Genomic DNA, 143,056 nt, shown 5'->3' with positions numbered 1-143,056 from the left:
TTAACCTTTTATCGAATAAGTACTGCATTTTTTCAAATGATTACCAATTATCCATGCTAAAGTTAAACTTGCTTATTTCATTATATATTTTTTTTTTAATTTTATTGTTCACAAAATTTCATATAATTAAAAAAAAGCAAACTTAAGCCGTTAATGTGAAAGTGAGTTTGCCAGATTGAAATAGTGCCGCCAGCTTTTAACTAAAGAAAAGCAGGATATGAATTATTCTTTTTTTTTATACTACATGCTTTAATTTTTATTCCATGATTAGTCTGATACAAGTTAATGTTTATTCTCAATAAAAATAATCTCCCCTTAGTCGAGTCAAGATAAGCCACATAAGATTTTATCAAAATATATTTTTTTTATTCATTACTTGCGGTCATCTATTTATAATAATACGGTATTTGATAAATTATCCCGGGCCATCCGTGCCAAGACATTTTTTATACATTTTTAATTCTGATTAATTTCTATGAAGTAATTGGCCTTTTACTTATTATATATCATTTTTTTTCTTCAACAGTTACGGACCATTTCCACCAAACCCTCTTTCGTTAATTATTAACAATCGGTAAATTAAAATGATCTTCTCAACGTTTGACCTTGCTTCGGAAATTAAAATTTATTAGCAAGGGTTTTGTTTCAAAAATGGGACAATAATAATAAATTTTGCATATAGTGAAGCAACAAAAGTGGAAGCAGAAGAGAAGGAGTGGCATACGCGTCTCTGACTGTTGGTCTCAGAACTGTATATAACAGACCGTAAATGACGCTATCCCCACTTAGCTTATTATATTTCTCAATACTCCAAGTTACAAAATGAATAATACTTGTCTGGGTATGTAAAAGTTTTATTTAAACATGAACATGGGGTCATCATTTGTACTAAGAAGAATACAGTTAAATGTTTAGAACCTTTTTTTTTTTTTTTTTTTTTTTAATATAATTGACTTGCTACTAATTGAATGATTTTCATCAATTATACCGGGTCGTCCGTGCCAAGGTGTTTTTGGTAAATTATTTAAAAACCCTTATTTTTGTGCTATATCTAGAAGAGTACAGATAAAAATTATTATTTATAAACAAAATCGGACCATTATAGCTAGAATGCGGCCCAATGGCAATTATTTACAGCTCTTTTAAATTTTTATTATAATTGGCTGAGCCTAAATTATATTTATTTATTTTGTTTATAATTTTAGACCATCCATGCTGAGGTGAACCGCGCTAATTAATGACAACGCTTTGATTTTTATCAAATAATCGATCGGATAATGAAATTTTTAAATAAATAATTTATTATTGTAAATATCATAGATATTAAAAAAAAATCAACTCCAAAATGAATATGTTTTAGATGAATGGGAAACACATGTTAAAGACAGATTATAAATTTCGGAGTACTTTTATTAGTAAATATAAATTATGTACATGAGAGCCCTAAAAAAAAAATTTATATATATATTTAAATGTTTATTTATCAGGAAACAGTAAAAATATTTATAGGAATATGAAATTTTTTGAATTAATAAATTATAATTATTACTCACAAATGTAATTGTAATTTATTAACATCCTGTATTTTTTTATTTTAATCCAATGGTTCTTATAAAAATTGAAACACTTATATTTTCTAACAATTTATAGTTTATTGTTATTGTTATTTATTTTTATTATTATTATTATTATTATTTATATTTATTGTTATAATTTATAAATTATTAACATTTATTTTAAAACTGATAAATATTTCACGAGCAATAAAAAGAAATTATTATTAAAATAAATAATTTTATTTAAATAATTATAATAAAGATATTGATTGCACTGAATAATTATTACAATTTAAAAAACAATAAATTAATATTTTTATCGTAGTTTTATATGACTTGTATAATGGAGTACACATCATCTACTTATATACAAGAGAAAAATGTATGCTTTCACAGGGAGCTCTTTAATGCTACGAGGATCCGGTTAAAGTTGTAAATGCACATGTATCCGCCATCTATTAGATTTTCATTACATTAATTTAGGAAATCTGTTTTACTCTCAATTTCCACGATTAGTTTTGTCACAACCAGGTGGCACGACGCGATAATGTTTAGTACAACCACTTGGCCAACCTTAACATACGAAATCTCATATCCAGTTCTGCAAAATGTCGCACACCCTTTCAGACTGAAAGAAACTAGTTTTTATGATAAATCGATGCCACCCCAGTTAAACTGACGTCAGATCAATCTTACAGTTTACAGTAGTCACAGTGTATAGCAGAACATAAGAACATACCCTTGAGAGTGTGTTCTCACGTGGTTGAAACTCCCAGGTGGGATAGATAATTTCAAAGGTTATGGAAATACGTGCTAGTGCAACTTTTTCTAATAAACACCCAATAGTTTTACAATATTGTTAATCTAAATGTCATTTTTTAAATCGAAAAAATTCTCTCAGTATGTAAGGTAACTCAATTTTAAAATGTAAAAGTAATGAGTGAAATTCTGATCGAACTTAGTTTTGTTATTTAACCAAACAATATTTTGATATTTTAGATTAATTTCTCCCGGAGGTCTTAATTTGACTTCATTTAAGAATTATACTATCAATAGAAAACTCAAAAAACCATGGAGTGTCACGCAAAAACTATCAATAATTTTACCAATTGGAATTGGAATATCGGTCGTCTCTTTTATACGATGGAGTTATAAGAATAATTTACCACACGATATCAACGATTTTACGATGACTGAATCAGCTAGTAATTTAGTAGTATGATATTCCATCATTTATATTTATATTTTATAGAAAAAAAACACTTGATTTTATTCAAATAAGAAATACCCAAGCCGGACTTATCGTATTCGGTTTAACAATTTACCCTGGAGTAAAACGAAAAGAGTAGCTAATTGACTGAAAATAAATTTAGAAACATCAGGTCCAATCGACTGCTTTTATTTGTTACCTCCCGGGATAAGTTTTACAAACCGGATACGATAATAGATATTATTATAAATTTATTAATTATTTGAAAACAACCATTAATAAAATAAAATATGCTACATTCAATTATTATTGTCAAGAGAAAAAGTAATCAATATCACGAAGCTATATTTCGAAAGCGATTATTGCACGTCTCAAACACGAAGCGTTCGAGGTAGTTCTCTACTTTTAACCTTAGCAAAATCAAGTAACTTTCTGAACTAAACGTGTCTTTATTATGTGCATATTACACTTATAGAATGATATGAATACATGTAGGTCAAGAAAAAATACTTGTTTTAACGCATTTCATATTCTTAAAAGACGGTTATTTTATTTAGCAAAAAAAATTTCCAGGCCTGTCTGGATATCTGTATATTTTTATTAGCTTGAAAATTACAACGTACAGTTTCTTATTGCAAATGACTTTTTAATTCGGTGTCTTTTAATTATAATCAATAAAAAAAATTAGTAAAACGGTTCACCCTAAAGGCCATCCCTGCAACTTCCCGCTATTTCCATACCTGGGCGCTTTTTTGAGCTCGAAATATAATTTATGTGATATTTTGAGCTCGCTGAGCTCAAAGAGATAGTATTTCTATGCATTTCTATGCAAGTCTGATAGAAGATTCATAGAACACTACTTTTGAAATTTTCAAACCGCAATAACTTTTGAATGGATTAACCGATTTTCATGCGGTTGGCGGTATTCGACGCAATTTTATCAGCCTCATAAAGAATTTTCAGATTTTAATTGATCGAACCAAAAATTTCGGAGTAATTTCGAAAAAATACTTTTTCCAGTTTTCTTTCTTTCACGACATCTCTCGAACGAATTAACCGATTTCGACCAGCTTGGTGGCGATCGACGTGGTTTTTTATTGTCTAGAGCTGATTAGTTTTTGGAATCGATCGGTAAAGCCGTTTAAAAGTTAAAAAAAAAAAAACCACATTTGAAAAAATTTTTTTTTAGTTTTTTTAAGATTTCTTAAAATGTACTGATCCGAATCGGTCTAAATTATACTCAAAATCTAAGTTTGGCCAAGCCCTTTCAAATGGCATTAACCGCGATAAAATCGGATGAGCCGTTCAAAAGTTATAAGCGGTTTACATACTCACACACACACACACACACACACACACACACACACACACATACATACATACATATATACAGACACCGTGACAACCTCGCGGGAGCAGTCAGGGAAGCTTCCTATGACCTTCAAACGTCGAGATCTGATGAAAACTCGATTTTTGCAAAACGGGGTGAAAACAATAACTTCCCGATTTTTGAAAATCCTCGATTTCCTTAGCGGGAAGTTAAAAATTAGGAAAACGGTTGACCCTGAAGGCCATCCTTGCAACTTCCCGCTACTTTCGTAATTAAGCGCTCAACATTGCACCTATTACGTTTTTGAGCTCGAAGAGCTCTAAAATATAATTTTCGTGTAGTTTTGAGCTCTCCGAGCTCAAAAATCTAACAGAAGTTTAATAAAACACTATTTTTTGAATCTTCAAACCGCAATAACTTTTGAATGAATAAACCGATTTTCACGCGGTTGGCGGCATTCGCCGCAGTTTTTCAAATTCTATGATACATTTTTAAACACAAATTGATAAGACCTAAAGTTTCGGTGTAATTCGAAAAAAACACTTTTTTTTCGATTTCTTTCGTCAACGATATCTCACGAACAAATTAACCGATTTTGACCGGGCTGGTGGCAATCGACGTGGTTTTTTGAGGTTAAGAGCTGATTAGTTTTTGGAATTGATGGGTTCAAGCGTTTAAAAGATATTTCAAAAAAACGAATTTTTATAAATTTTATTTTTGAGATTTCTCAAAACTGATCGACTCAAATTCTGTAAATTAGTATCAGAATTTTAGTAGCAAACGAACTCTTCAGAACGCCGCTTATTTCGATCAAATCGGATGATCCGTTTAAAAGTTATGAGAGATTTACACACACACACACATACATACATACATACATACATACATACAGACACGGTGACATCACCGCGGAAATAGTCAGGAAAGCTTCCTAGGACCTCAAAACGTCGAGATCTGATGAAAACTCGATTTTCGAAAAACGGGGTGAAAACAATAATTTCTCGATTTTTGAAAATTTTCAATTTTCTTAGCGGGAAGTTAAAAATATCAGACTCAAACCAGCCCCTAATATTTAGATTAACCCGTGTCTACATCATGATACATTTCCCATTTAAATAACATCGGATTTTTGCACTTTTTGCAGTTAATTTTTTTCCACTGAAACAAATGTAGCTAAAAATACTTAAACAGCTATTTCTTGTAGGAAATTTAACGCTCTAGAAAAAAAGCCTGAATGCTTTTTTCGATAAAATTTACCGTTTAAAAGTTATTCAACGATAAGGTTGTATTCATAGTTAAATTCATCATTTTTTTATATATATCAAACTAAACGCATACAGATAGGTAATAAAATAAAAAAATACAAAAGTTGAATCCAAAATGAAGTATATTTTTGCTTATAAATAATAGTAGGATATTTGGCTCTGTATTCACTTACACCTTAAATCAAATATTGTTTTTGATCTTCTTAAGTAATTAATCTATTGATATAATCTTGTGTTAATTGAACATTTCTTTCAGCTACATGGTTTACTACTTGCAGATTGTTAACAATTCCCAGACCATTTAAGTAATTATCATTTTTAATCCACGTATCAGCATTAGTCTCTAAAAAATCTTTACTAATATCAAATCTATCGAAAAATTTTAACAAATTCGAATTAATAAAAAAATCAATATACTTCTTTTCTAAATTTTTAACCTCACCATCTGTATTAATAATATACCGTTTGAACGAATCAAATTCTGAATCTTCACAATTTTTTAACGCTTTGACCATTTTATTTTTAATGTTAGCTGATACGTTTGGATCAAAAAATGCAAGAGCAGCTATTTCAGAATGTAAATACCATAAGTGATTTTTAAATTTATAAAAAACAGCTTCTGAAATTATTTTATCAATTATTCTGCATTGATAAACAACTTTTAAAAATTGTAAATCTAAATTTGGAGATAGTTTGGCATGAGACACCGCAAACCAAAAAGGCACATAGATAAACAAATATCTAATAGATTTTTTTTCAGTTGTGTTATCTAGTTCATAAATATCTCGAAATATGCAAATTTTTAGAGTGTAAATCGCCTTAGACATCCAGCGAGGTTCCTGGTTGAAAGGCTCCTGGTTTGTAAAATTTGACTTTTTCAACATCCATTGTACCAAGGAAAATTTGACATAATTCTAAGAGCTATTTTTAATCATCACGAGGTAAGATTGAGCACAAAAACTTTTGAACTTTGGCATTTGTTTCTCCAACTTTCTTTAATAATTTGTGCGGAATTTTATTTCCTGCTAAACCATTCTTGTATTTGGTTTTATCGAGAGTACACCAATTTTTCTGGAACTTCTTAATCAATGGAACATTTGGCCCATCAGTACCTGGTATTTTCGTAATAAAATCACACTTTAAAACTAGCTCGTATTGTGATGTCTGCAAGGTAATACAAAAGTTCGTTTGATGGCGTTAGATTACAAAACGAATGAATTTCAAACGTTATTGCGTTGAGCTTTTTGTTTAATTGCCTTAAATTCACATATCTAAAAAAAGAAAATTGTTTAAACACTCAAATTTATGTAAAAGTACGTTAATATACGGCCTATCGGAGTTACTCCATATTTTTATTGCAAACAAAAAGCGATAATAAATAAAAAATAGGAAAATGATGAATTTAGCTATGAATACAACTTTGTCGTTGAATAACTTTTAAACGGTAAATTTTATCGAAAAAATTAGGAAAACGGTTGACCCTGAAGGCCATCCCTGTAACTTTCGCTAATTCCATAGCTAGGCGCTTAAAATTGTACTTATGACGTTTTTGAGCTCAAAAAAACAATTTATGTGTTATTTTAAGCTCTCCGAGCTCAAAGAGCTGGCTGTTCTATGCTTTTGAGCTCTTCGAGCTTAAGTCTGGTAGGGGTTTCATAAAACACTATTCTTAAAATTTTCAAAATGCAATTACTTTTGAATGAATAAACCGATTTTCACACGGTTAGTAGCATTCGACGCAGTTTTTCGAATCCTATGATTTACTTTTAAATACAAATTAATCAGACCGAAAATTTTGGAGAAATTTGAAAAATTCACTTTTTCCGAATTTTTTCAACAACGATCTCACGAACCAATCAACCGATTTTAACGTTCTTGGAGACGATCGGGGTGGTTTCTTAAGCTCTTATAGTTATATCATTACATAAAAAACGATCCAAAAAGAAATGTCGAAGTTATGTTAAAAAAACACTTGTTCCTAAATTTTTCGTCAACGATATCTCTCGAACCAATCAACTGATCTTTACGTTCTTGGTGGCGATCGACGTAGTTTTTTAAGCTCTAAAAATTATTTCCTGAAATCGAAAACAATCCAAGAAGAAATGTCGGAGTTATGTAAGAAAAACACTTTCCCAAATTTTTCGTTCACGATATCTCACGAACGAATTAACCAATTTTGATCGCGTTGACGGCGGACGATGCAGTTTTTTAAGTTTAAGAACTAATTAGTTTTTGGAATAGATCAGTAGAGCTGTTAAAAAGTTATTCCAAAAAAACAGTTTTTCAAATTGTTTATTTTTGAGATTTTACACGCACAAAGACACAGACACAGACACACATACACACACACACACACACACACACACACACACACACCATCGTGGGAATAGTCAGGGAAGCTTCCTAGGACCTCAAAACGTAGAGATCTGATGAAAACTCGATTTTCGAAAAACGATGTAAAACCAATAACTTCCCGATTTTCGAAAATTTTCAATTTTCTTAGCGGGAAGTTAAAAATCATTAAGGTCTTTTTTGTAGAGCGTTAAGTTCTTACAAGAAATGGCTGTTTAAGTATTCTTAGCTACATTTGTTTCAGTGGAAAAAAATTAACTGCGAAAAGTGTAAAAATCCGATGTTATTTAAATGGGAAATGTATCATGGAAATGTATATGATGTAGGCACGGGTTAATGTAGATATTAAGGGCTGGTTTGGGTCTGATATTTTTTTTTAGGTCATAACCTAAAAATTTGAGGGGCGTTTGCAGAACAAAACCCAATTTGGGAAATAACGGACACCCTAATCTATATACAATATATGTATACGAAGACTAGCCTTCAGTAACGCATGAAGGCCCTCACTCATCTGTTCGGTAGTGCGCTTGCGCCCTGTTTTGCTCATCAAATATAAATGGCGCGAAATATTTTAATCTTTCGAACTATTTTAATTTGTTGAATTGTACATTTAATACGAATAAATCAGTAACACGACTTATTTTTTTTCCTTAAAAATTAAATGACCGTTATGAGGCATGCAATTTAGGATTTTCCAAATTTTATTTTTTAACAGTATGCATTCATGAATAAATGCTTGAAAGATACGAACATTTATCAATTTCTGTAACTTTTAAATGACTTTTGATTGATAAAATGAAATCATGGAATCATAATTTACTTTCGGAATCTGACAGTATATTAATGGGATACTTGCAAACGAAAATAGTTTAATTTTCGGAGAATAAATTGAATTTGAATTCTGTGATATAAATTACTATGAAACTTATCTAAATTTTACGTCCGGCCATTTACAACTAGTAAACCATTTAATGAGAATAAGAAAAAATTTTTCAAAATGGATAACCCTGCAAGTCATCTATGAAACTTTCCGCTAATTACAAGCTTAAAGCATTTAAAAATTACGAAATTATCAAATTCTTCAGTTCCAAAAATTGGGTAATTATTTGATAAAATAATTTTTCGAAAATTTTTCACTTTTTATTATAACTCTCATTTAATATCTACCCCCGAGTCGAAATATAAATTCCAATTTGAGCCTCAAAATCCTTAGTGAGGTTTTTGAGGGCTACTTTGGAATTTCAAGGTAGATTTCAATATGGAAAGTAGTCATGATTTGAACCTCAAAATCCTACTTACGGACGGTTTTACAACTTGTTCTTTATTAATTATGTTCTTTAATAATTTTATTATTAAAAATTTTAAATGAATATGACACTATTGTTTTTTAAATCCTCCCTGCATTTTTTAAATAAACAAATGGTTTTATCTGATAAAATAAATTCAAAGTGATCAAGGTGTAAAATTTTTTAGCAGCAGTACAAGTTGTCATATAACATTTTACTAATTAATTTCATCAAAATAAATTAGCCAAATTGAAAAAAAAAAAAAAAAATTTTTTTTCTTGGGATTGTTGTTTCAATTTGAGTATTCAGATTATCATTTCATATACTAAACACTTTTACCTTCTTTGTTTCCCTATGTATCGAAATTAAATTAATCTAAAATCGTCCGACGCTCGGACTCGAACACGGAACCCTACGCTCTCTAAGCCGAAACCTAACCGACTACTCTATACCACGCATGTAGTTTTGATGATATCTGTACATGCTTTAAACATATTAGAATTCTCATTTGATCCTCATACTCCTCAATGAGAATTTTGAGGCTTTCGTTCGGATTTGAAACCTACTAAACGTTGGAAAAAAATAATGCTGCTTTCCAACCATGAATTTTTTATCTCGAGGAGTCCTTTCAAATTATTTGTTTTATTATCGTTAATAATAAATGTTTTGAGAGATGAGTATCAATTATTACTGTTTTTACTATCAGTAAACAAAAAATAGCTTCACTTAAATTAACTAAAAATTATAACTAAGTTAATAAATTTTTGTGACAAGAAGATAGATTAAGAAAATATTAATTACATTGATATTCCTTATACACTTTTACTCATGACTATTTTCGAATATTGTACTCATTTTTTAATATTTTAAAATTTATGTGGTCACCATAAATGAAACCTTTTTTCAAACGAATTAATAGTTTTTGTTTAGTGTTAGTTTAGTTTTTTATAGAGATCTTACGAAAAGTTTTTGAATTATAATCAAGTATACAAGAAAAAAATTTTTTTTCTCCTATAGTGCAAACTATAACCTCTTGAAAAATTCTAACTTTAAAATTAAATATTTCCAAAACTGTACGATACAGCAATCTCATTTTTTACAAATCGATGTAGAATTATTATTATATATACTCTCAAGAAATGCAAAAAAAATCGATTTTTGTTCTGACTGCCCCTATAACCCTTTTATATAAGGTCATTTAATTATTTCCATTTCTATCTTCTTTTGAGAGTATGAAACTTTTAAAACTCTATTCGACTTCAAGACATGATGAACTCTCAAAATACTGATATGTAACTGAATCCCAAAATTTTTAAATTAACGCTAATTATTAAAACTTAATTGTGATTGAGAAAAAAAACAGATTGAAGAATTTAAAATGTGAATAAGCATTTGCATTGATGAATCATTAAATGGATTTGGTTTCAATAAACGTTTTAAATGTTTTACAGCATTTGAAAAAATTAATTAAATTACCTGATGAACTATGTAGGTTGCTTCAAAAAATCATTTAATTATTGAGTATCTACGGTTATATCAGCACGTTAATGAACCTAATTCAATTTTTGAACTTGAAGGAATATTTTGTCCATTGGTCACTGAGAATTGATTATTCGTTACTTAATAAAATGACAAATATGTATTTAGATTTTTATTGATATTATTTATTTATTATTTTAGTGGTAATGACTCAGTTACAATTGCATGCCTTAAGCGTGAGCGTAGGTATTGCTCAATTCCCGCCTAAAAATCAAGATCCCGTGTTTCGTCACATTAATTTGTACCTGACAGACATAATATGCAATCAAATGCTCCAAAAACTATACTGTCAAATAAAAAAATAATCACTGATCTTTAAAAAAATTTTTTTTTTGATTTTTTAATAACTATTTTTACATCAAGTGGTGACATATTTCTCATGTTATATGTTAATTTGTAAATTTAACTTAAATTTTTTTCGGTGAAGCAAAAATTTTCTAAGTCCAAAATAGAACTTTTCACTGAATGAGACTTTTGAGGTTGTAGTGAGGATTCTAAATCAACGGGTGGTTCACATTAAGACCTCAAAATCTTCAATGAGGTTTTTGAGTATCAAAGTAGAGTTACTTTCTGTGCGGCAAATAAAACATCAAAGGAATTGAGGCTTTTGAGGTTAAAACTAGGATTTGTTTTTTGACTTGGGCCTATTCTGTTTAAACTTTTAACACTCCTGTGTTTTTAAATGTTTCACTTATACTGCAATGACATCCTATAAGTTGAATATTGTTGCGTAAAAGAAAATCTCATATCGTAAGAGCTGACAGGTAATAATCTTTGAGAAAAAAAATTAGGAAAACGGTTGACCCTAAAGGCCATCCCTACAACTTCCCGCTAACTCCATACTTAAGCGCTCAAAATTTCACTTATTGCGTTTTTGAGCTCTTCAAAAATTTTTAATGGCCGCCATTTCTAAACTAATTGACCGATTATGCTCATCTTCGAACTCGTTTAAGGCAATTACCCAAAGAATATGTGTACCAAGATTCATCAAGATCGGTTGAAAACTTTTGCAGATATCCTGATGACAGATCAATTTTATTACACATATATGCGGGGTATTCCATGCCAAATCGACCACTTCTGAACCCCCCGACCCTTTCGATCTGGCCAAAAGTTTTCCATTCTTTTATACCCTTTGAAAAACATTTTTGAGAATTTTCTCAAATTTTTTATCTAACCCACAGAAAGCTATGAATTTTTCAAAAAAATAGCTTTTTTATTTTCAAATAGCCATAACTTTTTCAAAAATTGTCATCTTCATATTTTTTTTTTCTAATTTTTGTTTTTAAATGAAATTTTCGAAAAAATAGACAAAAACAAATTTAACATGATCAACTCTTCGAAATTATCGCTTTTTTTTAAATAAAATCGTTGTTTTTTCGAAGTTCGCCATTTTTTATTTTTTTTCCTCAAAAAAAACTTCAATTAATGTTACAATTATTCCCGCGAATCCTAGAATGGGCTGATTTTTGTTTCTATTTTTTTCATTTAATTGAAAAAAAATTGTCTAATTTTCAAAAATGATAATTTTTTTTCTCCCCTCTGGGCGGAAAGCGTCAATTTTCCTCCCGCTGCGCTAAACGAAAATGCCGCTTTCCGCCTCCTTCAAGGAGAAAAATAGTATTCAGATCACATGTTTGTTGATCGAGGTGAAGCCGAGATTACATGTGATCTGAGACATTTCTTATTTTCCTGCCCTAGGTGAGAAATGTACTTATTTCTCCTCTCCGGGCGGAAAGTGTCAACTTTCGTAACTTCATTAGTAACAAATAGAGAATAACAATGCGAGTGTGTGAAAAAATGCCTGGGAAGATCAGATTGTATTAGGGGAGAGTGTACGATTTTTTTCAGGAATGTGGCGGATATGAAATAAATGTGTGAGTTAAATGGAGCAGTAGAAAAAACTGACAACAGTAGTAAAAATAGTAAAAGTACAAGTGGAAAACCAAATGTGAGTAAAATAGGAGGTAATTGCAAAAATAAGTATAGAAACGGCGAAAGTAAAGTGAGTAATTGTAAAGCTTTCAGCTGGAATATCGCAGGCCTAAATAAAATAGAACAAATAAATAACGTAGTAGAAAAATACGATATAGTTATCTTAATGGAATCGTAGGTGGAAGAAAAGTGAAAAACCGATACACTAGAGAAGCTGAATAACAATATAAAAGGGTACTTTATGGCGGCGAATAGAAAAGTAGGGGCAAACAGAGAAAGAGCATGTGGTGGACATCTAATTAGAGTAAAGAAAAAAAAAGTGAGGAGTGGGAGATAGTGTCTTGGGGTTATGGCTACAGGTTACAAAACAAGAAAGAAACTGAAGTAGTGATATCTGTATATAACAATGTTGGAAGTGCAATCGAAAAAAAACTAAAGGAAATGATAGCTGAGAGAGAGAGTGCGAAAAAGAGAAAATCTTCGTAATAGGACATTTTAATGCCAGAATAGAGGAAAAGAATATAGAAAGTTCAACTATTAGTCATTTCACACAATATAATGAGAAATCCAAAGACAAAAAAGTGAACAGTGAGGGGGAAAAATTACTAAAACTATGCAACGAAGTAGGACTGAAAATATTAAATGGTGCTAAAGAAGGCGACAAAAACGGTGAAGTGACATTTGTAGGAGGAAAAGGCAAAATTGTGCATCAGTGCATCAGATCTTGCCCTAGCTCTAGACAGAGGTGACGAGGATGGAGTGAATAGCTTTAAAGTAATTAAAAGAATGGAATCAGACCACCTGCCAATATTAATGGAGCTAAACAGAGAAAAAAATTAGGAAAACGGTTGACCCTAAAGGCCATCCCTATAACTTCCCGCTAATTACATATCTAAGCGCTTAAAATTGCACTTATGACGTTTTTGAGCTCTTCGAACTCAAAAGTCTGATAGAAGTTCAATAATACACTATTATTTAAATTTTCAAACTGCGATTACTTTTGAATGAATAAACCGATTTTCGCGCGGTTGACAGCATTTGACACAGTTTTTTAAATCCTATGATATACTTTAAACACAAATTGATCAGACTATATATTCCGGTGTAATTCGAAAAAATCACTTTTTTCGATTTTTTTCAAAACGTCGAGATCTGATGAAAACTTGATCTTAGAAAAACAGGGTAAAACCAATAACTTCCCGATTTTCTAAAATTTTCAATTTTCTTAGCGGGAAGTTAAAAAGGATACGGTGGAAGTGGAGAAGGATAACAATAACACAAAAAACAGGTCTACATGAATTATTAGTATAAAAATTGATATAGAAGAAGGAAAAGTCAGTGGAATACGCCAATCCAGCATTTGAGAAATGGCCGGAAAGGGAAAAAATAGATGAGAACCCGAGTCAAAATTAAAAAAATGATTTGAGCCTATTAAGCCTCCTTTCTTTTGTTGTTGGGTTTGCATGGAAATTTAAAACTGTATTTTCACCCTCATCGGCCTAAAAATAAGCTGTTGAGGTCGAAATCACAGTTTAAAACTGTATTTTGAGCCTAAAGAGCCTACCTCGAGGGTCTGTAGGTTGTTTCCATCTTTTTATTTTTTAGAACATACAATATTTTTATGATAGCAAAAATTTTATAATTAAAAAACTGGACTTAAAAAATTTTTAACTTTTATCGTTGCAAAAAATTTTTTAAGTGTAGAGTTGAAATAAAAATTATGACTATTATAATTAATGTTGCAACAATTGATCAATAATCCATAAAATATACGGACAGTAATAAGCAATAACATCTCAACTTAAATTTTTTCTAATGTTTATCGTTAGCATATTCGGGTTTATATATGGGGCATTTCATGCCAAATCGACCACTCTTGACCTCGACGATTTTCGATTTCCTGAAATTTTTGTATCTTTCTCTACCCTACTGAAAACAATTTTAAAAATTTTTTCAAATTTTTTTACCCAACCAAAAAAAAGTTACGAGTTATTTAAAGAAAAATATGTTTTTTTTTTTTTTTTTTGTTAAATAACCATAACTTTTTTGAAAATTGACTAATTGGGATTTTTTCTTTTTTTAATTTTTGTTTTAAAATGTACTTTTTAGAAAAAAAAAATCAAAATAATAATTTTGATTCATATTCTACGTTTTTTTTTTTTAACTTTTGGAAAAAACGAAAATTTGGGGATGATGCTCATTTTTGATTTCCGATTTTTTTTTTTTTTTATAAAAAACCAGTATTTTTTGCCAATTTCCTAAAATTTTCAGAGTGGCATTTTTTTTCTTTCTATTGTCTTTTTTAGAATTGAAAAAAAAAAATTTTTTTTCAATGTTTGTTTTTCGTTATACCACTGAAAATTTTTCAGCAGATTTAGAAAACTTCAAAATCCGAGAAAAAAAAATTTTAAATGACAATCATCGATAAGATTGGATTATTTTTTTTTTCCAAAACTATAGTCTTAGTGAGAAAATACTCAAATTCTCCTGAATTTAGGATATGTAAATTATTTAAACGTGTAAAAAAATGAAATCACATTCCATTCAAGTCTACTGTTTATAAATCATTCAACAAAAATATTTTTTGCTGTGTAAATGAAAATAATTTCAAACAAATTTTGTTTGAAATTAATTGCCTCAAAATTTTTGAAAGTTCATGCGTTGCTCCAAAATGGATCAAACAACAATTTCATTTTTTTGTTGTTGCATGTAGTTTTGGAAAAAAAATACAAAAAAAAAATTGAATGCTTTTTTTAATTTTTGATCTAACTTCATTGAAAAATAATAATCAAATCTTTTCGATGATTGTTATTTTTAATTTTTGTTTTTATTTTTTTTTCTCGGATTTTGAAGTTTTCTAAATCTGCTGAAAAATTTTTAGTGCTATAACGAAAAACAAACATTTAAAAAAAAATTTTTTTTTTCATTTCTAAAAAAAAATAGTAAGAAAAAAAATGCCACTTTTAAAATTTCAGGAAATTCGCAGAAAATGCTGAAATATTTTATAAAAAAAAATCGAAAATCAAAAATGGCATTCATCCCGAAATTTTCGTTTTTTTTCCGAAAGTTTCAAAAAAAACGTTGAATATTGATCCAAATTATTATTTTTATTTTTTTTCTAAAAAGTACATTTAAAAACAAAAATTTTCAAAAAAAAAATATCCCAATAAGTCAATTTTCAAAAAAATTATGGTTATTTAACAAAAAAAAAAAACATATGTTTCTTTAAATAACTTGTAACTTTTTTTTGGTTGGGTAAGAAAATTTGAAAAAATTTTGAAAATTATTTTCAACAGGGTAGAGAAAAATACAAAAATTTCAGAAAAATCGTCACCATATAAATTTAGTTTATCAGAATGATGAGATGTAAATCAACTCATCGGTCGTACGGTGTAGGGGTTAGTTATCGGTCTGGCAAGCGCGCGGCTCAGATTCGAATCTCGGTTAGAACGGATTTTCATGTTATTTCTATAATTAGCGAATGTTAGGTTTAAATTAAGAGTCACACAGTCTGAATTTGCGATAGCTCTACAATATAAATAAAATATAGATATGACATTGGCAAAATCCTTTTTTTATCATTTTTTTATCAAATGGCATGCGCCGGACATAGCATGCCGCTAACAGCAGCCATTTTTATCTGAATCCATTCCCCATTCCTTTCTTTCCCCTCGCCTACATCGTATTAACCAATAAGGATCTTTTTTACGGTAGAGATGTAGGCTCAGTAGGCTCAATTTATGGTTCTAAAACGGTGATTTCAGCCTAACTTTGGTAAAAGCGGACAAATATACCACTTGTAGGCTGAAATTACGGTTCTGATATACGCGTCATCATGGTCGAAAAAATCTAAAACCATAATTTCAGCCTATAACTCCTCGAGTAGGTTGTGGAGGCTCAAAATATGTTTTTAATTTTGACTCGGGAAGTTCGAATGGATTTTGTGATTTTATAATGGATAGAAGCGTGATTTTGTGTTTTTATTTAAAAATACGTGAAAAAATATGCTTGTTACCGTGTTGTGCCCTTTTATCATAGATTTTGTGTGTGTTTATTCGACAGTAGACCAACACATAAGCTTGTTATCGTGCTGTGCTCTTTTTTTACGGATTTTGTCTGCAGTAGGTATTTTAAAGAGTATTATGATGATTATTCGCCTATCACTTAATCTCTTTTGTATTTTTCCTTATACTGGGGAATATTTTATCAGAGGATATTGACTCGAGTGATATTTTGTCCTTGAGATAGTTTGTCGGAGGATGTTTTGTCGAGGATATTTTTTCGGGGGCTGAAAACGCGCAGTACCTTAGGAAAAGGAAAGGCACCAGAGACCGCATTTTTCTACTATACCCACTAAACTGCGTCAAAATAACTTTTTATTTTTTGTTTCGATTAAGCGTATCTTAAAAGTTTCTTCAATATAAAAAAAAAATTCTCCTAAAGTTGGAGCTCAAATTCTCAAAAATTGAGCTGGCGCAAGGGGGGGGGGTCCCCTTTCCCATTTAAATAACATTGTAAAATTTCTTTTTTTTTTTATTTTTAAAATAAATATACGAATAAAATTTTTAACTTACCGCTAAGAAAATTGAAAATTTTCAAAAATCGGGAAGTTATTGGTTTTACCCCGTTTTTCGAAAATCGAGTTTTCATCAGATCTCGACGTTTTGAGGTCCTAGGAAGCTTCCCTGACTATTCCCGTGAGGCTGTCACTATGTCTGTCTGTCTGTGTGTGTGTGTGTGTGTGTGTGTGTGTGTGTGTGTGTGTGTTTTTTTTTTTTTTTTTTTTCCTTGTAAGGGGGGGGAATGCTCTTTACGCATTCCAGGCATAGATGTTTTTTATAAATGTACTGCATAGATGTTCTGCATAGATGTTTGGCCTGGATATGTGGCGACTCGACGCAGCGTCATACTAAAACTCGACGCTGGCGCCCCTACCTACTAAACCCTAAACCCCTTTCTCTTCTATCCTCTGATCCCCCATGGTACCGCCGTAAGGCATTTCTTCGCGGGGGGAGGAATTAGCTGCCGCTCTTCCTTCTGGTGGCTAAGATGTTTTTTATTTCTATCTCCCTTCTAGTTTCTGTTTTCTGCTCTTTTTCTCTCGATGGACCGCAACTCTGTAAGCACTTCAGTGGCAAAGGTGCTCGTGGCGTTCCAGACAGCTTCTGATGACAGCATTTCTTCTACTATTGTCTCCGGTTGAATTCTCTTTTTTAGAATCTTCTCTAATTCATCGCGCTGTTGGTTAAAACGAGGACATGCAAAGATCACGTGCTCCACGTCTTCAGCGACACCTGAGCAGGATGGGCACTCCGGAGAATCGTCGTGCTTAAAGCGGTGAAGATAGGCTCGGAAGCAGCCGTGTCCTGACAACATCTGCGTAAGGTAGTAGTTAACCTCTCCATGACTCCGGTTCAACCAGTCGTCGATCCTCGGTATAAGACGATACGTCCATCTTCCTTTTTCTGCAGCGTCCCACTGGAGCTGCCATCGGTCGAAGCTGTTTTGCCGTTCTTCAGTTCTGAGCTCTTCAGCGCTTAGTGTAGTTGACCTTTTACGATGATAAAGGTTCCGTCTTTCCTCAGCGAGGACTCTGAGAGGCAGAGTTCCGGAAATAACGCACACTGCTTCCTCGGATATTGTGCGGAAGGCGCTGGCGACTCTTAAGGCACACCGTCGGTATACTGGTCCAGCCTTCCTCCATGATTCTTGCATCTCGAGAGCGTTGGTCCAAATAGATATACCATATGTAAGCACCGATGTGACTACAGATGATAACAGTACCCTTCTGCTCTGCTTTGGCCCTCCGATGTTCGGCATCAGTCGTGCTAGACTTGTTCCCACTGCTGACGCCTTGGCACTGACGTGTTCTACCTGCTGCTTAAAGTTGAGTCGGGCATCAAGCATCACTCCTAAATATCGAATATAAGGTTGTGATGTGATTTCTTGTTCGGCGACTTTCAGCTTAATTGTCTCTACCACTTTCCTGCTGGTAATAAGCACTGCCTCAGTTTTGTGTTGCGCCAGTTGCAGGTTCACTGCGTCCATCCACCGGTTAACGCGCTCGAAAGTGAGATCGAACACATGGTTTATCTCGTCAAGATGTTTGGCAACGATCACTACGGCTACGTCGTCTGCATATGCTACGAGTTTGACGTTTCTTGGCAGAGTTGGTCTTAATAGGCCGTCATACATAATATTCCACAGGAGCGGGCCTAGAACTGAACCTTGTGGTACACCTCCAGAAATAGCATACTCCCTTGGACCGTTCTTCGTGTCATACTTCAGGACCCTGTTTTCAAAGTAGCTTGCTACGATCTTAAGAAGGTATTCTGGTACATTCTTCTCTTGGAGGGCCTGCATGATGCATTCCCAATTGGCGGAGTTGAAGGCATTTCTGATGTCTAGGGTCGCCACCGGGCAATACTTCTTCGTTCCACCCTTCCATCTGGTTCCTGCGATTGCTTCCTTGGCCGTATCAACAACCAGTTTGATTGCGTCCAGGGTTGATCGTCCTTTCCGGAATCCATACTGATTGTCTGCCAGGAGTGGGTCGACTACTGCTTCAATTCTCTGGTGAATTATGCGTTCGAATATCTTACCCGCTGTATCTAGCATGCAAAGTGGGCGGTAAGATGACGGTTCATCCGGTGGCTTTTTCCCTTTAGGAAGCAGCACTAACCGTTGCTGTTTCCACTTTCGAGGAAAAATCCCTTCTTTGAGGCAGGTGTTGTAAACATCCAGGAATAATGCCGGTGCTGCCTTTATAGCTGTTTTTAAGGCAATGTTAGGGATTCCGTCTAATCCCGGTGCTTTATTATTCCCTACGCGGTTGCAAGCCTCCGTCAGTTCTTCTTCCGTGACAGTTGGAATGTCCTCCAGTTCTCCTTGAGCTAACTGGTAGTGAAGCTCGCGTTGCTGCGGAAACAGCGCGGTAACGATTCTCTGCAGAAGTTGTGGGCATGTGGGTGCCGGCATTTGTTTGACTTTTAGGTGATTCATGACCACCTTGTACGGTCTACCCCACAGGTCTTTGTCCACCTCGTTGATGAGCTCTTTCCAGCATTGCCTCTTACTATCCTTGATGGCTTTGTTCAATGATTGACGGGCTTTTTTGTACTCTGCGACCAGCTCCGCAGAGTTAGGTCGTCGATAGCCACGCTGGGATATTCTCCTTTTCTTTAGACACTCTTTCCGAAGAACGCTGATGTGGTCGTTCCACCAGTGTACTGCCGGGCGTTGGCTTATGCTGCATTTCCGGACCATACTTGCGTCACAGGCCTGGACAACTCTTTTCATCAGGTCCTTGGTCATTTCTTCTGCGGGTCCAGTAGTAATCGGTTCACTATTCAGGGCTATTATCAATGTGCTTGTGTCAAAAGACTTCACTTTCCATCCAATGGTATTGAGTGACTTGATTGGTCTTCTTGTATTCCGGTCATGTAATATTTCCCAGAGAATTGCCTTGTGGTCGCTGGCTGTGTAGATATCCATCACCTTCCAGTCGTATTTCCCACTGATGAGGCTGCTGCTGACGAAAGTGAGATCTACAATAGAGCTTGCTTCCCCTTTAGTATAGGTTGGCGTATCACCACTGTTGAGCTGGACTACATCTAGTGTAGTAAAAGCTTCCAGTAGTGCTTTTCCTCGCGCATTGGTCTGCTTTGCTGCCCCAGTCTACTGCCCAGGAGTTGAAGTCACCGGCAATCGCGACTGGATAATGCTGCTTGGCGTCCTCGGTCAGTTTGTCCAAGAATTCAGTGAATTCAACAATGGATAGGCTAGGTGGTGCATAACAGCTGTAGAAACGGATGCCGTTAACTGTTGCTGCTACAAAGCCGGCATTATCATTGTTAACTACACTCTGGAAGGGATGCTTACCACAGGACCAGATGACAGCCTTGGTAGTGCTGTCAGATTCCCAAGACTGGGTATTCAGGTGTTCGTAAGGCTCTGCTATTAGTACTAAGTCAGGCTCTAGTTCGCGGATAGTTTGCATGAGCAGGTCATGCGCAGCCTCACAATGATTGAGGTTGAGCTGCAGTATCTTCATGTTCTTTTGTTTATTAACCTCTGAAGCGCCTCTTGGAATACCGGGCATTTGTGGTTGCCGGCGTAGTGGGCAGAGTTCTCTGCGCTTTGGTTTTCAGCGCATAATGCACATTTGGCTGGATTCTTACAACCAGCGATCTTGTGCCCCTCTTGTCCGCACCTGATGCAAAGCTTAGATCGGTCTACGCTACTTTTGCACTGAAATCCATGATGCCCGAAGTGCCAGCACTTGAAGCATTGGGTTGGTCTTCTCGTGGCTCTAATTCGGCAGTTTACCCAGCCGATACGGATTTTACCGCTTCCTTCCAATATCTTCCGCGCTGCAGCTGCTGGTAGAGTCACTACGGCAGTCTGGGTACCTCTGTAGGCCTTTCGGATCTTAATTGCCTCTAGCGATACCTCGCAGGATTCTCCGGTTGCCATCTGCAAGGCGGCTTGAATGTCTTCCCTGGTTGTAGTGTCATCAAGGTCTCGGATTTCGACGTCTTCCTGTGGACCTTTGCAGATCACTTTGGCCTCTTCTTGTAGGATGCCCTCGATGGTTTTCTGTAAAGCTTGGCCTTTATCGGAGCTCTTCCTAGAGAGCGTAATCAGCATGTTTCCGGCCCTAGTTTTATGGATCTTATCCACCGTAGTACGGACCTGCTCGTCAGGGACATCATTTTTTATTTTACGCAAAATCTCAGCGTACTTCGCCGGCTCAGCTGGGCGGATGATCAGTGCGTCTGGCCTGATCCACTTTCGCGATTTCTTCCGTTTAGGTTCAGGACGGGGCTCCTCGGGAAATTGCTTTGGAAGCTGTTCTTTCCTTTGCCTTCTTTGTTCTTTCTTGGACTGGACTTTCTGCCAAGCAATCGCTTTTGTCCGTTCGTCCCTTTGCATTGTCGCTCTTTGTGGAGGGCTTTGTCTCAGGTCCTTCTTCTTGGTGACTTGGCTGCACGTTGGGTCTGGAGAGGATCGATCTTTCCTTTTTCCAGTCTTCGTGACAGTTTCTCGTTTGTCTTCGATGACCGATTCACCGTCACCTTCGGCTCCGGTATCCATTGCTTCGTCAGTCACAACTACAACTTCGTTGGTTTGCCCCGGTGTAGCACGAGGAGTGCGTCGCGATGCTAATCGCCATTCTTCATCCAGTTTTTTGAACCTTCGAAGGGCGTTAGTTACACTAGTCGCCTTGGTCTTGATCTCCTTGTGGATATTGACTTTTGACTGAACGAGATTATTTAACTCATTAGTCAGCTCCTCCAGGCGTTCCAGCGCTTGCGCTCTCCTCATTTCAGCGCCCGCTTCAATCGCTGCTTGTTGGGCATGAAGCCCGTTTTCATTCTTGTTTGTTTCCTGTGAATTACTCATACTTTTTGATTTACCAGCGCATCGTACGGAGTGGAGCGGGTTGTCATAACTAGGAACGGGTGTACCCTCGGAGATAGTACTCCTACCCCAGTTCCCTGAGGCCTAGCCGACACTTAGCCAGTCCCGGAATACACGGACGGACCAGACTCGCTCGGAGCGGTGAAGATTCCGACCTCTAACACTCACTGCGTACTTCCTGATCAAGGCCCGAAGTGGCTGGCTCCTGATCCACTGCTGCAACTTACACCTCGGTAGAGCAAGCTCACATCAGCCGTGGCCTGCATCGTCGGAAACTACGATACAGGTTCCGGTCACTCCCAGTGGGTCACAGCAGAGAACGATCGTCTTGTTAGGTCAGTTAGTGCGACCAACCCATTAAAGGGAAGTTTTGTCCACGGGAGCGTATTTTGTTTGGTTATTTTGCTTGGCTCCTACCCGCTGTACCTCATCAACTAAGAGATTAAGTGTCATCCAAGGACAGCGAGCGTTCTCCCATCCGCTCGGGGAGACGCGCCCGGTAGCAGTATCTCTTCTGCCCCGAGTAGTGTGTGTGTGTGTGTGTGTGTGTGTGTGCGTGTGCGTGTGTGTGCGTGTGCGTGTGCGTGTGTGTGTGTGTGTGTGTGTGTGTGTGTGTGTGTGTGTAAGTATGTGAACCGCTTATAACTTTTGAACGGCTTGACCGATTTCATCGCGGTTGGTGCCATTCGAAAGGGCTTGACTAAACTTAGATTTTGAAAACTATTTGGACCGATTCAGATCAATAGATTTTGAGAAATCTTAAAAAAACTGAAAAAAAATTTTTTTTCAAATGTGGTTTTTTTGGAATAACTTTTAAACGGCTTAAAGGTTCAATTCCAAAAACTAATCAGCTCTTAACCTCAAAAAACCACGTCGATCGCCACCAGTCCGGTCAAAATCGGTTGATTCGTTCGAGAGATATCGTGAACGAAAGAAAACCGAAAAAAGTGTTTTTTTGGAATAACTCCAAAATTCCTAGCGCGATCAATTCATAATTTAAGATTCTATGTGAGGCTTGAAAAACTGCGTCGAATGCTTCTAACCGCGTAAAAATCGGTTTATTCATTCAAAAGTTATTGCGGTTTAAAAATTCAAGAAATATTGTTCTATGAAACTTCTACCAGACTTTTGAGCTCGAAGAGCTCAAAACCATAGAAAAGCTATCTTTTCGAGTTTGGAGAGTCCAAAATAATATATAAATTGTATTTTTGAGCTTGGAGAGCTCAAAAACATCATTGGTGCAATTTTAAGCACCTAAGTATGGAATTAGCGGGAAGTTGCAGGGATGGCCTTCAGGGTCTACCGTTTTTCTAATTTTTTTATCTTCAAATGACCTACGCAATGGGTTCCTTTTACGTTTTCTGTTTTCTTCTGGTGTTTCTCTTGTTAGCATCCACCATAAATCTGATATTATGTTGACATTCTAATTTACTTGATACCTACCTTTCATATCACTTAAGTCTTGATAAAATCGTTTTCCTTGTTCTTCGCTGCAGTCTTCAAGATTTTCAGGAAAGTGGTCGTCGTGAGAATTCATAAAGTGTAGTTTGAGGTTTATTAAGCAACCTAAGAAAAGGAACCCACTGCGTAGGTCATTTGAAGATAAAAAAATTCGATACAAACGAACCACAGTCTGAAATTCGAACATACGGTTTCGTAACTTCTCCTTACATGCTATTTTTCTAAAATTTCAAAATTTTGTTAATTTTTCAATTCTAAGATCATATTCTATCTATGAAAATGCACCCAAGTCATTAACAATTGTGTTAAATCGATTTTTTTTTCATATTTATGACTGCAATCTTCCCGATTTTTTTGGTTTTTTGAGATTTTTTTTAATTCTAAAATGTTAATGGGACAAGATTTCAGATTCGAATTCAGTGAAACAATGTACATAAATATCTTACTCAATCTCAATCTAAAAAATTTTTTTTCATCTCGATAATTTCAATTTTTCATGATTTATTGCAATTTTTTCGGGTTTTTGGCTATTTTTTCAAATTTTGACGCCTTAATGGGCTAATTAAAGTTCAGGTTCAGATTCAGTGAATTGAATTACATAAAAATAATACTTTATCTGGGTCCACAAAATTTTATTCATCGCTGTGACTGCAGTTTTTCGCAATTTTTTGCCTTTTTTTGGGTTTTTTAGATTTTACTCAAAATTTTGAGGCTGTACGGGCAAAACTGACTTCGGATTCAGCGCGTCAAAATACATAAAAATAGGTAGGTCCGGTCAAAAGTACAGACCACTTTTTTTTTTTGTGGCTGGTGTAATCGATTAAAAAACAATCAAGAAGTTCTATGTAGCTTTTATTAACCTGAAAGCAGCCTTTGACACAGTGAACAGGGAGCTACTAATGGAAAAATTATAGAAACTAGAAACCAGAGAGAAAATGTACAATAGGGTGATTCAAAAAAAAAAAAAAAATAAAAAATTTCTTTTTCTTCTAAACAGGCTCAAAAGTTTCTTTTAGGTGTAAAAAAATTACTGTGAAAAGATGAGGCCTTAATATTAATATTAAGATTGTCTGCATCGCATTCTTTTAATTCCCACAAGAATAATATAGGGAAAATTATTTCTGCGTCTGATTTTTATACCGATTAAACGACTGATTGACTTATAAATTGCTGTTCTAATCTTCATAGACAATTGAACACTCTACAAAAAATGTCTGATAAAATTCTTTTATTTGTCCACGCGTTCAAAAGTTATTCAAGATCAAACTTCAATTTTTCAAAAATATGATCGAATTTTATAAATTACATTGAAACTGTTGGTTTCAGCGTCAAAATAAGGATCAATTTTTTTGTCAAATATAAATGGAACTTCTGATAAATGTTGACCAATGATTTTTTTTCAATTAATCAAATAAATATGATGCTTTTAAGGAATTTTTTTGCTATAAACCAAAAAAATAAACAATTTTATCCTATTACTAGCATACCCGACAGACGTCCTGTACACACGTCTTAAATTGAAAAATTTTAAACTTATTCGAATGTTCTGTTACAGTTTGGACCGTTTCGATGTAAATTATTAGTAAAACATTATGACAATGTAATATTTCAATTAGCACGTGATTGATTGCATCACAATAACTCAAAATTTTCTTGAATTTGATCGCTGCGCCCACTATCGGATCACACTGAAATTGAAATAAAATATTGTTGAATATCCGATATTGCGATCACAGCGCCGACTGCCGGACCCAATGTAAAACACTCCAAGGTCAACAACAATTTATAAATAAAAAATTAATTAAATAAACATTTTCCCGTAGACTGAATTATGAATCTAAGCCATTCTCGAATCCTCCCGAAGAGACAAAAAAAATTTCATCAAAATCGGTCCAGCCGTTTAGGAGGAGTTCAGTGACAATAGATATGTTTACTTTCACTTTATTAATAAGTTTTGCTCAAAAAATTACTTATTTATTTATATTAAATATTTATTAATGAAGTGATTCCTTATTACAATTCGGAAAACGTTGTCGATGGCCACGAACAACCGGTAATAAATACTGCAACTGTTCTTCATCTTTAGTTAGGCAGCAGTTATGAAAGTGAACATAGTAATAGAATAAAATTGTTTATTTTTTTGGTTTATTGCAAAAAAATTCCTTAAAAGCATGATATTTATTTGATTAATTGAAAAAAAATCATTGGTCAACATTTATCGGAAGTCCAATTTATGTTTAACAAAAAATTTGATCCTCATTTTGACACTAAAACCAACAGTTTCGGTGTAATTTATAAAATTCGATCAAAGTTTGGAAAAATTGAACTTTGATCTTGAACAACTTTTGAACGCGTGGACAAATAAAGAAATTTTATTAGACCTTTCTTGTAGAGCGTTCAATGTTCTATAAATATTAGAACAGCAATTTATAAGCCAAACAGTCGTTTAAACGGTATAAAAACCAGAAGAAGCAAGAATAATTTTTCCCATGTTATTCTTGTGGGAATTAAAAAAATGCGATGCGGACAATCTTAATATTAATATTAAGGGCTCATCTTTTCACAGTAATTTTTTTACACCTAAAAAAAACTTTTGAGCCTGTTTGGAAGAAAAAAAAATTAGGAAAACGGTTGACCCTGAAGGCCATCCCTGCAAATTCCCGCTAATTCCATACTTAGGCGCTTAAAATTGCACCAATGACGTTTTTGAGCTCTTCGAGCTCAAAAATACAATTTATGGGTTATTTTGAGCTCTCCGAGCTCAAAGAGATTGCTTTTCTATGCTTTAAAGCACTTCGAGCTCAAAAGTCTGATAGAGATTTGATAAGACACTATTTCTTGAATTTTTAAACCGCAATAACTTTTGAATGAATAAACCGATTTTTACGCGGTTAGAAGCATTCGACGCAGTTTTTCAAGCCTCACAAAGAATCTTAAATTATGAATTGATCGCGCTAGGAATTTTGGAGTTATTCCAAAAAAACACTTTTTTCGGTTTTCTTTCGTTCACGATATCTCTCGAACGAATCAACCGATTTTGACCGGACTGGTGGCGATCGACGTGGTTTTTTGAGGTTAAGAGCTGATTAGTTTTTGGAATTGAACCTTTAAGCCGTTTAAAAGTTATTCCAAAAAAACCACATTTGAAAAAAATTTTTTTTTCAGTTTTTTTAAGATTTCTCAAAATCTATTGATCTGAATCGGTCCAAATAGTTTTCAAAATCTAAGTTTAGTCAAGCCCTTTCGAATGGCACCAACCGCGATGAAATCGGTCAAGCCGTTCAAAAGTTATAAGCGGTTCACATACTTTCACACACACACACACACACACACACACACACACACATACAGACACCGTGACAACCTCGCGGGGATAGTCAGGGAAGCTTCCTGTGACCTTCAAACGTCGAGATCTGATGAAAACTCGATTTTTGCAAAACGGGGTGAAAACAATAACTTCCCGATTTTTGAAAATCTTCGATTTTCTTAGCGGGAAGTTAAAAATTAGGAAAACGGTTGACCCTAAAGACCATCCCTGCAACTTCCCGCTACCTCCATACCTAAGTGCTTAACAATTCACTTATTTTTTGAGCTCGAAGAGCTCATTAAACATAATTTATATGTAATTTTGAGCTCTCCGAGCTCAAATAAATCGCTGTTCTGTGCTTTTGAGCTCTTCGAGCTTAAAAGGCTAATGGAGGTTTTATAGAACACTATTTTTTGAATTTTCAAACGGCAATAATTTTGAATGGATTAACCGATTTTCTCGCAGTTTACGGCATTCAACGCAGTTTTTCAAGTTCTTTGGAAAATCTTTAAGCGTGAACTGGTCAGACTAAAAATTTCATGAAAATTCTGAAAAAAAAATTTTTTTTGACAACGATATCTCACGAACAAATTAACCGATTTTGACCGGGCTGGTGGCAATCGATGTGGTTTTTTGAGGTTAAGAGCTGATTAGTTTTTAGAATTGATCGGTTCAGCGGTTTAAAAGATATTTCAAAAAAACGAATTTTTGGAAATTTTATTTTTGCGATTTCACAAAATTCTAGGGGCAAAGGAACTCTTCAAAACGCCGCTTATTTCGATCGAATCGGATGATAAGTTCAAAAGTTATGAGAGATTTACACACACACACACACACACACACACACACAAACACACACACACACACACACACACACACACACACACACACACACATACATACATACAGACACGGTGACATCACCGCAGAAATAGTCAGGAAAGCTTCCTAGGACCTCAAAACGTCGAGATCTGATGAAAACTCGATTTTCGAAAAACGGGGTGAAAACAATAACTTCCCGATTTTTGAAAATTTTCAATTTTCTTAGCGGGAAGTTAAAAATTTTTTATCTTCCTTACAAATATAAATAATGCTGTGAAGCGGGAAAGAATAGGAGTTACGGTAATTATTACGTGAAGCGTTCCACATTCACGTAACAGGATATTGGTAGGAAAGGATTGAGAAAGGAATGTGGAGAGGATCATCTTAATGTGAGTTTATAGAATATGTGAGACAAAATTATTAGATAGCTCGGACTGGGATTCGAACCCAGAACCTTCCGAAGACATGTCGGCTACTCTACCATTTGAGCTATCCGGTCTATACTAAATTTTTTATTTTCAACTTCCCGCTAAGAGAGCCAGTCCCATGGCTAAGCGGTATAATGCTTGTCATGCTTGCTTGGGACTGGTGAGGCGTGGGTTCGAATCCCGGTGTGAGCTGAAATTTAATTTTCAGTGAACATCGGTGCTCGTAACTCACGCCGGGCTGTACAGGTTTGGGTTTTTCGATGGTTACCCCAAGCCCTGTGCTAACGGTGGGGCACAGGCAAATGCGTGCAGTTTCCCCAAAGTCGGCCCATCGCCGCATTACTCTCCAGGCTGAAAAAGTATGTAATACCGCCAAACTTATTCTGCCAAACTTAATGTACTGATCAGCCTGGAGTCCCCTTCCGGTCTCGGCCGGACCCCCATCGAGACAGAAGTCTGAAAAGCGGGTTTAAAATAAAAAAAAAAAAAAAAAAAACTTCCCGCTAAGAAAATTGAAAATTTTAAGAAATCGGGAAGTTAATGGTTTTACCCCGTTTTTCGAAAATCGAGTTTTCATCAGATCTCGACGTTTTGAGGCCCTAGAAAGCTTTCCTGACTATTCTCGCGAGGGTGTCACTATGTCTGTATGTGTATATATGCATATATATATATATATATATATATATATATATATATATATATATATATATATATATATATATATATATATTTATATATATATTAGGGTGATTTTTTTTTACTTTATTTTTTTTTTTTTCGGTCCCATCGTGAATTCTTGTTGGAAATACCCAAAAAAAAATTCCCTGAAAGTTTGAGCTCTTAATATTAATTAACGTCCTCGACCAAGGCATGTGAATATTTCCCATTGAAAATACACAAAAACTTTGCTTTTTAATTTTTGAATTTCTAAAGCTCAGCGGCATTTCATGGGATCACTTCGATCGAAGATGGTTTTTTCTTAGAATTGAACGCTCTACAAAAGTGTCCATTGCCGCAAAGTCGTAACTCACACTGGCGAGGCAGTACGGGCCACTGAACCTGATTTTTTCATAAAATTGGCGTTTCTTCGCATTTATCTCGTAAATATCAAGAGCTACGGAAAAAATGTAAATGACAAACTTATAGAAAATTCAATTTCCAACAAAAAAAAGACCTATGGACCAAATCGCTAAGATCAATATTAAGCGAGATATTAAGCCTTGAATATATTTTTTCGTGAAATTTTGGCCGATCATTGATTCAAACTTATTAATATCTTGTTTACTTTCTCTGTTTTTTATATTTTTTCTTCAATATATTTTTTTAAGGCTAGAAAAACAGGATATGATAAGTATCTTACATTATAAAAGCTTATATCTTAAGAATCTTTGATAAATAATGGATTTACGAGTTTCTGCATAAAACTTATGAATTCAATTACACTTAAATAATTTATATATTATTAACAGTTTATTAAATTATAATAGTTCGAATTATATTAACAACAATAAGTATTTAATAAAAATAAAAACAACAATACCAATTAATTATTATTGAAAGTAGAAAAATGAATTGTTAGATTAATTCATTGTCAATATATTGTGATTTTTTACACGATGTGTATTGAGATCGATGGTGCTGAACAGTTTGAAAAATTCTTTGTCTTTCATCTTCGCTATAAGTCAATACTTCATTAAAACTTTCGGCTAGCGCTACTCCTCTTTCCGCAGTATCGTTTACTACTTTTAACTTTTTGAATGTATCATAACATCGTTTATACTCAAGATTTGATTCCCACAAACTTGGATCTGTATGCAAAAATTCATAGGGGAGCTCAAATTGCTCAAAAATAAACAACGAGTTTGGATTAACAAAATCGCTTATGTTTTTCTCAGATAACGACGTTATTTCTTCATAAGCGACTGATAAACGTTTATTAGGCTTTTTGACCGCTACCTGGGAATTTATTTTTGTACGATCTTTACTTTTTCTTCTACTGACACAGTTTCATCAAAAAGAGCTAAACAAGCAAGATTTTCGTGTAAGTACCACAAATGCCGAGACAATTTATCGAGTGCTGCATTTGCAATTTCTGGATGTATTTTTCTGTAGTCAATAAGATCTTTTACTAATTGCAAATCCGAGTTTGGAGCATTTATTGCATTAGGAGCAGTAAACCATATTTTTACATAAAATATTACGATGAAAACACATATTTTCTGCAAAATTTTTTTTTCGTTTGCTTCCATTTTAAACTGGTTTCTAAACATATATATTTTCAAGCAATAGAGAGCTTTCGATAACCACCGTGCGTGATGAAAAGCACCAGGTGCTTTAAATTCGGCTCTATGACTTTTGATACCACCCAAAAAGATACAGCTCAGCTCCAAAAACTCCTTGTAATCATTTCTCGGATGATGATTCTAACAAAAAATAAAAAAAATTTAATAATTGCGGCCAGAAAAGAAGATATTTTCAGAATTTTAAAGTAAAAAATATTATTTAAAAAGGCAAAATTTATATAACTAAATCACTTAAAAATTCGAGTTATATCGAAGTATGCAAAATAACTACACTGATAAAAGGATTTATTTACTATTAATAATTTGATTTATTTGAAGATAATAATTTAATTTAATAAATATTTTTTAACATTAAATAAATATTTATTAGGGAGAAAAGTACATTTAATAATATTTAATAAATATTTATTAATAGATAACAAATATTTATTAATAGTTAATAAATACTTGGTTGAGTGAATTTGTTTGGCTTGCAATGTCATATGATATGAAGGTTGCTTATAAACAAAAATCATCCTTATAAATTATTTGCATTAATTATATTACATTATAATAACATTTATTGTAAACTACCAAATTCTATCACAGCTCATAATTATTTTTTATATATTTACATATTAAAAACGTTAATTTATTAACCACGCTGTAATTTATAAATCCGCTTTTATCTTAACAATCCGCTATTAAACATATTACATATTGAGTGTATTTAATGTAAATTAATTCCTAGTGTTATTTTTGATAATAATTTACGCGTTTTAATTGAGATATCCAGACCTAAACCTGATCCCCGCTTTTCCGCTCTTTCAGTAATTATTCATTGGTCCCTCGAGCGGATCAGGCTGGCTCTATCTCAATTAATTTAATTAATCATACCGCAAAAAATTGTTTTGTGTTAAGTGAAGTGTAATACCGCTAGGAAAGGTCGAGTGTCAGGAGCATCGCAGAGCACATCGGGTGCTGCTCCTGATAGTCATTCGTACACCGGTACGCTGAACTTTCCGTTTATTAAGACTGAAAACTCGACTTCGGGCCTTAAATAACCTCGCTATGGAGAATTACACAAGATAGTTGAAAAATGCAATTTGTGCTTCAACTTTCGTGTTCCGCACCGCGCCGCAGATTGCAAGATCACTCAAGATTGCCGAAAATGTGGTCAACGTCACTACATGTCCATTCATTTTGGATGCACCAACGAAACCAGCTTCACCGCAGTCTACATCTTTCGCACAGGCAACTAATCGCTCCCTTTAGACCGTTTACAACTTGAAATTAACTGTTGATTATTTCAGATTCGCTTTCCGCTCAAGTTTTACTAGCTACCGCTTTAGTCCAGGTCAGTCCGCATCATGGTAATCCCATCACCGCAAGAGTTTTGATCGATCAAGGCTCAGAGCTCTCATTTATGAGACAGACGCTCTTCAAGAAGCTTGGACAACCGCTACAACGCGACATGGTCATGCTCAAGGGCATTGGCAATGTCTCCGCAGGAAGTTCACTAGGTGTGAGCACAATTGAACTTCATTCGCTGTGTACACCCGCTTCAATGCATGTCAGCATGCATATTCTACCAACACTGACGGTAGATCTTCCATCGTTCGTGATCGCTGATCCGAAATGGCCCCATCTTGAAAATCTCAAGCTCGCTGACCCGCAGTATCTACAGCCACGCCCTGTAGATATTATTCTGAGTGCATCACCAGCCGCACAGATCATGAACGCAGAGATTCAACGAGGACCTCGCAATGCTCCTATTGCACAATCCACCACGCTTGGTTGGATTGTCTATGGAGCTGTCACCGCTAAACACGCTTCAACATCACACGCAGCACTACATGCGTCAGTAGATACTGAATTACAAGACGCTATCGCTAAGTTTTGGGAACAGGAAGAGGTTCCATCAGGTAATTCACCGCTCAACACCGCTGAAGAAGACGAATGTGAAATTCACTTTCGTCAAACGCATTATCGACAGCCTGATGGACGCTACGTAGTGAGATTACCGCTTAAGGCCCTTGAGAGTCAACTTGGCGACTCTATCAACGCAGCCATGGGGTCACTCCGCAGATTAATAACTCGCTTGTCGCGAGAAAGAGAATATTCTGACATGTATCGTGCATTCATGGCAGAATACATTCAACTAGTACACATGGTACGAGTACCAGTCAACGAATTGCCCGCAAACGCTTACTTCTTGCCTCACCATGGGGTATTGAAGCTTGATAGTGCCACTACGAAGCTCCGCACAGTGTTCAATGGTTCCTGTGCAATATCTACAGGAATTTCATTGAACGACATTCTCCACGCAAGACCCAAAACGCAAATTGACATTTTTGATGTGATGTTGAGAATCCGTTGCAGCAGGATTCTATTCGCTACTGACATCACCAAGATGTTCAGACAGATTGAGGTCGACTTGCTTGATTGGCCGCTTCAGTGCATTCTCTGGATAGATGAGAATGACTTAATAGACGCTTACTGTCTCAAGACAGTCACATACGGAACCGCTAGTGCACCTTTTGACGCAGTACGTGTGCTTATCCAACTAGTAAAGGATGAAGGACACCGCTTTCCGCTAGCTGTTGCTCCAATGTTGAAAACACGCTACGTAGATGACATCTACGGTGGAGCAGACAACGAAGAAGACGCTATCAAGGCTGCAGTACAAACAGAAGCTCTGTGTGCAGCAGGCTGCTTCCCGCTTGCCAAATGGGCTAGCAATAGTCCACGGTTACTCGCTGAAGTCGCTCCAGAAAAGCAGCTGAATACACCGCTTAAAGAAATCAGTGATGCACCAGTAAAAGTCCTGGGCATGTACTGGAATTCACGCACTGACGCTCTCCAGTTCAAGTACACGCTACCGCCAGAGACGCCTAAGACAAAGAGAGCTATTTTGTCTGAAATCGCAAAGCTGTATGACCCGCTAGGACTTCTCGCACCAATAGTCGTCAAAGCCAAGATCTTTATGCAAAATCTGTGGCTAGATAGAGTGTCATGGGATGAACAATTGTCACCATCACTCATCAACAAATGGACTGGATACCGCGAGGATCTTCGAAACATCGAATTCATCCGCATTCCACGCTGGAATAATATAGCACCTGGAGCAACTATGGAATTGCACGGGTTCTCAGACGCTTCGCCAAACGCTATGGCTGCCGCTGTTTATTTGAGAGTCACTGACGCTGATGGGAACACAAAGGTCTCACTTCTGTGTTCAAAAACGCAAGTAGCACCGCTGAAGACCATGACAATCCCACGCTTGGAATTATCTGCCGCATGGTTGCTAACACAACTGATACTTCATGTTAAAGAAGTTCAGTCGCTTGAAAATGTCAGGATCAATCTCTGGACTGACTCCGCCGTGACTCTCGCATGGATTAAAAGTCCAGCAATCCGCTGGAAGACATTCGTCCACAATAGAATGGGAAAAATCCAAGAAACGCTTCGAGATGTCTCCTGGAAATTTATTCCAGGAAAACAAAACCCCGCTGACTGCGCTTCAAGAGGTATACCTACGCTAAAACTGAAACAACACGCTCTCTGGTGGCATGGACTAACTTGGCTTCATGAACCAGAATCCTCTTGGCCCACTCTGGAGCCTCCAACCGACAACGCAACGCATCGAGAAGAACGCCAAGGTCTGACACTAGTAACTTGGAAAGCAGAAAATTGCCTGCTCCAACAATTACTGTCGCATTACACGCAGCTGTTTCCACTGCTACGGAAGCTTAGCATCTGGCATCGTGCCATCGACCGCTTTAAAAGAGTTCCACAATCTTCGCTGGCCTACCCGCTTACTCCATCAGACCTGGAGCGCGCTAAATTGACCTTGATTAAGTTCACTCAAGGACAATACTTCGCTAGAGAGATTCACACGCTACAAGATGGTGATGGTCTGCCTAAAAATAACAGCATCACTAAGCTGACTCCGTTCATCGATCATCAGGGGGTCCTGAGAGTCGGTGGCCGCTTGAAAAACGCATTGCTGGACCCAGAAGAGAGGCATCCAGCGATTCTACCGCGACAATCACCGCTTACATCAATTTTGATTGATGATTCGCACCGCAAAACGCTTCACGGAGGTACTCAGCTTACGCTCGCTGACTTACGCAAGAGTGTCTGGATCATTGGAGGCCGTGTTCCAGTCAGATCATTTATTTTACGCTGCGTTATCTGCACGAGACACCGTGGAGAACGCGCTCAACAGTTGATGGGTCAACTACCCGCCGCACGAGTACAGCCAACTCGAGCCTTCTTGCATACAGGACTCGACTACGCTGGACCTATCACGCTGAAAACGTTTCAAGGACGTGGAGCAAAAACATACAAAGGCTGGATTGCAGTCTTTGTATGCATGTTCAGTTCAGCTGTACATTTAGAGCTAGTAACTGACTACACCGCTGCCGCTTTCATCGCCGCTTCACTAGTCGCCGAGGTATCTGCCACACGCTATATTCAGACTGTGGAACCATATTTCTAGGAGCAGATAAAGAGCTGAAACGATTATTCGCTGCAGGATCCCGCACATTACGAGAATTATCAACCTTGATCGCTCAAGATGGCACGAACTGGAAATTCAATCCACCTGGAGCTCCACATTTTGGAGGAAAATGGGAAGCCGCTGTGAAATCTATCAAATTTCACCTTCGAAGAACAATCGGAGACTCGCTGTTGACGCTTGAGCAATATTCAACGCTACTGGCTCAAATTGAAGCCATATTGAATTCCAGACCGCTCACACCGCTGAATGAAGATCCTGCTGACCTGGCTGTACTGACTCCAGGTCAATTCTTAATCGGACAGTCACTGACCGCTATCCCAGAGCCATCGCTGACAGATTTACAACCTGCTCGGCTCTCGCACTGGGAACAATGGTTCAACATTTCTGGAAACGCTACTACCAGGCCATTTCAAAGTGGCATCATCGACGCAACCAGATCAAGGTGGGTTCAGTTGTACTGATCACCACTGAGGATCTCCCGCCAACCAAGTGGCCATTAGCCAAAGTAATTGCTGTCCATCCAGGTGAAGATAGACAAATCCGCGTAGTAACTGTTAAGACAGTTAACACAGAGCTGGTACGTCCAATTACAAAGCTCTGTGTCCTGCCGCTAACGCATGAAGAAGATGATCTTGTCGACGCAGCCGCCAACCCGGGGGAGAATGTTCGGTGAATAAGGCCCAGCAGCGATTAACTCGCTCCTGGGGGACTCCCAAATTCAAGAGACGCACCTGTCTACCGCTAGTTCCCGCAAAAATCGAACCGCCAATAGAAAATCAGCCTCTCGATCACGCCATGAATCGACCGCTTTATTGGCTGATCGCTCCCGCTAGACATGCGCAATAGCCTTCTTCCCCAACTCAACGAGGAAGAAGACGGACTATTGTTATTATCTTTCGCTTCTACGCTTTCGCTGCATCAAGTCGCCATTAGTTTTTCTTTACTTTCGCTTTTCATTAATAAACCGCATTTCGCTTATTTTATAATTTAATTTGCTTAAATTAATTGTTAATAATCCGCTTTAGTTTGTTATAGGTAATTTGTGTTAACAGTGCATTTATTTCACCGCTTTTTCAGTGCCGGCAAAGTGTTCAACCACGTGTCAACCGGCTTCGCTTTTGCAAACCACGCTGTAATTTATAAATCCGCTTTTATCTTAACAATCCGCTATTAAACATATTACATATTGAGTGTATTTAATGTAAATAAATTGCTAGTGTTATTTTTGATAATAATTTACGCGTTTTAATTGAGATATCCAGACCTAAACCTGATCCCCGCTTTTCCGCTCTTTCAGTAATTATTCAAATATTAACAAGTCCTTCTATCAGTGTATCAGAAAGATCTAATGACTGTAAAAGAAATAAACTTTATAAATAATAATTCTTTCAATGGTAAAACTATTTATGAATTAATTAATACCTTCAGTTGATTTTCTATGAAGTCAAGAATATCGTCTTTTCTTTGATTTAAAACAAGTGCAATATCTTTATCCTCTGTGCCGATTTCATACGCAGATTTATCAATTTTTTCCCAATTATCTCTAAGTCTTTTGAAAATTGGTACATTTGGACTATTCGTCACTGGCCAAGCAACTTCTGCAACATTTCGTAACATCAATTCAGAAGTATGATGGCGACAAGCAAGATATATAATAAGTCACGGCCAATTTTATCTTCTAATAATGCACATGCGCCATTAAAACAACCTAAAACAAAGAATTAGTTATTGATAAACTGTTATTTAATTATCAGTTATTCAAATTTTTGACTCAGCTTATATTTTAACTCAACATTCGTAAAAATAATTAAAAAAATTAATCAAATTCTTATTTGAAAATTTCTTCCCAAGTCAAAAAACAAATACTGTGATATAAATTCATTCAACCACAACATTAACTTACCGGTATTTGAACTAGTTGTATCAAAGCACATTGCTTTAACATTATCGCAAAGATCCCACTCTATCAGCGTTTCAAAAATGGCTGAAGCTTGGCTTTCACCTGTGCCATCAGAGAGAATCGGAGTTTTTAAATTTTTATCAGTATTTATTCCGGTGACGTGTATTGATAATCGTTCTGCTTTTGGTTGACCATTTCCCGCAGGAAGCATCTTTCCATCCCAGTGCACTACGAGAGAGTCATCAAAAATTTCTTCTTCTTCGATCGTATCGACAATTTCTTCTCTTTTTGAAATACGCGCATTACGAATAGTGGAGTAACTTAAATTATATTTATCAATCTCAAGTCCTAAACTTTGAATAACAGCAGAAATGATGTACATCGCATTTCTGTTACTAGTTTTAGTTCTATCTAGTGCTAATACTAATTCCGAAGTCAGAATATCAATTTTATTTTTCTTAGGCGCTGGCATTGTATCTTCAAAGTCTAAACAAGTTCGCTTCAATTCACTGGAATTTGATATGGAACTACAGAAACTATTTAAGGACGACTGTTGGGATAATTTCATTCCTGAAATGAAAAATGTTAACAGTGAATTAGTAAACATATTAGCTGAATGTTAAACAAATCAAATATAATCAAACAAAACTATTATAATATTAGAACTAACCAATTTCCTCATTATTGGGAGTTTCTACTTCCATCGCAGACAGATTTTCAGAAGTTTCTTCTGGTATAACGTCAATTGATGGTAGATGGATATTTCTATTTCCTTTACGACAATCTGTCAAAAATTGCTGCAAATTTTTCGGTAAATCTTTTAGTGCAGCAATGTCAAATAATTTATCAAGACGTTTGCTAAACTGTTCCACATTTGTTCGTTGTCTTTTCGATGTCTTTGCACGACTTCGATGATTCTTCAGTTTCATGTAGTCACTGTGAATTTTTTCCAATTTTTTAATACTGTGCTGAGGTCGAGAAGTTGGAATCAAAAGATTAGCCCAAATAGCATTCGTATCACTGATCACACTACTAGCACTTGCTCGTAAACTTAATTTTAAGGATTGATGTTTGTACATAAAGAGATTCAATACATCCCTACACGAAGGTAACTTAATATTATTAATATTATGAATTTCAAATCCAATTAAATAATTATAAACTCTATTTCTAATTTGTTAAGACATCTTTGACAAGAATAAAAATGATAGAAAAATGTAACGCAACGTAAAGCATACAAATGCGACGCGAGTACATTCAGTGTTCACTGAGCTTTGTTCTCGATATTTGCGGCATTAGTATCACACAATAAAGAACAAAGAAAGCGCTGCAATTAGGCGGGCGATTTATTAAACTAATTCAAGGTAACGTAAAAGAGGGGATTTTTGGAGAGGAGAGAGGCTTTCGATTTGCGGACAATGACTGAGCTTTCGCTGGTCGCGTACTTTTTGTCAAACGTTGTTGATCAACTGGTGGGGGAATCACCGCGATGTTAGTTACATCGCAACGTTGCCATTAGATTATTAAGTACCTACTGACGGAGAAGAAACAAAGAGAAAAGAGTTTGATTAAATGTTTATTATCATTAAAGGTTAAATATTGTAGATTATTAATTTGCTTTAGTTTTCTAGCCTTAAAAAAATATATTGAAGAAAAAATATAAAAAACAGAGAAAGTAAACAAGATATTAAATAAGATTAAATCAATGATCGGCCAAAATTTCACGAAAAAATATATTCAAGGCTTAATATCTCGCTTAATATTGATCTTAGCGATTTGGTCCATGGGACTTTTTTTGTTGGAAATTGAATTTTCTATAAGTTTGTCATTTACATTTTTTCCGTAGCTCTTGATATTTACGAGATAAATGCGAAGAAACGCCAATTTTATGAAAAAATCAGGTTCAGTGGCCCGTACTGCCTCGCCAGTGTGAGTTACAACTTTGCGGCAATGGGCACTTTTGTAGAGCGTTCAATTCTAAGAAAAAACCATCTTCGATCAAAGTGATCCCATGGAATGCCGCTGAGCTTTAGAAATTCAAAAATTAAAAATCAAAGTTTTTGTGTATTTTCAATGGGAAATATTCACATGCCTTGGTCGAGGACGTTAATTAATATTAAGAGCTCAAACTTTCAGGGAATTTTTTTTTGGGTATTTCCAACAAGAATTCACGATGGGACCGAAAAAAAAAAAATAAAGTAAAAAAAAAAATCACCCTAATGTATATATATATATATATATATTAGGGTGGTCGTTAAAATTTAAATTTTTTCCGACGCCCAAAAAAATCCTTCCTTTTGACGAAAAACTATGCGAAAAATTTTGCTTTTCGATTTTAAACAAAAAGAACACGTGCCTCCGGTCAATTGAAGTTCATTTTTCGATAAAATGATAGTTTTTTAAAATATTTGTCACAGTTTTTAAATTTGGGCAAAAAATCATCAAAACAGGCTTGTAGGAAATTAAATTTTCTACAAAAGGTTTCTTTCGGTTTTAGATAAAGTTCATGTACATCGAGATAATCTTATTAGTTTACTTATAAACTCTATTAAGTCAGTCATTTTTGCACTAAAAACTTTATATTTCCGGAAATATGAAGAATTCTCTCAAAATATCTTGAATTTTAGATATTTTCTTCATATTTTGACATGGGTAAATGATTTTCAATTTAATGATTTTTAACCCGTCAGCACTCACGTTATAAGCATTTTGCTCACACAACAACATCCGACTTATAGAGCGGCGCTGTAGTACAAGTGAGACACTAAAATTCACGTGAGTTCTGATGGGTTAAAATGAAATCTCTATCGGTAAGTTATCTACAACTAATCTTGTTCATATTTCCATGTGGGAGAGTAGAGCGCCTTTCTGTAAGGTCTAGACTATTAAATTGGTCTAAATCTATAAATTAAGATTAAATAATGCTGTAAAGCGGGAAAGAAGAGGAGTTAAGATAATTATTACGTGAAGCGTTCCATATTCACGTAACAGGATAATTGGGAGGAAGAGATTGAGACAGGAATTGGAAAAGACCTTCTTAACCTAAGTTCATAGAATATGCGAGAAAAAATTCGGATAGCTCGGACTGGGACTCGAACCCAGAACCTTCTGAAGACATGTCAGCTATTCTCCCACGCAAAATCGTGAGGCGTTCCACATTTTTAAAATTAATTTTAAAAATAAGATAATGCTGTGAAGCGGGAAAGAATAGAAGTTACGGTAATTATAACGTTAATCGTTCCACATTCACGTAACAGGATAGTTGAGAGGAAAGGATTGAGAAAGAATTGGAAAGAAACTTCTTAATAAGAGCTTATAGAATATGCAAGAAAAAATTTGGATAGCTCGGACTGGGATTCGAACCCAGAACCTTCCTAAGACATGTCAGCTACTTTACCATTTGAGTTACCCGGTCTATACCAAATTTCCTTTTTGCTTATTCTATATACATTAAGCCACATCGTCCATCTTACGTTCCACATTTTTAAAATTAAATAATGCTCTGAAGCTGGAAAGAATGGGAGTTACGGTAATTATTACGTAAAGCGTTTCACATTCAAGTAACAGGATAATTGGGAGGAAGGTATTGAGATAGGAATTGGAAAGGACCTTCTTACTGTGAATTTATAGAATATGCAAGAAAAAATTGTTTATGTTTTCAGAAAAATAAAGTTTTTAGTGCTAAAACGACTGACTTAATAGAGTTTATAAGTTACTAATAAGATTATCTCGATGGATACGAACTTCATCTAAAACTGAAAGAAACTCTTTTGTAGAAAATTTAATTTCCTACAAGCCTGTTTTGATGATTTTTTGTCCAAATTCAAATACTGTGACAAATATTTAAAAAAAACTATGATTTTATCGAAAAAAGAACTTCAATCGACCGGAGGCACGTGTTATTTTTCTTTAAAATCAAAAAGCAAAATTTTTCCCGTAGTTTGTTATCAAAAGGAAGGATTTTTTTGGGCGTCGGAAAAAATTTAATTTTTAACGACCACCCTAATATATATTTTTTGTAAAAATGCTTACCGTAAGATGGACGGTGTGGCTTAATGTATATAGAATAAGCGAAAGGAAATTTAGTATAGACCGGATAGCTCAAATGGTAGAGTAGCCGACATGTCTTCGGAAGGTTCTGGGTTCGAATCCCAGTCCGAGCTATCTAATAATTTTTTCTCGCATATTCTATAAACTCACATTAAGATGATCCTCTTCACATTCCTTTCTCAATCCTTTCCTACCAATATCCTGTTACGTGAATGTGGAACGCTTCACGTAATAATTACCGTAACTCCTATTCTTTCCCGCTTCACAGCATTATTTATATTTGTAAAAATGCTTGCCGTAAGATGGACGGTGTGGCTTAATGTATATAGAATAAGCGAATGGAAATTTAGTATAGACCGGATAGCTCAAATGGTAGAGTAGCCGACATGTCTTCGGAAGGTTCTGGGTTCGAATCCCAGTCCGAGCTATCTAATAATTTTTTCTCGCATATTCTATAAACTCACATTAAGATGATCCTCTCCACATTCCTTTCTCAATCCTTTCCTACCAATATCCTGTTACGTGAATGTGGAACGCTTCACGTAAAAATTACCGTATCTCCTAAGTTTCTCCATTTAGCAGCAGATGATTTGCGTCGGAAAGCTAGTAGCATCGAATAGATTTGAGAAGCCTGGAGCTTTTCTCATATTTCTACATGCTCGCATATTTTCGCAGATGATCCACATTTTATGGGAACGCCATTAGGAATGAGCTGCCGTGGTCTCTTTCAAAGCCACAGCATTATTTACATTTGTAAATATAAATACAAATATAAATAATGCAGTGAAGCGGGAAAGAGTAGGAGTTACGGTAATTATTACGTGAAGCGTTCCACATTCACGTAACAGGATATTGGTAGGAAAGGATTGAGAAAGGAATGTGGAGAGGGTCATCTTAATGTGAGTTTATAGAATATGCGAGAAAAAATTATTAGATAGCTCGGACTGGGATTCGAACCCAGAACCTTCCGAAGACATGTCGGCTACTCTACCATTTGAGCTATCCGGTCTATACTAAATTTCCTTTCGCTTATTCTATATACATTAAGCCACACCGTCCATCTTACGGTAAGCATTTTTACAAATATAAATAATGCTGTGAAGCGGGAAAGATTTCCCGCAACCCATATATATATATGTGTGTGTGTGTGTAAATCTCTTATAACTATTGAACGGTTGAACCGATTTCATCGCGGTCGGTGCCATCCGAAAGGGCTTGGCCAAACTTAGATTTCCTGTTAATTTGAACCGATTCGGACCGATAGATTTTGAGAAATTTTGAGAAATCTCAAAAAAATGAGAAAAAAAATTTTTTCAAAAGTGGTTTCTTTGGAATAACTTTTAAATTGCTCTACCGATCAATTCCAAAAACTAATCAGCTTTTAACCTTGAAAAACCACGTCGATCGCCGCCAATCCGGTCGAAATCGGTCGATCCGTTCGAGAGATATCGTGAACGAAAGAAAACCAAAAAAAGGGTTTTTTCCGAGTTACTCCGAAATTTCTAGTTTGATCAATTGAATCTTAGAAATTCTTGATGAGGCTCAAAAAACTGCGTAGAATGCTGACAACTGCGTAAAAATCGGTTGATTCATTCAAAAGTTTTTGCGGTTTGAAAATTCAAAAAATAGTGTTCTATGGAGCTTCTATCAGACTTTTGAGCTCAAAAGCATAGAAAAGGTATCTTTTTGCGCTCGGAGAGCTCAAAACAACACATAGATTGTATTTTTGAGCTCGAAAAGCTCAAAAACTCCGTAGGTGCAATTTTAAGCGCCCAGGTATTAACGGAATTAGCGGGAAGTTGTAGGGATGGCTTTTAGGGTCAACCGTTTTCCTAATTTTTTTTTGAATAACCTTATTGTACATTTTCCCTCTGGTTTCTAGCTTCTATAATTTTTCCATTAGTAGCTCCCTGTCCACTGTGTCAAAAGTTGCTTTCAGATTAATAAAAGCTACATATAACTTCTTGTTTTTATTTTATTGTTTTTTTTTTTTAATTACCCTAATGTACATGATGGTAAATTCAATCTACGGGAGGACAAGTGAAATAATAGGAGGGGGAGCAAAAACTGAGGAATTTGAAGTGAACCAGGGAGTGAGACAGAGTTGTTCATTAAGTGCGGTTTTATTTAACATTTTTATTAATGATATGGAGGATGAAATTATACGAAAAAACGTGGGTGGGACAGCTATTGGCAAAACAAAGATCTATATGGCCAAATATTCGAACGACGCTGTGGCAGTGGCGGAATCAGCGGAAGGATTGAGAGAAATGATCAAGAAAGTGGAGAAATATGTAGATAAAAACAGGCTAGTGGTGAATGCAGCAAAAACGAAAATCATGGTTTTCAGAAATGGTGGATAAATTACGGAGAAAAGATGGTATTACAAACGAGAGAGATTAGAGGTCGTAAACAGGTATAAATACCTCGGCTACATTTTTACCAAGAAAAACAGTGCGGAAAGATACCTAGAAGAAATGAAAAACAAAATTAAGATTGCGAGATGGGAAGTGATAAGAAGGACAGAGAGATAATATGAAGGATCGAGTATACCTATACAACTCTCTAGTCAGGGCAGCATGCCTATATGGAATAGAAACGTGGGGAAGTGAGAATTTATCAAGAATAAAAATAATCGAAAATAAGCTCAACAGGTTGGCGCTAGAAGTGGCGAGAAATACCCCCGGATACATAATTAGGAGAGAAACGTAAATACAAGAGATTGAGATAGTGGTCAGGAAAAGAATATGGAGATATGTGGTAGATGTAATGAGAATGGATGAGAATAGGTGGCCGAAGATATGTCTGAAAGAAGAAGCCAGGGGCATATTAAACAAATGCCCGTCCAAACGGGATAGAAAAGTAGCAAATCTAGCAAGAGAGATAGAATACGAGGAAGTATTTCGGATGATCTACAACAATGTGGATGTTGAAGAAATCGACAACAGAATAAAAGAGGGAATAGAAATATATAATAATAAGTGGATGAAAAATGAACAAGAGCAAATCGATAGTTCAAAATATAACAGCCTCTAAAAAGAAATAATATTAAATAAAGATAATGAGATACACTGGCAAGTAATAAATGGATCAGGAAGAGACAAAGAAGTTTGGGCGAGAGCTAGATGTGGAAACATTGTAAGAGCTGGTAAGAAAGGTTATAAAGATTGTAAATATAGAGCGTGCAAAGTGGAGGTTGAAACTCTAGATCACCTGCGTGGATGTGAAAAAATTTTAGAGACTATGAGCGAAAATGAGCGGAGCAATTTACTCGAGTGGCGGGAAACGTATGTGGAAGACAATATAAAAGAAAAAAATAATAAAAACACTAAGCAGGGGTCTGTGCCAAAAATTTTGTAAAATATTAAGAGAAATAGAAGGGTTATTAGAAGACGGTTATAAAGTGGTAGAGAATATTGAGAGCAGGGATGTATGATTAACATGTCTAGTTTAAATGTTGAGAATTTGAGAAAATGAGTAAAGATTAATAATTGTCTGCTCTAAAATAGTAAAAAGAGAGAGAATGTAGGGATTATTATCAATATAGTTGAATGCTATTATTATAGGATGTTATATGCTTGTTTGCTGAATCTATAAGTTCGTAAGCACATAAACTCTTGCACAAAGTATGTGTAAATGTCGAAAGTTAATTATATTATCTTGTAAAATTCAAAGTTTAAAAACTCCTGTAGCTTTTTAAACACATAATTTTATATATTTAAAAATATATTCTTTGTATAACACATAATTGTGATACAAATAAAACTAATGCCTAATATCTAATTTTTTTTTATTAAACGCTCAAATCACTTAAATTTTTTTATATCAAAATCATAAAATACAAATGTTTTAAATAAGTATTTACATTATATAATAAAGAATGAAGAACTTTTTACTTACACCAGATTTTATAATTCAAAAGAAACGAAGACTGTTCATAATCACTGTAAGCCTTTTTGCAAGTACATTGTATTTACTAAGAAATTTCTTAATTTAGGAAAAAATAACCCAAATCAAAAGAACCTTTTTCTCATACGAAATTATACAGTATAATTCTGAGAAAAATTAACGATTTACCATCAATTTTTTTTTTTTTTTTTTTCAACAGATGCAGTGTTATTATTGTTTACCTTGGAGAGTAACGAGTCGATTGATTGGATGGTTATCAAGTATTGAGCTACCACAAAAATTTCGTCCATTTGTGTATAATAAATACGCTGAACTTTTCAATGTTAATTTGGACGAAATTAATTGTGATATTCATTTATTTCCTAGTTTATCAGATTTTTTTGTAAGACTGCTAAAACCCAACGCGAGACCTATTGCTATGAATGCCAATATTGTAAGTAATTTTTTATCATTTAAAACAAAAAAATTAGAAAAACGGTTGACCCTGAGGGCCATCCCTGCAACTTCCCGCTACTTTCGTAATTAAGTGCTCAAAATTGCACTTATTACGTTTTTGAGCTCTTCGAGCTCAAAAATATAATTTTCGTGTAGTTTTGAGCTCTCCGAGCTCAAAAGTCTGATAGCAGTTTAATAAAACATTATTTTTTGAATTTTCAAACCGTAATAACTTTTGAATGAATGTACCGATTTTCACGCGGTTGGCGCCATTCGACGCAGTTTTTCAAATTCTATGATATATTTTCAAACACAAATTGATCAGACCGGAAATTTCGGTGTAATTCGAAAAAAACACTTTTTTTCGATTTCTTTCGTCAACGATAACTCACGAACGAATTAACCGATTTTGACCAGCTTGGTGGCGATCGACGTGGTTTTTCGATGTTTAGAGCTAATTAGTTTTTGGAATCGATCGGTCAAGCGGTTTAAAAGTTATTAAAAAAAAATCACGTTTAAAAAAAATTTTTTTCGCAGTTTTTTTAAGATTTCTCAAAATCTATCTGTCTGAATCGGTCCAACTTGTATTTAAAATCTAAGTTTAGTCGAACCCTTTCGAATGGCACCAACCGTGATCAAATCGGTCAAGTCGTTCAAAAGTTATCACACACACACACACACACACACACACACACACACACACACACACACACACACACACACACACACACACACACACACACGACACCATCGCGGGAATAGTCAGGGAAGCTTCCTAGGACCTCAAAACGTCGAGATCTGATGAAAACTCGATTTTCGAAAAACGAGGTAAAAATAATAACTTCCCGATTTTTGAAAATTTTCAATTGTCTTAGCGGGAAGTTAAAAATATCATACTATTTCTATTAATCTATCATTAATTTCCCATTAAAAACGAATAATGTTTAGGTTTCGCCTGCAGATGGAACAATTCTGTATCTTGGTCCTATTTTAACATCTCAAGTAAAACGGGTTAAGGGAATATCATATAGCCTGCGGCATTTTTTGGGCGATACAAAATCACAAACAAGCAAAGAAGATGAAGAGGAAGAGCTTACTGATCAAGATAACGATGATTATGTAAAATCTCTTTTAAAAAATTCAAATAATTCACTGTATCAGTTAACAGTATATCTAGCACCTGGAGATTATCATCGATTTCATAGTGCGACTGAATGGAAGATTAGGCTTCGTCGTCATTTTCAAGGTATTATCCAGTATAATTAAAGAGATAAAAAATAAAATTAACAATAATATACTCTCACATATAATCGTTAATGTTGACAACTTTCCAAATCAAGCTCATGGCTTTTAAATCAAACTTTTTCAAATCATTAAAAATTTTATGATCGATTAAACTTAAGAAAACAGTTTATCTGAAATGAAAAAAATTGAAGAGCGAACCTTAAGAATAACAATCCTGGTTTGGTAACTTACCCCATTTATTTTTTCAAAGTTTATCTTTGCTCTCATGTAGTTTCTTTCATTTTCTTTCATTTGTTTAACATCTTTACAACTCGAACAGATACCACAAAACTTCCAGCTTTACTAGTATTCAAGTTCGATAGGCCCCATAGAACTAATGCAAAGAGAGAATGTCTCTCGACCAATAGTGCAGAAGGAATGTCCATCGCTTGGTTTGAATAAGGTTCATTAGTCACTTGACCAGTAGACATGAAAAACTTTAATTTATATATACATAATGGGTGAATGAAAAAAAAATAATTCTTAAGAATAACCTTACGAATCAGTCCTAAAACTTCCCGAAAAATAATTTTTGATCTGCATAGATCTACGTGTCATTTCTTAGATCTACTTAAATATACGGAGTTATAAGGAGATCAAAATCTTAATGTGTGTATATCAAAAAAATTTTTTCCCGGGTTCTAACTATTTATGCAACCGGAGAAACTTTAAAGCTCAACAAAATGGTAGTTATGTTTTCGAGCTAGTCATGAAAAATTATATTTTTTCATTATTGAATACGTGTTCTGTAAGTATAGCAATTCTTAGTCTCCGTACTTGAAAGAAAAAAAAATAGTATATTACATACCTAGGCCAGTAAAGTCTTAGATCACATGTAATTGTTGGCCGAGGCAAAGCCGAGGTCTACAAACATGTGATCTGAGGCTTTCTTATTTACTGGCCAAGGTGTGTATACTATTTTTCTGCTCGACGTAGCCGGAATGTGGCAACTTTGTTTAGCGCAGCGGCCAGAAAGTTGCCAATTTCCGGCAGAAGGGCACAAAAAAAACATGTATTACCACGATAAAATCTGAATTTTGAAGTACACTATCTGTTCAATAATTTTGAAAATAAACTTTGTAAAATAAAATTTTTTTCAAGTTATCTTCTTTTTAGAGTCAAAGTGTAAATGTTAAATTTTGACTTTTGAAGATATTCTTTGTATCTAGAATTATTAATTTAAACTGAAGTTACAATAAAAATTTATCAGTTAATAATATATGACACTACAAGGGCAGAAAGTTTGAAATTCCCGGACTGCGCGCTATGATGCCCGAGGCGAAGCCGAGGGCATCACAGCGCGCAGTTCAGGGCTCTCAAACTTCTGCCCGTGTAGTGCATACTATTTTTCTTGCTACCCGGCCGAAAGTACGGAAAACTGACATGTGTAAATTATAAGATATTGATGCCTGCCCTGACATTTGCGGCACGAGCGAAGCGGGTGCTGCTGGTCAGAAGCCAGGCATCAAATAATCTATTATAATCGACAAATACATTACTACTTTCTCAAAATATCTTGTAACGGGTTGGTACCGTCCCTTGGTCACCCCTTTATTTAAATTTAATAATTAAGGGCGCCACTGGAATTTTTATCACGGTTTCCAGAACCGGTCCAAGCAAGAGAGATATCACAGGGTCGAGAGAAATCATAAAAATTTGACATAAATAATAACAAGTAGATTTGACATTGATCATGAATTTATTTTCTTAATTTTACATAATTAAATTCTATTTTAATTCTCACACACACTCACATACCCGAAAAATTTTTCTTAATCCTAACAGTACCCTCTGAAGGAGCGTCTATACTCTAGTTTCTATCATAGTTTCTTATTCCTACGATACCCTCATAAGGAGCGTCTATATCATAGTTTCTATCATAGTTGCTTATTCCTGACGGTACCCTCATATGGAGCGTCTATACCGCAGTTTCTACCTAAGTCGCGCTGTCCACAGGACCCTCACGCTCTAAGACTCTAGATTTGACCTTGGGTGGTCGCCCGGACCCCTGCCCAAGGTTCAAACCGTCCTTAGCCCTTTCGCTGTCGCCCGGACCCTCACTACGGGACTAAGGAACCTGAAGTCGACTAGGACAGAGGAGGATACCATGACACTAGTCGACAACCTGCTAATACTAACCTCCTCGACAGCCCGTGAACGAGGAGTATATAATGTAAATTTAATTTTTTTACACACACACACACACACACACACACACACACACACACACACACACACAATATAATAATTTCATCCAAACACACTCTTGACTCTAATTAACAATCATTTTTAAAATTCTTAAATACTTTTTTCAACATGACTTCCTGGGAATCAATTTTCCCGGTCCCTAACTTGACTTCGATAAATAATTTTATTTAATTTTGGTCGCTTAGTTATTAATATCACAGTAGCGTTTTATTCAACCAAAATTTTAGATTAATTAAAATTTACTCGAATTCAAACTGCCTGAATAATCGGCTTATGTCTATTTTGAATTCCAGTAAGAATTTGAGACTTAGTCGTCAACTTGGCTAAATTTTTCCAAGGCTAAATTTTTATGTTAATTATTTTTGAAACTTATCATACTGGAATTTGACAATTTTATTTATCGAAGTTTTTGAACAATTTTGATCTATTGACAATTTTACGCTTGTAATTTTTTTATAAATTAATTTACTGCTTGACAATTGTAATTTTCTAAATTAAAGAATTTTATTTTATTTAAAAATTTTTTGATATTTTCCCAAAGTTAATTTTAATGAATAATTTTCATTTTAAATTTTAATTTATTTTTAATTGTTGATTTTATTAATCAATCTTAATCTAACTCGGATAAATCTCTAATTTTAATTCCCTTTAGTTTTATTTTAATTTATAATTTATAATAAATTTAATCGACAGAATTTCGCTCAGATGAATGACGCAATTTAACTCAAATTTGTCGATATTGAACTTTCTGATTTTATAAATTTTAACTTGAACTTATTTGACCAATTTTATAGAAATATTAATTTTAATTTTAACCTCTTTTATTTTTAATTTTGAAATTTTTCGACTTGTCAAATTTTCTATTTATTTAAATTTCATTTTAACTAATTTTAACTTCGACTTATAATTTAGATATTTTATTTGAATTCGGATAATTAATTAATCAATCAAGTAGGGTGATTGGAAGACGGAACCTGGCCTGTGCCTAGAATTTCCGGGAGCGACGCAATAATTTACCGAGGTTAAATTTTCTGTACCTGAGAAATTTTTGGCGATTTCTTTTCTTTTAATTCGGCTTCCGTAGTCGTTTCTGTGGCCTTCGGTCTAGGCAAATTTTGTCCGCCAAATTACACAGCTCTATCAGGTATCTCGGATCTGGTTAATTGCGTCGTAGCTCGGGATTTAGTCAGCGGTAAATTAAATCTGGAAATTCAGGATAGTTAGAATAATTATTGGAGGATATTTAGGCTGGCTAAATGCCTAGCAATAAATATCAATTATAAATGTTCAATTAATCGCTCTGAAGGTTCCACAAGAAACTCAGAGGAAAATAAATAATTACCTGTTTTCCAAGATCTCGTGCTGGTGTCTCGGGCTCCGGCTTCACAATCTCGCTTTTCGGTGCGCCAACTTCACTTGCCCCTGGTGTGGAATTATCCCCACCCGCGGAACGCTTATTTTCTAGGCCCCGGAACTTATGTTAATTTTTATTGTTACTGCGCGAGCATCCTAGACCACAGCGCCCAGTGATCCGTCGATAACTAACCGCGGCTAGGGTGAGGACCTTCAACGGATAATGAAGGAGCCCCGTGACAATCTTAATTAAATCAAATAAGTCTAAACTTATTAATATATTATAAATTAACTCTGACTTTAAGAATAAAAAAACAACAGAAATGTGAAATAACAATCGTAAATGCATAAAAAAAAATTAGTAAAAAAATCTGCTGGTCTGATATTTTTTCAAATAATTATTTTTTAACTTCCCGCTAAGAAAATCGAAGATTTTCAAGAATCGAGAAGTTATTGTTGTTACCCCGTTTTGCAAAAATCGAGTTTTTATCAGATCTCGACGTTTTCAGGTCACAGGAAGCATCCCTGACTACCCCCGCGATGTTGTCACTATGTATGTATTTATGTATGTATGTATGTTTTTTTTTTTTTTTAACTTCCCGCTAAGAAAATTGAAAATTTTCAAAAATCGGGAAGTTATTGGTTTCACCCCGTTTTTTGAAAATCGAGTTTTCAACGGATGTTGACGTTTTGAGGTTCTAGGACGCTTCCCCGAATGTTTCCGCGTTGATGTCCGTACGTCTGTATGTGTGTGTGTGTGTGTGTGTGTGTGTGTGTGTGTGTGTGTGTGTGTGTGTGTGTGTTTGTGTACGGCCGTATGTAAACCTCTTATAACTTTTGAATGGCTTGACCGATTTCATCGCGGTAGGTACTATTCGAAAGGGCTTGACTAAACTTAGATTTTGACCATATTTTGGACCGATTAGAACCAGTAGATTTTGAGAAATTTCGAAAAAACTGAAAAAAAAAATTTTTCAAATGTGGTTTTTTTGGAATAACTTTCAAATGGCTTAACCGATCGATTCCAAAAAATATTCAGCTCTTAACATAAAAAAAAAAACACGTCGATTGCCGTCAGCCCGGTCAAAATCGGTAAATTCGTTCGTGAGTAATCGTTAATGAAAAAAATCGTTTTTTTGGGATTTAATTTGAAATTCCTTGTTCGATCAATTGAAACTTAAAAGTTCTTCATGAGGCTTTAAAAAATGCGTTGAATGCTACCAACGACGTGAAAATCGGTTCATTCATTCAAAAGTTATTGCGGTTTAAAAATTCGAAAAATAATGTTTTATTCTACTTCTAGCAGATTTTTGAGCTCGGAGAGCTCAAAATGATACGAAACTATATTTTTGAGCTCTAAGAGCTCAAAACGTAATAAATGCAGTTTTGTGCGCTTAAGTATGAAATGAGCGAGAAGTTGCAGGGATGGCCTTTAGGGTCAACCTCTGAGCGCTCCTCGTCGTTGCACTGCCGCTGTCTTGCGCCAGTAGGTCTTCTGTTTAACAGCCGAGACCAGTGATTGCAGTTTCAATCGGCTTAGCGAAACGAATGGAAATTTTGAAAAAACATTTTTAGAGATAATAGATAATTTAATAAACTATTTCACCACAAAGCATTTTTTTCAAAAATTTCATTCGTTTCGTGAAACCAATCGAAACTGCAATTGCTCTGCTGTTGGAAGTGCGACAGAGATAGTTCCGTTGAGCTCCGTGAGAGCAAAGCGAGAAAAAGATGGTCTCGCCTGTTAAGGATATCTGCCCATATCTCCGCTCCGTAGAGTAATATCGAGTGGACTACTTCTAGAAGCACCCTCCTATTTCTGGTTCGTGATCCCACCGTGTTGGTCATGATTCTCGACAGGTTGGATACTGTCTTGTTAGCTTTCGCGCTAGCGTTTTCGACGTGTTCTCGGAAAGACAGCTTTTCGTCGTGTGTGTGTGTGTGTGTGTGTGTGTGTGTGTGCTTGAAGAGCTCAAAATAACACACAAATTATATTTTGAGCTCGAAGAACATCATAAGTGCAATTTGGAGCGCCTAGGTATACAATTAGCGGGAAGTTGCAGGGATGGCCTTAAGGGTCAACCGTTTTTCTAATTTTTTTTTTAACTTCCCGCTAAGAAAATCGAAGATTTTCAAAAATCGGGAAGTTATTGTTCTCACCCCGTTTTTCAAAAATCGAGTTTTCATCAGATCTCGACGTTTGAAGATCACAGGAAGCTTCCCTGACTATCCCCGCGAGGTTGTCACGGTATCTGTATGTATGTGTGTGTGTGTGTGTGTTTTTTTTTTTTTTTTTTTTTTGTAGGGGGGGAATCCTTTTTACGGATTCTAGGCATAGCTGTTTGGCCTGGATATGAGGCGACTCGACGCAGCGTCATACTAACTCGACACTAACGCCCCTACCCACTAAACCCTAAACCCCTTTTCCTTCTTTCCTCTAATCCCTCATGGAAACCGCCGTCAGGCATTACTTCGTGAAGGGAGGATCTAGCTACTGCTCTTCCTTCTGGTGGCTAAGGTGTTAACTATCTTCCTTCTATCTTCTGCTATTTGCTCTTTTTCTTTCGGTGGAACGCAAGTCTTTAAGGACTTCTGTTGCAAACGTGTTGGTAGCGTTCAGGCAGCTTCTGATGACAACATTGCTTCTACTAGTGAATCTGGTTGCATTCTCTGGTTCAGGATCCTCTCCAGTTCTTCACGCTGTGGATCGAAACGAGGACATACAAAGAAGACGTGCTCCGCGTCTTCAGCAGCTCCTGGGCAAGACGGGCACTCCGAAGAGTCATCGTGCTTAAAGCGGTGTAGATACTCTCGAAAACACCCATGTCCCGACAACATCTGCGTAAGATAGTAATTGACCTCACCGTGATTCCGGTTAAGCCAAATGTCGACCCGAGGTATGAGACGGTGCGTCCACCTACCCTTCTCTGCAGCATCCCATTGTAGTTGCCATCGGCCTATGCTCTTCTGCCGTTCTTCAATTCTAAGTTCTTCCGGGCTCAGTGCAGTTGACCTTTTTCGTTGGTAAAGGGCCCGTCTTTCCTCTGCTAGAACTCTAAGAGGTAGGGTTCCAGCAATGACGCACACTGCTTCTTCTGATATAGTGCGGAAGGCACTAGCTACTCGTAGGGCACTCAGTCGGTATATTGGTCCAGCTTTTCTTCATGATTCTTGGGTTTCCAGTGCATCAGCCCAAATGGATATTCCGTAAGTGAGCACTGATGTGACTACTGATGACAATAGTAGCCTCCTGCTCTGCATTGGGCCTCCGATGTTAGGCATCAGCCGTGCGAGACTAGCCCTCACTACTGACGCTTTGGCACTGACATGTTCCACCTGCTGTTTGAAGTTGAGTCGTGCATCCAGCATCACTCCCAGATAACGGATAAATGGTTGTGATGTGATTTCTCGGTCACCGACATTAATCTTAATTGTTTCAACTTCTTTTCGGCTGGTAATAAGCACTGCTTCGGTCTTCTGCTTGGCCAGTTGTAGGTTCACTGTATCCATCCACTGGTTGATCTTCTCAAAAGTGATGTCAAACAGATGTTGAATCTCGTCGAGGTGTTTGGCGACGATCACTGCGGCAACATCATCCGCATACGCTACCAGTTTGACACATCTTGGAAGCTTCAGTCTCAGGAGCCCGTCATACATGATATTCCACAGAAGTGGACCAAGAAAAGAGCCCTGTGGCACACCACCGGTTATATCATACTCTTTTGGACCATTCTTTGTATCGTATTTCAGCACTCTATCTGTAAAATAGCTAATCACTAGTCTGCGAAGATATGTTGGCACGTTCTTCTCGTCGAGAGCTTGCATGATGCAGTCCCAATTAGCGGAATTGAAAGCATTTTTGATGTCCAAGGCAGCCACCAGGCAGTACTTCTTCGTTCCACCCTTCCATCTAGTTCCTGCGATTGCCTCTTTGGCCGTATTAACAACCAGGTTGATCGCGTCCAGGATTGATCGTCCTCTCCGGAATCCATACTGGTTGTCTGCCAAGAGTGGGTCGACTACTGCATCTATTCGCTGATGGATGATACGCTCAAATATCTTACCCGCCGTATCTAGCATGCAGAGTGGTCGGTAAGATGACGGTTCTTCTGGCGGTTTCTTTCCTTTAGGTAAAAGTACTAACCGTTGCTGTTTCCACTTACGAGGAAAAGTCCCCTCCTTGAGGCATGCGTTGTAAGCGTCTAGAAATAATGTTGGTGCTGCCTTTATGATGGTTTTCAAGGCTATATTAGGGATTCCGTCCAATCCCGGCGCTTTATTATTTCCTACCCGATTACAGGCCTCCAACAATTCTTCAGTGACAGGTGGAATGTCGTCCAGTTCATCTTGCGTTGACTGATAATTGAGACTGTGTTGCTGTGGAAACAGCGCAGTGACGATTTTCTGAAGGAGTTGGGGACACGTAGGTGACGGCATTTGTTGTTTCTTCAGGTGCGTCATGACCACCTTATACGGCCGACCCCACACGTCTTTGTCGACCTCGTATATGAGCTCTTTCCAGCATCTTCTTTTGCTCTCTTTTATGGCCTTATTAAGTTCACGACGAGCTTTTTTGTACTCTGCGATCAGCACTGCAGAGTAAGGTCGTTGATAGCCACGCTGTGATATTCTTCTCTTTCGATGACACTCTTTACGGAGGTTGCTGATATGATCATTCCACCAGTGTACCGCAGGTCTTGAATTCATAACACGTTTGCGAGGCATACTGGCATCACAAGCTTGTGTTACTCGCATCATCAGAGCCTTAGTATGTTCTTCTGCACATCCAGTCTCTATCGGATCACTATCGAGGGCTGTTAGCAATACTTCTGGATCAAGAGATTTCACCTTCCAACAGACGGTGTTAAATTGCTTGATAAGCCCCCGGAGGTTCTGGTCGTTTGACGTTTCCCAGAGTATCGCATGATGGTCACTGGCAGTGTAGATGTCCAGTACCTTCCAGTTAGTGTTACCTTTAGCAAGGCTGGTACTGACAAAAGTGACGTCTACAATCGAGCTTGCGTCACCTTTGGTGTAGGTCGGCGTGTCACCACTGTTGAGCAAGACTACATCTAGTGTAGAAAGAGCTTCTAGCAGCTCTCTTCCTCGTGCATTAGTCTGCTTACTGCCCCAGTCCACTGCCCAGGCGTTAAAGTCCCCGGCTATCGCCACTGGATGATGTTGCTTCGCGTCCTCGGTCAGTCGATCCAAGAAGTCAGTAAACTCAGCAATTGAGAGGCTAGGTGGTGCGTAGCAGCTGTAAAAACGGATGCCATCTACTGATGCTGCTACAAAGCCAGCGCTGCCATTGGTAGCCACACTCTGGAAAGGGAGCCTACCACAAGTCCAGATCACAGCCTTCGTGGTGATATCCGTCTCCCAAGGTTGTCCAGCTAAATGTTTATATGGCTCCGATAAAAGCACAACGTCGAGCTTTAATTCCCGTACTGTCTGCATAAGCAGGTCATGCGCAGCTTCGCAGTGATTGATGTTAAGCTGCAGTATCCTCATGTTCGTTTATTTGTCAGCTTCTGGAGTGCTTCTTGGAAGACTGGACATCGGCCAGAACCAGACCGGTGAGCAGTGTCCTGAGAGCCAGGTTTTTCCGCACATAACGCACATTTCACTTTATTTTGGCATTGAGCAGCTTGATGACCTGTTTGCCCACATTTGATGCAAAGCCCAGATCGGTCGACTTCGCTTTTACATTGGGCAGTAGTGTGCCCAAAGTGCCAGCACTTATAGCATCGTAATGGTGTCTTAATTGCTCTGACACGGCAATTTACCCAGCCAATCCTTATTTTGCCTGTCTTTCCAAGTATCTTCTGCACTATTGCTGCTGGCAATCGTACCGAAGCAGTTTGAGTACCTCTGTAGGCCGGACGAATTTTAATGACATCTTCAGGTATTTCGTAGTCATTTCCAGCTGCCTCTTGTAAGGCCTTCCGGACGTCGTCTTTAGTTGTTTCGTCGTCAATGTCCCGGATTTCAAGCTGTTCCTCTGGGCCTTTACAGATGACTTGCGCTTCTTCTTTAAGGATGCTCTTGATGGTCTTCAGCAAAGCTTGTCCTTTGTCTGCGGTCTTTCTGGAAAGCGTAATGAGCATATTCCCATCATTCGTCTTTTGAACCTTGTCAACGACGTCACGGGTCTGATCTGGTGGGACATCTTTTTTAATCCGACGCAGTATCTCAGCATATTTTGCCTTCTCAACGGGTCGAATAATTAAGGCATCTGGTTTGGTGAATTTTCGCGGTTTTTCCCGCTTAGGCTCCGGCCGAGATTTGTTCACCGGTTGTTTTGGTAACCGCTCTCTCGCTTGCTCCTTCTTCTCCTTCTTGGATTGGACCTTCTGCCATTCAGTCACCTCTTTTTTTCCGGCGTTCTGCACTGCCGTGTTTTTCGGAGGGCTTGGTTTCAGGTCCTGTTTCTTCACAACTTGTCAGATCGTTGGGTCGGGAGAAGATCGATCTTTTCTCTTAGTTGACTTGCTGCTAGTTCTGATTCTGTCTTCCGCGACTGATTCACCGTCACCTTCGGCTCCAGTGTCCATTGCTTCTTCATTCACGATAGTTGCTTGAATGCTTCTCTCCGGTGTGGTGCGAGAAGTGCGTCGTACTGTTAAACACCATTCTTCATCAAGTTTCTTGAATCTCTGGAGGGCATTGGCTACGCTGGTCGTCTTGGTCTTAATCTCCTTGTGGATATTGACCTTAGATTGGATGAAGTCATTTAGCTCACTGGTCAGCTTTTCAAGGCGTTCAAACGCTTGCGACCGCTTCATTTCAGCGCTTGCTTCAATCGCTGCTTGTTGGGCATGAGGCCCGTTTTCACTATTGTTGTTTTCCTGAATTTTACTCATACTTTTAAATTCACCAGCGCATCGTACGGAGTGGAGCGGGTTGTCATAACTAGGAACGGGTGTACCCTCGGAGATAGTACTCCTACCCCAGTTCCCTGAGGCCTAGCCGACACTTAGCCAGCCCCGGAATACACGGACGGACTAGACTCGCTCGGAGCGGTGAAGATTCCGATCTCTAACACTCACTGCGTACTTCCTGATCAAGGCCCGAAGTGGCTGGCTCCTGATCCACTGCTGCAACTTACACCTCGGCAGAGCAAGCTCACATCAGCCGTGGCCTGCATCGTCGGAAACTACGACACGAGGTTCCGGTCACTCCCAGTGGGTCACAGCAGGGAACGATCGTCTTGTTAGGTCAGTTAGTGCGACCAACCCATTAAAGGGGAGTTTTGTCCACGGGAGCGTATTTTGTTTGGTTATTTTGCTTGGCTCCTACCCGCTGTACCTCATCAACTAAGAGATTAAGTGTCATCCAAGGACAGCGAGCGTTCTCCCATCCGCTCGGGGAGACGCGCCCGGTAGCAGTATCTCTTCTGCCCCGAGGTGTGTGTGTGTGTGTGTGTGTGTGTGTGTGTGTGTGTGTGTGTGTGTGTGTGTGTGTGAAAGTATGTGTGTGAAAGTATGTGAACCGCTTATAACTTTTGAACGGCTTGACCGATTTCATCGCGGTTGGTGCCATTCGAAAGGGCTTGACCAAACTTAGATTTTGAAAACTATTTGGACCGATTCAGATCAATAGATTTTGAGAAATCTTCAAAAAACTGAAAAAAAAATTTTTTTTAAATGTGGTTTTTTTGGAATAACTTTTAAACGGCTTGATGGTTCAATTCCAAAAACTAATCAGCTCTTAACCTCAAAAAACCACGTCGATCGCCACCAGTCCGGTCAAAATCGGTTGATTCGTTCGAGAGATATCGTGAACGAAAGAAAACCGAAAAAAGTGTTTTTTCGGAATAACTCCGAAATTCCTAGCGCGATCAATTCAAAATTTGAGTTTCTTTGTGAGGCTTGAAAAACTGCGTCGAATGCTGCCAACCGTGTGAAAATCGATTTATTCATTCAAAAGTTATTGTGGTTTAAAAATTCAAAAAATAGTGTCTTATCAAAAGCATAGGAAAGCAATCTTTTTGAGCTCGGAGATTGTATTTTTAAGCTCGAAGAGCTCAAAAACGTCATTGGTGCAATTTTAAGCGCCTAAGTATGGAATTAGCGGGAAGTTGCAGGGATGGCCTTCAGGGTCAACCGTTTTCCTAATTTTTTTTTGCTGATTTCACGAATAAATTTATTTGTGAATTTCTTTATTCTTGAGTAACGTTTTTTTTTTTCATTTCTCATATTTTACGATACATTCAACTTATTTTAGACATTATTTACGTTTCTAACATTTAAGAAATGTTTTTTTTTTTTTTTTTTACATTTAGCTTATTTTACAAATGGAAAAATTTATGATTTTCAAATTTTAGTGGTTAGAAATTTCCAAATTTAGGGTTGGTAATTAATTCCCAAACATAGAAACTGACTCAAATTAATGAACGCGATTGTAATTGATTGTAAATTGCCATTTCGATAGTTTTGCAAAAAGAAATACATTGAAAAGTTTTTAAATTTACTACCAATTCGAACTTTGAATGATGCCATTTATCTCTGCTTTTGAAATTATAGCTAATGGTTTATTTTGGATATCACATATATTATGACTTTGATTTACCGTGGTTTATATATAATTATATGAAATTAAATTTAACTATTTTTACTGCGTTTACACCAATAAAAATATTTTCTTATTTTTCAGGTAAATTGCTAAGCGTAAACCCAAGAGTAGTCAATTGGTTTCCACATTTATTGGAAATCAATGAGCGAGTTATTTACATAGGTGATTGGAAAGAAGGCTTTATGGCTTATGCTGCAGTCGGCGCCACTAATGTAGGTTCCATAAGAGTATACTGTGATAGTACTCTTCGCACGAATACCAAGTGGAAGAAAGAAGATAATGGGCAAGATTTTCATTTTATTTCTACACAAATTGCTAAAGGAGAAATATTTGGGGAATTCAGATTAGGGTCTACAATAGTGCTTTTGTTTGAAGCACCTAAAAATATTTGCTTTTCTGCAAAAGTTGGTCAAGCAATCAAAATGGGTGAAGCAATAACAATGATACCGACAGAATGTGATCAAGTAAACAAGATCCCAATTAATTTAAATAGATCGATATTAGATGCACTCAATCTTCTTGGATTCTGCCGAAATATAAACACTAATGGATTGTAAAGTTGTTTAAATATTATAATAAATATGTTTATAGAAAGTACATTACACATAAAAATACAGCTCAATTTTGATAAAATTAAATTTAGTATCATCTATACAGGCCTCACATTTGAGTAGAATCTAGTGATTGATTTTTGCTAATTGAATTTACATTTAAAAAATTGTTGTCCTTTGCAATTCTTAGGTCAGACGAATCCTTGGCTTCGCGGTTTCTGGTTACTTCTGCTGCACTTACAGTTCACTAGGATCTCCGTGCTAATTTTTTATATATTGTGTGTTGTAACGCATCACCAACAAACTAAAATAAATAACGATAAATTAAAAGTCGGGGGTGGTTTGTGATCAATAAAATATTTAAGCTGCCTGGGAAAAAATCAGTATGTATGATCTGATAATACACTTAAAAATAACCATAGTCATTTTGGTGAGAAAAATGTATATTATTAATATAAACAAAAATTGTACATTATAAATTCTTATGAATAGTGTCATTAGCATGTTACATTAACAGTAAAATCGACAAAAAATAAATAATTAACTTTATATTATGAATGCATGAAAACAATAATTATAACTTTACGCTTAAGTCACACAATTGTGTTTGTATAATATAAAACTAAACAATGTTACTATTGTTTTTGAATTATTTTTGTTTTGTTCATTATTTTGAATTACTTGATAAGGAACTAAAATTATTGGACATAATAGATGTTATTATCATACTCGTGATTATTATTATAATTAAAATTTGAAAATATATTAAAAATTGCTTGATGTCGAATTTATCTGTGTGGCCATAATTTTTTGTTAAGCAAATTAAAATGACGAATGTGTGGAAGATCCTTGACAACAATAGTATGAGTAACCATGTAAAAAAAAGAAGTATTGTATATTTGCTTAATTATCTGGTTATTCCTCGTAAAGGCTCTGATGGTGCAGAAGAGTTTCTAACGGTTCCCGTATTACTGGAATTCGCTGGTGAAACAATATTGCTTGATTGCCCTTGATGATAAACACTAGAAGCTGGACTATGCCTAAATTTTGATGAAATTTATTAATTATTGTTTTTTTGAATTATCTCAAATTATATTGTTTAAACTTAGTAACTTTCTTTTTCGTTTAAATCTCGGGGTTACAAGACAATTAACGATTTTCCGTTTTTCCATATAACAAGTAATTAAATTTTTTTTTATTGTTTTCAAGTAAAACTCGGGAAAAAATTCCCCTAATTTTAGAGCGCCTATTCGTGTAGAAAGTTAAATCCGAACAAAAACAGTTTCACTGTAAAAAATCGCGGCAAGCCCACGTTCACAAGACTATTAGAAAAAAACAATTTTTTTTCCTTTACAAAAAGCTATAAAATAAAAAAAAAAAAAAAAAAAAAAAAAAAGACCATTCAATATGGCACGCCGTTTTACTATTTAATAGAAGGAAAAAAATGATCTTAAAATTAATAACTAAAAAGAAAAATGCATATTTTATGTTAAAACATAATCAAAATATAATAGATTAATTTTATGTTCATACTTAAATTTTTTAAGGAATAATTATTATGTAGGGATATAATAATATATCAACGAATTAAAATTCTGAGTTGAGCTGATGACAAAAAGAATATTTTTATTATGCGTCATGATAATTAAAAATAAGAGTTTAATAATTATGTGAGGACATAATTTTAACTAACAATTTTTTTTATGTAGTGACATAAATTAAATTGGCTCCTGTAGATTTATATTTTTGGAGTAATTATTTATAACATTTTAATTTCTTTTAATCGAAAATTTAATACAAATAAGAATTAAAATTATCCACATAATAGAAATTCGGAATTAAAATTATGTACATAATAAAAATGTTATAATTAAAATTATGTACATAATAAAAATGTTATAATTAAAATTATGTACATAATAGAAATTCAAAATTAAAATTATGTACATAATAATAATTCAGAATTAAAATTATGTACATAATAATAATTGAGAGTAGAAAAAATGGCCGAAAGGTAAACACGTGACGCTCGATCACTCCATTATCTTTGCGTTAGAATTTATTTATTTTACATTAAAAATTATTGATAGCTGTGAAATAATAGTCCTAATAATTTTCTCTTTATAATTGTGAAAAAGTTGACCACAATTATCTTCAAACAGTGCTGTGTATAAGTTCGACTCTGTATGTCACAATCGTTTGAGGTTAGAATGATTAGTAGTAATGACGTCAAGGAAATTATAGCTGCCAATCCTCCTCGCATCACAATATCAGAAGCTGGACAAGCATCAGACCACGGCAGTTTTCAAATCTCACCACCGCTGGATAAAAACAGACCTGGAAGGAAGCCAAAACACCTGACTTTCACCAGGGACAGAGTTAGTTCAGAAGGAGACATCAGGGATCTTTTGAAAAGAAAAAGGGAGGTAACTAAAGAGTTGGATTCTTCTGAGGGCGATCCTGATAGTGTTATACCACCTCCCAAAAAAATGGTCAACGGAAAAGATGCTGGATCAGATATGTCGATAGCCCAAGGGAATAATGACAATGAGGTTAGTATTAACCGCATTTTAGCATCTTTAACTAATGAAATTAAATTGTTAAGGGCTGAAGCTGTAACAAATACTAAGAACCTTGAGTCTAGGATCTCCACTGCCCAATCTGATAACCTTCACGCAATAAATGGAATTAAAGAAGAGCTTAAGTACATTGAATCTACCTGGGACTCTAGGTGGAAGGAGCTAAAAACAAAACAAGAAGAACTCGAAGGTGAGTTAGCTACAATTAAAGCTAATTTAAATACACAAAGTGCGAGCAACACCAACCCACGAGTAAACTCTCCCAGTTTGGATACTAATCTACTGGAAAGCAAGATCAGGAAAATTGAGCAGATTATTGATTTGCAGGAGAAGGAAGCCAAACGGCTTAATATTATTATTAAAAATCATAACTGGACTCAAGATAATTTACGCTCGCAGGCACAAAATTTCCTACGCACCAGCTTTGATACAGATACCGACGTTTCTGGTATCCAGGCTGCCGATAAATTAGGCAGAGTCATCCGGGTCAAATTGAGCTCACTAGAAGCCAAAGAAAAAATTTTATCCAATAAAGCTAAAATATTAAAAGATAGTAAAATCTCGATCACTCGTGATCTCACACATCAGGAACTAATTCAGAGGTGAAATTTGAGGAAAGCAGCAGAAGAAAAAAACAAGCAAGGTATAATAACTGTGTTGAAAGGTAATAAGCTCAAAATCAAGGATGATTGGTATACCTGGGACACTCGAAACAATACATTGAAGCAACTGAAATATGAGCACATGGATAAACCTAAATCCACCCAAGTACCTTCTGTATCACCCCTACAGGATTCAAAAAACTAGATATATTCTCATGGAACTCCAGCGGTAGCAGTAATCTTTTTAATCACATCACTGCTCCAAAATCTGATATATATTGCATCTGTGAGACTTGGGCAACTTCGGACATAAAACTCCCTCCTAGCTGGAATAATTATCAGGCCTTTTGCGCCCACGCTGTAAAGGAAAAAAGCACTGGTCGGGCTAGTGGAGGCCTGGTAATAATTACTAGAAAAGTTTATCAGGTAAATATTATAGAGGTAACAGATAGCTGGATTTTTTGCTGTGTAAAGTCGCTGAATTTTGAGGGAGTCATTGCCAGTATCTATCTTAGACCAACAAGGAATATCGATATCTCTCTTGAGTTACTTCAACTTGCGCTAGATATAGTTAATGACTCCTATGGTCATCTTCCAATATTACTACTTGGTGACTTTAACGCCCGGCTGGGGACTCTAAACAATATACCAGACGAAGTACTCATTGAAACTTCAATATGCCAAGTAAGAAAATCACTGGATTTACTTATCACCTCCAGGGGCCGCAAGCTGGCTGATTTTATGCAAAACAATGGCTTCGTACTTTTAAACGGTAGAACTTCGAGCGACTCTCCAGCCCAGTATACATGTACACACACTGGTCGCAGTACTGTCGATCTTGGATGGATAAACTCAAGCTCCGTTGCCGATGTCAAAGACCTAAAAGTTATACAAGAAGAAAACCCCTCAGATCATTTCCCGTTCATAATTTCTCTGTTTTACGCACAAACTAACTCTTTTGAAGCCCCTATTTGTCACTCACAAGTACGCACCCTCCGCTGGAACCCTAACCAGAAAGAAACTTACAAAAACGCTCTAAGACACTCTGAAAAAATTGCTGCTAACTACGCAGAAGAAAGTACAAATCAACTTAGCTCTAAATTATTGACAGCTATTAAGGAAGCAGCACAATCCTCAGAAATGATTGCTAGAACCCGTCAACATCACAAAAATTCTCAGGATTGGTACGACAAGGAATGCAGAGAAAAACAGCTCAAAGTCAAACAACTTTTTAAAAACTACAAAGAGGCAGCCTTCGAGAAAGCAGAGATGGAAAAATACAAGTCAGCCAAAACTGAGTATAAGAAAATGATTAAGCACAAGAAAAGTAAAAACCAAGAGAAGATTAGGAATAAGTTAGCAAATGTTAAAAATACCTGTGAATTCTGGTACACTATTCGAGGATTTAGATCAGCCCATGGCAACGAAAACCCTATTTCGCTAGACTCCTGGGAACAATTCTATAGCTCAAACCTACCGCCAGAAGAGAAAGACGATACACTGTACTACAGGGTCGCTCACCCTACGGTGGGTGCAGACTTTACTATGAAGGAGCTGGACAGAGCCATCACGAGGGCCAAAAATAAAAAAGCTCCGGGTCCAGACAGCATTCAAAATGAATTTTTGAAAAATCTGCCATTCAACTGGAAGCTCTATGTCCTATGTCTTCTCAACAAAGTTCTTAGGGAAGAAATCATGCCGAATAATTGGTTCTCCACTCTTATAACCCTCATCCACAAGAAAGGGGACAAGCTGGACCATCAGAATTACAGAGGCATAGCACTAGTGAATCATATTGCCAAACTTCTTACTAGTATGATAAATGCTAGGCTCTCTAAGTGGGTGGAAGACAACGTGATCGTCCCAGAAGCTCAAGCTGGCTTCAGACCGGGGCGTGGATGCTTGGATAACCTGTTCTCTCTAGTGGCTGCCCTAAACTGCCGTCTAAGACAGAAAAAAGCGACACAATTTCTCCTGTTTGTGGACTTCAAGAGAGCTTTTGACACGGTTAACCACAAGCTCTTGTGGCAAAAGCTCTTTGAAGTAGGACCTAGTGCAAAAATGGTGCGACTTCTTAAAAACATCTACAGCACGGCACATCTAAAATTGCAAGTCAACGGGCAACTGTCAAAGGAGTTCAAGATCAATGAAGGTGTACTGCAGGGTGAATTACTCAGCCCACTCTTATTCATAATTTTTATTGCTGACCTAGAAAAATTTCTGAGGGAAAATGACTGCGAAGGCACAAATATTGATGGATACACGGATATCTTACTGCTACTATATGCTGATGATCTTGTGATCATGGCCTCATCAGAGGCTGATCTACAAAGCAAGATTGACCTGCTCAACAAATACTGCAAGCAGAATAAACTGCAAGTTAACACAGCAAAAACTAAAGTACTAGTATGCAGACGTGGCGGTAAACTTCCTGGAGATCCTCACTTCTTTTACGGCAATAATGAACTAGAAATAACTAACAAGTATGACTACCTAGGTCTAAAAATCTCTACAACTGGATTTAGCCGCACTACAGCTAATGAAGCAATACTAAAAGCTAAGATGGCCGTAAATGCAGCCCACCCGCTGCTCATTAGGTCCAGAACTGACTCATTTGATTGTATAACTAAAATATTTGACAGCATCGTTGCGGCTACTCTCCTTTATGCGGCTCCAATCTGGGCAATCAATTATCTCGAACTGATAGAGCAGGTACAATTGAGCTTCTTCAAGCGAATCTTCTGCCTGCCCAGGTGTACAGATGGAGCTTTAATCAGAGTGGAACTGGGCCGGTCCCCCCTTGCTCTTCAGGTAATTAAATCAACCTGGCAGTGGATTATCAGAATGCTGGAAATGGATAATAACCGTCTACCCTTAATCTGTCTCAGACGTCTACAGGTTTTGAGAATTAATACAAAAAATGATAAGCATAACTGGCTAAGTCGTGTGCTCGGTATAATAAATACTGTCACCCCCGAACTTACCTCAAGACTTGAAACACTCGACGTGGATTGCTGGAAAGCGTTTAAAACTTATTTCTTGGATAAATATAAAAAATATTTACTCGAGCAAGATCTTAGAAAACTAGCCAACGCCAACTACCATCAGCTGCAAATCATGAGGCCATTAGACGGATCTAGAGCTTCGTTCTTAAATAAAAGAGTACACTTCCAAGCCCTAAAGGTGCTACTCCAAGCTCGTTTAGCCAATAAATATTATCAACATTTCACTGTCGACCAAGTATGCTACAAAAATAACCCAACGCAGCCTTGTCCAATTTGCAACACAGGTGAGTTGGACAATCTGGAGCACTTTATCAATGTTTGCCCAATCCTCAAGCCATACCGGGACTTCTACCTGATGAAAGATAATTTGAATCCACCGACGGCGTCTGAAATCCTGAATAGCAACGACCTCCAAACTATCAGATGTTTCTTTTTGTTTACTAAATACTGTTGCCGACTGAAAGCTTTTCTTCTATGTGAATAACATAATTTAGTTTAGATTTTGCATTAATTTAGTTATGTTCATATAATATGTTCATATAATATTCTACTCCGATTGTACAAATACTGGATGTATTTTGAAACAATAAATTATTACTACTACTACTACATAATAATAATTCAGAATTAAAATTATGTACATAATAATAATTCAGAATTAAAATTATGTACATAATAAAAATGTTATAATTAAAATTATGTACATAATAGAAATTCAGAATTAAAATTATGTACATAATAATAATTCTGAATTAAAATTATGTACATAATAATAATTTGAAATTAAAATTATGTACATAATAATTCAGAATTAAAATTATGTACATAATAGTAATTCAGAATTAAAATTATGTACATAATAGTAATTCAGAATTAAAATTATGTACATAATAAAAATGTTATAATTAAAATGATGTACATAATAATAATTCAGGATTAAAATTATGTACATAATAGTAATTCAGAATTAAAATCATGTACATAATGGAAATATTTGAATTAACATTATGTATTGAGATAATATTAATTGCTTAATATCATTATGTTACAAGATCATTTTTATGTATTATTATTATTTTATTTATTTTTAGGATAAAAACTTTAAATTAAATTTATGTTACTAGATAATTAAAATTTGTTATCGGTATAATTAATTATGGTGGGACATAATAAAAATTATTTGAATTTTAGTTATGTAGTGTCATAAATTTTTTTGAAGTATTCATTATGATTTCACTTTTTACTAAATTCTGTGAATTTTTATTAAGATCAACCATAATAAAAATTTTGCAAAAATTTTTAAACTGTTTTAAATAAAATTAATCCATTTTTTCTTATGCAGATACATCATTTTAATATTTTTTATTATGCTATTTATAATAAAAAAAATATATTTTATCGTTAATCATAATTGAATTGTATTGTCACAAGATAATAAAAATGTTTTTATTTTTTCTTAAGAATAATTTCTAATCATTATAATTATGTCGCTACATAATTATAATTCGTGTTTTTTAGTACCCCTTCCTATGCATAAGCATTTAATTTTATGTCGGGACATAAAATAATTATATTTTTATTATGTCAGTACATAAAAAGAATTCACTGAAAAAATTCTTTTTCGAATTAAAAATAAATTTCTTTTTTTTATGTTCTGCAAAAATATTACCTGATTAAATAGTAAAACGGCGTGCCATAATTCAACATCCGAAATGGAAGTAGATTTCATTTTATTTCATTTCTGTGGATATTTTTTGATTTAGAAAAACATGTTAACATATAAATTGAAGCTTAATTTCCAGCTTTCAGATGCCTTTTACAGAAAATAGATTTAACATGCGCACATAAGCGCGCGCTTGAATATCGCGTTCACATATATTTTCATGCTTGTGATATATTCGACCAATCACATCACGAATAAATTGGCTTTACATATATTTCATCTCAATTTTATGTTAGGATTAATATTTAATTTGCGCGCGCAAGCCATGTATGCGCGCCAAATCGACCGCTTTTGACCCTGACCCCTGGTTGAAAGTTTTCCATCCTTTTCTACCCTATCAAAAACGTCTCTCATAATTTTTTCAAATTTTTTTACCCAACCAAAAAAAAGTTATAAATTTTTCAAAAAAACCGCTTTTTTATTTTTAAATTGCCATAACTTTTTCAAGAATTGACTTATCGGGACGTTTTTTTTTTTTCAAAATTTTTGTCATTAAATGTTCTTTTTGGAAAAAAATAAAAAAAAATTATTCAAACCTATCTTCATCGTTATTTTTTAGATTTTCCGAAAAAAACTCCGAATTTCTCGATGATAACCATTTTTAATTTCTTTTTTCTTTCTTTCATATGAAACTTTGGCATTTTCTACAAATATCCTGAAATTTTCCGAATGGTGTTTTTTCGATGTCTATTTTTTTTTTCAATTGAACAAAAAAAATTTTTTTTTTTAGTCTTATTTTTTATAACACCGGCCCAAAAATTTTGGGGAATCCTCAAAAAACAAGATAATAGTATAGAACCAAAATTTGAACATGTTAATCACCGAGAAAATTAATTTTTTCAAAAACAAAGAAAATTGAAAAACAATTGTTTTTTTATTTATTGCTTAATAAATGGTGGGCATTGAAATAAACAATTCCCGATACTCTGAGTTTTATGATTAAAACAGTTTCATCAAATGGTTTAATACATGATTACACCGGCCCAAAAATTTCGGGGAATCCTCAAAAAACAAGAAAAAAGTATAGAACCAGAAATTGAACATGTTAATCACCGAGAAAATTAATTTTTTTAAAAACAAAGAAAATTGAAAAACAAAAAAATTAGAAAAACGGTTGACCCTAAAGGCCGTCCCTGCTGCAACTTCCCGCTAATTTCATATTTAACTGCTTAAAATTGCACTTGATACGTTTTTGAGCACTTTGAGCTCAAAAATATAATTTTCGTGTGATTTTGAGCTATCCGAGCTCAACAATCTGGTAAAAGTTTAATAAAACACTATTTCTTAAATTTTAAAACCGCAATAACTTTTGAATGAATAAACCGATTTTCACGCGGTTGGTGGCATTCGACGCAGTTTTTCAGGCCTCATAAAGAATCTTTAAGTTTTAATCGATAGAAGTAGGAATTTCGATGTAATTTCGAAAAAATATTTTTTTCGGTTTTTTTTCGACAACGATAACTCACGAACGAATCAACCGATTTTGACCGGGCTGGCGGCGATCGACGTAGTTTTTTTATGTTAAGAGCTGATTAGTTTTTGGAATTGATCAGTAGAGCCGTTTAAAAGTAATTCCAAAAAAACCACATTTGAAAAAAATTTTTTTTGTAGTTTTTTTGAGATTTCTAAAAATCTACCGATTCGAATCGGTCCAAATTGGATTCAATTTCTAACAAGGGGAGGATACGACCTTGGGGAAACGGATTTGGATAATCTTTGACGCAGTGATAGTACACCATGTGGGTATACTACCTCTGAAATACTCAAGTGCAATACTCAAAAATGGCTGAGAAAAACGCACTCAAAGTTTACTCAGCACTATAATATATTAATAGGTAAATAATTGATACATTAAATTATTCTTTAATAAAATATTTTTTTATTTTCAACTTCATTTCTATAAATTATCTACGGTGTATATCATGAGATATTTGTAATTCATGAATAATTCTTATAACTCTCATATTCATTATAAGTTTAACTGAAAAATATATACCTGCGCCAGACAATAAGAAGGGTCGAATATGGTATGAGGGTACAATAATTCTTGTCCTCGAGTTATTGTAAACTGTACATCGATTCGAGCTCTGTCGGCCCACCGGAAGAATAGTCATGTTGTTGTCCTTGAACCTATGTTAGTCCCACCACTTTTTCAGAAGCTTGACTATAGCAGTTAGTTTCTGAATTTCGACACGAACAGACGTATTTGTGCAGTGAAATTTACTTTAAAAATTGTTTTATAATTTATAAAATGTCATCAAGCGAAGCCAGTTCTTCTCATGGAGATGAAAACACTCCTGATACATCAGTATATAGTGATTTATCGAAGCAACGGCTAAAAGATGGAGTAGTGTATTATGAAGGTTTACTTCTTGAAAGTGATTTAATTGCAAAAACATCTTCTGACACTCTATCTGAAGATGCTATGTTGATTGGTAGAGAATTATATGATAATACGTTAGATATGTTAAATAAAAAGAAGTTCGTAAGCGATCAAGAATTGATTCATTCTCAAGAAGAATGCCCAGACGGAAATTTTGAAGCAGTAGAAGATAATTCAGTTGATGACTATGTTCCAGATGAAAAAAAAAAAACAAAAAATGATGGATTATATTCCTCTGGAATATAAAACTAAACTTATAAACATAGCAAAAGCTCACCCTTCATGGAAACTAGAGACATTACAAAAAAATGGATGTAGTCATTTGAAGAGAATGGATCATTTGAAAGTATGGGAAAAAGATGTTGAACATGGTGGAACTAAATTTGATAAATATTATGTGATTGATTCTTGGACGTATGACCGCTTCGTCGAGGCAAGACAAAATTATCAACAAGTGACTACACGAAATTTGCAGCAATGGGCTTTAGCTGCAGCCAGCCAGTTTCTTAATCTTCAATTTACAGCGTCCGACCCATGGGTAAAAAAATTTAAACAAAGACACAACATTCGTCAACGCAAAATTACAAAATTTGTAACAGACAAAGAAGTTCACACCATGCCAGAAATTATCGCCTCTGCAGAAATGTTTCGCATTCAAACAAAACAATTGATATCTAACTTCGATAGTGACTTCGTTATTAATACAGATCAAACAGGTATATAAATTTTCTAACGGTAAACTAATTATTTTTTATTCCATTATTAAATTTAATCGAAGTTAATCATTAGATTTTTTAAAATTCATATTTTCAGGATGTCAATACCAATCAATGTTTAATAGGACACTGACGGAAAAAGGAAGCAAAACAGTGTTTGCAAAAGTACAAGACATGACCAAGGTGTCACACTCATATACTGCACAATATAGCATAACATTATCTGGAAAATTACTACCACATGTCTTTATTTGTTTGCAAGAGCCTACAGGTGATTTTGGGCCAAGAATAAAGAAAAACGTATAAGAATATTTAAAAAAATACAAAAATGTTATTGTCACATCATCAAAATCAGGAAAACTGACAACTATTCTCTATAAAAATTTTCTAGAGAAATGTTTAATGCCATATGTTCAAAAAAATAAATTTCTTTTCATTATTGACTCGTGGACAGGACAAGTGAAGCCAGAATTATATGATGAAATATTTCAGGATGATAAAAAAATGCCTACATGCACATTTAAAGTTATACCTCCAAAATGTACTCCGTTAGTTCAACCATGTGATGTCTATTTCTATAGACAAGTGAAAAATTTTATCAAACGATTGCAAAGTACCGCTGAACTTCTAGACAAGAATTATGAAATTCATTCCCGAGAGGATTGCATAAAAATTCATTCAATTATTCATCACCAATTGTCAGCGCCAATATTTCGAGACATGATGGAATATGCCTGGTTCGCCAGCGGGCTTTGTGACACAAGAAATTTTTTTACTAATGTCAATGATGGGTGTTTCTCATTAGACCGTTTAAAAATACCGTGTCATTGTAAAAAAGCAGCATTTATTTGTTGTTCTTGGTGTAGAAAAATTTTTTGTTTTGAATGTTTTTATCATAAGTATCACTCAGGATCATGGAATAATATCTCATAATACGTAATTATAAAATATTGCTTTAATTAATTAAAAAAATGTATAATTTTCCATTTAATTTTCGACTTATTATTTGTTTGTACCACCGCAGATAATTTATAGAAATGAAGTTTAAAATTGAAAAATTTTTTATTAAAGAATAATTTAATGTATCAATTATTTACCTATTAATATATTATAGTGCTGGGTAAACTTTGAGTGCGTTTTTCTCAGCCATTTTTGAGTATTGCACTTTAGTATTTCAGAGGTAGTATACCCACATAGTGTACTACCACTACGTCAAAGATTATCAAAATCGGTTTCCCCAAGGTCGTATCCTCCCCTTGTAAGTTTGGTCAAGCTCTTTCGAATGGTACCAACCGCGATAAAATCGGTCGAGCCGTTCAAAAGTTATGTGAGGTTTACATACGGCCACACACACACACACACATAGACATACAGACACCATCACGGAAATAGTCAGGGAAGCTTCCGAAGACCTCAAAACGTCAAAATCCGTTGAAAACTCGATTTTCGAAAAACAGGGTAAAACCAATAACTTCCTGATTTTTGAAAATTTTCAATTTTCTCAGCACGAAGTTAAAAAAATATAGAATTAAAAGTTAACCAGGTAAGCTTCTCAGAATTGCTTTTTAAAATTTTAATCCTTGCGAAGGTCCAAGTCTATTTTCAAATTACTCTAAACTTCTTCGAGAAATGATAGTTTGCGCCACCTATGAATCCTCTTCATAAAAAAAAACTGATTAAGTGCCATCTTCAGAAATAATAGTAAGTTAAAGAACATTTTCTTGCTTAGCTAAGCTGAAATGTCTGTTTCGACTAATGCCTCAAGCATTGACCGCGATTCCCACATACATACTTAGAATTTGATTGCATTAGTCAAAATACGTGAGAGTAGCAACTTCGGGTTATTTCGGAGACTATCGTGGCTGAACGTACAACATTATGGCTGCAGCACATGCGCAGAGTAAGAAGCGGGAGAGAAGCCGCCCGGCACGAGGTACGCGGCAGCGTGGGTTGCACACAACAGTTGTGCTGGAACACTTGTACTAGTACGACCTTCTGTCGTTGCATTCGTGACAAATCCAATCTAAATAAGTCTATTTGCTTCTTTTGCCAGAATTAATTTCAAATAACTGAATTTAACATCATATTAGTTTATTTCATTATCTTTATAGTAATTTCAATATCTAAATATTAGTGTATCATTAAAATCAACGGAATAATCGTGGGTGACGCCATCGAGGCAGTCAATTGCGTCGTAGTTAATAATTGAATGGCATCGCGGCCATTGTCCATAGCTTTCTTGATTATACGCATTTAAAACATTAACTTAATTTTTATAGCAAATCATTGCTCAGCTAGTTCCCACACTAGCAATTATATTAACTCGTCACTGTACTATTAATTACTCATAGCTAGTTCCCACACTAGCAATTATATTAACTCGTCACTGTACTATTAATTACTCATAGCTAGTTCCCACACTAGCAATTATATTAACTAGTCACTGTACTATTAATTATTCATAGCTAGTTTCCACACTAGCAATTATATTAACTAGTCCCTATACTAGTGATCATTCATAGCTAGTTCCTACACTAGCAGACATACTAACTAGTCCCCGAACTATTAGTATTTATCCATCAACTAGTTCTTACACTAGTAATTCTCATAGCTGGTTCCCACACCAGCAATTTATTACGGCGGTTGAGCTCACCCCTATTGTGTTCTGCACACAATTTTTATACACACATACACACAACTCATTCACATTCATATTGTACATCTTCGAGGAGTTTTTTCCTTCAGCACTTGCTGGGGGTTTTCTCCTCTTTGGGGCAATAAAAATTATCATAATTTATCCCCAAATATCGAGTGTAATCATTTACAAAAAGTCAACCTACCTAACCCAAATTAAATTTAATAAAAACAAACAAGAATTACGGGAACCACTCAAACTGAGTGTTTTCCGACAAAACAATGTCTTTATTAGTTTTAGAATTATTGCATTTGAGACATTATAATCATGTATTAAACCATTTGATAAAACCGTTTTAATCATAAAACTCAGAGTATCGGGAATTGTTTATTTCAATGCCCACCATTTATTAAGCAATAAATAAAAAAAAACAATTGTTTTTCAATTTTCTTTGTTTTTGAAAAAATTAATTTTCTCGATGATTAACATGTTCAACTTTTGGCTCTATACTTTTTTCTTGTTTTTTGAGGATTCTCGGAAATTTTTGGACCGGTACTATGAAAAATGAGACTAAAAAAAATAGAAATCGAAAAAACACCATTCTGAAAATTTCAGGATATTTGTAGAAAATGTCAAAATTTCATATGAAAGAAAGAAAAAAGAAATTAAAAATGGTCATCATCGATAAATTTTGAGTTTTTTCGGAAAATCTAAAAAATAGGTTTGAATAATTTTTTTCGATTTTTTTCCAAAAAGAACATTTAATAAAAAAAATTTTGAAAAAAAAAAACATCTCGATAAGTCAATTTCTGAAAAAGTTATGGCAATTTAAAAATAAAAAAGCGGTTTTAAAAAAGCCAAATCAAAAAGGGTCAGGGTCAAAAGTGGTCGATTTGGCGTGGAATGCCCTATATATTTTTATGCTTAAAGAGCGTCCATAAACCACGTAGCCTTGTCGAGAGGGGGGAGGGATAAGTTTAAATACTACGCTGAGCTACGTAACGGGGAAAGGGGGGGGGGGTAAAAGCAAAGCTACGTAGTTTTTTTTCAAATGAGAACTATTTTGTGAAATAAATTTACAACTGTTTAATAATTTTATTTGAAATACGGATGCTAATTTTTTTTTAAGAAATTATGAATAAAATGTTTGCAAAAAGAATGAACTGTTAATAAATTCATTTTTTTGAGGTAAGTACATTTGTTAACAGCTAAATGATCTCTAGAAATAGTTAACAACTATTCATTAAATTGACGATCCGTATCATTATTTTAGGTCTTACATTTAGTTGATTCAACTATACAGATTCTCACGTTGACAAAACAGATGCCTGTTTTGACGAAACTACACACGGAAAAAAAAATATTGTTAAAATGACTATCCAATCTCTTGTAAATATATGTAGTTTCGTCAAAACAGGCAACTGTTTCATTAACGTGAGGATCTGTATAGTTGAATTAACTAAATGTCACGCTAAAATAATGATATGGATCGTATAGCTGAATTGGCTATACAGCGTATATCTCTAAGAAAAATGACTATACTGCGTATAGTCAGAATAACGATACGTATGCTTATTCTAACAATATTTTTTTCTCCGTGCATATATTTACAAGAGCTATTCTCTGTACGCTTAAGTGAAACAAATGAATCCTTAAATTAGAAAACCGGATCGTTATTTTAAGGATACGTCATTTGAGGATACGTTGGATCGTCATTTTAACAATATTTTTGTTTCCCTGCAGAAAATATTGTGTAAAAAAACACCGTTCCATCGGGTGGGGAGGGGAGAGGGGTCACGAGAAAAGTTACGTTAGGCTACATGAGGGGTGGGGATCTGAGAAGGGCTAAAATATGACCACGTAGTTTATGGACGCTCCCTTATGATATATTTGACCAATCACATCACGAATAAATTGGCTTCACATACATACGGACCGAGCTCGAACTATAGAGGCAGCACTACAGCCGAAAGCCACGTGCCCTGGTGTTAAATTTACACAAAAAAACGGGCAAAAATATTGAAATTGTTAATTAAATAATAATGAAAAATAGGAAAAAATAATTAATTACAGTTTTTAACGGGTAGCATCCGATCGCATTCAAAGCTGAAACGATTGAAATTGTTTAAAAAAAAATTGAACATGGATATTTATGGAATCTAGTTGAAGAAAAAAATTGAAATACCTTAGAAAACATGAGCGCTAGGTTATGTCCCACTCTAGTTGCGCTTCTATCGAGGTTATTTGTTTACCATTTTTCGATCGCGAACTACAGCCAGTCAGAGAAAATCATCGAAATTTCAGTGTTTAATTTATTTTACACTTTCAGTCCAGTGTAATTATATACTCTAAAGTATAACTAAATTATATTGATAAAAATACTGCCAAAAATCTATCCATTTATTAAGATAAAAATTAATAAAAAGTGAAACTCATGTTAAAATTCAAAATTTTTGCCCGTAATTTGTACATTTAAGTTACCAGTTGGTGTGACAGTCTAAAGGCTCGGCCCTATTTCATCTCAATTTTATGTTAAGATTGAATATCTCGACGCGTTCAAAAGTTTATTGAAGGAGAAATAGTGAAAGTATGAAATTTTCAAATTTTTTAAATGTTAAAATGGTCTAATTTCTAAAATAATTAACCAATTGAGCTCATATTTGAACTTTATCTTCGTGATTGTCTATAAAAAAAAATATGTTGATTTTTCCCGAGTAAAAAAGATTTTATATAATTAGATATGATTATATATAATTGTATATCGTCTATATGTAATTGGATATAATTTATATATAATTCTATATAATTATATCCAATTATATAAAATTATTCAAAATCATGAAGGAGAATTATATAAAATTATATATAATTAGATACAATTGTATAGAATTGTATGTAATTAGACACAATTGCATAAAATTATATAAAATTTTATGTGATTTGCCTTCACAACTTTATAAAATTTTATACAATTATACATAATTAGATATAATTGTATAGAATTATATCTAATTAGACACAATTGCATAAAATAATATAAATTTTTATGTGATTCGCCTTTACAACTTTATACAATTGTATACAATTATATATAATTAGATACAATTGTATAGAATTATATCTAATTACACACAATTGCATAAAATTATATAAAATTTTATGTGATTCGCCTTCACAACTTTATACAATTATATATAATTAGATTGAATTGTATAGAATTGTATCTAATTAGATACAATTGCATAAAATTATAAAAAATTTTATGTGATTTGCCTTCAAAACTTTATAAAATTTTATGAAATTGTATAAAATTATATATAATGAGATACATTTATATAGAATTCGACGGAATTCTCTTTTACAATTATAGATAATTTTATATAATCAGATACAATTATATATAATTGTATACAACTTTGTATAATTGTATAGAATTCATGGTCTTGAAAGAAATTTCTGCAATTTTATGTAAGTACAAACGTTTACCATTTTTAATTTCTTTTTTCTTTCTTTCATATGAAACTTTGACATTTTCTACAAATATCCTGAAATTTTCAGAAATGTGTTTTATCGATTTATATTTTTTTTTTTTTCAATTGAGAAAAAAAATTTTTTTTTTAATCTTATTTTTCATAACACCGGTCCAAAAATTTTCGGGAATCCTCAAAAAACAAGAAAAAAGTATAGAACCATAAGTTGAACATGTTAATCATCGAGAAAATTAATTTTTTTAAAAACAAAGGAAATTGAAAAACAACAAAAAATATAGAACTAAACGTTAACCAAGTTAGCTTCTCAGAATTGCTTTTTGAATTTTTAATTCTTGCGAAGGTGCAAGTCTATTTTCAAATTACTCTAAACATCTTCGAGAAATGATAGTTTGCGCCACCTATGAATCCTCTTCATAAAAAAAAAACTAATTAAGGTAGTACCTCCGCGACAATCCAGATCAAAAATTTTGACTCGCTATCCATGTTATACGTATCGACAGAGCTAAGGTTGTAGGTTAAGATTTTTTAACGTTACTGTACTCGTCACTACTATATTCTCTATACATATACACACACACTACGGTTTCAGTGACTAGCGGCTGTTTTTTGTACCCCCTCTCCTAAAAATAATCCTCTAAAAGTGAAATTGATTTTAATTAATCTCGAAAACTACATGGTAAAAAATTTTCATTTTTTTTTTAATTGTTCGAAATATCATATTCTTCAATCTACTAGTTTTTTGATAAAGTCTTGAAATTCTTTCGATGGAAAAAATTAAAAATACTGTCATTTTCCCACGCTTCTCCTATGTTACATGTACAAAAATGTCATTTTCAATTGCAATTATCTCGAGCTTGGTGTGGTAAATCGTCTTCAAATTTTAACAGCATATGTATTATGTATTTAATGACTTATATTCAAAGTTTCGAGGATTTCTTGAAATATTGCTTTCATAACCGTACTACCTTAAGTGCCATCTTCAGAAAAAATATTGTTTAAGAACATTTTCTTGCTTAGCTATAAAATAAATGTCTTTATTAGTTTAAGAATTATTGCATTTGAGATATTATAATTATGTATTAAACTATTTACTAAAACCGTTTTAACCATAAAACTCAGAGTATTGGAGAATTGTTCATTTCAATGCCTACCATTCACTAAGCAATAAATAAAAAAAACAATTGTTTTTCAATTTTCTTTGTTTTTAAAAAAATTAATTTTCTCGATAATTAACATGTTTAACTTTTGGTTCTATACTTTTTTCTTGTTTTTTGAGGATTCTCGAAAATTTATGGACCAGTGTTAAGAAAAATAAGATTATAAAAAAAAATTTTTTTTTTTTAATCGAAAAAAAAAAATATAAATTGAAAAAACACATTTCTGAAAATTTCAGAATATTTGTAGAAAATGTCAAAGTTTCATATGAACGAAAGAAAAAAGAAATTAAAAATGGTAATCATCGAGAAATTCGGAGTTTTTTCGGAAAATCTAAAAAATAAAGATGAAGATAGGTTTGAATAATTTTTTTCCAAAAAGAACATTTAATGTCAAAAATTTTGATAAAAAAAACGTCCCGATAAGTCAATTTCTGAAAAAGTTATGGCAATTTAAAAATAAAAAGCGGTTTTGTTGAAAAATTTATAAATTTTTTTTGGTTGGGTAAAAAAAATTTGAAAAAATTATGAGAGACGTTTCTGATAGGGTAGAAAAGGATGGTAAACATTCAGCCAAATCAAAAGGGGTCAGGGTCAAAAATGGTCGATTTGGCGTGGAATGCCCCATATATTAATACTAATAATGCATAATTTATAAATTTAATAAAAAATTTTGTTCATTACAAATCAATCATGTATACAATCTTCATTACTTATAGTTATTACAAACTCTGAACTTCAAGTAAGTCTAGTAAGTAAACAGGTAGTGAATCAGTCTTCCAAGCGTCAGGTCCCAGGTTCGATTCCTGCCTACGCCAGATATTTTTATTCCTATGTAAATAATTATATATAATTTTATACAATTATATACCATTTCTATCCAATTTTATCAGGCCATTTTTTTATATAATTATAAATAATTGTATCTAATTGTATAAAATCTTTTTTACTCGGGTTATTAGGATCCCTTAAGATTTGTTGACGCTATCATCGTGACGAGCCGCGTTATATATATATATATATATATATATATATATATATATATATATATATATATATATATATATATATATATATATATATTAGTGTTTCAATTTTAGGCAACTTTTTTTTTCAACGAAAAAACAGGCTGAAAACTTGCATGAAGGTGAGAACAGAAGCCTGTTCAAAGCGGAGTTCTTAATATTAATATTTAGAGGTGTCTGTCCCTAATTTTTCATTTCCCATTTAAATAACATAGGAAAAAAAATTCTTTTTTTTTGTTTATTTTTCTAGCTCGGCATACGCACCTCATATAAATAAGTTCATAGCATATTTTTATAGAAAATTCAACGCTCTACAAAAAAGGTTTCATACACTTTTATCATAAAGACAGCCGTTCTAAAGTTATTCAGACGTAAACTTCTAAATATATAAAATTTTGATTATTCAAGTATTAAACTGATACAAATTAATTTATTACTGTCTTAAAAATTATTTTTATGTGTAAAATTGGTTCTGATGCGGTAACATTTTCATGAAGCTGAAAAAAAAATTACTCATGTATCAAATTTTTTTCTTCTTTCGTTGAAAAAAAAAAGTCGCCTAAAATTGAAACACCCTAATATATATATATATATATATATTCCTGAGATATTTTGGTGTGAGACGATGTATTTGATTTTTATAAAATTTTTTAACAGAAGCTTAGTTTGGGCATTTTCGGTGAAAATTCAAAATTTGGCCGGAAGTACCCAATTAAATCTCCTGTTAAAAAATTCTATGGAAATCAAATACATCGTCTCACACCAAAATATCTCAGGAAATGCCCAAACGCAGCCCCTGTTAAAAGCGGAACTCAAAATTCCAATTTTAAAAGGTTCTCCACGGAAGTTACATTTTGGCACACCCTAATATATATCTACTATGCTATACATTTAGGGTGTCCGTTATTTACCAATTTGGTTTTTGACTTTGCAGCGCCCCTAAAATTTTTAGTTCGTGACCTAAAAAAAAATATTAGACCCATATAAGCTCTTAATATTGATATTGAACCGTGCCACAAAGACGATACATTTTCCTTTTAAATAACATGGGGTTTTGGCACGTTTTACAATTAATTTTTTTGTTTCTATGCCAATTCATATATGACAATGGCAAACAAATTGTTTTTTTGTAGAAAATTGAACGTTCTACAAAAACTTTCTCTTAACTTTTTTTGATAAATTTACTTGCTCAAAAGTTATTTAAGCTCAAAGTTAAACTAAAAATAATTTCTTCATTTTTTATTATTTTGAGCGAAAAATTGTCATTGTTTATGTAGAAATTAATTTTTTATTGACAAAAATATCTCATTTCAACTGTATTATAAGTAAAATTAGTGTTAAATATTCCGATAACCAGAAAATTTAATCTACAATCTGAGTTACTCTGAAAATTTTGCAGTGTATTTGATAAAATGTGACAGGATTTATAAATTTTTACTAACAATTTAGATTCATTGTGTTTAAAAAATATTGGTGATTCTATAACAAAGATGTCTATGACTTTATTCGAACAATTTAAGCTCTCAAGTAATTTCCTTAATTCATCTCCTTCACAGTGGCCGATGTTAGATCAACGTCAGTACGTTCTTGTCAGTTTGACTTTCCTTCGTTTTTATTGCTTCAACTACTTTTTATTTTACTTCTAGTGATACAGAATCATCAAAAAAAGTTAGTGAGGCAATTTCGTCTGATAAATACGACTAATCAAGTGATCAAAAATATACAACGTGCTTATCATTATTAAAAAATGTAAATGTAGTAAAGAACGATATTGCTGAAAGAACAGTTGCTTTAGTTGAAGGATTCATTCGGTTTGGTACTAAAGACAAAGATCAAAAAAAGTATTTTTGGAAAATTGTACAGTATCATCGTGAATTATATCCTTCGTGCAATAAATATTATTATATAAATCTAACTAGTTAACAGTGAACAAAGCAATGTATAAATATAATAATTTTAATTAATTTCTGTTTTATTGTAAACTTTTTTTTTTTATTATTTTGAAATAATGTTAAATTCAAAAACTTTTGATGAATAATGATGAAGTATATTGACTTAAATCATTGATAAGTTAAAATGATTAATTTTATTCTATTATTAATTCGTTAATTATTTTTTTCCTCCTATTCGGCCCTCTGTAACTTCGTTTCTGTTGAATTTAGGAAAAAAATAGACACAAACAATTTTGTAGAGAATTAAATTTCCTATGAGGAAATTGAGAGCAAAATTAAAAAAAATTTTAGTCTTGTAGTTATTTTAAAAATAAAAAAAAAAAAAAAGAAATTTTACAATGTTATTTAAATGGGATAGGAGACCACCCCTTGCGCCAGCTCAATTTTGGAGATATTGAGCTCAAAATTTAGGAGAATTTTTTTTTTTTACATTAAAGACACTTTAAAGATATAATTAATTGAAAAAAAAAAAAAGTTATTTTGACACAGTCTAATCAACACTGTAACTAAGCACGTAGATCAAAAACAGTAGTCTAGTCGATAAGCTGAAAATGGTACAAAATAGAGATACTGCTCTTAAAATTATGTGCGATAGCTCATTGGATCCGGAATGACGTCTAGAAAAATGTGCCAAAAGCGTATATTAGCACTTAAAAAATTGCAAAAGTTATAAATAATTAAAGATGAAAAGAAAATGGCATTTCGTTTTTTGTCAATATTTAATAAACTATTGATATTTAAGAAATTTCAAAAAAAGATTCTGAAAGAGGAGGAAATTTCCAATAAAAAACTCCTTTAGGATGCGCGCGTGGCGTCAAAAGCGAGTACGGCACATTAATTAATTTATTTAAGGTATTGAATATTTTTTTTTAAATTTGAAAAAATTATGGTGTGTTCTGAACACTATAATTAATTTATTCCCGTTGGAAATTTTACTTAAAGTTAATTTTTCAACAAGTTAAACAATTGTTAACTAACGAAATTTTCTCGAACTTCCGTCTTAATTGTAAGTGAAAAAAAATGTTTAAATAATGGTCGTAAAAAATTTTCGCTTCGTAGAGCCTTTTTTACATATATACTTAACAAGATCGTGCCATAAAAGTTAAAAAAATATTTGTACTTTGTTTATAACAATTTTTTTACTCAAACAAAAACTTAAAAATCCAAGTAATGTTGTTAAAAAAAATTTTTTTTTTCTAAATCATCATATTATCGTTTTTTTATTAATACAAATTATTTATTGATTTGCAAAAAAAATTTTTCCCGCCATTTGTTGATAAATTTTTTATAAACAAATTGATTAAATCAATATTTTTAAAAAATTTTTTTTCACAACTTTATTACATTACAAATATTATGATTTAAAAAAAAAAATTTTTCCTTAATAACAATTTTTAATTGTTTATAATCGTTTTTTTTATATTTCTATTGTTTAAATAATTAGTTAAGAAATTATTTTTTTTCTAAAAATCATAATTGACAGTCCTCTATAAAGTAACAAAAAAAAAATTTTTTTTTATCAACAATTCTATTGTTTGTTAACTTACCAATTTGTTATAAACAAATTTTCAACTTTTTTTTATTTTTTTTCTAAAACTTCTAAAATTAACAAAAACAACCATATATAACAAAGTATCGAAAAAAATTTTTTTCAATTTTTTATTGTACTTTTAAAAAACACGTGTTACAAAAGTTGCAGCGGCTGCTTCGTTTGTCTACTAAAAAACTAAAATAACTTTTAAACTATTAGAGATACGAAAATAAACATTCTAGTCGATTTTATAAATGGTTAAACTATCTTTTAAATGAATTATTATAAAAAATTTTAGTTATTACTAATTTATTGTTACGCGCATTCTAACGTAGACAAAGAGGTGGCCCATTCCGTTCCACATACAAAAGAACCGAGTACTTCTAAATCTCCCCAAAAAAAAACGAAGAAAACGATGTATTTAACTCCAGATAAATACTATTTTTAAAATTTTGATTATCATTAATATTACTTTTATTATTATTTGTGTAATTCATGCAAATAAAATTCTGTTATTAATCAAAATCAAAAGTTTTTTTAATAATACAATTATATCCTAACATTGCTTGTATAAATTTTTGCTTGTGATAAATGAATAGATAGTAATCGACATTAATTTTTTATGAAATGAAAAAAAATTTAGAAAAAAATGCCAATAATTAATTAAAAAATGACATGACTTATAAATAAATAACTACAACGTTTATATATTTTATTACTTGACAGAATAGCCTTGAAGGTCTGTAACCGTATCTGCATTATTTAAAAAGTTAGGAGTCACGAAAGTTCGAAAAACATCGAAAAAAAATATAAGTTTTTATAAACAAATGCGCGTAACAATAAATTAGTAATAACTAAAATTTTTTTTAATAATTCATTTAAAAGATAGTTTAATCATTTATAAAATCGACTAGAATGTTTATTTTCGTATCTCTAATAGTTTAAAAGTTATTTTAGTTTTTTAGTAGACAAACGAAGCAGCCGCTGCAACTTTTGTAACACGTGTTTTTTAAAAGTACAATAAAAAATTGAAAAAAATTTTTTTCGATACTTTGTTATATATGGTTGTTTTTGTTAATTTTAGAAGTTTTAGAAAAAAAATAAAAAAAAGTTGAATATTTGTTTATAAAAAATTGGTAAGTTAACAAACAATAGAATTGTTGATAAAAAAAAAATTTTTTTTTGTTACTTTATAGAGGACTGTCAATTATGATTTTTAGAAAAAAAATAATTTCTTAACTAATTATTTAAACAATAGAAATATAAAAAAACGATTATAAACAATTAAAAATTGTTATTAAGGAAAAATTTTTTTTTTAAAAATCATAATATTTGTAATGTAATATAGTTGTGAAAAAAAATTTTTTAAAAATATTGATTCAATCAATTTGTTTATAAAAAATTTATCAACAAATGGCGGGAAAAATTTTTTTTGCAAATCAATAAATAATTTGTATTAATAAAAAAACGATAATATGATGATTTAGAAAAAAAAAATTTTTTTTAACAACATTACTTGGATTTTTAAGTTTTTGTTTGAGTAAAAAAATTGTTATAAACAAAGTACAAATATTTTTTTAACTTTTATGGCACGATCTTGTTAAGTATATATGTAAAAAAGGCTCTACGAAGCGAAAATTTTTTACGACCATTATTTAAACATTTTTTTTCACTTACAATTAAGACGGAAGTTCGAGAAAATTTCGTTAGTTAACAATTGTTTAACTTGTTGAAAAATTAACTTTAAGTAAAATTTCCAACGGGAATAAATTAATTATAGTGTTCAGAACACACCATAATTTTTTCAAATTTAAAAAAAAATATTCAATACCTTAAATAAATTAATTAATGTGCCGTACTCGCTTTTGACGCCACGCGCGCATCCTAAAGGAGTTTTTTATTGGAAATTTCCTCCTCTTTCAGAATCTTTTTTTGAAATTTCTTAAATATCAATAGTTTATTAAATATTGACAAAAAACGAAATGCCATTTTCTTTTCATCTTTAATTATTTATAACTTTTGCAATTTTTTAAGTGCTAATATACGCTTTTGGCACATTTTTCTAGACGTCATTCCGGATCCAATGAGCTATCGCACATAATTTTAAGAGCAGTATCTCTATTTTGTACCATTTTCAGCTTATCGACTAGACTACAGTATGTCATTCAAATTGTAGGTGGATATAAAAAGAAATTTCCAAATGTCACGAAAAAATGTTTAATAAAATAAATTGTGTTCATTAATATGTTAAAAATTTATAAATCCTGTCACATTTTTTAAAATAAATTGCAAAATTTTAAGAGTAACTAAGATTGTAGATTAAATTTTCTGGTTATCGGAATATTTAACACTAATTTTACTTATAATACAGTTGAAATGAGATATTTTTTTCAATAAACAATTAATTTTTACATAAATAATGACAATTTTTCGGCCAAAATGAAGAAATTATTTTGAGTGAAACTTTGAGCTTAAATAACTTTTGAGCAAGTAAATTTATCGAAAAAATTTTTGTATTGAAGAAATTTTAAGAATTTCACGAAAAACTAATATTACTGAGATTAATACATGTATTATTACCCTAAAAAATTCTGGAATTCCCTAGTACATAGTTTTTGAGAAATCGTTGATAAACTAGTAAAGTAAACAAATAAAGTCATACGTGGAAGTAAGTCAGCAATAGCCCGTAAGAGAGGCGATACTAGCGAATGAAAAAGACAGCAGTAGCATTAACTATAGGTTGGGAAACAACTACCTTAATAGCCTCAAAAAACAGTTCTGCTTACGGTATACATACTCGGTAGTCTGGCGCACCCGTCCTATACGGGTTTTGAATGGTACTTGGCGCCAGATTCTACCGAATATGTAGATTCTCTATAAAAAGCTCCGATATGTTTTTCTTGTTATCTTAACAAATAAAAATTAGTAAAACGGTTAACCCTATGGGCTCTCTCTGCAACATTCCGCTAATTTTAAATGCAGAGCGCTCTAAAATTTCACCTCTTACGAAGTTTTTGAGCCCTTCAAGTTTATCGTTTAAAAACTTTGAATCTGTTAAGATTACGAGAAAACTTTGTTATAGAGAATTTAATTTTCTACTATAGTATATTGTACCCCTAGGGAAGTAAAGGAAGAAATGTCTCAGATCACAGGTAATTGTTGGCCGAGGCGAAGCCGAGGTCAACAAACATGTGATCTGAGGCTTTCTTATTTACTTCCCGAGGAGTGTATACTATTTTTTTCCCCGACGAAGGCGGAAAGCGGCAACTTCGTTTCGCGCAGCGGGGCTAAAGTTGACGCTTTACGCCCGGAGGGGAAAAAAAAGTATGTAAAGCAAAATTGTGAAAAATTTTTTTCAGAGATTTATGAGAAAAAAACGAAAAAAAATTTTTCATGTTATTTATATGGGAAAATGGAAAATCGTTGGGTGAAGATTTTTACACCTAGACGAAACTTTTGAGATGGTAAGAAAAAAACTTTTTTTTGGACCACCCCACTGATTATAATAATTACGAGAGCCATTTCATAATTAAGCGCGACTGTTCTTAAGACATTTTCAGGAGGCCCCAGACCTGGAGAGAAGTACGTTGTTTTGAAAGATGTACACCAATTTTAAATAAAATTAATAATTAGAAACTTTTGAATGTACGTTTTCGAAACAGACTAAAAAGTAAAAAAATAATTTCTCCATACAAATAATTTAAAACTATCTATAGAGGTTGCTCGAAATATTTGTAATTGTGAATTTTCAATTGAATAATAATAACAGCTCGAGTAAACAACAAATAATTTAAATACGAATCTCAAATTATAAATTCAAATACTATGTACTGAGAAAATTATTTGATGTAACAGACATATGATACATTCAAAACTCCTTTTTGGTTTATTAATTTTATTTGTGTAATATATTAAATTACTCAGTTCAATTAAGGTTGTGAATTTTGATTAAAAACTTTAGAACTGAATAAATATTGATTTTTGTAGCTAGTTTGTATTTTTCAATATGATATTTTACCTCATAGTAGGACTCGGTTGTGGAGCAACCATCTGTCCTCTGTGCGTATATTGAGAAACTGATCCAGCTGCAGGTGATGAAGAATCAGATGATAATCCATTTTCTAATATTGAGGAATTTCCAGTTGAATTGGAATGAGGTAAATATATATTATTTACTCTAGCATCTCTATTGACTCTTGAAATTGACGCAGATTGTCCAATGGCTAAATCTGAATGCGTAGTATTTTGATGTGATTGAGTCCCTCCTACTAAGGAAGTATTATTAATTGTGAATCAACTTAAAATCACATTTAAGACTTATTCTCAAATGCCCCAACAAACGGAAACGGATAGAAACGGAGTCGACTTTCTATCCGTTTCAATCCGAATAAATACTTTTTTTGAAGGCGCTGTTTTTCAATTCGTTTCCGACGGTAACATTTTGACAATTTCAAATATTCAAATACGAATTTTCCAAATATATAAATTCTAAAATATTTATATTGTTACTGTCAGTCCTGGATTAAATGAAAGATAACGAATCTAAAAAAGAAAATTTAGTATAAGCTTTCCGTGTTCGATGAAAATAATTAGTTGGACTTCAGAAAGGTTTTTATTGTTATTATTTATTTAAAAGAATATTTATTTTATTTATAAGTTCCTATTCTTTAGCAAAACTTGAATTTAATAAGCGTTTTATTTATCAATGCAGTAAGAATGTTTTTCTGCTAATTTTAATTTTTTTTTAGTTTCAATTTTTTGAAACTGTCGGAAAATTTTTTTTTTTTTTTTTTTTTTTTTTTCAATTTAACATATTCTAATACCGACATGAAATCTTAGTAAGCTAAAATATTTTATATATTAACCATGGAATTTTTTGGATAATTTAATTTTTTTCAACTAAAAAAATAAAGCACAATAACTATGGAACTTGTTTCAGCTGGATTAAATTTTAATTCAGTCTAAAAGTTCCTATTTTTTTTTATACAAACTCAGGCGTCGTTCTCTAGAATTACTTCCCTAAAAAAAAATATGGATTTTATAATGTTAAAAGTAATAATATATATTTAATATATGAAGATCGGTGTTTTAAATTTAATAAATCAAAGATAGTTAATATTATAAGCCAGCTACCCGATCTAAATTGTTGGGGAATGACTAATTTTTCATTATTAATTGTTCACCATAATATTTTATCGGTATGAAGTCTCAATACCATCAGAGAAAATTTAGGTGACGATAACAATTAAAATTTGTTTAGACAATTATTATTAGAGAAAGATGTAATTTTCTGTCCGCTTTATTTATTAAAGGCTGTCCAAATTATTTTTTCAGTCACTGAAAAAAGTTACACGGAGTAAAAAATTACAGTATAATGATAATTATAATTACAGTATAATTTTGGAAAATAGTAAATTTCAATTATCAAATAAACCCGTAATTTTTAAAGTAAATAACAATAAATTTACAATGATATGATTAAAGATGGTAAATAAAAAGATAAATTATTTAAAAAAAATTTTTTTCGACTTTCCAAATATAAAGCCCATTTTAAATCCGTTTTTTTTTCTTTTTTTTTTAAGGAAATAATTTGAATTGAAATAACTTTAATGTTGCATATTTTTAGTTTGAATAGAAGAAGAGGTCCATAGTCTTTAGAATAAAGAGTTCCACAGTCCGAAATTCAGACGGAAAATTCTCGCAACTTTAATTTAGGCTAATCAGTAAAACTTCTTAATTTTTTAAATCTTTTGACTTTTATGCAACACACTTATTCTATTCAAGAAGCTTTCTTAGTTCAAAAATTTTCTCTTCGAATCAGATTAATTTATTTTTAATCTAGTCATTTCAGCGAGGTAAAATTTTCCTAACAACTTACAATTTTTTCAAGTCATAATATTTCAGCACTAATTTGTAACTTTCCGCTAAGAAAATTGAAAATTTTCAGAAGTTGGGAAGTTATTGGTTTTACCCCGTTTTTCGAAAATCGAGTTTCCAATGGATGTTGACGTTTTGAGGTCCTAGGAAGCTTCCCTGAATGTTTCCGCGCGCGCGTGCGCATGTGTGTGTGTGTGTGTGTGTGTGTGTGTGTGTGTGTGCACGCAGAAAAAAATTTTGTTAACAAAATAACCTAAGATATGTTGTAGTAACAAATGAATTTGTTAACATAGGGATAACAAATTATACATAAAAATAACAAAATTTAGGTTATAACAAGTTATTGATATGTTATAACAACAAAACAGTTTTGTAACTAAAGCAAAATCTTTAAGTTGATTCGACAAATTACTTTAGTTGGTACAACAAATTTTTTTGTTAAAACAGCAAAATTATTTTACTAAAATAACAAAAAGAATTTGTTGGAGTAACAAAGACAATTTGTTGAAGTAAAATAAAGAGAATTTGTAATAATAACAATGAGAATTTGATGGAATAACAAATAAATTTTTTACAGTAAATTTTATAATACATTTAAAAATATGCTATTATCAGCTATAGCTGATTTGGAAAATATTTTGGCAACAAATTAGTTTTGTTATTGCAACAAAATCACTTTGTAACAGGAACAAAATTATTTTGTTGCAGCAACAAAGTCATTTTGTGACAGCAACAAAATGATTTTGTTAGAGCAACAAATTGATTTTGTGATTTAACAAACTGGTTTGTTAGTACAAATTGAAACATTTTATTAATGCAACTAATGGATTTGTTGCTATAACTACACTCATTTGTTACCACAACATATTTTTCAGTTATCCCGTCTTTTTTTATTTCAACAAAATCGTTTTTATGCGCGCGCGCGTGTGTGTGTGTGTGTGTGTGTGTGTGTGTGTGTGTGTGTGTGTGTGTGTGTGTGTGTGTGTGTGTGTGTGTGTGTGGCTGTATGTAAACTGCTTATAACTTTTGAACGACTTGACCGATTGAAATCAAACTACTCGTGTTTTGAAGAGTTCCATCAAACTTAGATTTCCTGTTATTTTGAACCGATTCGGACCGGTAGATTTTGAGAAAGCTCTAAAAAAATGTGAAAAGAATTTTTTTTCAAATGTGGTTTTTTTTGGAATATCTTTTAAACGGATTTACCGATCAATTTCAAAACTAATCAGCTCTTAACTTCAAAAAACCACGTCGATCGCTTCCAATCCGTTCAAAATCGGTTGATTTATTCGTGAGTTTTCGTTGTCAAAATAAAACCAAAAAAAAGTATTTTTTCGAAATTACTCCGAAATTCCTCGTTTGATCGATTAAAACTTGAAAATTCTCTGAGGCTTACAAAAACTGTGTCGAATGCCGCCAACCGCGTGAAAATCAGTTCATTCATTCAAAAATTATTTCGGTTTGAAAATTCAAAAAATAGTGTTTTATTAAACTTCTATCAGACTTTTGAGCTCGAAAAGCTCAAAATCATAGAACAGCTATATCTTTGAGCTTGGAGAGCTCAAAATGATACAAAAATTATATTTTTGAGATCAAAGTTCTCAAAAACGTAATGAGTGCAATTTTAAGCGCTTAAGAATGGAATCAGCGGGAAGTTGCAGGGATGGTCTTTAGGGTTAACTGTTTTCCTAATTTTTTTAGTTCATTCAAGTCAATTTTAATTTCAAAAATTACATTCCTTTATCATTCGTTGCAATGACGTTTTCTACGTCTTTATATATTTTTTTACATATTTCTACCTTGATTACAAATGGTAACTAATTTGGCTCTGTCGGTCAATTTAACTTCTACTTTTAATTTGCCCTATCCGATTGAATACTTTCGAATCCGTTTCAAAAAACGTATTGAATCGGATGGAATCGCATTGAGCTCCAATCCGTTTCCGTTTGTTGAGATGCTTTTTGTAAACGTATAATAAAAAAAAAATTATTAAAAAAATGAATATTATCTCACTTGAATGCGTATTTGGTTGAGTAGTAAGAGGTATAGCTAAACGGGCATTAACTGCGAGTAAATGATCTCTTCGTTGCAGAAGACTGTTAACATGTTCTTCCAGTCGTAAATTTTCAGCTCTGAGTTGATGCAAACACGAAAGAAGTGAGGCAACTGAAATAAGATTTTTTAATTTTAATACGAATTACAACTGAAAAAGTGTTAATCATGAAAAATAGTGTAGGGGAGAAGGGGGTCAATTGAACCAAAAAAAGTTTAGTAATTTTTTACTATTCGAATTAAAACTAAATAATAATTTTTTTTTTCTTGGAATGGTAGTTTATTAAGTCTACTATCATTATCAATACATAAATTAGTCAATGAACAACGTGAATTTTTAAAAATTATTAATTTATCCAAACGCGTCGAATGGTTCAATTGACCCCCGCTCGGCGGCAATTGAACCACTGCTTGGGGTCAATTGAACCAATAATATTTAAAACTCAAACCCGAATTTTTAATAAATAATATATTAATTTTTACTTGCTAATATTACTGTTGCACATTTTGAATTCATAGATATTATATTAAATACATTAAAAATCAATTTAAAAATAATTTTCATTATAAATTCAGTTCATCAAATTGTTAGGTTATTTCCCTGAGTATTTCCCTGAGTATTATATATATTTCCCTGAGTATTTTTCACATAGAGTCAAGATGCACGCGCATGTCCCATGCTTCTCCTCCGTATGGTTCAATCATCCCCGGGACTGCTGGTTCAATTGACCTCATATAATTTTTAAATAATTAATAGTAAATAATAAATAATAAACTATTATATCACTATAAACAAAGTTGAGGATTATAAAGTATTAGTATATACAACTACTACAATTCGAACTTTATTAATTAATTCAATAATTGAAATATTATTTAACAATTTATCACCAGCCGAAAACAAAATTTACAATGATTTCAAATTTTGATCATATCTGAGTTTAACATATTAGAATCTAATTCTAAGAGCATGAAGCGTTTTTTCAATTTTTTTGATTTTTTAAGTCGAGTGGTTCAATTGCCCGTGGTTCAATTGACCCCCTTCTCCCCTAAAATATTATATCACGACCTATACTCTGATTCTACTAAAATATATAGGATAGCACTTTTAAGTAACTTATATTTTGTGATATGACATATCTGTATAACCAACAATGGCAATAATTAAGTTATTTCTCCAGATGTTGAATTTTTAAAATCTGAAATGTATCAAATAATATACAAAACTAGCTGACCCGGCAAACGTTGTTTTGCCATGTGAATAATTTCTAGAGAATTTCTAGTGTAGAAAAAAAATTACTAACTTATTGGAAGTGTATAAGGATGTGAAATATGAGTGAAAAAGGCCTGGAGCGCTTTGAACGATGAGGGAATATTGTTTAAAAATAACAAAACACCAAACATTAATTGTTTTAATTTATTAAAAGTAATAATTATTTATAAAATTAATTAATTACATAATATTAATCTCTTAATGCTGCAGCGTGAACAATATTTTTTGTTAGCCCGTCTTTAGCTAATACAAACAAACTTGATGGTGTGATTGTCGTTGTTCTAATCTCATGACTTCATTGCGTTCAGCTTGTGTATCGTCTGATTGTTCTTGACGCAATTGCGCCATTCTCACACGCGCTCCAGTATTTTCTTCCTGAACTTGTTCTTCGGTTCTTTGGGCTCTTCTATTTCGAATGCTTCTAGATTTATTTGTATCACGGCTCAAATTGGCCCCTTTGCGTTTTGTTGGCATTGTTCACTGTACAATACAAAACACACATGAATAGAACTGATTGAATTATTTAATTATTATATTAATCATTTATTTTATCTTTGATTACATTAAATATACATGTAAAAATTAGATAGTTTCACGAAAGCGAAAAATTTTATGTTTCTTAATTATATCGAAAATACATATTGTTAGAAATAGTGAAAAAAAAATTCTGTCGAAGTTAGAGCTCTTATAAGTAAACACAAAAAAAAAATTTCCCAATTGTAATAAAAATCTAACTTTCACCGAATTCGTTTTTCACCATTCCCAACAATATTTTCGTTATTAATAAGAAAGAATAATTTTTGATTTTATAATAAACGTAAAAAATAATTTATACTTACAACTCAATAGCCGTTGTTTGCGGGAACTCGTGACACGTGTTGAGTATTTTAGAGGTTATGTAAGTCACTTAATTAACTGATCGTGCGATTTACACTCAAAATTAATAATTTTATTAGTTATTAATAATTAATTATATTCAATAATATTAGTTATTAATAAATAAATAATAAAGTTACTCGAGAATATATTTGATATGAGAGTTACACTGAGATAGTAAAAATGTTTAACTACTACGCTTGAAGCATAAACACTAATAATAGCCGAAAACTGTAGAGGTAACATCCCTACTCCGTGCTGTTTACAGGGTGAGAAGTGACAGCGGTAGACACATGGAGGGGATAACTTACCAAGTGATAATAATTGATGTTATCGAGCGGGATAGAAAATCATAAAATTATGAAAATGACTATTAAAAAGCAAGGGTTGGTGATAAAAAAGTGCAAATTTAGAGTTGTATGTATTTTTTGATGCCACATAATAAAAAAATAAAAAAAATAAAATTTTTATCAAAAAAATAAAAAAAAAATTTTTGGGGTGAACAACCCTTATTACTTAGAGGTTAGAAAAATAGATAGTAGCCGATTCTCAGGCTTACTAAATATGCATAAAAAATTTCATGAGAATCGGTCAAGCCGTTTCGGAGGAGTATGGAAACGAACATTGTGACACGAGAATTTTATATATTAGAAGATAAAGCGACAAATTGGCCAATTACGGTATAGCTTTTTTCTATTGGTAAGTGGCAATTACAAGACACCACCTCGTGGTCGAAAACAGCACTACTCAAACCAGGTCATGTATTCTTATGGCGGTGACGTACTTGCCGTCTGGCGTTTAAATATTCAACTACTCAAACCAGGTTTTGGTAATAGGCCTTTTTACACGGTGCCATTTACCAATAACTCGCTTCTCTCGTAACATAGCCCTGCTTTTCAGCGAATTCTGAAAAAAAAATCTATTTCATAATTGACTATAGTTCAGTGCTTAGTAGTATAAATAGTTATTTTCCATATTTTCGTTATTATTGTTTTTAGTCTGAGTTTCTAAACATACGTTTTCATTAAACATCGATGTTTTGAGACTTGAGGCAGCTATTCCGAGTATTGCTAAGAAAGCTGAAGGATGTAAATTTAAACTGAATCAGACGAGTACCCATGTAGGAAAGTATGGTGGGCCCAGGCCTGGCCCAACTATGCAGAACTCTGGGCCAGGCTTGTAAGCCAGAGTTAGCCCAGTCTGGGTTTAAGTCTGGAATGATAACACTGGCCCAAGCCTGGTTACCACGACTGACCCATGCCTGGTTACCAGGACTGGGCCATAGTTAATTTTCAAGTCTGGCCCATGCCATTTGATAAAATTGATAAAAAAAAAAAAGAATTATATTTCGAGTCTCGTTCTTCGAGATTACATTGTAGTACCACTACTTCCACTAGTTTAAGCCACAAAGTTCAGAGTAAAATTCAAACTTGCCGCGGGTAAGCCTCCCACACACTCTGGTGTATACCTTCTTCATTACGTTTTTTGTCCTAGCCAAGCACATTCAGAGAAAATTATTTTTTAATAAATTATAATTTTATCTTGAGTAACAAATTAAAGAATCTTATTAAAAAAACATTGTCCTTAATTTTTTAATATTTCCATCAATATGGGAAAAAGTAAAAAAGCGCAGCAGAGAACGAGATGACAACGAAATCATCGAGAAAAGAATTTGCAGGTTAGAACGCGTGCTTGGAGATTTCATTAAGACAACACAAAAACATTTTGAAAAAACTGGTAAGTTTATATGATCATACACAGGCTTATTACAAGTAAATTGTTTTCTTTTTATGTATACAAGTATATGCATGTGTCCAGCAAGAATGTATATACATACTGTGACATGGGAAAAATTCCCCATGTCAAAAGACTAGTTTGTCTATTTGTTTTATTTTAATTTTCTTTATCATTATTAATTATTTTGGCTTAGCTGAAGGAATGCGGAGATTCGACGCGACTGAGTCGCCCCAAGCAGCCTCCTGATCAGAGTGTGAAGCTCGAGGTAAGGCTTATACCCGAAACCGCGCTGAATTTGAAAAGTATGCATGAATGAGTCTGACTATTGTAGAGATTATGTGAGAGTGAAAGCGAAATTAAGTTTAAGCGATCAGACGAACCCGCGAATTTACACAGAGCCATCAACGACCAGCGTGACATCTGGAAGAGGACCACGGCGAGAGCGAAGCAAAATTTGAAACCGACGAATGACGACGGCGTTTGAGCAACTTGAAGTCGAGCGAGGCACCATCTGGATGCCGTAAGCCGAACCGAGTGACATATCGACCAATCATCGATCGCAATGGAGTACTGGACGCACCCCGTAATACAACGGCTAGAAAAAGCCGTGAGCTGATTGGATGCGAGTTTTTTTGAACTAACGGAAAACTAGAGAACACATGTTGCCGAGGAGGCAGCCATAATAAATTGATTCTGATCTGGACGCCGTGCTTGTTAGTCGCACAAATTCCGCTATAAGCATTAAAAAATTTTACAACGCAATTAACCACCATTACTGAGTTAAATATTGCACATTGTTAAGATTTATTTTACGATTGTACCTTGTCGAAGCTATTGTTCACGACCACTGTGTGGATTATTGCCGAGTGGCGATTAATTAGTATTATTACGTGCACGTGGAAGACGCCATCGCCGAGACATCGACGCTATTCCGCCGGCTATCCCGCCAACTTCGTTCAGAGTCAGCTACCTGGACGAGTACCGACCCGAGGGGTTCACTGCTGCCGCAGGGTGAGTCTGATCGCTAATTTAGCCCCAGGGTGTCCTCACCGCGACATCGCGATCAATTTTAGTAAATTTCACGTTTGATTTTTGGTGTAAATTTTTTTTGTATTAATATTTTTTTTTACGAAAGTAATTATTGAATTCCTTTCGGATTATCGAGACGTGTGTGACGACACTCAGAGGCACGGTACCATCGGGGTAAGCCAATTTAGGTGGTGCTCTCCGGCCCTGTCGACGCCAGTGCCGGTGAAAAGACCATTATAATACATATATATATACATGGACACTTACACAAGTATACGTGAACATTTGTTCGTGGGCATCAGTGTTTTTTCAACAGGTATAAAACACTGATGTGCTTTTCTGGGCTAGTAATTTTTGCACGAAGGAGGCAATAAATTCTAGTGCCATTGATAACCATCGTGAAATGTTTCAGGTGGTGGTCAGACAACCTCAATATCTAAAGAAAACATACCTCCAAATAACCATGAAAAAACCGATACTACTGAATCGGCAAAAGAATCTGAACAAGTTACTAATACAGAAACTGATTCTCCGGAAGAAGCTGTCGAGACGGAGGCTCCATCAGACCCGACATTAACGTCATCAGCTGAGACTGATCTCAGCAAAGAGAAAGTTTTAGATAAAGACGTTGAAACAGTTCTAGGTGCGGACCCAACTGCAGGGAATAAAAAAGATCTGGATTTACATCCGAGTCTAGTAGCTAGATAGCCTACCTGGCTATCTGAAGGTCTTCCAAAAGAAAGCAAAGAGTCAGTACTAGACAAATATTCTCGTAAAGGGAATATTAATTTAGAAGCTCCAGAGCTAAACGAAGAAGTACTGGTCACATTAAATGAATCTGGCGTAAAAAGAGATAAGCTTTTTACAGCAGAACAAAACTTAGTAGGTTCTGCAATATCGGCTGTAGGAGATTCTATTTCCCTGATCTTAAAAGACGACGAAGAGCCAGTAGATCGTCTTGTACTCTTAGAAAGACTCGCAGACACAGGAAAATTGCTTGCTCAATTACATTTTCAAATATCATCCGCCAGAAAATCGTTTATCTCGCCGGTTCTTTCAAAGCCAATGAAAGAACTGCTTCAAAAAACGAAACCAGGTGTGTTTCTTTATAACGAAAAATTGACAGAAAAAATTAAGGCGGTTAAGTCTATCGAGAAGATCAGGAAGGAAATGAAGAACACTCCTCCTACGTCCACGACTACTTCATTCAATAAATTTACAAAAACAAACCAAAAGCCTGTCACCTCGCGATCTTTAAACTGGAAGAGCCCACATGCAAATGAGGGGAATTCGTATGTGGGCCCAAGAACTTCACACCAGAAGTTCTCCAAGTCGAATCTCCAGAGCAGCAGATCAACATACAGCAATACATCCAACCAGACCAAGACCAACCGAACAACTTATCAAGACAGGAAAAAATAGAGGTAAGAACAATAACAGGTCATCTTAGTAATTTTCTCCATGAATGGGAAAAAATAACTACCGACAAATTTATTTTAAGTTGTGTTAAAGGTTATGAAATATCTTTTGCTATTCAACCTCCTCAGGCATTAAGCTGGACCAGTGAAATAAATTTTTCTGTCTCAGAAAAAATGTCAATTTAGATTGAAATTGATAAATTAATAGCAATGGGTGCTATTGTTGCTTGTGAGCCAGTAGAGGGCCAATTTTTATCCCCTTTTTTCCTAGTTCCTAAACCAAATGGATCTAAAAGGTTTATTTTAAACCTAAAAACTTTAAATCAATTTATTAAAACTTCGCACTTTAAACTCGAAGACCTGAGGTCAGCTATAAAATTAATTTTTAAAAATTATTTTTTATGCACTTTAGATCTTAAAGATGCCTATTTTTTAATACCGGTGAGACCCTCGAGTAGAAAATTTTTGCGATTTATTTTCAAAGGCTGTCTATATGAATTCACATGCATTCCTTTTGGGCTCTGTACAGCTCCCCATGTTTTTACGAAAATATTAAAACCGGTCCTTAATTGGCTAAGACAGAGAGGTAGAATATCAACAGCTTACTTAGACGATATCTTATGCATTGGAAATTCTTTCCAAAGCTGCCTAGAAAATACTCAGGATACCAGAAGGCTCCTTAGCAAGTTAGGTTTCATTATTAATGAGGAAAAGAGTTCAAATAAGCCTGAACATTCTTGTAAGTACTTAGGGTTTATAATAAACTCAACTGACATGTCGTTATCGTTAACTTCAGAAAAGAAAATCAAAATAATTCAAGTACTACGAGAGTTCTTAGCCAAAAATATCTGTCAGATTCGAGAAATGGCCGCTCTCATCGGTGCTTTAATCGCGGCATGCCCGGGTGTTCTATATGGTATGATGTATACAAAAATCTTGGAAAGAGAAAAATTAAAGGCCTTGATTTTGAGTGATCAAAATTTTGATGAACCGATGCCAATAAATAATATCTCTAAAAGAGAGTTAACCTGGTGGGTAAATAAATTACCAGAAGCTAATTGTCCTATTAGACTTTTTCGATTCACCAAAGAAATTTTTTCGGATGCATCACTGATAGGTTGGGGGGCACATTGTAATGGAGAAAATACTCAGGGGTTTTGGACAGGCGCAGAAAGATCTTTGCACATTAACCACCTGGAGTTAATTGCTGCCTTTTTAGCCTTGAAGAGTTTTGCTCGAGAATCAAAAAATTGTGAAATTTTATTAAGAATCGATAACACCACGGCAATCGCATATATCAATCGCATGGGGGGGCGTACAGTATCCTGATCTTAATAGACTCTCGAGAAATATATGGCAATGGTGCGAAGAAAGAGGAATTTTTGTCTTTGCGTCGTATATCCCGTCAAAGAAAAATACGGATGCCGACCGAGAGTCAAGAAAAGCGAATATTGACATAGAGTGGGAACTAGGCGAAAAATTCTTCTCAAAGATTGTCAGTAGATGGCAAGAACCTGAGATCGATCTTTTTGCCACTCGGATCAACGCGAAAGTAACAAAATTCTGTTCTTGGAAGAGAGACCCAGATGCCTGGTGCATAGACGCGTTCAGGGCATACTGGGGAAACCTATTATTTTACGCTTTTACACCCTTCTCAATCCTTATCAGAGTTCTCCAAAAGATCATATTGGATAAAGCGGAAGGAATATTAATTGTTCCCAACTGGCCCACTCAACCCTGGTTTCCAGTGTTCAAATCTCTATTAATAGATGAGCCATTAATTTTTTATCCAGCACCTAATTTACTTCTGTCACCTTGCAGGTCGCTACAACATCCACTGAGCCGTCATCTTTCCCTAGTTGCCGGGAGGCTGTCCGGCAGGCATATCAACGGAAACAATTGCCAGAAGAAGCCTTTGAGATTTTTATCGCCTCGCTGACTAATTCTACAATTAAACAATACAACTCAGCGTTAAAAAACTGGTGGATATATTGCAATAATAATCAGTTAGATCCACTTGCAGCGAATGTCAACACATTGTTGAAATATCTATCCGATCGCTTCCATCAAGGTGCTTCCTACGGCACCCTCAACTCCGAACGATCCGCTATAAATTTAATAAGCACAATTGATCTAGGTAATGACGAAGTTGTTTGCAGATTTTTTAAGGGAATCGTTAAAATGAGACCAACAAAACCCAAGTATGACACTATTTGGAGCACAGATAAATTATTAGAATGGGCCGAGAAGCTAGAACCACTCGAATCATTGAACTTGAAGGATACGACTTTTAAACTAGTTTCCTTATTAGCTCTGGCAACAGCGCAGAGGGTACAAACACTATCTCTTATTAAAATAAGCGGTATCATGATTTCAAAAGGTAGTATTACGATAACAATTACTGATCAGATTAAGACTTCACGTGTAGGTGCCACTCAACCCTCCTTCATTCTTCCTTTTTTCACTAACAGAAAAACGGCTTGTGTGGCAAGAGTGCTCCTTAATTATATAGAAAAGACTAAGGAAATTCGAAAAGATATAAATAATCTCTTCATAACTTTCAAAAAACCGATTCATAGTGCTACTTCTCAATCTATCAGCAGATGGTTGAAACAATGCTTATATTCTGCCGGAATCGACAGTTCACGGCACACAGCACAAGACATGCTGCAACTTCAGCAGCGGACTTAAAGGGGATCGATTTAGGCATTATAAAAAGCACAGCAGGTTGGTCTAATCATTCTAAATAGGGCTTCACACGAGAGCGAGATTTTTCTCGTCTCGTCTCGTTCCCGTCTCGGAAAAGCGAGACGAGACGAGACGAGACGTTTTTGAAAATATTCTCGGCGATACCGAAACCACATATAGCGCAACCCGAGAGTCTCGTTCTTGGTCTCGTAAATTTTTTTTTATGAAGTTTTTATTAGAAAAATTAGAAAAGATCTACATAGAGAACAATAAATTTTACAAACTATAAAATCTGGTGACCATCTGTGAAAAAGTTTTTTGTAACTTTAAAAAAAAAAACTCAAAGTTGAAACTCTAATTTTTGAAGTATACGTATTAATATTTATATTCTATATCGTAGTTTGTCAATACAAAACATCATGGTATCCTTAGCCGAGTATGATTTTGCACGCCTCATAGCGCGAAGCGCGTGAGGTTGTGCTTTATACTCGACTCGTCAAGTTCAAGCAATTTTGTGATCTTTAAATGCCTCTATCACAACCATATTACAATTATACAATGATATAAGTAGATGTACACCAAAAAAACACTTAAATTAAACCATCTTTTACTTTCTAAAATCATTTCATGTTGCTATTTTGAAAAAAAAAAAACGTTTTGAAAAAAATTTTACGTAGACGTCCGGATGTCACCCCATTTTGGATGTACCAACGATTACTCCTGAACAAATTGATATTTCAAGACCGGACCTTTTTTATTAGTTTAAAAATTCGATGAACTGGGTCCGTATTTAATATCAGTGCCCTAGTTTACGTATTTTTTTTTAAATTGAATTTTTATTAAATTCACTACGATACAACCGAACAAAGCCAAATGAACTTTTCTTATTTGTCACGAGAAAACTATGGCGCCACTTGATCAAGCTAGATTTTTTTAGACTGCGTGCGCATATGACAAGAAAAAAGGGCGCCGATATTTAAAAAAAAGAAATAAAAAATTGTAAGAAATGACTTAATTATAATTTTTTTTCTTTAATCAATTACACAATTAATTTATTTCTTAAAAAATGAATGAGCGTTATGAGGCGTGCACTTTTGGATTTTCCAAACTTTTTTCATATTTTTACTTCAACTTGTTCTCTTCTAATAGTTACTTATCAGTATCACTTATCATAACTACTTATTTTTGCAGATTTTTACATTTTAGATTTGAATGATTCCTTTTAAAAGATCAATTGGTTCACTTATACTATCGCTTGTGTATGTGTCTACAAGCTAGAGTTAGATGTGTGTACTATTGAAGGGTTTTTTTTTTTGGCTCGAAATTTTCTACCTGGAAGATCCTCTTATTTACTACAGACATACAGTAAACTTTTCATATATTTGACTTGTCCTTTTTCAACACCTATATAAAACAATTAAATATAAAGAGTTTCCATTATAATCGCCAATGTGTTTTGTCGATATAATATTTCAAAAGAATATTAATTATTATGTTTGTTACAAATTTGCGATAATTAACGTTATTTTTCAAGAAAAAATAGAATTTACAAGTATAAAAAATAATCTCATTATAAATTCAGTACTTAGCGGACAACTTTTATTGTCACTAAATCCCGTTTTGAAAATTTAGTCTCTATTTGGACATCTGGAGGAATTTTTTGTTTTTTCCTGTATTTTTTGTAGTAAAAATATGAACAATTATTGTATAAATCTGTGGGAGTATATATAATAGAATTGGTCGAACACTCAAGTATTTAGTAAGAAACTTAATATAAACTTCTTAATGTTTAGAACTAAGCGAGACGAGACGAGACAACTAGTAACGAGACGAGACCGAGACTCGAACGAGACTTAATTTTTTCGGAATTGACGAGACCGAGACGAGATTTTTGATACTCTCACCTACTCTCGTCTCGTGTGAAGCCCTAATTCTAAAGTATTTGCCAGCTTCTACAGAAGACCAGTAGATACGGACAAAAGTTCCTTTGTCACCTCGGTATTGGGAGAAACCGTAGGCTAAAATATACTTGCATTAGTAAAAAAAAAAAAAAAAAAAAAAATAACACGATTAAAATTTATAATAATAATGAATAAATAAATAAAATTATTAAATAAATCATAACAGTCAAGATCTCTAAACATCTACAATGTAATCTCGAAGAACGAGACTCGAAATATAATTGAAAATCAAACGAACCTACCTGTAAGTGATGTTCGATTACAATTATATGAGAGTCTCGTTCGAGATGATTACATCTCTCCCATCCCTCTAAGAGTGATCCCAACCCCAAGTAATTTAGAAGCAAAATTTTTTTTTTTTTTTTGCTGTTATTTTTTAGTTTTGAATTAAGAAGTTAGCTTTAAACTAAATGAAGAAGGTATACACTAGAGTGCGCGGGAGGCTTACCCGCGGCAAGTTTGAATTTTACTCTGAACTTTGTGGCTTGAACTAGTGGAAGTAGCGGTACTACAATGTAATCATCTCGAACGAGACTCTCATATAATTGTAATCGAACATTACTTACAGGTAAGTTCGTTTGATTTTCAATTTTTTAAGTGTCATTTTTTAATTTGAATTTCGATGTAGAGCTAACGCAAGTTTAGATGGCTTGACTCTTTATTTTAACGTAACTTTCGCTAATTATAGAAATAAAGTGAAAATCGCATTCGTTCAAACCGAGACTCTAACCCGAGACGCGCGCTTGCCAGACCGATAAGTAACCCCTACACCGTACGACCGATAAGTAGATGCATATCGCATCATTCTTATAAGCTAAATCTATATGGTGACGGTTTATTATTTATATAATTTATGTTATTTAATATTGTGTTTGAATAAAAATTAACTATTTTTTACAAATGTTTATAAATTTAAAAAATGCAAAAGTTCTTATATTACTTTATACATCGACTGGTAGACTTTGTACATCGTTCTGTATATTTTTAATATTTTATTATAAATTTTAATGTTTAAATGTATAAATTTTAATTTTTTTAAGATCACATAAATTTTGACAATATGCAATTGTTTTAGTTAAGTAATAAATTTTCAATTTTAGTATTTTCTAACAAATATTCGTTAAACAATAAATATTTACTGTTTAAGATTCTAGTATTTAATGATTAATTAAGTTTGAATTTCCCATTGAATGGCCGAGACTAGGTTACCCAATTCTGGCTCAAGTCTGGGTTGCCATTCAACGGCCATGGCTAGGCTTCCCAGTCTTGGCTATCGCTTGGGTAATCATTGAGTCGGTCAAGGCTAGATTTATCAGTCCTGGTCCAAGTCTGGATCGCTATTGAATGGTCGTGGCTGGGGGACCCAGTTCTGGCCCAAGCTCGGGTAATCATTGGATTGACCAAGTCTTGGTTGCCTAGTCTTAGTCCAAGGCTGGGCTCTTTTGTCTCAGCCATTCTATGGCGAATCAGTCTCGGCCCAAGACTGGGTTCTTTTGCCTCGGCCATTCTATAGCGAACCAGTCTTGGCCAAGGCTGATTACCCGGTCTTGGCCCAAGCATGGGCCAATATCGGTGCGCCAAGCTTGGTTGCCCAATACTGGGCCAGACAAGGCCCCGTCATTCAACTTTAGCAGTTCCTACATGAGTATAAGTTAGAAAAAGTTTGGAAAATCCAAATGTGCATGTCTTAAGGAGGTCCTTTCGCCATCAATGTTAAATAAAAAATATTAGATTACGCATAAAATTAATTTTTATCTACTAGTTGAAGTCCTTATTTATCTACTAGTGAATTTTAATTTAGTCTTTACCGTGCAAATTTTGGAAAAAAAAATTTTGATGTGAAACATCTATAGGCTCACTTGTAAACCGAATTGTTGGCGTGGCGACGCTTGCCGTGGCGACGGGTCGCCACGCTATACTAAGGTATACATATATATATTTTATGTGTAGTAGAGTGTACGGTGTGGCAACGGGTCGCCACGCTATACTGAGGTATACATACATATATATATTTTATATGTAGTAGAGTGTACGGTGTGGCTTCTCACTCAGTTCGACGTTGTTGTTTACTACGGTACACATAACCTGCGTTTTATTTAATTTTGATGTGAAACATTTTTAGTTTAATTTTTGACAATAAAATATGTGTGATAGTGATAACTCAGAAGATCAAAGTGATCAACCTTGTGCAAAGAAAGTGAAACTACACTATGGCATACTACCAAGTCATCAGTAAGTAGATCGTATTTTTCAAGTGTCCATAAATGTAATTATTATATTTTTATATTTAATTAATTATATTCATATTAATCATATTAGTAATTATATAAATTATATTAAGATTAATAATTATATAAATTATATTAATATTATCTTCAATTAATTATTTTTTTATTATTCATGAAGGAATTAATATGGAAAAATTTATTAATAAAATTTATATTTGCAAATCTTTAGTCATATATTGCAATAATTAACTAAGATTTGAGTTCATGAGTATATTGAAGCCACACTTAAAATTTTTTTTCTTTTTCTTGTGTATTTTAATATCATATTTTTTTAAATATTTCATTTCCCAACAATCATCACAGGGATCACAAAATATTATTATTCAAACTGGACTCCACCCTGATCAGTTAAACACAAGGCATACTATCAATGTTGTGTAAGACTTTATTAATCGAATAGTACCAGACTATTTTAATTTTTATCTTAGATTTTATTAACATATTTATATTTTTTTTCAGAGTAAACAATAGTAAAAGAGAACGTTAAAAACAATACAGGGAGCGGAACAGAGACAAAGTGAAACATCGTGAAGCGGAAAGAAGAAAGCGTATACAATCTTCACAAAGCATTATCGGACCGTCTACCTCTTTAAACTCAAATATAATGGAAGTAAATAATGAAGAACCAGTAACTGCTATTTCATCTACTCTTCAAAATAAAAGAGACCGTCAAAAAAGATACAGGGAAAAGAACAGAGAAAAATTGAGTCAGCGTGAAGCGGAAAGAAGGAGACGTCTACAGAATGCAGAAAGTATTATAGAATTACATACTTCTCCAAATATAGAAAATAGAGAAATAATTACAGAACCAATAATCATAATAGATGAAGTAAGTACAAATTCTCGAAATTTAACTGGTTTGGGAGAAATGGAGCATGAAGTGTTTGACATATCTCAGCAAAATTTAAGTAACCTATCAAGCGCAAATATTGCGGAAATTCCGAATAACTACAGTCAATTTAGATACCATAAAACAGCTCATGAATATTTCATCGATAACTTTAAAAATAATGAATTTGGACATGCTTGTTCAATTTGTGATCGACTTTGGTTTGAAAAAGATTTAAAGAAACCATCTACATCTGGAAATATAATTAATACAATAGCCAATGTGCAAAATGTGGATTCCCTTAAAATTTGCTCTACTCGTAAATCAGCATTAGATAAAGAAAAGATTCCTAACTTGTCAGTTTATAATGGATTTCATTACCCAAAAATACCACAGCATTTACCAAAAATCGTCACAGTAATACCGGCAGAGGAAACATCGAATATAACTATTACTGAAGTCACAGATAAAAATATTTAAATTGTGACCACTTGATATTAATATCGAATTTTTATATCACATGTAAATAAATGTTTATTAAATAAAGTTACCATTTTCTGTAAGAAATTCGTAATACTTCATTTTTTCATTAGGCTATATTTAATTCCTGTAATAATATTATCTTTTATGCATATTACTTGTACACACACGATGTTTCACATCTGCCAGGCGTCCCATGACGGCTCACATTTTTTTAAAAATGTTAGTATTTTTTCCGAGTCTTACGAGAAAGTCAGACCTTAACAACTTTCTCGAATTATGGTATTAACTACCGATTAGATCGGGTAGAAAAAACTCAAAATAATGTTTTCGAAATATTCAGGTTTCATTTTTTGCAATAAAATATATAGGTTGCCGTGGAATATATGGAGAAATCAAAATTATAAAATCACAAAAAATTCTCAAGCAATCTGCATTAAAATGAAGTCAAAACATTTGGCAACGTTGCGTAGCGCGCAAGCTGCAGACTATTCAATAAATTCAAACTAATTTATTTATTTATTTACACTGACTGCAAAAACTTAAACGTCGTTAAGGTTATATTGTGCAAATGAAAATGTAAACAACCGAAGTATAGCGTTGCCAAATCACGGTTAGGTTACTAGCAGCTGATTTGAAAGAGTCAAATTAATTTTTGTATTTAACTATTTTTTTTTTATTTTAAAAATTTCAACGATTAATGCCTCATATACTATTTATTTTTTAATTTTAAGAATTTTTATGGGTTTTTTTTATTTTAATTTATCGTATATTGACTACTACACTTGTTTTGACTCAACTGGAGCGAAAGGACTTCCTTAAGCGCTCATGTTTTACATAAAATGAAATATTCTTTTATTTATTTTTAATTTCCCGCGTACAGTAATTATTTATGATGCGAATAAAACGCCCTCACGTGTTCCGTTATATCAACTAGCTACGTCGATACACATACATACGTTGTCTCGGTCGCAGAGTCACTGTGAGAACTCATTTAAATGCTTCAATTTATTCTTTACATGGAAGAAAATACTATTTCTGACAGTAATATTCGCTATGTGAATGTCGAACATGTTAAAGTATAATAATTAAGAATTTTGACTTTGATATTGATCATTTCGTACTTGAAAAGTAATCGCATGATATGTAAAAAAAAGTAAAATACAGTTACTAAATTTCTATACAAGCAACGTCAATATTTACAAAGTAAAATGGTAAATTTTAAACGCAACGCTAAAAATGAAACTATAATTAACCGGTGACGTTAGCCGAGTGGTCTAAATCGCATGGCCTATACAGCACTCGGACTGGCTCACCGGCCAGGCGTGGGTTCGAATCCCAAGTTGGTCTTAGAAACCAGCTTGGTTGAAATTCGACCCTTGCCGCGTAGGTTAAGATTTTCACAATCCAAAAAGACCCCAACGTACCACTCCTAACAGTTAAAGTCGGCGATATGACTACAGCAGTTAAAATCGACTATAAATGATTAATAATAAAAAGCATTCACAGCATTATTTATATTTGTAATATATATATATATATATATATAATGCTGTGAAGCGGGAAAGAATAGGAGTTACGGTAATTATTACGTGAAGCGTTCCACATTCACGTAACAGGATATTGGTAGGAAAGGATTGAGAAAGGGATGTGGAGAGGATCATCTTAATGTAAGTTTATAGAATATGCGAGAAAAAATTATTAGATAGCTCGGACTGGGATTCGAACCCAGAACCTTCCGAAGACATGTCGGCTACTCTACCATTTGAGCTATCCGGTAAAAGAGTTACGGTAAAAAATTATTAGATAGCTCATTTTTTAATGCTCTAGCATAGCATTAGTACTATCTTTTTCGTCAATGCACATGACACTAACACTGTCAAGATAGCCAGTAATACATGTGGTTAATGAAACTCCTAACATAAAAGTTTCTCCGTTCGTATAGCGTTGCGGTTAGGTTATAGTATCGCGTACGTTCGGTGTACTGTTCGAATCTCGGTTAGAGCGATAGGCGTTTTTCTAAACTTATTTATAAGGCAAGTGTAAAACTTAAGATGAATGAATGTGAATGTCATGTGAAACCTTTATCCTCCCACCACCTCCTTTAAAAAACTCCGGAAAAAAAATGTAAAAATCAAAATAAAAAAAAAATCAAAATAAAACAAAATGATAAAAAAATCAATTGAAAAAAAAAAACAAAATTAAAAAAAAATTTTTTATTAAATGCTTTTTTCATTGTTAATTTTTTTGTTAATTCACATAGCGAATTTTATAAATTATATCCGAAAATGATATTTAAAACTATAAAATTTAAATAGTCAGAGTTGTTATTTACTATTACTATAGTCAAAAATTACTTGACGTAATATTATTAAATACATATTAAAATGGCAATTTTTACTGTTTGAAACTGTAAAATTTATAAAATAAGATATATAGACTATATATTGAAACGGCAATTGTTACTGTATGAAACTATAATTTTTTAAGAGAGAGAGAGAGAGAGAGAGAGAGAGAGAGAGAGAGAGTCGTTATTTACTGTAGTAACAGCTACTAATCACTTATTTTCGATATTAAATTATAAATTGTGGCTTTTACACTTTCTACATTGAGTTTTGTAATATTTAAATTTCCGCCACCCCGATGTCCGTTGTAATATTTGAAACTATAAAAATTAACCGGAATCCGAGTGAATTTTACTGTTCACTTTTTTCCGTGTAGGTCACCGAATGCGAATGGCTAGGTAACTAAGAGTCGTTTATTTGCAATTAATGAAATTAAAAAAAAACCAAAAGACTGTATATCTATAGATATTGTGTACATTTATCCCACTAGGGGACACTTGCGACTTATCATCTTATTTCAGCTGTTTAATATTTTTTTTCACATTCGTTTGGCACGACTCATGATGCAGGGTATCAGAGTGTTTTACGATGGAAAATTTTGTATTATTATTATGTAATTAAATAAATGTTATGAGTCGTGCACTTTTGGATTTTCCAAATTTTTTTTTAGTTATCTTGACCACACCACCATATTTTAACAGTTCTTTCCACTATGTTTTAAAAAACGGGTTTTTTTTTACTAAAATTGTCAATTAATTTACTAAGCAGTGTTTTTAATTAGTTCAGTAATCATTCTTCTTGCCACCAATGTCTATTTTTTTAAACATTTGTACGAGGATTATGGATTAAAAATACTATTTCTCTTGACGAGATAGGAAACTTGATTGTTAGGCCCCAGTAGAGCTATGCCTTCGTGCAATCGCGCTAGAGGCATGCAATACCTTCTGTGAAAGGTGAATATAAATAAGTATCATTTAATTCATTGAAAATGGAATGTATTGATAATTGCATTATCTTTCACTAAACTATTACTGTACTTTTAAATCAATGCGACTATTGTTTCTGTAAAATCGTTAACTACTTTAGATTACTAATTAATTTTGGAAATTTCTTAGCTTTCAACGTAACTTCTTTCTTCAGGGAACTTTTTGAGATAGTCGAGGGAGAATTTGATTAACCAATAATTCTTATCGACTTTTCATTGAGAGATTCACATATATGCTATGCGAAAATTAAATGTGAATTTTTCTTTACAATAATACATAATTTTGTTCAATCAGGAATTTTTTTTTTCAAACATAGGTATAATACCAATTTTATATTTTAAGTTTAGAAATTCTTCAGAATTAAAAATTTCTCACACTGATCGGATAGATATTATAATTATCGAACAAGAAAAATTTTTAGTATCAAAAAAAAATTACTATAAAAAAAAAATTTTGTATAAATGAAATTTTTTTCTTGTTAGGGTATACTTACTATCAAAATGCTGGGCTTGTTCCATTAGAAATTGACTACCTTGTTCCCATTGTCTTTCGAGTAATTGATCTAAAGTTTGTGGAATTGCACTTCCGCTTAATGCTCCAGAGGAACTTATGTTTGTACTTGCAACATTATTAGTTTGGAAGACAGAAGCAAATGATGTTTGTGGTTGCGTGGTGAATTGATTGGACCGTATCTAAAAAAAAAATTACAAAAAAAAAGTTTACAATTTTTCGATGCTATCAATAATTGTTTTACTTTATACAGTACATTATTATGTACAAAATAAACAAGAAGATATATACAAATGTGATCTTAACAACAATAATTCTATACTGAACCAAAAATAAATTTTTTTGATAATTTATCAAGTAAAAAAAATTAGAAAAACGGTTGAACCTGAAAGCCATCCCTGCAACTTTTCGCTAATTCCATACCTAGGCGCTTAAAATTGCACTTATTACGTTTTTAAGCTTTTCGAGTTAAAATATATAAATTGTGTGTTATTTTGAGCTCTCCAAGCTCAAAGAGATAGCTTTTCTATGCTTTTGAGCTCAAAAGTCTGATAGAAGTTTATTGATACACTATTTTTTGAATTTTCAAACCGCAATAACTTTTGAATGATGTTACGTCGTGGTTTTAAATTAACTTTTTTTTGTTTTAAAATAATACGAATTTTTATTAATCTTAAAATATATTTTTTAACAGAAAATAAAATTTACAGCAGACACTAGTAATGAGAAAACGCATTAAGTGTCTCGTCCGGTCTATCTAAAAATTTTCCCGTCATTAGGCTGTTCTGAATGCTTTAAAAAAAAATTAAAATCCCAATTTCATTAAGAGATTAAAAAAACCCTAAATACACAAGTAATTGGGAGTTTTATTTCCCCCTGTATTGACTACCATTATCGACAAGGGCTTTGGAAATTTTTAACGTTTTAAATAAAATAAAATTCAAGAAACAAATAAAATAAAATAATTTAAAAAGATCTGAAAATAATAATAAATGTTAGTAATAAATTTTTAAATAATAATAACATAAATAAATTAAATAATTCTTTTAGTAAAAAAAAACAATAATTAAAACGATAGAAAATTTTTAAATAATCACTAAATAATAATAATTAAAGAATAACAATAATTATATAAACAATTATATAAAAATAGTAACTAATTATTAACATTGAATATTATTATTAATAAATAGTTAAATAAATTAGTTGATAAGTAAATTAATTAATAATAAAATAAAGGACTTAGTTAACTAAAGAAACTATGTATTTGTGTGTATGTAAATGTGCTTGCATGTACACCAATACATAGGTACACATATAGCCTATAAGTAAGAGAGAGAGGCACATCATCAGGCAAATAGTAATTTGGAAACGCCCGGAAATTCGAGGCCCAGAAGATCTTCGTATGAACTCAGGCTTTCGTTATCCTGACTTCCTCCTGTGCGGATCAAGTCTAGTTAGTGGATAGTTAGTTTAATTTTTGAGTCCTCTGTCTGAGCCTCTTGTTATATCGCACCCTCGTGCGGGAGTCTCGCTAGAGACTCCCGTCGAGGAATCGTTAATAAAAGATCTCCAGGTTTGCGGATCGTTAAATCTTAGTTAGTGGCCGGTCTTTCTTCCACGTAAACTAAGAAGTGTAATTTAAATAGCAAAAGTAGAATCTAACAAAGTTAAATGTTTAAATAGAATAAAATAATATTACACAATGTGAGTGTGTGTTGACGACCAGGTATGATTATATTAAATTTATACACCTAAACTTGTAAACTTAACTTTTGTCAATATACGTTATTAAAATTAAAATCTAAAAATTATAATTATATACAAAAAAATTCAACAAAAGACAGCCGCACCGTTTTCCTACATCCTTCTGGGTTCCCGGTCTAGTGGTTGAAAAATACCAGGACCAAAATAAATTAATAATAATTTATGTCCAAAAATTTGGACGTAACAATGAATAAACCTTTTTTCACGCAGTTCGCAATATTCGACGCAGTTTTTTAAGCCTCAAAAAGAATCTTCAAGTTTGAATTGATCGAATTAGGAATTTCGGAGTGATTCCGAAAAAACACTTTTTTCGGTTTTCTTTCGTTCACGATATCCCTCGAACGATCAACCGATTTTGACCAGACTGGTGGCGATCGACGTAGTTATTTAAGGTTAAGAGCTGGTTAGTTTTTGGAGTTGATCGATACAGCCCTTTAAAAGTTATTCTAAAAAAACCACTTCCGAAAAAAATTTTTTTTTTAGTTTTTTTGAGATTTCTCCAAATCTATCGGTCCGATAGAAGACGCGAAGGTAATCTGCAAAGGACCACAGGAAAACGTCGAAATCCGAGATCTTGACGATACCACAACCAAGGAGGATATTCAGGCCGCCTTGCGAACGGTAATCGGAGAAACCTGCGAGATACCACTAGGGACAATTAAGATTCGTAAGGCCTACAGAGGTACTCAGACAGCTGTTGTGACACTAGCAGCAGCTGCAGCGCGGAAGATATTGGCAGGAAGCGGAAAAGTCCGGATCGGCTGGGCCAACTCCCGAATCAGAGCTACGAGGAGACCAATCCAATATTTCAAGTGCTGGCACTTTGGACACCATGGATCCAAGTGCAAGAGCAATGTGGATCGGTCTAAGCTATGTATTGGGTGCGGACAAGAGGGACACAAGATTGCTGAATGCAAAAACCCAGCGAAATGTGTATTATGCGCGGACCAAAGTGCGGAGAACGCGGCCCATCATGCAGGCGCATCCAGGTGCCCAGTATTTAAAGAGGCACTCCAGAAGATAACAAATAAACAGACATGAAGATATTGCAGCTAAACCTAAACCATTGCGAAGCTGCACATGATCTGCTTATGCAAACAGCAAGAGAACTACAGTTAGACTTAGTAATGATAGCAGAGCCATACAGACACCTGAATACCCAGCCTTGGGAATCTGACAGCACCGCCAAGGCTGTCATCTAGTCCTGTGGTAAGCATCCCTTCCAGAGTGTAGTTAACAATGATAATGCTGGCTTTGCAGCAGCAACAGTTAACGGCATCCGTTTCTACAGCTATTATGCACCACCTAGCCTATCCATTGTTGAATTCACTGAATTATTGGACAAACTGACCGAGGACGCCAAGCAGCATTATCCAGTCGCGATTGCCGGTGACTTCAACTCCTGGGCAGTAGACTGGGGCAGCAAGCAGACCAATGCGCGAGGAAAAGTACTACTAGAAGCTTTTACTACACTAGATGTAGTCCAGCTCAATAGTGGTGATACGCCAACCTATACTAAAGGAGAAGCAAGCTCTATTGTAGATCTCACTTTCGTCAGCAGCAGCCTCATCAGTAGGAAATACGACTGGAAGGTGATGGATATCTACACAGCCAGCGACCACAAGGCAATTCTCAGGGAAATATCACATGACCGGAATACAAGAAGACAAATCAAGTCACTCAATGCCATTGGATGGAAAGTGAAGTCTTTTGACACAAGCACATTGGTAATAGCCCTGAATAGTGAACCGATTACTACTGGATCCGCAGAAGAAATGACCAAGGACCTGATGAAAAGAGTTGTCCAGGCCTGTGACGCAAGTATGGTCCGGAAACGCAGCATAAGCCAACGCCCGGCAGTACACTGGTGGAACGACCACATCAGCGTTCTTCGGAAAGAGTGTCTAAAGAAAAGAAGAATATCCCAGCGTGGCTATCGACGACCTAATTCTGCGGAGCTGGTCGCAGAGTACAAAAAAGCCCGTCAATCATTGAACAAAGCCATCAAGGATAGTAAGAAGCAATGCTGGAAAGAGCTCATCAACGAGGTGGACAAAGACCTGTGGGGTAGACCGTACAAGGTGGTCATGACTCACTTAAAAGTCAAACAAATGCCGGCACCCACATGCCCACAACTTCTGCAGAAAATTGTTACCGCGCTGTTTCCGCAGCAACGCGAGCTTCATTACCAGTTAGCTCAAGGCGAACTGGAGGACATTCCACCTGTCACGGAAGAAGAACTGACGGAGGCTTCCAACCGCGTAGGGAATGATAAAGCACTAGGATTAGACGGAATCCTTAATATTGCCTTAAAAACAGCTATAAAGGCAGCACCGGCATTATTCCTGGATGTTTACATCACCTGTCTCAAAGAAGGGATTTTTCCTCGAAAGTGGAAACAGCAACGGTTAGTGCTGCTTCCTAAAGGTAAAAAGCCACCGGATGAACCGTCATCTTACCGCCCACTTTGCATGCTAGATACAACGGGTAAGATATTTGAACGCATAATTCACCAGAGAATTGAAGCAGTAGTCGACCCACTCCTGGCAGACAATCATTATGGATTTCGGAAAGGACGATCAACCCTGGACGCAATCAAACTGGTTATTGATACGGCCAAGAAAGCAATCGCAGGAACCAGATGGAAGGGTGGAACGAAGAAGTATTGCCTGGTGACGACTCTAGACATCAGAAACGCCTTCAACTCCGCCAATTGGGAATGCATCATGCAGGCCCTCCAAGAGAAGAATGTACCAGAATACCTTCTTAAGATCGTAGCAAGCTACTTTGAAAACAGGGTCCTGAAATATGACACGAAGAACGGTTCGAAGGAGTATGATATTACTGGAGGTGTACCACAAGATTCAGTTCTAGGCCCGCTCCTGTGGAATATTATGTATGACGGTCTATTAAGACTAACTCTGCCAAGAAACGTCAAACTCGTAGCATATGCAGATGACGTAGCCGTAGTGATCGTTGCCAAACATCTGGACGAGATAAATCATATGTTCGATCTTACTTTTGAGCGCGTTAACCGGTGGATGGACGCAGTGAACTTGCAACTGGCGCAACACAAGACTGAGGCAGTGCTTATTACTAGCAGAAAAGTGGTAGAGACCATTAAGCTGAAAGTCGGCGAACAAGAAATCACATCACAACTTTATATCCTATATTTGGGAGTGATGCTTGATGCCCGACTCAACTTCAAGCAGCAAGTGGAACATGTCAGTGCCAAAGCGTCAGTAGTGAGGGCTAGTCTCGCACGACTGATGCCGAACGTCGGAGGCCCAAAGCAGAGCAGGAGGCTATTATTGTCATCAGTAGTCACATCGGTGCTCACTTACGGAATATCCATTTGGGCCGACGCACTAAAGGCGCAAGAATCATGGAGAAAGGCTGGACCAGTATATCGACTGAGTGCCTTACGAGTAGCTAGCGCCTTCCGCACAATATCAGAGGAAGCAGTGTGTGTTATTTCCAGTACTCTGCCTCTCAGAGTCCTAGCTGAGGAAAGACGGAACCTATATCAACGAAAAAGGTCAACCACACTGAGCCCTGAAGAACTTAGAAGGGAAGAACGGCAACACAGCATCGCAAGATGGCAACAGGAGTGGAATGCTGCAGAGAAAGGTCGGTGGACGTACCGTCTCATACCTCGGATTGATGTGTGGTTCAACCGGAGTCACGGTGAGATCAACTATTATTTAACGCAGATGTTATCAGGACACGGATGTTACCGGAAATATCTTCACCGCTTTAAGCACGATGATACCCCAGAGTTCCCGTCCTGTCCAGGGGTCAATGAAGATGCGGAGCATGTTTTCTTTGTGTGTCCACGTTTCAACCAACAGCGCGATGAGTTAGGGAAGATTCTGCAAAAGAGAACCCAACCAGAGTCAATAGTAGAAGCAATGTTGTCGTCAGAAGCTGCCTGGAACGCCACAAGCACTTTTGCTACAAAAGTGCTTACAGAGTTGTGATCCATTGAGAGGAAAAGAGCGAAAGACAGAATCTAGAAAGAAGAAATAACATCTTAGCCACCAGATGGAAGAGCGGCAGCTAATTCTTCCCCCGCGAAGAAATGCCTTACGACGGTACCATGGGGGATCCGAGGATAGAAGAGAAAGGGGTTTAGGGTTTAGTGGGTAGGGGCGTCAGCGTCAAGTTTTAGTATGACGCTGCGTCGAGTCGCCACATATCCAGGCCAAACAGCTATGCCTAGAATCCGTAAAAAGGATTCCCCCCGCCCCTAAGGAAAAAAAAAAACACACACACACACACAGACATAGTGACAACTTCGCGGGGGTAGTCAGGGAAACTTCCTGTGATTTTGAAACGTCGAGATCTGATGAAAATTCGATTTTTGCAAAACGGGGTGAAATCAATAACTTCCCGATTTTCTTAGCGGGAAGTTAAAAATTAAATTAATTATAATTAAATTAATCATAATTCAATAAAAAAAATAATTTAATTAATTATTAAGTCGTTGAAAAATTGAAATTTTAATTACGTCAATCCCATTCGAGCAACTTTTTTCATACCCAAGAATTCACCCAAATTGTGATATCGATTGTAATACAGCTAGGTAATTGTTCAATAAATTATAAATCAGTACAACTTTTCAATGATGTAAACAAACACGCCAGGACTGTGAAGTTGGAGGGAAATTAGAGAATTGGTGGCACCCCTCGCGGTTTTGAGAATGCCGTAAAAATACCGTAATTTTTCCTCATTTATGCTCATGCCGTATATTTACCGTTATAATTCGGTAATAATGCGGTTAAACTATAGTTGTTTTGGCCAGTTTCTATACTGTAGTTATCCAGTATATATACTGCACTTATGCTGTACAGTTACCAAAAATATACAATACGATTACCGCATCAATGCCCAAATTGTACCCAAAAAATTCCAAATAATTACCGTAATAATACGGTAATTTTTAAGTAATAAAACCATATTTTTTTGCTAACAATACCGTAATTATTCCATAATTTTGACGAATATTTTCTGATATAATGGACAATCATTAAAGATTTGGTTTTATTTTTAGTTCACTTCCATGTTAGAAATGAATAAAATGAAGTTTCCAATTTTGCTTTTTATTCTCCATCGCTACTTTGCAAAAACAAATACTGTTTTTGAATAAATACTATGTAGAATATTATTCTTTAATTAGGTATTTAGCGGTAATGAATACAAAGAAATACATATGTTAAATAAATATATTCTAATTTTAATTTCAATCTTTAATTTATCACTTAGAAAATTGCAGGTCTATCAAGCTAGCATGGACTCGTCCATCAGGCATTGACTTATTATTCAAGCAACAAAATTTATTTGTAGTGCTAAATTTGTTGCTTTTTTGTTGCTAATTAGTTGCTCTATTTAGAATATTGTTGCTTGTTTAGATTCCGAGGAATCAATAATAATGATCGTCCAAGATGGGCTCTGCCACTGCTAGCTTGATATGCCTGAAAATTGCAAATTTTCTAAAATCGAAAAGTTGTATTGTTTCACATATATAATTATATTATTTAATTTTAAAAATGCTTATCGTAAGATGGACGGTGTGGCTTAATGTATATAGAATTAGCAAAAAGAAAATTTGGTATAGACCAGGTAGCTCAAATGGTAGAGTAGCCGACATGTCTTCAGGAGGTTCTGGGTTCGAATCGCAGTCCGAGCATTATTTGATTTTACACCATATTTTAAATATGGTTTTAATACAGTCATTTTACTACCTTATTACCATAAGTATGCCGCATTTTCAGGGTGAATATTCTAAATTTTTAGCGTAAATGTATCGCATTTTGAGCGTAAATATTCCGCATTTTTAGCGTAAATATTTCGCATTTCGAGCGTAAATTATTCGCATTTTTACGGTAAATGTTCGATAATATTTCGATGAAAAAACTGACTAAAACAACCAAAAAAATGCTAAAAAAATACCGCATTAATACTGTATAACTGCGACATTTTTCGGCATTTACAAAACCGCTAGGGACCACCGCTGCGGTTGCTATGGTAACGCAGCATAAAATTTTAGCTCCAGAAAAAACTTAGATATTCTCAGACGAAAAATACCATTTTTTTGATATTAAGAAACGTATATTGGATATGTAAAAACTTGGCTAAAAATATTTCGTATTCTGGGTGGAAAAAAAATTTTTTCTCAGTGCAATAATGATTAGAATTTTTCGTCGAAGGAGTTTACAGTTATAAGCTTGAAGTTTCGAAATAACTTTCCAACAATTTTCATAAGATCATCTTTGGGCAATCTTGAACATGAACATTTAACTGCTCCCTTAATTTTTTCTAGTAGAGAAATATTAAATAAAAATATAGTAGAAGATCAGGATTCAGAATCCAAATATGCGAAGTGGATATAAAATAAGATAGTGGGGTAAGATAAAAGCCCTTCACATTCAAGTATAAATATATGATTTACGAAAGATAGGGACTTATTCAATCCTGATCTTTGACCAATTACTGGATCTTTTACCTTTAATAGAATTCAGATATCTTTCGAAATTAGAAATCGACTGTTTTCTGCAGAAGACGTTAAATAACATTCATTTACTTTGGATTTTTTTAAGTCCTTTTAAAGGAAAAACTTACCGAAGCAATTACTCGACTATGAAGTTGTGGTCCTACTAACGTTGTCGATGAATTACTTGCCTCTGTGAAAATTGAGTGAGCCTCCAGTTCTTGGTGAAGAGTATCAGACATCTTTTGAGCCATCGTTGATGATGGATTTAATTGATTTCCAAGCATGTGTGGGGCGTTTACGCCGTTTTGAAACCTATTATCAATCAATTGTAATCAATACAGCATTAAAACGCATCAGTATTTTTTATTATTAAAGAATTGCATCAATTACCGCGAACTGTAAGGAAATTAGTTTATTCATTCGAAAAATATCGTAGCTTAAAATTTGAGAAAAACAGTAAAGAAAATACTGTTCTACAAACCGAGAGAAATAACTAGTACATTTTAACACGGATGTGAAAAAAAATTTTATGTTATAACATATATATTTTATGTTATAATTCATACATAAATTCTTAAAGAATCTTTTACGAATTTATCCCGAATACTATCTCACAATGAATTATAGTAGAATACACGATAAAAATGGATTCTATTATTTGAAGTAGAAATTTATATGAATCTATGCGGATTGCAGTTGTATATGGGTTATTCCATGCCAAATCGACAAATTTTTTACCCGACCCCCTTCGATTTCGCTCAAAGTTTTGTATCTTTTTCTACCCCCTAAAAGACATTTTTAGGAATTATTTCAGATTTTTTTACCCAACCCAAAAAAAGTTACGAATTGTTGAAAAAAACCGCTTTTTTTTTTTTTTAAATCGCTAGAACTTTTTCTAAAAATTGACCGATTGGGACCAAACAAAATCGAAAATTTTTGTTCATTAATGTAGTTTTTAGAAAAAAATACGAAAAAAATTTCAGAAGCTCGAATCTATGAAATATTTCGGTTTACTTGAAATAACTGTTATTTTCTCGAAATCGGACCCGTTTAATTTTTTTTTTTTTTTTACTCAAAAAAAAACCAACTAATTCTGAAAAAATCCGCGCTAGTTTCAAGATGTTTTGACAATCACTTCTATTTTTTTTTTTAATTAAAAAAAAAGTTTTTTTCAAATTTGGCTTATTTTATGTGACTTTATTATGAAATTTTATTGGCTTACTCGTGAAACTTCAGAAGTTGAAAAATAAAATTTTATTCGAAAATTTTTTGTAGTTACCGACCGAAAAATTGTTTTTTTTTTTTTTTTTTTTTTTTTTTCCCAAGAAAGTAAGGAAAAGTAATTTTATTCACTTGATGACCGTTTTCTTCTCTCGTATCGAAAAATGACAACTTTCAAAATGAATTAGGCTTAAAAATTACCCCTAGCTGATAAAACATCAGTTAAAAGAAAGGCCTCGTGAGTAAGTTTGCAGTTAACACCTGATCAGCAAATATTAATACGTATACAATTGTTTGAATGGGTGTCCAAAAATTTGGCAAAGATAAATATTCGATTCTCAACAACTAAAGATTACGATTTGATAAAAAAAAATTAGAAGATCGTTTCAAAGATACGAAAACAATACCAGAAAAAATAGGGTAGAAGTACCGTTTGTGGCCAGCGTACCTTTTTTCGCCACTTTATTTTCAAATTATTGTATAAATATTTCTATAAGCGCAAGACTTTATGAATTCAATTCGTATAAATGTACTAATTCATAAATTCTATAAAAATTCTACTTGAATAGTTGAATTTTTTACAAATTAACTAAAATATCAAGTGGCCAAAAATGGTACTAAGATGGCCAAAACCGGTACTTTTACCCTACATATAAAATTTCGTCGTTAGAAGATTGTATGATGGAAGTTAGGTCATTTTCTTCATCAGAGAAGTGCTTAAATTACAGTACAGTGAAGAAAATAAGACAGTCATCGAGTAAGGAGAAATAAAAAATAAATTGAATATTGAAATTAGAATCAAAGAAAAGTAAAATGTTTAATTTTAATTACTTAATATTTGCTGATCAGGAGGTAACTGCAAACTTGCTCGTGCGGCCTTTCTTTTAACTGATGTTTTATCAACTAGGGGTAATTTTTAAGCCTACTTCATTTTGAAAGTTGTCATTTTTCGGTACGAAAGAAGAAAACGGTCATAAAGTGAATAAAATTACTTTTCCTTACTTTTTTGGAAAAAAAAAAAAAAAAAAAAAAAAAAAATAAAATAAAAACAATTTTTCGGTCGGTAACTACAAAAAATTTTCGAATAAAATTTTATTTTTCAACTTCTGAAGTTTCACGAGTAAGCCAATAAAATTTCATAATTAAGTCACATAAAATAAGCCAAATTTGAAAAAAACTTTTTTTTTTAATTAAAAAAAAATATTAGAAGCGATTGTCAAAACATCTTGAAACTAGCGCGGATTTTTGCAGAATTAGTTGAAATTTTTTTTTGAGTAAAAAAAAAAAAAAATTAAACGGGTCCGATTTCGAGAAAATAACAGTTATTTCAAGTAAACCGAAATATTTCATAGATTCGGGCTTCTGAAATTTTTTTCGTATTTTTTTCTAAAAACTACATTAATGAACAAAAATTTTCGATTTTGTTTGGTCCCAATCGGTCAATTTTTAGAAAAAGTTCTAGCGATTTAAAAAAAAAAAAAAAATCGGTTTTTTTCAACAATTCGTAACTTTTTTTGGGTTGGGTAAAAAAATCTGAAATAATTCATAAAAATTTAGAGGGTAGAAAAAGATACAAAATTTTGAGCGAAATCGAAGGGGGTAGGGTAAAAAATTTGTCGATTTGGCATGGAATGACCCATGTATTATTAATGTGTCCTGCGGTTGTCGTGGATTTGGAAAGTCAAATATGAAATTTTAGGCATATAACTATTCACTTTTTGTTGATTAAAAAGTCTCGTATTTTCGGTGTAAAAAATTAGTAATTAGTCAAATATTTATTTGGAATCCACAATTTCGTCAATATTTTAACTCTGACTGAAATCCGTCGAGTCACTATTACTAAGAAATAAATAAAACATCTTCTTTTAATCAATATTATTACTAAACGCGTTCAAAATCATGACTCTACTCGAAAAAAAAAAAATAAATTCTTACAGTTTCACTTCCTTTTCTTCTTTTGTGTTACTAGCTAAAGGTGTGGGTGTCATATTTATAGACGATAACGGAGTAATAGAATCGTGATCTTCGACGCTCTTTTTTTTCGTTCTTCCTGGCCCAGTACTACTCATACTTTCTGAACTTGGGCTGCTTGGTGGAGAATCCTTAACTACAGATCTCATAGTATTTCCAGTAGCAGATGTAATACTACTAAAATTTCCAGTGGCTGTAGTAGTTCCTTGAATTATAGACGATATTGGAGTAACTGATAATGATTGTGTCTGAGAATTATTTCGCGCTAGATTACGCTTAGACGTTTTAACAATACTGATAGTAGTACTGGAGGTTGATGAAGAAATCGATGATACTGGCACAGGAGGAATAGACAATGATGGATTATTTAAAGTAGATCCCCGCTTAGTTTTCCGAACTTTTTCTTGTTTATCTGTTGACTGCAATCTGAAAATTGAAGTATTAAATATTTAATTGTCAATTTGGAAAATATTTATCTGTTTGAGCTAATCTTAGTAAAAGATATCAAGAAAAGAATTTTACTTTCAATTCATATTCATTTCAAATGACAAACTTCATAACTACAATAAAACTTGTTTCGTATAAAGATATAATCATATTGGATTAATTTCTATTTAAATGATTTTGCCTAGTATTTATAATTATACTTGATAATGACATAAAATTTTGATGAAAAAAGAATGTGCCTTAAAAACATTGCTGTAAATTGCGTTAGAAACACTATTGAAAATAACAATAAAATTCATCAAATAATACGAAGAATGTACGTTACTACGAAAGAAAATATGATTCGCTGTGAATTAATTGTTCGATATATCATTGTATGCATGTAAAAATTTAGAGTAATTTTTATTTGACGTAAAAAATAATTTTATCTGAAGAGGTTAAATCAAGTACTTGTTTACCTCCCACGTCAGCTATATTCAATGTGGCTCAAGATACTCGCGAGTGAATCGATATCTCGAATATTTATTGCGCGGCAAATATTCAAATTTACAATCTAGTCGTATTCAATAGTAGAATCAATGACAATAGTTTTGTTATATTTAATTTATTAATTGAAAGGTATAATTAAGTTTTTGCCAGTATAAAAAGAAATTATTTTTGAGTATGTGATAAAATGTAACATCATACATGTAATATTTTCACGTATGATTCTTATTTTCAATTATTTGAATATAAGCTTACAGTACGATACATTCACAATTAAAATATGTTATCGAAATTACTCTTCACCGAGTCTTTTTATTACTAATGTAAGAGGGAAAATTTTCATTGTTCTACGCCTGACAAGACAGCTACTTATATTAAATAGCCCCTTAATCTTTTAGACAGATTAAAAAATAAATATTTTTAGCTATTAATAGAGAAAAAAATTAAACATCTTCGATTTTTTTTTAATTTTCTTTTTCTTTTATAAATCTATATCTCTAGGGAAATTCATAAATACTAATAAAAAAAAAATTATTATGAATAATTAAGAGACGAATGTATTGTATAGTTCTGAAAATAACAAGTACTCAATTGACGCGATTTGTAAAAGAGAAATCATTTTATCAATTTTAAATTCCCGCAATGAAAATAAATAGCTTTCAATAATGAGGAAGTAATTGTTTTCCCCCGATTTTCGAAAATCGAGTTTTCGTTAGATATTGACATTTCGAAGTCCTAGGAAGCTATTCTGACCATTCCGACAAGGATGTTCTGATGCGTGAGTGTGTGTTTTCGTAAACTTTTTATAACTTTTTAACGACTTGATCGATCGATTAATACGCGGTTTATGACATTTTGAAGGGTTATCTTGTCCTTAGATTTAAAAAAAAATTTGATCTAATTTCACCTGGTCAATTTTGAAAAATCTCAGAAAGTAAACTGTTAACAAAAAATTTTTTTTAGAAATAACTTTTAAACTACTATTCAGATTATTTTCAAGCTCTAACCAGCTTTTAATCTTAAAAAAAAAAAAAAAATATTGCGATTACCGCGAAATGCATCTTCTTGAAATACCGTATCGAAGAGCTCAATAATGTACAACATACTCTTTGTCAAGTTTGAAAAACTTGCAAGTATGCATGTTTTCAAGCATTTTGAGCTCGAATATAGTGGTGAGTTCCAAGGATGGCCTGCAGAGTCAACCGTTTATCGAATTTATTTTTCTTTTTTTTGAGTCTTTTAAATTATGTCGATAAGTAAAAGCTAAGTAATCTTACACTCAACAGCACACTACACAAATTAACGTTAATATATCCTTTTTATGACTAGGTGATTTGGGATGGCTGATACAAATTGATCGTCGATTGTGTGAAAGCGAAATGTAATTGAAAAAATTAAAAAGAATATTTGTAGTAATTTTTTAGGTATGTAAATTGAAATATATTAGTTAGCTTAGATAAAAAATAAAATAAAGATTTCCAATGATAATTATTATCAGGAATAATAGAACTAATATTCACGCAAATGTCAATAAATTTATAGTCTTCTTGACAGTTATATTGGTTATAATTTATTATCAACCGATACCACGAAATCTCTTTATAATTGACTTACTTATATCGCTTTATGAAAAGAATTCTTTTCATTAAATTTTTAATTAAGGGGGATAGCCACTGTGACGACCGAAAAAAATGAGTGATTTTCGGGAATTTTTTTGACTGGAAAAAAAAAAGGAATATCAGGATTTTTTTTTATTTATTTTATTTAGTGTACACATCCGATTTTTTTACTTTGATTTTTCACAAAATAGCGACCGATTGAAAATTTTATCAGTTGTGCAACCGTTCGAATAAATTTTCAATAAGAAAAAATCGGCTGCGTACAACGATAACTATATTCATATAGAGTACAATGAACTTGAATTTTTTTTAAATAGCTCGTTTTTTAAGAAATTGATGCGAACATGGAGAGGGAAATTTGTTTTTCAAGCTTTACTGCAACGCTCATATCTTTAAGACTATTTAATATTTTTTAATAAAAATTCATGTAAATATTGTTAGATGTACACTTAATAAAATAAATAATAAATAATCCTGATACTCCTTTTTTTTCTCGGTTAATGTAAGTATGAATCATTTATTGAGAATTTGGCAACATTGTATACGATTTAACACAGCGATGAAACTTCCACTAAAAAACATACGAAATTGGGTAAAAACACAACAGTGAAAAAATGATATTTTTGTTGTTGATAATAAATGTTGAATCAAATATCTAAATTTTTGTTTTTCAGAACTAGCAAAATTACTAAAAAAAAAAAAAAAAATCGAAAATGAAGAAAACAGCTAGTTTATGATAATAACAAACTTGAAAATCCTCGAATTGCGTTAATATTTTTCTTTTTTTAAATATAGATTTCATTTCGATTACACATCTAAAGCTAGCATTCACAAATGCAGACACACACCTTTATAAATACAAGCGTCAACATTCAGTGGGATTTCGATTTTCCGAAATCTAATTGAAAATAATAGCTTTAATTTTTTTTCTTAATTCAAATTTCTTTAACAGAGAGTTTTAAATATAAAATTTTTTTCTTGTGATGAAAAAATTATTTTTCAATACTAAATTAATTCATTATTTATAATACTAATCTATTAAGAATATCATTCGAGCCAGTGCTATGGCTGTGATCAGTATAAAGAGTTCTTTAAGTCAGCTTTACTAACTAAGTTTTTCGTGATTTTTTGAATAAAGAAAACTGTGGTACATTGGGACATAACCAAATGCGAGTATGGATAGTTAAAAAAGATATCAGCCGCTGCCGCGACTGAGGTAGATAAAGTAAAAGAATAAAAAGTGGAGAACAAAATGTTATGAATTCACCAAATAAGAATGGATACAGTCTTTTAAGAACCCAAAAAATAATAGTTTGAAAAAACTAAAAAAAACGCTTTTTATAGAAAACCAAACTAAAAAATAGAAAAATCTGATTTAAGAATAGTGTAAAAAATTTTAATAAATATAATATAATATAAATTAATTATAGAGTAAATAAGAAAAAAATGTATTTGATTGTAAAAAAAGCGTGGGGTGCATGGTGTCAATAGTTATAAATATTTTATTGACAGATGAGTAGAAGGATTATCATTTCGATAATATCTTAAAAAGCACCCCACGTTTTTTTTAAAATAAAATACATTTTTGTTTTTATGTACACTATTATTAATTTATATTTATGAAAATTTTTTACACTATTCTTAAATCAGATTGATTTTCTATTTTTTAGTTTGGTTTTCTATAAAAAACGTGTTTTTTAGTTTTTTTAAACTATTATTTATTTTTTACTTTTTAGTTTGGTTTATTTATAAAAGTGTGTTTTTTTAGTTTTTTAAAATTATTATTTGTTTTGTTGAATTAAAAATTCCCTTTGGTATTCGAAAATTTCCCAGTTAGCACGGGTTGCCAATCAGCTAAGTTGATGTTCAATGTTTTATGTCAACTTTACATTAACTTCGCGTCAACCTCTGCATTTGCAACAGTTTCCCAGATCTTGACTTTAACTTACGCATCAAGTAAGAGTAAATCTTCTGCCGGAATTTTCCGATTCGCTCAAAGGTTCGCTCACAGTTAACGCGAAGTTGCAGAAAGTTAACGTTAAATTCACGACAACAGTTATAAGTACAACTGTTCCTCTACTGTAGCGTAAACTTTACGTAAAATTCCAGCCGTAGGTTTACGCGAACTTCGTTGCATTTGTGCTAACAAGGTTCCTAATATTAGATAAATCGGTTAAAGATAATGGTTGGAATTTAAAATTAACATAAATTCCTGCCTTATCGACTATAGATGAAAATTATATAAATTAACAAAAATCTTATTTTGCAAATTGAAAAATGGAATAATTTTATCAAATTAGTGTATTGTCATTGGTCCTCGATAAATCTACAAAGTTTGAACGAAATCTGGCCGTTTAAAGTGGGTCAAAATCGCGCCCAAAGGAGTCGGTTACAAACAAACAAACATACATACAGATGAAGCTAATGAAAAGCGTATAAAAAGTATAAAAGTAAAACTATGACTAAATTAATTTCAGTTAAAAAATAACATACACCGTGTTGACATCAAGAGATATGAATAAATGCCAAATTTATGAATGATTTTCAAGAATGACTTATTATATTCAAAAATCATGTATTATATCCACGCCGCACATTAATAAGACCCATATATTCTCGAAAAGCGAATTAATTGAGACTTTTTGGGTAAGAAATGCCAGTCTTTCTCATAATAACTGTAGTGTTGAAACACTAGTACAATTATTTGTCACTGAATGGTTATCATTTAAAACAAAAAATTTTTGATAAAATAAATTTTTTATAAAACCAAAATGTCCATCAAAAAAAGAAGTTAAAAACGTATTATTCAGATATATTTGCATAACTTGGCCAAGAATTGACAAACAATGGAACTAATTATAATAGTTTAACTTTATAAGATTCTAGAAAAAACGTGAAAATTATAAAACACTGCGATTTTGTTTTTTTCGGGTCATCAATGGTTAAATTTGTCGTTTTTGTTGAAATTAAATTTAGGATAAATTTTTCACGATTAATTCAATTTTTAGTTACAAAAGTTTTTCATAGCAACAAATCATACTATCTTCTTGAAAAAGTTTCAGCTCTTTTGAAAAACAACAGAAAATAAAAAATTGTCATGTGAAAAAAAAATTTTTTTCGTTTCTCCCAATAATGAACTTTTTATGAAGAAAATACTGATTAAGGCCATTTTTATTAAAATGAGTGAAACATTTTCAGGTTTTCTCTGAGGTACTTTCAGATTAAAAAATTATAAGCAAAATTTTTAGTATTACCATTATTTCTAGTTATATCAAAGCTAAATAAGTGTTCTTACACATTTGATTTTTTCATCTTTTTTTCGATTAACATTTTCCAGACAATAAATAATTTAAAAAACTATCGTTTGATAGTTTTTTATTTTTATTTAACAACTGCTGATAGAAACAAATTTCGAATTAAAGACCCAAAAACTAAGAATCGAAGCTCCATTTTCGTTTTTTATCTTTTTCTCTACGATTGTTTTATACGAAGTTACGATGTTTCAAAAATAGAGTGAAAACTTTTTTATAATTATAAATTATTGCGCCTTACATATCAAGTTTCATATCGTAATTGTATAGTATAACTGAAATTCGATTCTACCGTAATTTTTTAGCTGGTGAATCTTCTGGTGGATCGTGATCTGAGTAAGTAACAGAGTCCGACTGATCATTATTTGTAACTGCAATTGTAGACATACTCCGTTGAAGTTGTTGATAAAGAGTAGGAGCGCTGGTTACCACGCTCTGTGCAAAATTTGGAAGAGAAGTAGCAGTAAGTGGCACTGATACGACGATGCTAGTTGCAGTAGTAGTAGTATGTGTTTGAGTCGATGGCGATGATATTATCACTGGTGTCGTGGTTGATACATTTGTTGTAGAAATATTTGATGTGTTTGAATTTAAGGAATTATCAGATGTTAGCTGTAGAAATATTTCAAATATTAAGTAGCAATAATTAAAATTTTTAAACGGACAAAACAATAATACGTACTTTCAATTTTTCTAATTCAGATACAGTACTAAGACTTGTTGCTTCAGTAACTGTCGGTTGGACTGAATTACTTGGTATTGACTGAATAATAGAGCTGACTGTAACAACTGATCCACTAGCCTCAGAACTAACGGAATTATTTGAATTTTCACTACCTATAGCCGTTGGTGTATGCGTACCAGTTTTACGCTTTTTACTTGAATAATTTAATTTGTTGATTGATGAACTTGATTTAGGATGATTATTATTTTTATGTGTGAAATTAATATTTGTTCCAGGTTTAACACCACCTGTAGAAACTAAATCAGAAGAAATGGTACTACTGCTACTGTTTTCGTGACCAAATACACTCTCTGATTGAGTAACAACTGTTTCTACAAAATTCGAAGTCGTAAATTTACTAGAACCTGGAGTTGATGACGACGTAGCATCTTTTGGAATATTGCGATCACTGCCATTTTTTTCATCTATAACTCCATCAACATCTAAACTTGGACTAGTATTTAACTTGTTTTTTAAATTTAATGTTGTCGATGACTTAAGGTTGGAGCTTTTACGTTTTACTGTTGTAGAGGTTTTTGAAGGTAAATCTATTTCTTTTTCTGGAGAAGAATCAGAAGACCCGTTATCTGCTGGAATTGGTTTATAAGGTGGAATAGTTTTAACGTTTCCACCCTTTTTCTAAAAAAAATATCAAATTATGACTTAATCATTAAAATCATCACATAAAATAAATAATTTATACCAATTTTGAATAATGATGTTGACAATATCCACAATACTTGACATTGTCGAGATAATTTCCAGCTTCTTCACAAAGTAAGCCTAACGCCTGAGCGCATGTGACATGAAATTGTTGTTTACAACCAGTTTTATTGCATTGCATGCATGCTCCGACTGTAGCTCTGCTACCTCTAGCTTGTTCTTCACAAATGTAGCATATCTAAACATAATTGTTAAAATCATTAAATGAAAATAACGTGTTTTAAAAGATTGGTTATAAATTGATTGTAATTAAATAACCTTATTAAACCTTTCTGATGGAATAAGTTGAAGAATAATTGGCTCCATTGTTGTAACATTGCCAAATCTAACTTCTGGGATGTAAAGTGCACAGACAACATGAGCCCAACCAGCTTGATCTGTTCTCTTAAGTGCTCCATCTCGACTTGGACATAATTCACAACGCTATTTTCATAATTCAGATTAATAAAGAATTAAATATAAAATTGCCATTGATATTGTTTAATTAAATATTGGACATTGATATAAAATGTAACTTACAACACGTGCACTACGCTCTTGAGATTCGCATTTTCGACAATACCATGGTCCAGTTGGTACTGTTACAATTCCATAACATGCTGTAAAAAATACAAATAATGTTAAATATTAATCGGAAGTAAATTGATTTGATTGTTTGAAAATTATAGTAACTTATTTTACATTAGTGGCCTTCAAATGATGAAAAAATTAATAAACAATAAGATTTACATAATCATAATACCAAATAAATTTATTAGGTTGATGTTCATTCTGGAACAGTTGTATAACTGTTTTTCATATCATTTTTCATATCAATATCAAACTCAGAACATTCATTAAACTTATAACAATAAAAATAAATTTATTTTGTAATTCTGACGATTACATTCATCACTTGAAGACTTTAAAAATGTTCATAAACAAATGTTAGCTGATATAAAATATACATATATTGATATGATTCGTTGCTTTGAGTTTTTTAGATAATTTCTAATACCTAAAATTTTAAGTTTTATTATAATATATGCACATAAAAATCATAATTACACATGAGATTCAAGAATTTGAATAAATAGTATAACAATAAATTTTTCAGAGCTTAGTAAGAAACTTAAAATCAATAAATTAAATAAAGATATTGTAATCATGAATATAGAAAATATATCCAACCTTGGTGAACAGCAACAGTACAGCCTTGACCATCACAATAGACAAGCGGATTTTCCGTCCATCCCCTCTCGTCAGAACATACACAGCACCCGCCAAGCATCTCCTTCATACTGTGTTCCGGACGATTCGATATAAGACTAGCAGCTCAAATTAAGCTAGTTGATAATAACTCTTAACAATCAAATGATGCCCATCATTTAGAAACATCATAAAAATCAGGAATAAAGCAATTACTAAACTGTAAAAACATAATGAATATATTTTACATACAAAAAAATTATAGAATTAATTGTATTGATAGAAAAACAACTTGGAATATTAACATTTAACAATTAAATAGACAGTCTTAACGGTTTATTATGCATAATTGTAATATCATAATAATAAATGAAGGCCCATTGAAGATTAATACTTAAAGATTTAGGTCTTTTTTATTATTATTAAATTTGATGTTTTTATTAATCACACTAACGGTTTTTATTTATTCCACTTGACATCCATCTTATCTTTTCAATAATGAGTAACAAGAAACAAGGATTAGATTAGATTTACTTAGGCTCCGAGAGGTTTCTCATTCGACCGCTAGAGAAATACATAGATGTATAGAGAGAATGAGAGCCATTCGCCATTTTCACAGATTACATGTAAATTTGACATACAATATATTAAAAATCACCATGGAAACGTTGCTTACTACAAGCATCCTAATATATTTTAATCTTATGTTAAAAGCTTTAATTGAACTTCATTTTAATTAAGGGTTAACAATACATTCACCACGGGCTAGCATTAAGTTTTTTTTTTTAATCAGTTTTTTTTTATAAGAACTTTTATTTTAACACAAAAAAAACTCGTTTTTAATGATTGAAAAAAAAAACATGGTTTGAAAAACTGCCCCTTTAACCTCAACGATATTATCATTTAATAAATTTAATTGTACAAATAAACATTTTACGATTTCATCATGATTTTTTTGCAAATGTAAATTTTTAAAATTGCACTTAAGAGTTAAAAAGTTTGTCAGATTATGAAGTTTAGCTAAAATCACAATATTCACAATGTAAGGTAAAAGCCCCAATATTTGTATACCTATATATTCACAAATATAGGTATATAAATACATGGAGTGATCATATACTGGTACATGATCATCTATTGGAGCTTTTACCTTATATAGTTTTCATAAATAATATATAATAAAATACATAGGCAATTTACATTATTTGATTTAAAAATTTCGCTAAAAAGTAGTTGAAAATGTAAAATTTGTAAAAATACTTTTTGCAATAAACAACCTAATTAAAAGCACATTTATAATATTAAAAATTAGCGCTCTATTCATAAGTAGTGCTATCTGGATAATACTAAAAACATTACATTTTGCACTCCAAATGCTCGTGTGATGCACCTAGTGCATCCAGCAGGTGACGCTACCTGTTATTAAAGCGCTATCTGTTATGAGAGGGTTGCGCGGTCAACCAGTCAGATCGACAACATTCCGAATTATTAAAACTCTAGAAAATTTAAAATTTTGCTATATTCAGAGTTTATAAAATACATTAGCTTAAATAGAATACCAGCAGAAAAACAATTTTGTAAATTATAAAACACCGGGTTATCGAATATAAGTAAATATAAATCTTATATTCCTCAAGAGTTAAAATTAATTTGATTTTGAAAAAGGTTCGTTCCGACGTATATTCATCCGAATACCTATCTATCCGAATAATGATTCGGCCGAAAATTACTCATCCAAAAAATTGGAAATTTTTCTTAGATGGTCCACCTTTACAAGCATGAAATTGGAGTGTTTCCCATACATGCTTGTAAATTTAAATAAAATTAATTAATTTAAAATTAATTAAAATAATTAATTTAAAAAAATTTCTAATCTAAATATAAAATTATTTACATTTTTCGGCTAAATGAGTGTTCGTCTGTTTATTCATTGTGGCGTACAAATTTTCGTTGTTATATTTTTTAATTTATTGAGACTTTGTGACTGAAAGATTCTATTAATATGTCCAGCAAGGTCACTAGATTGCTCGTACTGCCTCCTTCTGGACTGAAGTGTGAGTTGTAGTCACGTGGGATCTATTTAAATTTATTGTTGTTTATTAATTCAGCTTTTGGTAATGAAATCTGTTGGGTTAAGTTGAAGAAAAAGGAAAACTTTAGTTAGATGGACTGTTTTAAATGATAAACAATAATTAACGAAGAGCTTGATTTTATTCGGTGGTTTCAGCTACAGCAAGTGCTCAGTTAAAGTTCTCAGGGAGAAGTGTAGTTACAAAAGTATCGGCTCGAAGTCGGTGGTTCCCGGCTTCACTTCCCCCTCTATGTTTCAAACCAATATACTTAGTCTATTACATCTTATACTTATTCTAACATATATATACTAATACTTATTTTAACTTATACACTAATACTTATTCTCGTCCATGTCTTTGCCTACATATATTTTGCTTGGTACATACACAAATGTATACCTGGGCTCACAATTATATCTTAAATTCTTATGGCTTATCCATTAACAAAAGTATTAACTTTAGAACATTATTATTATTATTATTATTATTATTATAACTAAATTATTATAAATGTTATAAATATAATTATGTAAAGTTTATCTATCATAGCTATAAGTTTAGATATTAATTTATAAATGTTACTTATTAAATTATTATGATTAAGACGTTTAAATTTAATATATGTGTTGCAGATTAATTATGATTTTGGTTTATTAATTAATATGAGATATTGTTATTTTAATTAAATATTAACTATTATTTTTAATATTATTAAACGTAACTCCAATAGTTTATCAGTTATTTATTTAACGAACAGTATTATTGTTGGCTTGGTTCTATGGTCTTATTCAGGGGCTGCTCACTCAATGCTTTTAGATGGGACCGAATTTTGTCTTTGCAAAGATTCATTCATACCACTACAAAATTGAAATCACTATGTATCTATATGTTATATCCGATGATATAGGGTATGTTCCGATATGCACTGCGACCACTGTACAGTGTGACGTCAATTTAGTATACTGTGAAGCCGTTCCTTTATAGTTAGTTATACTGGTTACTATTTAAAACGGAACGCAATCCCGTATACTGTCAGCCGCATTTTTTGACGCAGTATTCAAATGAGTGTATTAAAGTTTTCTAGTTCATTAAAAAAAACTGTTGTTGGAGTACTATCAAATTAAAAATATTTTAATTAATATTAAATGTAAATTGAATTTATAATATAATAAAAGTAAGTAGTTTTTTATTAAAAAGAATATGTTTTTCATTACTTAACTTATATTAACTTTGTGTATAACTTAATGTGCAGAGGTTATGTAGAGTAAAATTTAGGAGTTTTTTTAAAAAAAATAATGATTGATTACTATAAACGAAAAAAAATTACAGGTAATGGAGTATCCAGTAATTGGAATAGTACTTGTTGGTGCAGTTCGAAATTTATTGGAATCTTCAGACGAAGATGATTCTAGCGATGATGAAGATTTCATCTATTGTTTTGGAAATCGTACAGGACAAGGTATCATTCCAAGAACCCAAAATTATGTCGAAAATACGGTTTTTCGAATGACTGATGAAACTTTTAAAAGTCATTTTCGGTAAGACATGTATTTTTACCCAATTAACTGATGATAATTATTTTTCAAAACTTAAATATTTAAATTATTGTTAATTTCTAATATTACATCTTTATTTGTAAATCAATTATAGTATGAGGCGCGAAACTTTTGAATTTCTTATAAATTTACTCGGACCCGACTTACAAAAACAATCTGTCCACTTTGGCAGACATCCTATTTCTGTCGAAAAACAGCTTCTTCTGAGTATTTGGACCATGGCAACACCAGATTCTTACAGGTACATTATTCACGTTCCTTTAATCTTATTCTAAAGATCTTCAAGAAGTTGAAAATTGATGTTCAATAGAATAGCTTACTATTTTATTAATTTTACAGATCAGTATGTGATCGTTTCGATGTCGGAAAAAGCAACAGCTTGGAGAACTGTTTGGAAAGTAGTCAAATCAATATATAATTATCTACCTGTCTACATAAAATGGCCTACTCGTGAAGAAGCGAGGATAACATCAAATCATATATATCGAAAGTACGGATTTCCGAATGTATTGGGAGCGATCGATGGAACACACATAAGAATTGCTCAGCCCAAAGAACACCATGCCAGCTATATTAACCGCAAAGGATTTCATTCTATTCAAACTCAGGTTTTTAAAACAATCAAATTTATATTGATGACCTATATATTTACCTAACTTGTTGAAATAAACTTAATTTTATAATTTCAGCTAGTATGTGATCACAAATTGAAAATTATTCATGCGTACTGTGGTCAAGCAGGCTCAGTCCATGACGCTCGTGTTTTCCGACTGTCAAATTTACAAAATTGTTGCACACCAGAATTTTTTCCTGATGATACCCACTTGTTAGGAGACAAGGCTTACAGTATTCAACCTTGTATAATGGTACCTTATCGAAATAATGGTAACTTCAATCAAGATTCATTGCGATACAACACAATACATTCAAGTGCTCGTATGATGATAGAACGAGCAAACGCTTCATTAAAAGGAAGATTTCGTAGTTTGTTGGATAAACTGCCATTCAAAAGAACGGACTTAATACCATATTACGTAATTGCTTGTTGTATTTTGCACAACATTTGCATTATGAGAGATGATTTGATCGACATCCCAATACTTGTGAATCATGAAGTTCCAGTAATGGATGTAGATATTGAAATGAACAATGACATGAAAGTTGCTGGAATGGAGAAAAGAGAAAGGTTGAAAAATTTTATTAATAATAATGTATAAATTTTAAACTTTAGTCATACATGCATACTAATCAACTGAAAATTGAATTTTGCACATTAATTGAAAAAAGCAGATTTTTAAATCGACTTATATGTAAAAAAAATTGTAAATTTTATTGCGAATTTGTGTTTTCCTTAAATATTTCCACAACAAAGTGTATTCTCCTAATTTTGGAAAGAAAAATTGATGAAAAAAAGTTATATCATTGTAAGTTTTATCACGTTCATATATTTTTATTTCATCTTACAATATATATTTTGATATACCTTCTATAATATATGTAATGTTATTATTTTAATAAATCTTTAAAAAGTATAAAAATATGAACCTCTTCAGTTTGTACTTTTTTTTTGGTTTACTTCAACATCAACATAGATATGTTATAATAAAAAACAATAAAATAAAGACAACTACATTTAAAATATGAATACTTCAAATTTTTATAGCTAATATTTTTCTTAAAGATACTTAACTTTTTTGTAAATAATAAAATGTAAAAGAATATATTTTTTGTACGTAAAAAGTAAGTTCAGTCTTTGACGTTCTCTCAAGCATGTTTAATAAACAAAAAAAAACGCCGTTCATCTGAAAATCACGAATCTCCATGTCTTTTTGTTAGATGATCCACAAGCTTATTAAGAGCACCAGATAATTGAGCTATTGATGCAATTTTCTCACGATGATGTTGTTGGCGAATTTCACTATTTTCCTTTTTAGCTGCAAGTAATTCTTCACAGTAGTTAGTTAAAGTTTTTTGACGCTTTCGTGGTGGGCTGATAACGTCAGGATCTAAAAAACGCCAAAAATTTTATTTTTGCTAATCATGTTGCGAGTTTATGAAATATGAAAAGAGTAAATTTGAATAAATTTCTTCTAAATTTTATATCACATTAAAAATTATTTTACAAAATTAATTAATGTAAATACCCATTTTGTTGGTAGTATTTGATCCAGCAGTAGACAGAGGTTTTACCCACGGCTGCTCGCCAAATACTTCTTCCATTTCCTACAAATTAACAAAGGTAAAATATTTGCGGAAAGTTTTGAAAGTATGAATAGAAAAAATGATTAGTTTTTATTATTACATCGTAGAAAGGCCATGTCATCGGTGCATTCCCAGATGTTTTCTGGCTATCTTTTAAACTTTTATAACGACGTTTAAGCGTCTCCCATTTAGTTTTACATTTTTCCGCAGGAATAGGCGGCAAACCCTGCTGATTAAGGGTTTCGTTGATTTTCGTCGCAATTTTGACCCAAACATCGCCATTGGTGATATTTGCATCCAGAAATTCAAGCTGGTATTCTTTATAAATCTCAATAAGAAGTAAAACTTCATTTTTGTTCCAATTCTTGACATCTAAAATTTGATGATAACAATATATTTAATACAAATATTTAAAAAAGTAACGGACTAATATTTGATGTTGATAAAATTTTATGAGATTGAAGTTGACCGAACTTTAGAAAATTACAAGAAATTTCACTTAACAAATAAATTAATACAAATAAGAAAATTGAATAAATTGAGGAAGTGGTAATTTAAAAATTTACTGATAGAATCTATTTAAAATCCAATCTCCGCAATTCATTTATAGGACAAAACAAAAGAACTTTCAAATCCTGTTGATTCATTAATTGAAAATATAATTGTTCGGCTTTCAGTATTACTTACCTGCACCTTTATTATTGTCATCTTTGTTATTTCTTTCTTTACCCGATAACTTTGTAGCCTTCGGTTTGTTAAAAGATTTTCCAGCCGTTGACTTCGTCTGAGAAGTATCAAAAGATGTCGAAGATGTATCGGAAAATGTTGCAATTTACAAATTACAGAACTTTATAACTTTGGGATTAAACTGTAGGTATTGTTTATAAAACGTTAGACACTCAAGTGGTTTTGACTGATCACGTGATCAAAGTACTGCGACTACCTTACCTCGAAAACGCCAGTGCTCACAGTAGAATATGGCGACGATTTATGACGTCATATATTTCCCTAGGGTACTGCGGCAGTATACTGGCAGTCCATAACGGAACGAATTTTTCCACAGTGATAGCACTGTGCAGTGCTCGCAGTGCATATCGGAACATACCCATAGTAGATGTCGATTTGATGCATTACGCGGCAAATTCACTATAATTTGAATTATTTAACTTAATTTATAATAAATTATATATTACAAATAATGCATTTTGTTTATATACAAAATTGTTGTAGCACATAAGTTAAAGTATAGTAATCTCCTTAAATAAACAATCAACCAACTAACTTTGTCAACATTTCTCAGAACTATAAAAGTACTTGAATAAAATGCACACGTGTTACTTAACAACTAGACCTTTGTGAAAACTCATAAAAAGGAAAACACGTGTTAAACATTTTATTAAGGGTTTTTCTAACTAAAATCATTTTAGCTAAATATTCTCAAGAGGTCACAAATTATGAGATATAATAAATACGAAATAGAAAGCATAAAGCCTTAAAACAACCAACACTAGGACCATTTGTTAGATAAATAAACAAATACTTTTTAGGAATATCTTATAATTATTAAATAATATTAATGTTTTAGTTTAACTAAAGGATAGTTTTTATATGGATTAATAACCAAATAATGATAGATTCATATTAATATTAATATGATGTATATATTTGTATCGACATGGGTTTTTCCTGTGGTTTCCCCATGTCACTGTCTTTAGAGCCTAAAGAAAGGTGAGGAACAGGGCAAATGCGATACAAAAGGCACAAGTCGGACCACAGCCGCAACACTAAAAATATATAAAGAAATATTATAATCTAACTTTGTTAATATTTAATAAGCAATAATACATGCAATTATAATACTATAATAATAATAGTAAAATACTGACTAAGAATAATATTATAATAAATAATAAGGGTAGAAATAATTAGTTAAACACCAAAAGTAATAACTATTGTAACTAACAAATATAAGAATCTAAAGTATAAGAATAATATAGGATAGCATGACAGCCCTCACATATGTCTGTGTGTGGGTACCTAGTTAGTATACAGTAAACCTACATATAAAAGTTATAAGTATTAGTGTGTATTCGAATATATGTTATTGTATGCGTTCTGTAAACGTTAGATGAAGACATGTATATGTTAAGTGTATTGGTGTGAACCAGAGAGGGAGGAAGTGAAACTGGAAAACTCGGACCTAAAACCGAGACTCCTTGTAATAACACTTCTCCCTGAGAGCCGTAACCGAGCACTTGCTGTAGATGAAACCACTGAATAAAATCAAGCTCTCTGATAATTATTTATTTATCATTTAAAACAGTCACCCTAACTAAAGTTTCCCCCTTTTCTTAATTTAATCTAACAAATCCCATTATCAAAAACTGAATTAATAAACAACAACAAATTTAAATTGATCCCGCGTGACTACAACTCACACTTCAGTCCAGAAGAGGCGTTACGAGCAATCTAGTGACCTCGCTGGACATAACAACTGGTGACAGCGGTGGGATAGTCACAGTAGTCGGGATTCAGGTGAATAATTAATTCACCCCATTCAAATTAAAAACGCAAAATTTCGGTGACAAATTCGATTTCCATTGGACACATCTACGAAACCAAAAATCAGGGGTCATCGAAATCATCGAGGAAATCGAGAATCAAGGACCACTGAAATAATCTACGAGGTCAACGATCCAGGAAACCAAGTGGAAATTGAACGAGCCAATCCAACCATCGAGGGTCATCTACTAAGGAACTGCTACCTGAGATACAGCCATCTGTGTAGTGAATTTAGCGGTAGTGCAAAAATTAGTGTTTAAAAAGGGCAATTTGTGAGTGACAGTGAATTTTAATAGTTATAAGTATTCTGCCTGTATCACATCTGCAAACTGTAAGTTATAATTGTAAGTCATATGATATGCTAGCGATGAAATCTATTGATTTTTAAAATAATAATCTTATATAACGTCAGTTAAAAGATTTTGGTAAAGTAGCAATTATTATGACATCGAGATCGACAGAAGCTTGATAAATTTCGGGACTATTTGATAAAATTGACTAACTGTTGATACTGAAAATTATTTTAAAAATTTGCGATCATAGTTTTGTTACTGCATAAAGTAAAAATTGCTCTTAAATTTTATTAAAATTTTATAAAAAGATAAATTATACTAAAAGCTGTCAAAACACCTGTCAATCTCAATATCATTTAACGACAAATTTGAATTATTATCATTTTATCCGAGGATAATTGGATCCATATTTTATTTCAATTTATAAAATTTCTAGTTAACTTAAATAATTTAGTAAGAAATATTTAGGTTTTACATCTCAATGAACGGCACCAAAATGTCAACTTCAACCCCTTCCACAAAATCATTGCTATAGAAAGAAACCCCTCTCACAGTACCAGAAGAAGTAGTCGAAAGTATTCCTATTAGTAACAATAATACTGAAAGTACGTCTGGCCTTTCCTCGGCAACTTTTGATAATTCTATCCCAATTACTAATACTTTCAATAATCTTACACTGCTCAATACACCTGTTTTACCTAGTAAAAATAATGAACACAGTTATGCTACAAATAATCTTCAAAAGATCAAACGATCTTTTCACCCTCGCTTATATGAATATCAAAGATGCAGTGAGTTTAATTCCTATTTTCAATGGAGAAAATATGCCGGTAAATAGTTTCATTGAACTTTGCAAACAAACGGTAAATTTGATACATCCATCTGGTAAATTGTATTTGACTCAATTAATAAAGTCCCGCATTCAAGGCAAAGCTAGTAGATATGTTTCGAGTGAATCAGAATTAACTTTTGAAGAAGTTCTGAACAACCTCAAAATTGCTTTAGCGCCAAGGCGCACATTGTCTCAGTGGCAATCACTTCTTTCTAATATCCATCAAAATGAAGGCGAATCTATTGTAGATTTTGCAACTAGAATCAAAGAAATCGTCAAGGTACTTCTGAAGTAATTATTGACAAACATTCGGGAGAAATAAGAACCGGGTTATTAGCGAGCACACGAGAAGGAGCGCGGGACAGTTTTGTACGCGGTTTAAGAGGACAGTTAGGGCTTTGGGTCGCCAGTCAAAACCTTTAACTTTATTCCAAGCTATCGATTTAACTTTAGAATTAGGAAAGGAACTGGAACAGAGGGATTCACTTTTCAATACTCGGAGGCTCATAATATGGGAACTAATGATACATCAGGTTACATTAATTTCACGGGCGGTTACCAAGGAGGAAAGAGAAATAATAATCATCACAAGCCAGGTCAAGGCTCAAGTTTTAAAAATCATCCTGCAGTTGCTGCCGTACACGTGGCTCAGACATACAATGACGAAAATTTTCATAAATTTAACCGGAAATCTAAGATTTGCTACCGATGTGGAGGTCAAGGACACATTAAGTCGGAATGTAGAGCTTCAAATTTGTTTTGTACAGCTTGCGGTAGAAGGAATCACGTAGCTTCTGTTTGTAGACGAAAACATACTATGGGTGTAACAAATAATTCTAACCCAAACCAAGCCGCTATTACTGATGGCAGCGATCAAAATAACGGTACAAATCAAAGTAATAAAGTCGAAACGGAACGGTCAACATCCCAAATTGAAGCGTCTATACAACTTGCCGAATCAAACCATGTTACGCCACCCTGCATCACTATTACCAGTGATGAACTATTAAAAATGCAAAAGTACTGACTACTAATAGACTCAGGCGCAGACGTTAATTTGATAAAAATATCTTGTTTATCACCGAGCTTAAAAATCGACAAAAGTGTTAAATATAAACTTTCAGGAATAACGTCTGGATCAGCCATCACCCTCGGGCAAGTTTCTATTAATTTTAATTCTATTTGTTGTAAATTTCAAGTTATTGGACCGGATATACCCCTAAAACAAGACGGAATTTTTGGGCTTAGATTTTCTTCAAACTTTCAAAGGCCACCATCTGTTTCGAGGACAATGCTTTTGAAAATAAATCGTAAACATATCAGTATACCGTTGGAAAAACATTATGTCAAAATCCCAGCAAGATGTAGGATGCAGGTTGCAGTTAGAATAACAAACCGAGAGGTACAAGAAGGAGTAATACAAAAACTTAATTTGGAGCAAAATATATATGCTGGAGAGTGCCTTAGTTAGAAATAGAAACGGGATCGCCTGGATTTTTGTAGTAAATTGTAATGAAAGAGAGGAAAGGAAGATAGAACTACCATCTGTGACGCTTCTGGAGGAAGTGAAACTGAAGGTCTAAACAAGAATAGAAAAAGGGAAGAAAATATAAGTGATAAAACTCGAGATGACTTGACACGGGAAAGAGTCCAAAAACTAATACAAACACTACATCTTGACGAACTAAATACAGAAGAAAGAAACAGCATAGTAAGAATAGTTGTCAAATTTCCATATCAATTTTATTTGCCTGGGGATAAATTAATAGGAACTAATGACGTGAAACATAAAATTATAACAACTGACGATATACCAATTAATACAAGACAGTACAGGTATCCACAAGTGCATAAAGAGGAAATTCAAAGGCAGGTAAAAAGAAATGTTAGAAGGAGGGATAATAGAAACAAGTAACTCTCCGTATAATTCACCAGTATGGATAGTCAGCAAAAAACCAAGTTCATCTGGCGAAAAAAGATGGCGAGTTGTCATTGATTTTCGTCACCTTAATGAAAAAACCGTCGGAGATGCGTATCCCCTGCCAAATATTGTAGAGATTTTTAGATCAACTTGGTGGTGCTAAATATTTCTCAGTATTTGACTTAGCCTCCGGATTTCATCAGATCCTCATGGATGAAGCAGTCAAAATTAATACTGCTTTCTCTACCCCAACGGTCATTATCATTTCAAAAGAATGCCTTTTGGGCTGAAGAACTCCCCTAGTACATTCCAACGATTAATGGACAATATATTGTCAGGGTTACAAGGTATTGAACTATTTGTTTACCTTGATGATATCGTTGTTTACGCTAGTTCATTAGAAGAGCATGAAAGAAAAGTAATTAAGTTGTTGGGAAGGCTACAGACGGCTAGGCTATTGTTACAAACGGATAAATGTCGGTTTCTTCAAACAAGCGTCACTTACCTAGGTCACATAATTAGTCAGGATGGGTTGAGTCCCGATCACTGGCAAAATAAGTTCAGTCAAAAACTTCCCTGTCCCTACTAATGCAAAGAAAATAAGAGAGTTTTTGGGCTTAACAGGCTATTATCGCCGGTTCATACCTAATTTTGCATCAATATCTCGCCCCTTTACTCAACTATTGAAGAAAGGGCAACCTTTTCGTTGGTCTGACGAAAGACAAAAGGCCTTTGAAAATCTCCGAGATTTGTTATGTCAAGAACCCATTCTAAAGTTTCCCGATTTCACAAAACCTTTTATTGTAACTACCGACGCATCTTTCTATGCTCTCGGTGCTGTTCTAAGTCAAGGTGAGATCGGAAAAGATCTTCCGTTGCCTATGCCTCAAAACTCCTAAAAGGAGCAGAGTTAAACTATTCCGTTATCGAAAAAGAGTTATTTGCAATTGTTTTGCGGTAAAACACTATCGACCTTACTTGTATGGTAAAAAGTTCTATTTAGTCACTGATCATAGACCTTTAGTTTGGGCTCATAGAATTAAGGACCCTACCTCACGACTTCTACACTGGCTATTGAAATTACGAGAGTATCAGTACGATATCATTTATAAGCCAGGCCGATTAAATGCGAATGCTGATGCTCTCTCTAGAAATCCTGCTAATATAAATTTAGTTAATATTTTATTGACTAAAGTACAAAATTTAATGAACCACTTCTTGAAGATGAGCTCAGCAAGTTTAAGCAGTCAAAATGATTTAAAGACTGTTGAGAAGAATGATTTACCCCAAAGATTGTTTAAGGCATCAAAGTTAAAAGTTAAAGCCAGAAAAAATTCAGAAGGAGAGTGATGCTTTCCCGACGACCTGTCGACCTGACGTCAAAGACGAAGTTGTGCCCCGAACGGAGCCAGTACTCTGGGCTCAGGGAGACCGGTTGTTGGATCCAAAACGAGCATACCCTTCAGAAAGGTCGCAAAGAGCCCTGGCATGGATGCATAACGCACCCGCAATAGTTATACCAAGCTCAAAGTTAGCATGGGGTTGTGAGCTCCCCATGCAAGAGATGCCAGTGAGGACGTCCTCCCCCCTCGATATGTCTGATGTAAGAGAAATATTGAATGTGCATGCTGAAGTACTAACATTTGAGTCATCTAAAAAGAAGTGAGATAGAGTCAAATGGAGTTGAAGTTAAAGAAACAACAAGTGCAGATAGTTGTGAGCGTCAGGTTTCTTTGTATCCTGCTGCAGCTAATTGAGACAGATGATTCCGACAGTGACGATTCTTTTCCCGAACCCGTAACTAATGATGAACATTACAACTCTGACAAAGAAATTGATAAAAACCCCGAAAACGCCACCCAACCACCAAAGCGTTAAGAAAGGGTAACATTACCCGACGTGTTCTCCGAAACTAGAGATGGTATATTTATGAAAAAAGATAATATTGCTCATTTTTGGTCAGCCGATTTTAAATCAAAAACCCAAATAACTCAAGAACTTATAAATAAAAATTTTATTAACGTAGCGGAATTTCCTGACCAGGTAGAAATAGGTCAAGTAATAATTTCTAAAAGAGAAACCTTCACATTTTTACGGTAATAGTTAAATTAAAAATAGAAGATAGGACCCAGTTAAATGACGTTCTTACGGGTATAACTAAATTAAAAGAAGCAATGGACTATTTTGATGTAAAAACAGTTAGAATAGCAAGAACGGGGGATGGATTAGATAAATTACCATGGGGTAACATAAAATCACATTTAACTAAAACATTTCCAGAAGGGTACTACATAACACTTTGTTTAAACCAAATCGAAGTTCCTCCGGTCGAGCGCAGACCAGAAATTATACGAGAAACACATGAATCAGCAGTAGGGGTCATAAGGGTGTCATAAAACCTACGGTCGTATAAGGCAACAATATTATTGGGAAAACATGAAGACTGAGGTTCAAAATTTTATTAGACAATGTATTTTGTGTCAAAGAAATAAATTAGTACGTGTTAAGACAAGGCAACCCATGATAATAACTGACACACCACAAGTTGCATTTGAAAAGATTGCTCTCGATATCGTGGGGCCACTACCGATAACCAACTCTGGTAATAAATATGTACTAACCATTCAAGATAATTTAACTAAATATTCATTAGCCATTCCTTTAGCAGAAGCTACCGCTGAAAATATTGCTAAAGTCTTTGCTGAAAAACTTCATTTGCATATTCGGTTGCCCTGAATCTATTCTCACGGATCAAGGTAAAACTTTACAGGACTAGTTATGAAACATTTAGCAAAATTATTTAAAATCAGGAAATTCCAGACCACTGCTTTTCATCCACAAACAAATGGTTCTTTAGAACGAAGTCATTTAGTATTGGTTGAATATCTTCGACATTTTATTGACCAAAATCGGGATTGGGATACCTGGTTAAAGTATGCAATGTTTTCTTATAATACCTCCATCCATGAAGGTACAGGATTTACCCACATGAATTAATATTTGGGGGATTGCCAAATTTCCATCAAGCTTTATTCGCGAGAGTAACGATAAAACTTACATCGATTATTTGGGAGATCTAGTAATAAAATTAAGAGAAACACAATCAAAAAGCTGCTGCAAATTTAGAAAGAGCAAAATTAAAATCAAAGAGTATTATGATCGTAGAGTCAACCCTAAAGAATTTACCGAAGGAGACTGGGCATTTTTAGTAAACGATTCGAAGACAAAATAAACTAGACCCCAATTATACCGGCCCGTATAAATTACAGAGGTTTTCAACAATGAGAACGTAACAATCCAATTAACTCCTTCCCAGAACCAAAGTAGTTCACACTAACAAATTAAAAGCTGGCATATCTATGATTAGTAAATATAAAAATAGTACAATGTTTCATGTATTAAAATATATTATATCTTTAAGTTATATGTTTACATGGATGTATGTGTAAAATTGTTGTATGTGTATGTCTATATACAATCATGTACCTAAGAAATAAGTAAACACTCTGTCCTGTCTGTAACAATACCTATTGACTAA

General features: G+C 33.4%; 4 protein-coding genes and 1 pseudogene across 8 annotated transcripts; 3 read left to right on the top strand and 2 right to left on the bottom strand.

Annotated features, from left to right (window-relative positions):
* Positions 1-29,463: 29,463 nt before the first annotated feature.
* On the bottom strand, positions 29,464-37,700 carry LOC123261406. The gene is made up of 4 exons (XM_044722998.1): positions 37,292-37,700; positions 36,625-37,191; positions 36,144-36,319; positions 29,464-30,337 (listed from the first exon to the last, which is right to left on the bottom strand). Exons 1-4 carry the CDS (start codon positions 37,698-37,700, stop codon positions 29,879-29,881), a joined length of 1,611 nt encoding a protein of 536 aa, XP_044578933.1. The 3' UTR covers positions 29,464-29,878.
* An 8,108-nt stretch (positions 37,701-45,808) lies between these two features.
* LOC123262027 (phosphatidylserine decarboxylase proenzyme, mitochondrial) lies at positions 45,809-59,031 on the top strand. Its single transcript, XM_044724006.1, has 3 exons — positions 45,809-45,843; positions 45,964-46,261; positions 58,516-59,031. Exons 1-3 carry the CDS (start codon positions 45,817-45,819, stop codon positions 58,989-58,991), a joined length of 801 nt encoding a protein of 266 aa, XP_044579941.1. The 5' UTR covers positions 45,809-45,816; the 3' UTR covers positions 58,992-59,031.
* A 499-nt stretch (positions 59,032-59,530) lies between these two features.
* On the bottom strand, positions 59,531-128,652 carry LOC123262012 (protein AF-10-like). 4 transcript variants are annotated; one of them, XM_044723981.1, is made up of 13 exons: positions 128,535-128,652; positions 128,063-128,300; positions 127,412-127,491; positions 127,151-127,315; positions 126,873-127,070; positions 126,128-126,808; positions 125,738-126,057; positions 119,547-120,014; positions 116,519-116,702; positions 108,114-108,312; positions 89,672-89,824; positions 85,800-86,046; positions 59,531-60,025 (listed from the first exon to the last, which is right to left on the bottom strand). In XM_044723981.1, exons 2-13 carry the CDS (start codon positions 128,169-128,171, stop codon positions 59,893-59,895), a joined length of 2,937 nt encoding a protein of 978 aa, XP_044579916.1. In that variant the 5' UTR covers positions 128,172-128,300; positions 128,535-128,652; the 3' UTR covers positions 59,531-59,892. The 4 variants fall into 4 exon arrangements, with proteins under 4 accessions (XP_044579916.1, XP_044579914.1, XP_044579918.1 ...); XM_044723979.1 differs by having other exon boundaries at positions 85,800-86,049; positions 128,535-128,651; XM_044723983.1 differs by having other exon boundaries at positions 85,800-86,049; positions 119,547-120,008; positions 128,535-128,650.
* LOC123262029 lies at positions 69,543-70,905 on the top strand. Of its 2 annotated transcripts, none has more exons than XM_044724016.1 (2): positions 69,543-69,993; positions 70,067-70,905. In XM_044724016.1, exons 1-2 carry the CDS (start codon positions 69,609-69,611, stop codon positions 70,297-70,299), a joined length of 618 nt encoding a protein of 205 aa, XP_044579951.1. In that variant the 5' UTR covers positions 69,543-69,608; the 3' UTR covers positions 70,300-70,905. The 2 variants fall into 2 exon arrangements, with proteins under 2 accessions (XP_044579951.1, XP_044579952.1); XM_044724017.1 differs by having other exon boundaries at positions 70,091-70,903.
* Positions 128,653-131,063: 2,411 nt separating the features above from the next.
* Positions 131,064-133,142, top strand: LOC123262019 (annotated as a pseudogene).
* Positions 133,143-143,056: the final 9,914 nt, after the last annotated feature.

This window comes from Cotesia glomerata, linkage group LG3, assembly GCF_020080835.1.
Source record: "Cotesia glomerata isolate CgM1 linkage group LG3, MPM_Cglom_v2.3, whole genome shotgun sequence".
Classification (NCBI taxonomy): domain Eukaryota; kingdom Metazoa; phylum Arthropoda; class Insecta; order Hymenoptera; family Braconidae; genus Cotesia; species Cotesia glomerata.
The sequence above is the reverse complement of the archived record's forward strand: the minus strand, read 5'-3'. Positions and strand labels throughout refer to the sequence as shown.

Coding starts and splice junctions, on each gene's coding strand:
- LOC123261406 (XM_044722998.1), bottom strand. CDS start 37,700: ATGTACAAACATCAATCCTTAAAATTAAGTTTACGAGCAAGTGCTAGT. Junction 36,320..36,624: donor TACAACTAGTTCAAATACCG/GTAAGTTAATGT, acceptor GAAATGTTGCAG/AAGTTGCTTGGCCAGTGACG. Junction 30,338..36,143: donor TCATAGAAAATCAACTGAAG/GTATTAATTAAT, acceptor ATTTTTTGTTAG/AATCATCATCCGAGAAATGA.
- LOC123262012 (XM_044723979.1), bottom strand. CDS start 128,171: ATGAAGGAGATGCTTGGCGGGTGCTGTGTATGTTCTGACGAGAGGGGA. Junction 120,015..125,737: donor TCACCAGCTAAAAAATTACG/GTAGAATCGAAT, acceptor TAATACTTCAAT/TTTCAGATTGCAGTCAACAG. Junction 89,825..108,113: donor ACAAGCCCAGCATTTTGATA/GTAAGTATACCC, acceptor ATCTTATTTCAG/TTGCCTCACTTCTTTCGTGT.
- LOC123262029 (XM_044724016.1), top strand. CDS start 69,609: ATGGATCATTTGAAAGTATGGGAAAAAGATGTTGAACATGGTGGAACT. Junction 69,994..70,066: donor TATTAATACAGATCAAACAG/GTATATAAATTT, acceptor GTTAATCATTAG/ATTTTTTAAAATTCATATTT.
- LOC123262027 (XM_044724006.1), top strand. CDS start 45,817: ATGAAAACTCGATTTTCGAAAAACGAG. Junction 45,844..45,963: donor CTCGATTTTCGAAAAACGAG/GTAAAAATAATA, acceptor AATAATGTTTAG/GTTTCGCCTGCAGATGGAAC. Junction 46,262..58,515: donor GCTTCGTCGTCATTTTCAAG/GTATTATCCAGT, acceptor CTTATTTTTCAG/GTAAATTGCTAAGCGTAAAC.